Here is a 122836-nt window from a genome sequence, read left to right as displayed (position 1 = left end):
GATTTACAATATATCAAATTCATTGAGCTGCAATTAGTGTTGCTGAAAAAATATGACACATGCTGAAATGATCAACTAAATTTTTGTAGACTTACTCCTTCAAAACAGCTCCAATTCCTTTCACAACCCGAGGCACTTGATGTTAAAGAGAGGATTCTAATAGCAAACTTTTGCAGTGTTGGAACTTGTGTTCCATAATTTGCCCACCACTTAGCTGCACAAGAAAAATACTTAAGATTTATACAACAAGGCTGAGTAGCCAACTACCAAATTTGATGCAAATAACTTAAATACCTGGACTGAAATTATAATCCTTGCAGCCCAACTGAGCTACATTTTTACCAAAATGTCCAGCTTTATCTTTGAACTTGTGGAAGTCTTCATTGAGCACTTGATTTTGCTTGTCATAGTCACCATGGTAGAATGTTTCAACAGCAGCAAAAAACCCATCTATGACATCCTCATTGTGAAAGATAGAGGGCTTGCTGTAGCCATAATAAGGGTTTAAGCAATATGCAGCCATGTGAATAGGACAGTCCAACCGTTTCTTCATTTTTTCATCCATAATTTCTATTATACTCTTGTACAAACTAGTCGCAATCTTGTCCATATTTCCAACAGCTATTCTAATTTCTTCCTTAGCCTTAAGAATTTCACCATAAAGCCAAGGCATTGATGGTTTAGTATCTCCATCAACCATGCGAAGAACGTTAACTAACGGCTCAAATACTCTCAAGCAAAGAGAAACACCATTCCAAAAACTAGGCTTCACTAATGTGGCTGTAACTTATACACCTTTGGCACTTTTCTTCACATGGCTAATTTTCTCCCATTCCTCGCTTTGGGACATCATCCTTAGCTAATCTTTCTTCTCATACAAGCTTTGCAAAGTGAGAAAAGCGGAAGCAAATCTGGTCACACCGGGCTTAACAATGTCTCTTTTCTTTGTGAATTTCCTCATTAGAGATAATGTCTTGTGGTGGGCATAAATAAAGATGGTTAGACTTTTTGCTGAATCAAGTGTGTTCTTGAACTTTCTCATCTTCCCAATTCCTTCAAGCACTAGGTTTATAGTGTGGGTTGCACATGAAGTCCAAAATAGATTGGGTCTCTTGACATAAAGCATATCCTTTGCTGCCATATTGTTTGCAGCATTGTCCGTGACCACTTGCACAATGTGCTTCTTGCCATCCCCAAACTTCTCAATAAAGTTGTCCACGAAATCAAAAATGAATTCCCCTGTGTGTGACTCAGCTGAGACTTCCTTTGACTGAACAAAAGATGTTCCAATGCAACAATTAATACACAAGTTCATTATACTCCTCTTTTGATCAGTCCAAGCATTAGTCATAAGAGAGCACCCAATTCTTTTCCATTCTTCTGCTTGATCTTTAACTATCTTTTTTGTATCCTCTACTTCCTCATGTAGTAGCTTCTCCCGCAGCTCATGTTGATAAGGCTTCTTTGCACCTGGACCAAAGCGGCCAGCAGCTTCCAACACTTGATCAAACTCATCACAATTTTTTGTGTTGAAAGGTATCCTGAAATTAAAGTACAAGGGTATTTCTTTCACAATGCAGCAAACAAGATACTTAAATAGTTAAATATAACAACATCCAGCAAATATTTATCCATTTACCTTGCACATAAATCCACCTTGCAATATATCTCTTCAACTTGTGCAGCCTTTCTTTCATTATATGTTCTGAAATTTTTTGCTGGTGAAGGTTTCTTTGATTGGAACCCAAAGAACTAGAGTCAAGAGAGTTTGTGAATTTATCCATAGGACCCACTGCCCGTGGTTTGAGAGCTGCCAATATGAAGCGTCCCCCCATCAGGAAAGACTTAAAAGTGATGCTTTATCAGTCCCAGGAGGCTGATAACACTTTTATTACATCAGATGGTACATCACCGTACAACTCTGCGCGGTAATGGGCAATGAAGCGCCACTATCGCGAGGATTACCACTAAAACCCACACTACTACACTAGCTACGAAAAGAGGGTCATCAGAGTTGCGCCATGCGGAACTCCAGCGGTGGCCCTAACCACAGGCAAGACTGGGTACAGGACGAAACCCTACTCGACGTCTTCGGGGAGGTAGTCTGGATCTTCTGCTGTAAGAAGTAAGAATGGGGTGAGTACAAACGTACTCAGCAAGTCCAATCACACCCACGGTGGGGGTATATCAGAAATCAATGCACAGGACAGTCCAAGGATAAGGTTAGGGTTCATTTACGGAAAACTCAGTTACATGCAAAGGTTCATTTAAAACAATTTTTAAACAAGTTTTCAAGTATCAAGGAGCACATGGTGTTGATCCACACAAGTTTCCCGTTGCTCCCAGCTCTCCTGATGGCTATCAGACTAACTAGTGGGGTTAGGCTAAGCCGTTGCCCATACAACGGTCAAGTGGTTTGCACGACAGGAAGCTAGGTGAGATGACACATCAACTCGGTCCTTAGGGGTGATAAGATGGATATCTCCCTTCCTCGCTCTACCACATAAGTACGAGCACACCAACGGCAATTCACACAGAAATGCCATCCATCCCGTCTGACTCATCTTTCAAAACCACATTTTATCCCTTCCCACACACGCATTTTCCTTATAAAAACAGGTGGTCAAGGTATGGTTATCACGAACATGGGTGGCTATCTTACCGTGTTTTCAACAAGCAAAACCATGCAATTTATAAAACAGGCCACTGGGTTGTGTTTATAAAAACTAGGACAGAAACATGCATCAAAGGGCAGGATTGAACTTGCCATCATCAAGCCCTTGCGGGAGGTCTTGATCGAAGCACTGTCCCTCGGGTTCGGGGTCGCAGAACTGGTCCTCGTTCGCTTGATCACAGTCGGGACCTTCCTCGTTCACTCCGTGTCCTACGACGCAAACAAGCAAGCACACAATCAATCGAAAGAACTAAAAGCTTTTATCGTTGAGCTTGAATCGGAAATAATTTAGTTATGGAGATAGGGGTAATATTTTTGGGTGGTTTCTTAATGGCATGGTTAGAACTATACTAGAAAGGGCGTGGTAGAGTTTCGGGTCGATCGGAGATCATTTGGCACATAAAATGACGAGTTAAAGAGGGTTTCAGGGGTTAAACAGGGGTCCAGGGGCTTGTTCATAATTATCCGGAAGGAGTAAGGATCTATTTGCGAATCCTAGAAATACTCAGGGCACGCTAAAGGGTGTTGGTTATATTTAGGTTTATGTAATGGAGGGGTTCGGTTTGAAATGCTAGAAAGAGCAGGGTCTCTTTAGCAAAAAGGGGTAAATAGGGGAGGGGGGGTTCTTTTGGGGAAATACAGGGAAAAGGGGGGGCTTTGGGCAAAATGCCCCTTCTTCCTCCTCTCCCCACGAGAAACAGAGGAGGAGGAAGGGGGCTCCTGCGCCGGCCGTCCCCGGCGGCCCGGGGCTCGATGGTGGCCCGGGGGTGGGGGAAAAGGGAGGGGAGAGCGAGGGGAATCGGTTCCCGGCCTCACCTCGGGCCGGGTGGCGTGTGGAGGTGGGACGACGGGGCGGGCGGCGGCGGCCTCGGGAGCCCGGCGAGGGCGGCGTTAGGGCAATGGAGGCGGGGGGCTGGGCGTGCAGCGGCGGTTGTGGGGTGCCGAGGGTGCCCCTCGGCCCTATTTATGGGCGGCCGAGGCGGTGGGGCGGGGGGTTCGGCCGGCGGCTCCGCGGGCGGCCATTAATGGCGTTTGGCCGCTCGCGGCCGTCGCGATGTGGCGTGGTGGCGAGGGCGCCGGGCGTTGCACGTGGGGGAGGGCCGGGCATTGTGCGGCACAGGGGCAGGGGGAGCAGCAGCGCGCGCGGCGGGGCGCGGGCCAGGGCGGGGGCGCGAGCGGCGGCCGGCATGGCGCGCGTGCGCGTGCGTCGCGGCACGGCCGGGGCAGGGCTGGCACACGGCCAGGGCAGTGCTCGGGTGCGCGGCAAGGGGAAAGGAAAGAGAGGGAGAAGGGAGGAGAAGGGAGGAGGGAAAAGAAAAGGGGAGAAAGAAATGGAAAAAGAAAAAGGGAGAAAGAAATGGGAAAAGAAAAAGGGGGAGAAAAGGAGAAGGAGAAAGAAAAGGAAATGGAAAAAAATGACGCGTGCCGGCGGGATTCGCGGCGGTGACCGTGGCTGGTCGGCCACGCGCGCGCGACGCTCGCACGCTGCGCGAGGAGGACGAGGAGCGGGGCCGCGGCCGGATTCGGTGTCGGCTCGGGGGTTAGGGTTTCGACGAAAATGTTTTAGCGTGTGATTTTCTTAGCAAATTTTCGGGATGTCACACAATACCATCAAGGCCTGTGCCATCATCTGTGTCCATCTCATTCGCAACAGCATCTATGACCTCTTGTTTTTCTGATAGCCTAGCAATTTTAGCTTTCCTTGAGTCTCCAATAGCTTTCTTGCACTTCTCACTATCCTCCGGAGTTGCATTGGGGCATGACCGGACTTGGTCTTTTATGCCAGCAATATGTAGCTTGAGCCTATAAATCCCTGCCTTCACAACCATAGGACATAGCTTGCACTTTATCACATTCAAATCAGCTGGATTAACAAGGGTTCCATACTCCCACCCTATATCTTCGGAATTCCTTTTAACTGCTGGCTTGTCCACTGGTTTAGGGCTACGTGGATTCGAGGCAGCAGATGACATCCTGCAGGTTGCATGCAAGCAATAGGAGCAAGAACATCAAGACATGCTATGAGCTAGTATGCAATTATACAAATATAGGGTTCTTATTAGTTATTACAAATATAGGTCATAATCTGTATCATTTATTGTTAGGATTAATCTTGTATATATGTGTTGATTAACTCGCTGCGTGCCAAAGAAGAAACTGGAAACATGGTGAACATTTCAGATTTAATTGAAACATAACAATACTAAATTGAATTCATTCGGCCAGGGCGCACAAGGTGCCTGGTTGTTTATTCTCAGATATGCAGGACAACAGAAGCCAAAAATATTACGTTGCATTTGTGCCTGTCATGGCCAACTTGAGGAAACCCTATAAAATGGTAGATTCTCTTCAAGAAAAATAGCTAGATTCTGGGTGGAGACTGATTTTCAGATAACCTCCAGGCGGAGACTTGAGGAAACAGTGAAGGAGCAAGAAAAGGAGCATTACCTCGCAGCAGGAATGAGCTCCTGCCTCCTGGCGGTAGACAACTGGGCGGGCGAGCTCTCTGGACGCCGGAGGAGCACCCCTGGGCGCGCACACCTCCCTGCCTAGGGTCTTGCGGGAGAGCCCCTGCCTGAGGTCTGGGCGTGGGCAGTGTCAGACCCGGGGCCACCGGGCTGGGCACGTTACGAAGTTTAAGAGATTAAGCCCGTCTTGTCTCTTATTTGTTTTGTTTATCTCTTATTTATCCCGTTTAAATAGGAGATAGAGCTAACCAACACAGAGAGGATCTACTCGAGATCAGTTTGGGTGTGATCCCTCGGAGGGGGTTGGTTAGCATCTTTGTAACCCCGGCCTCTCGGATATATAAGGGAGGTCAGGGACCCCCCTCAAAACAGAAGATCATTAGGTCATTCTATACAGAAGGCAATACAAACCATACAGGACGTAGGGTGTTACGCTCCGTGCGGCCCGAACCTGTCTAAGTCTTGTGTTCCTTGCACCTTCGAGTTCCTGATCTCGGCGTCCCCTCACCCAAAACTTACCACCTTGGGTATACCCCGCGGTGGGCAGCCGGTTAAACACCGACAGCTGGCGCGCCAGGTAGGGGTGCACGTCGAAGATCCACCGGCGAGCTCGATGGCATCGTTCGGATTCATCAGATCAGTTCCCTCTCAGGGTACGACGTTCGTTTTTGGTTCATGGGTCTGCATCGCAGATGGTGCGGGCAGTTTCCGGCGATTCCTCGCCGACATGAAGCCAAAAACCTCCGCTGCGGATCTCCGCAGCGACCTTGACAAGTTCGTCGACGGGCTCGACAACTTGCCGCTCCACGCTTCCGCAGCACAGATCGAGTTGGAGTCCGATCTAGCTTCGACTTCTTCTGGTATTACGTCAACTCCCCCTGGTTTGGATTCGTTCCAATCTAGGGACCAGCACAACCGATATCAACTCGGTTTGTGCGATTTGGCCACTAACCTTCAGGAGGCCCACGACTCTGGGTCCCTCTCCATGTCTGAGAAGGACCTGGACTTGTTACTCCAGACCAGAAAGCTTGAGGCCACCGCGTGTCGGGGGGCTTCGGGTTGTTCCGGCACCGGTGATCTGGTGGTCACCCCCCTGCCGGAGGGGCACGTGGTGCACTGGAGGGGCACGACGCTCCCCAAACTACTCGAGGCAGAGGGCCGACTCGTGGCCCACCTCGAGCCCTTGCCTTTTCAAGAAGGCAGGCCGTTGGCCACCGAGGCTGGGGGGTCGACCGAACTAGTCGACGAAAGTTCTCATGAGCTTTCATCCCGCCAGGTGCTGATGGCCGAAGAAGGCGAGGACGATGGGGATTTTCCCATCGACAACTTTGAAGCGGTCTCCGAGGATGAGATCACAGCCAACGTCGGCGACGAAAACGACGCCGATCGTGAAGCGCGGAGGGCCAGAAACAGGGCCCGCACAATCCGGCGGAGGAGGGCCAACGAGCGTAGGAGATCTATGCATCGTGAGCTTGATCCTGAGTTCGCCGCCGTCAGCGAACGGGGGTTTCGAACTCCGGTGGCCAACATCGCCAGGGTTACGGCTATCCTCGAGCGCAGCCATGACCCGGAGGTACGTCAAGCACTCTTGTACGCGCAGAGAGCTTGGATCCAGTTGGATCAACACAACCCGGCGCTTACCATCAGGGAGGAGCGTGTGGGTGAAAGTCGAAGTCAGAACCACAGCCGAGCGGCTGACGGCTGTCCTCAACGTCAACCCAGCAACGACAACGCTTGTGGGAGCCAGACCCCTGGCGGGAGGCAGCAGCCACCGCAAGGGGGTCAGCCACGACAAGCCCATCATCGACTCCCTCCGGAGGATCTGCGCCAACACATCAATGAAGGCCGCGATGCACGCACCGTGATTTCTTCCAGGCGCAAGACCCGTGAAGAAGTTGAGAATGAAGGTACTGATTGTAGCGATCGATTTCCTGCTTTTTCCGCTCGTTTCAGCAGCTACAAGTACCCGGAGGGCTTCAAGCCGATTGGCATCACCAAGTACGACGGCAAGCAGGCTCCCCAGCAGTGGCTTCGTTGCTACTCCACAGCCATTGACGTCGCGGGGGGCTCAAATATCACCAAAGTCGTCTACTTCCCGATGGCTTTGGACCCTGCACCGCTCACTTGGCTGGAGAGCCTCGGCAGCAACACAATTGACTCCTGGGAACGGCTTAAGAAAGTCTTCATCGACAATTTCCAGGGAGCGATCGCTCGTGCAGGTACTCGACATGATCTTGCCCAGTGCAAGCAAGAACGTAACGAGCTCCTGCGATCCTACACGCGTCGCTTCTTCGACGTCCGCGCCACTATCGCGAACATCTCGGAAGAAGACATCATCGACTGTTTCTACAACGGCATCACCGACCCCAGCATCTACAGGGATTTCGGGCGGAACAGGCCAAAGACTGTTGCGGGCCTTCGTGACATGATGCACGATTGGTCCGAACAAGAGGAGAAGATGCGGGAGCGGTTCCCGCGGCGTCAAGATAATAATTTGCGGCGCTCAAACGACAACTGCAACGACACAAGCCAGCGGGACTTTTCGGGTTCACTCCGAAAACGAAAGCCAGATAATGTTATCGCGGCTATCGATCGTCCCTCACGGGGCAAGAAGTCGACGACACAGGAGGAGTTCGAGAAGCTCCTGCAGAAGAAGTGCCCATGGCATCCGGGCGCTAGCCACGCCGCCATTGACTGCTACCACCTTCGGAGGACGTTCAGTAACACCGGTGGTGGGAAGAAGAATAAGAAGCCTGCCGACAAAGAACCCGAGGATGACGATCACGACGACCAGGGGCGTAATCCGAAGTTTCAGGATGCCTCGAAGGTCGTCAACGTTATCTTCGGCGGTGATGAGGATTTCGGTTCCAGGAGGGACCAGAAGCTGCTTCTTCGTGAGATCTTGTCCGTCGAGCCGGCGGTACCACGGCCGCTCCGTTGGTCGGAGATCCCCATCTCGTTCTCTCGCGACGATCAATGGACGAGCTTCTCGGAGCCCGGTAAGTTCCCATTGGTTCTGGATCCCGTGGTGGCGGAGGTCAAGCTCACCAAGGTCCTCATCGATGGCGGAAGCGGGCTCAATCTCATCTTCGTCAGTACTTTGAAGAAGATGGGCCTGGATTTCAAGGATATGCTGGTGCCCAGCAAGTCTCCCTTCTACGGGATCGTCCCAGGTAATGCGGCGCACCCGCTTGGCACGGTGGTTCTCCCAGTCACCTTTGGCACGCGGGAGAATTATCGTACCGAGTTTATCAAGTTTGAGGTGGCTACTTTTGATTCCTCTTACCATGCAATATTGGGTCGTCCGGCACTAGCTAAGTTCATGGCAGTGCCGCACTATGTTTATCTGCTTCTTAAGATGCCAGGGCTCGGTGGAGTGCGCACCCTCCGTGGCGACTTGAAGAAGTCATATGACTGCAACCAGGAGGCGATCCAATATGCTTCGACTACTCGTGTGCCAGATGCTTCGGGAGAAGTACTCGCGGCCGCGCAGCAGCTTTCCCAGTCTGGGCTGGAAATTCCCTCCAAGAAGGCCAGCAAGTCGAGCATCCAGTCGACTGATGGCGTGGCCCTCAAGTCGATCCAGCTCCAGGAGGGAGATCCGTCTAAGACCGCCGTCATTGGCGCAGGCTTAGGCGACAAATAGGAACTCGCGCTCGTCAGCTTTCTTCGGGCTAACCGAGACATATTCGCATGGAAACCTGCGGACATGCCAGGGGTGCCCAGGGAGTTGATCGAGCATGCTTTGAATGTAGACCCGAAGGCCACGCCCAAAAAGCAACGCCTCCGGAGGTTTGCCCACGACAAGCGTGAGGCCATCAAACGAGAGATCGCTAAACTTCTCGCGGCTGGATTCATCAAAGAAGTAATCCATCCAGAGTGGGTAGCGAATCCCGTTCTTGTAAAGAAAAAAAATAATGAATGGAGAATGTGTGTCGACTACACTGATCTCAACAAGCATTGCCCAAAAGATCATTTTGGGCTGCCGCGTATTGACCAAGTTGTCGACTCAACAGCCGGCTGCGTCCTTCTTTGTTTCCTTGATTGTTACTCAGGCTATCACCAGATCGCGCTTAAGGAGGAGGACCAAATCAAGACTGCCTTCATCACCCCGTACGGGACCTACGCTTACAAAACAATGTCCTTCGGGTTGAAGAATGCGGGAGCAACTTACCAACGCGCGATCCAGATGTGTTTCGCGGATCAGCTGCACCGGAACGTCGAGGCCTACGTGGACGACGTGGTCATCAAGACCAGGGAGTCCGATAACTTGATCACAGATCTGGAAGAAACTTTTAGCAGTCTACGCAGATATCGATGGAAACTCAATCCCACCAAATGCGTTTTTGGAGTACCATCAGGGAAACTGCTCGGGTTCATTGTCAGCAACTGGGGCATCGAAGCCAACCCTGTAAAGATCACAGCCATCACTGATATGGAGGCTCCGGCCACAGTCAAGGATGTGCAGAAGCTAACAGGTTGTATGGCGGCCTTGAACAGGTTCATCTCCCGACTCGGGGAGAGAGGACTACCTTTCTTCAAGCTCCTAAAACGCCAAGACAGATTCCAATGGACGGAGGAGGCCGAGCGGGCCCTACAAGACCTGAAAATTCATCTCCAGTCGCCTCCGATCCTCACCGCTCCGCTACCAGAAGAGGACCTACTACTCTACATTGCGGCAACAACCCATGTTGTCAGCAGCGCTATTGTAGTCGAGCGAGGCGAAGAAGGCCATGCGTTTGGAGTGCAGAGGCCCGTCTACTTCGTCAGCGAGGTCCTCTCCGAGTCAAAGGTACGGTACCCAGCAGTTCAAAAGCTCTTATATGCAATTTTAATCACATCAAGGAAGTTGCGCCATTACTTCGACGACTACAAGATCACTGTGGTTACGGATTTCCCGCTGGCGGATATTCTTCATAATCAAGATGCCACGGGACGCATATCTAAGTGGGCAGTGGAACTGGGGGCTCTGTCAATCGACTTCAAGCCACGCACTGCAATCAAGTCACAGGCTCTAGTCGACTTCATGGCTGAATGGAGGGAGAATCAAGTCCCAACCCCAGTGGACAAGCCAGAGCACTGGACCATGTACTTTGATGGATCCCTCAAGCTCGACGGCGGGGGTGCTGGTGTCTTGCTTATCTCCCCACGAGGTGAGCAGTTGAAATACGTCCTTCAGATCCTGTGGGCAGTATCCAACAATGAAGCCGAGTATGAAGCCTTGCTTCACGGGCTTCGTTTGGCGATATCACTAGGGATCAAGCGACTACTTGTACATGGCGACTCTCTTCTTGTCGTTCAGCAGGTCAATAAGGAATGGGATTGCAACAAGAAGACGATGGAGGCATACGTTCAGGAAGTGCGCAAGCTGGAAAGCAAGTTCTCCGGCTTGGAGGTCCACCATGTGCTACGAGAACACAACGTTGGTGCAGATATCCTGTCCAAACTGGGGTCAACACGCGCTCATGTCCCACCGGGAGTCTTCGTTCAGGAGCTCGCTCAGCCATCCACCAAGCCTTCTCCGCCGGTAACCATCGACTCGGGTCCCCAACGACCCGACCGAGAGGTTCTGATGCTGGGGGAGGATTGGCGAGCGGCCTTTATCGACTTCATTCAAGACCAACGGCTACCGGCGGGAATCGACGCCAAGAGCGCAGAAGTGGCACGCATCTCGCGAAGGAGCAAGGGCTTCGCCCTGGTCAAAGGCAAGCTCTACAGGCGTGGCGCTCGGTCAGGAGTTCTCATGAAGTGCGTCACGAAGGAGGACGGTCATGACATATTGCGGGAGATCCACGAAGGCGTCTGCGGCAACCATGCGGCATCAAGAACGCTGGTTGGGAAAGCGTACAGGGCTGGTTTCTGGTGGCCCACCGCAGTCACCGACGCGGAGGATCTCGTGCGCAGGTGCCAAAATTATCAATTCTTCGGCAAACAGACACATGTTCCGGCCCATAGCCTCATCACTATACCGCCATCTTGGCCGTTCGCTTGTTGGAGTCTCGACATGATTGGGCCCTTCACGACGGCGCCAGGCGGTTTTACCCATGTGTTGGTGGCTATCGACAAGTTCACGAAGTGGATCGAGTACAAGCCAATCGCCAAGCTCACGCCAGATCGGGTTGTTGATTTCATCTCAGATATCTTGTACCGTTTTGGTTTCCCCAACACCATCATCACGGACTTGGGGTCAAATTTCACGGCCAACCAGTTCTGGGAATTCTGCGAGAATGCCTGCATCGAAGTTAAATATGTCTCAGTTGCCCACCCGCGGGCCAACGGACAAGTCGAGCGGGCGAACGGCTTGATAATCGACGGCCTCAAGAAGCGGCTATATGACGAGAACAGCAAGAAGGGAGGAAAATGGGTACACGAGCTGCCGCATGTAGTCTGGGGGCTTCGGACTCAGCCGTCCAAAGCCACAGGCCAAACACCGTTCTTCCTCGTATATGGATCCGAAGCCATTTTACCAGCCGATATCATGTGGAAGTCCCCGAGGGTCGAAATGTACAATGAAGGCGAGGCGGACGAGGCGCGGCAGCTAGAGCTCGACTCTGTAGAGGAGGCTCGTTGCACCGCTCTTGTCCAGTCAGCCCGGTACCTACAGGGGATCCGCCGATACCATGATCGCAACATCAAGGAGCGGTCATTCAGTGTTGGCGACTTGGTCTTGCGTCGTATCCAGGATGAATCTGGCCTACACAAGCTCAACTCAAGGTGGGAGGGCCCGTTCGTCGTCAAGCAGGTCACACGGCCAGGGTCGTATCGACTACAGTGCCCCGAAGGCCAGGACATCCCAAATTCCTGGAACGTCCAACACCTGCGTAAGTTCTACCCGTAAGCAAATGCCCGGTGATATCCGAATTCCCCGGGGGCTTGAAGCTCTCCTTTCCTCGATTCATATTGGAGGCTTCGAGCCACAATATTCGGATTGAACACTCCTTCTCCGGCGACAACAGCCACGGCCACGGGCGAAACTCTCGTGTAAGCTGGCTACTCGTCGTGAATAAATTTATGACTACATTCACAACTTATCGACTTCATTTTTTGTCGAACCATCTGCTCCGGCTAAAACTCCTCGATATGTCGAGTTCCGCCACGACCTTAGGTGGTCGCACACGACTGAAGTCGCACCTTGTCCAACTCAGTTGATCCGCTCGACTGGCTAAAAAACAGCGCGTTGGAAAGGCTCGCATAAAGAGCCACCTCGACTACATCATGAGTGGCTGCACTCAGAACAGTCATGTTCTTGCCGAAAGAATGGCCAAAACGCGGCAACGACCGCACCTGCTCCTAACAAGCTCGATCCGTCCGCCCGGGTCTCACCCAGCTTACGGAGCACGCTCATAAGCACGAGCGTTTTCGACTACAATCAGAGTCACCGCACTCGAGCTAGTCCTGACTTTCCGCCCTACGCACGGCACCCCCGCGACGATGCTCGCGTTATTCCCTAACAAGTCTAGACCCGCTCGATCGAGTTGTGGCTACTCTGTTAGACGAATTCTAGCTGCCCTTCGGGTCGTTGCACCCAAGGACGCGTCTCTACTTGAGTCTCGTAAGCCTGGATCCCAATTCAGCTAAGACATGCAAACACGTAGAGATGTCAAGGGAAGCATTTACATAAGAGAATGATTAAGTGTCTCATACACCCTAATCCTGCAGTACATTGTGTACAATCTGTTCTGCTACAGGTTGGGCCTCTTGCAGGTACTCCTCGAACCGCTCGTCCGAGCAGTCCGCCGCCATCCCTTGCGCGAAGATGCTCAGCTGTGCGGTCGGCATGAAGGACTTGACGTACGCAAGGGCGTTGCTTACGCAAGCGACTGGTGCTTCAGATAAGAACTTGAGCATCTTTTTCGGGGCCTCACGGAGCCGTCCCAGCAGGGGCCGCGGGCCGGCCTCGCCTTCTTCGGGCGGGTCCACCATGTCCACCAGTTCCTGGGCGGCTCCCTGGAGGTCCTCCAGCTCCTTGCGCCGCTGCTCGTCCCTCTCGCCCAGCGCTTTGACTTGCTGAAGGCAGTCGACGAACTGCCGTTCAGTGTCGTCGATCACCTTCTGCAGCCTTTCGACTTCATCTGTACGACGATACAGCATATTCTTCACGTCAGTAAGCAGCTCCTCTTTGTGTTTTATTACTTTCCTAAGCTCTGTGGTGAAGATGTTTCAGCAAGCAAGTGAAATCACTAAGGAAAAGTACTCGAGGGAAGCGGGTGCCTACCTTGGTGCGCCTTCTTTTCCGCCTTGAGCTGCTCCTGGTACTCTGCTTGTTGCTCCTTGACCCGTTGTTGGAGCTCGGAGTTGGCCGCTTCAAGGTTCTTCAGGTCATTCTTGAGCAGCCAGGTCTCTCGAGTCCTCTCCTGCTTCAGCATGTCAAGCTCGCGCTGCAGATAGCAGTTCTTCGTCTTCTCCTCGGAGATGCGCTTGTGCAGGGCACCTAACTCCCGCGCATCGCTCACAACCGCGCGGAGTTTCTCCGACTTCTTCTGGGATTTAGTAATCACATGCTGCGCCAAAGGAGGAGAATGAGTACTAAACAACTCACCAATGCACACACCTGGAACTTTACGCGAGTACTACCATGGAGAAGTTGTATAACTCCTTGAAGGTGCTCTTGAAGGTCTCCAGATTCTCGGCCGTTAGCAGAAGATCATCCACCAGGTCGGTGGTGATGATGTTCTGGTACCCTGGCCCGGTCCTCAGCACCTCACGGGGACCCTCCGAGGGCCCGGCGGCATCCCCGGACGGCGGCGGCTGGACACCTGCAAGCATACGAAGTAGTCACCATATTGCCCTCGGACCCTGGCATCAAGCCGCGGGCGGGTAAGCGCGCACCTGTACCACTGGCAGGAGCGGCACCAGGGGCCACGACTTGTTCCCCGCCACTGGGCCCGGCTCCCTCTTGCCTGGACCCGGGAGGCGGCGAGTCGGGGAGCCCCACATCCGCTTCCGGGGCCACGACTTGTTCATCGCCACCGGGCCCGGCTCCTCCTTGTTGGGACTCGGGAGGCGGCAAGTCGGGGAGCCCCACATCCGCTTCAGGGGCCGCCTCTGCGAGTACAGGCCCCCCAGGCGCCGAGGGCCCGGGGGCTGCTGCAGCCGAGGCAAGCGCCGCAGCCCTGCCCGGTTCCAGCTGGAGTTGCACCGCACTTGCAGCCCTGGCGACATCGACAACATGGTTATTCACGCAGGCGCGGCCAAGCTTTCCAAGCGATCGAAGCAAAACTCACAGTGTCGACTTCTTCTTGGCAGCCTTCTTCACCCGCCAGGCCCGACGGGGGACGCCCGCCGCGGACGGAGGGGTCTGATCGGCCGATGGAGGGGTCCCCGCCACGGCGATGGTCACCGTCGTGGCGGCAGAAGGGCCCGCCCCCACCCCTTCGGGCTCCGTCCCGGGCGGCGGAGCAGGGAGGCTGCAAGGGGACGCTGTCAGTTCTCAGCACCATGGAAACTTTGGAATTAGCCAACACAGTAATTCCGTACCTGGAGGACTCGACTTCTTGAGCCTTGCGTTTGCGCACCTGGCGCTGGCCCTTCGGCACCGGTGGCAGAGCGTCGGTCAACTCCACGCTCTGATCGGAGGAGTTGTCCCCGTGCGGTTCCTCCACGGTCCCTTCACTCGCCTGCGAGCCCACGCACCCGGTGGACTCGCTGCTGCCTTGAACTGCAGCATGGCGAGCCGCCTTGGTGGCAACGGCGGCAACAGGGCGCGGGCCTCCCTCGGCTTCTTCCCCCGCTGGCGAGACCCCGCGTTCGGTGGCATCGTTGCGGCTCTGGATCGCAGCAAGGCGAGCTTTCTTGGCCGCCGTAACTGCAGAAGGAAGGAGGTGATACGCTCGGGGGAGGTCCGGCTGCGGCGGGTAGCTGCAGTACAGTTCCGAGTGTCCCTGCGGAAAGTCCCTCAGTTCAGTATCGGCGCAGTAGTCGATTTCTTCGGCAACAAGAAGTCGAGCACTTACCGGCGGGGGCGGATGTTGCGCGGAGTACAGGGTGGGCACGTACGGCACGGTGTTCACGTCCAGCAGCACCCGCTGAACCCGCTGGAGCGCGACTTCATCTGGCACCTCTTCTGTGCACATGCGAGAAGGGTCAGCAGGGCCGGTGTACTCGAAGCCCAGGCAACATCTCTGTTGGATGGGTTGGACGCGGCGCTTGTGAAAGGAGAACATGACGGAGGCGCCGGTCACCCCCTCCTTCCTCAGTGCGTCGATGGCCTCCAGCAGCTCCTTGACTTGGATCATTTCCATGCCGGAGGGTTCAAGGTTCCATTCCCCCCTCACCACGGGCGGTTTGCTCGACTTCGTCGGCAGGGGGGCGCATGGTTCACGATGTAGAACCAGAGGTTTTTCCATCCAGGAAGGTTGGAGGGGAATTTATATGCAAGGTATTTTTCGCCGGCCTGCTGTCGCAGTTGGATGCCGGCGCCCCCTACCACAGCGAGTTTTTTCGTGGTCGGTTGGGGTTTCAAACGGAAAAGGAAGCGGAATAGATCCCAGTGGGGCTCAATTCCGAGAAATGCTTCACAAAAGTGGATGAAAATGGAGATGTGGCAGATGGAATTCGGGTTGAGGTGATGGAGCTCAAGCCCGTAGTAGTAAAGAAGGCCGCGGAAGAAAGAACAAGTGGGGAGGGCCAATCCCCGTTCGGCAAAATGGTAGAATGTGACGATTTCGTCGACATTCTCCATGGGGAACGGTTCACGGAAAGAGGGGCGCCAGTTGACGAGATTTTTCTCTTGCAGCAACCCCTCGGAAACAAGTTTTTTCAGATTGTTGAGGGAGCACTTACTGTGTGTCCACTCCGCGGTTGTTGGTTCCGCATCCTTCTTCACTCCCTCGATCTCCGACTTCTTGGACGTCATCTCCGATGCGCCGGCCACGAGATGCTCGGGGCTGCGGGGAGAGGGGCGGGGAGGTCGGGGTGGGAGCTCTTCTTGGGGGAAGGCGGCGGCGCTTGGTTTGGGGAATTTGGTGATTCTCGATGGAATGCAGATTGAAAGCGTGGTTTTTCCCTCCAGTCATCGCGGGGTTAAATAACCAGCGGAGTGGGGGAAAATTACTGTTCTGAAGGTCAAGCGCCGTTTCATGGACTAATCCGAAGATGAGGGGTCATTTGGTGATTTGATTAGATTGCATATTTGATTAATCATTTTTTCAGGGCTAATAAGCCCGGAAAAAGGGGTTTTTCGAATCTTTGGTCTAGTTACATCATTTGTACCGTCCCTTCGTTTTCCTCATTAACGTGTCATTGTTTAGCCTGCATGCCACGATTTTTGGACCCTTATCTCCAAACTTTGTGGGATTTGGATTCAAGGCTCGGGGGCTGCGGGGTACGTGGCATCGACTACTTATTTTTCAAATTTCTTTGAAGGGTAAGGAAGACTACTGACAAGCGGGATCCCCAGCCTGATTCTCCGGATCAACCTAAGGCTCGGGGGCTACGCCATATCAGAAATAAAATTCGGGGCATGAGCACCTCATAGCTTCGATGCAGCCAAGCAAGTACTCGAAGAAGGACTTCAGGACGAATCGTCAGAAAGAAGTCGAAGACTGCTTCGAAAGTACTCAATAAGCCTGCAGTGCTCAGCTACGAAGAGCTCGGGGGCTTGTCAGACCCGAGGCCACCGGGCTGGGCACGTTACGAAGTTTAAGAGATTAAGCCCGTCTTGTCTCTTATTTGTTTTGTTTATCTCTTGTTTATCCCGTTTAAATAGGAGATAGAGCTAACCAACACAGAGAGGATCTACTCGAGATCAGTTTGGGTGTGATCCCTCGGAGGGGGTTGGTTAGCATCTTTGTAACCCCGGCCTCTCGGATATATAAGGGAGGTCAGGGACCCCCCTCAAAACAGAAGATCATTAGGTCATTCTATACAGAAGGCAATACAAACCATATAGGACGTAGGGTGTTACGCTCCGTGTGGCCCGAACCTGTCTAAGTCTTGTGTTCCTTGCACCTTCGAGTTCCTGATCTCGGCGTCCCCTCACCCAAAACTTACCACCTTGGGTATACCCCGCGGTGGGCAGCCGGTTAAACACCGACAGGCAGGGCGCCGGAGTAGACTGCCTGGGTGAGGGTAGGGCGCCGGCGGAGAGCTCCACGGTGAGGGCGACGGCAGGGCGCGGAGGAAAGCTTCTGGGCGGGCGCGCCTCCCTGGGCGGCGGCCCTGTGCTCCGGCGACTCCTCCCTGGGTGGCGGCGGGCACCAGGGAGGCTGGGAGATGGAGGCGGCCAGGCGGGGGTTGAGAAAAGTGGAGGCTGGAGAGCGCTCGTGGGCTCGTGGGCTCGTGGCGGGTTGGGAGTTGAAAATGGCCCAACTCCGAAACGGACAGAAAAACGGCCCAAACGGCGTTTAAAATCGCCCAGGCACCGTTCCGTTTCGGCCGTTTAAACATGCGCTGACCGTTTAAACCGGTCAACGTTTAATTTTTCTGCCTAGGGCCTAAACTAAACGTCAATGCCTCGTCTACCGTTTAGACCCGTCTAAACGGCCGTTTAATGCCGTTTAGGAAAATAAGGAAAAATCCATCACCATACCATGTGATATTTTATTGCGTGAAATATGGGAGTTCAGATTTAAAACATCATTCATTATTTTCTCTCACGCGTCACTTATATCTCGCCATGCAAACGGTTTGAGCTGGAATAACTATAACAGTTTGGATTTTGCTTCGGTCTTAATTTAGGATGGATGCTAATAAGCCGACACTGCAAGCGAATTGATTTGGTATAGGTTCCAGGCCTATAGCAGTTTGGTGCGGACTCGGTGTGGGATTGTAACTATTCAATTTCTAACGGGTAGCAACCATGCGTTGTATCGTGATTTTATCACAACGAGCCGCTTGCAGCGAGCAGCCAAGCCCATCCCGTCTAACTGCACATAAGACGAGAGAGAGACAACGATTATGATTCTTCATATGGCAAACCCTCGCCTTCGCCTGCTGCCACCGCAGTCGCTACCTCCGCCTTGCCACTGCTTCCCGGCCGTCAGCTCCACCTCCTGCTCGTCCCAGTATTACAAGAAGCGCCTACCACCACTGGTTGTCCTCGAGGAGCTCGCCGTCCGCGGCGGCGACGGCGGGACTGCATCTGGGCTCTCGCTTGTGGCCGCGCCGTCGCAACTCCTACCGCCAGCTCCGGCCCCGTCGAACCCCGCATCTGTGGACGCCGCGAGCACCTCCAGGCACCGGGCGAGCAGGGCCGCGGCAGGCCCGGCTACCTCGCCGCCCAGAAACACGGCGCACGACCGCAGCACCTGCGTGGCGCGCCCGTGGTCCATGGCCACCTCCTGGAAGAAGCAGTCCTCCGCGGCGCAGGCTACGCCGTAGGGTCCCCACCCTGCGCCCAGCTCCAGCTAGCCCGCCGCCGCCCACACCCCCGCGAGGCTCGTCGGGGACAGCGCCGCCGCGGCCTCCTCGGAAAAAACAGCAAGATGCGACCGCATGGACGAACACACTCATTCTACCTGGAATTAGTTATTCCATCAGGTACAGCCCAACACACTCATCCTAGATGAAAAGTTAATTATACTTTTTGTTCCTTGCATAGGTTACCGTAGTAGTAATAAGTCCCTGAAAAATATTTGTCAATGCATCAGGTACAAACATATTATTTGGAGGTCAAGATCCTAGTCAAGGTCCTGCACTCTCGTGAAGTTCTTGCCTTATGTAAGTTCTGGTTTAGTTTGTTTAGTTACATTAATGCAGAATATTAATTTGCTAGACAAAGGGGCAATGGTTTAGTTTGTTCAGTTATATATTAAGGTGCAATGGTTCTTACATCATGCTATAGCAAATCACATTGTACATCTGTTGTTTTAGAGTTGTGATGCATCAGTATTGAAACCTGTTGGGCATCACATGTTAAAACCTATTGAGCATCCTGTTTAAGCTATATACGTTGACTTTGTGTCTTGTTTTGATTTTTTTAAAAGTGTTATTTGACTGCAGGTGCCTTATCTCCAGCTCTGAGAAAGGATTGGACACTACATTGGTTAGATTGCAGACAAGGACTAGTTGATCTCAAGGACTGCAAGCTTCACACTCATTTTAGTGTTTCACTGTTTCTGCTACATATATAGCTTCAGCAAATCAGCTTTGTAGTATATTAATCTTCCTATTAGGATTTATGATTCGGTCTCTGTTTGTAACTGAATTTGTTGCAATATTTAGCATTTTATATTTTCTATGATGACAGTAAATAGCAGCCTGTCTGCTTATAGCAGCGTCTGTTGCGTGCAGTGGTTGTGATCCTGTGCTTGGAAACAACAGTTTGGGAAATGGATTTTTATTGGCTCTTGTAACCATAGTTTGGCTAATAGTTTATTACATTATGCGCTGAGAAATCTAGGCTGGGTTGGTACATGCCGGAGGAGGCTTGGAGTGGAGTGGATAATATTTATTTCTCTCCTGAGAATGGATTGGTGTGGATGCAGCTCGACGCTCACCCCACTTGCAGGGCGACTATATCACATTCTTTTTCTTTTTCTTTGAAAAAATCCATGTCACCTTCACGGTAGGAGAAAATGGAACGGCCATGTTACCTGTTACGCATGTCACGTTCATGTTGGGATGGGGTGTGGGGTTGGAAGAAACACTACGACCATGCATGGAAGTTAGATCCAGTAGAAAGATGTTCCTATATTTTTCCTATTTTTGGAATTTAATATATATAATAAATATTTAGTGGAGTCATAATTATTTCGAAGTACTGTAGTAAATTTCATAACTTACGAATTGGGATAATAAGTAAGTGCAGCCGGGCCGTGGGGTCGTCGACCAAGTAATGTACTCACGCTTATAAAAATTTTCAGATCGATTCATCGAGAAACGTAAAACGTGGTACGTTATCTAAAATACTATTAAAATAAAAATATACCCACATTTTCGATACAGGGAACGTGGTACCGTACCACGTTCCCGGTAAGACTCTGACGGTACTGGAACTGGAAGCCGGCCTACGACCATGCGCGGAGCTGAGGACGCGCGGGGACCTGGGAGCCTTGCCTCCGGCCGTATCATCCGGGTCGGCAACCGGGGGAGACAGACGAGGTTGCCAGGTTGGATTGGAAGCTCGCAGCGCAGCGAGAAAAGCAGAGCAGAGGCAGGGTGGCAGCCTGAGATGAGAGCATCCAAACTACAGAAAGCAGCAGAAAGCTTTGTCCGGCATGGATCGGTCTGTTCATTTTGCGCAAAACGATCAGGCTTGATGGCAAGTGAGAAGAAGAAACAGACTTGCATTGGCAACACGGAAAATTATTGTTTCAACAGATCGCATCTTTTACATACAGTTCTTTCCCCCCGAAATGTAACTCAAAAAATCCAAACCAGTTGAGCGCTCATGTCCATTCATCCTCAGTCGCATAATTCCATCATCGAACTCGATACTACTACAAGGGAACACCATTTTGCAACCAGCACAAGAGATTGAAGCAGAGCAGGGAGGGATCAGTTTGACAGTTTCAGAGCAGAACACAGCAGAGCAACTGAGCAAGCATGGGTTTTCCTTTGCCAGTTAGCCTGTCTTCCCTTCTCGCTCAGTCGCTCGTCTCAGCCTGCACTGCTCTTCTGCCTCTCTTTCATTCCTCTCTTTTCTTCAGCTGTTTCCAAATATATGTAACATACAATTCCAGTAAATTAAACATGCATCGAAAACTGGTTTGACCACAGATCCTGTTCACATGAGCTTGCATGCATCATAACACAGACAGGAATCACTCAAAATTCACGTTCAGAGACAAATGTTTCTGCTGCTTTCAGGCCTTCCTGTTTTCTTGGCAACTTCTACCAACAACAAAATCCACCCAAACGAAAGCAACCACCAAATCATGCCAAACCATCACAAAAAGTCTCTAGTCTACTGCCTCATGAAATGCTCCAGCGACACACTGCTCTAGTAACTTGATGTATCCTCGACCTGCAGGAACAAACCAAAATCATGGTGCCGGTGCGTAAGACAACCTACGATTGCTTCCATCCATGTCAACACATGATGCATTGTCCAGGGAAACACTATATATCTGGGCAATTGCCGTCAACAACTTATTAGCCTCACCTGACAAAAGGATAACCACTATTCCCGGCCCCTAACTTCGGGTGTTCACCAGATATGCGCTGACGCTGTTGCGTCCACGTCATGCGATCCACTGTCAGTATCCTCCTTAGCAAGACCTTCAAACACATAGTAATATCTTTCTTAGTTACAACTTAACACCATTCCATCTTTATTTTCAAAAAAAAAAGTCATGCTTTAATTTACAGACGCAATCTGACTTGAAGCATGTATTCAACAAAACAGACAGCAATCACTCATCATGCAGGACATATGAGTTTTATGCCATATTATTAAAAACAATTGTACATTGATGCTGCAGCTACAGACTGAAGACAATATCTTTGCTCATGACCAAACTGTACATATGGACTGAAAAGGCGATAATTTCCAACACATCGAAAAGAATATACAGGAAATCAGCTCGAAATATAATGAATGCTCAGTCAAAGGTATGCTTCAGAAAAAATCACTCAGCAGAGTCAGGCATATGAAATCATTTATATGATGCAATACATTGGAGTAACAAGAATTAGTAAGTGGGGAAGCATCTTAAATAGAGTAAGAGATTGTGAGCAGTAATTTACATGCCAGATTTCCCAAGAGCAGAACAGATATTGCCGCGTAATGAAGTGAAGCCAGCCAAAAGTATACCCAAAAATGTTCAATTGTCCACTTTATGCAAGAATTGTTTTGCAGTGCATTATATCCAACAACTAGCATGACTAATCAGATGGCATAATAATGTCGAGCAACTTTGTCCAACCTCAGTGAGCAGAAATCAAGTAAAGCAACAAGTGAAGTAGTGAAGATATAACGAACTTGTAAATAAATACGTTATTGTGTACTAATACCATTAGAAATTGGAACAGTATAAAAGCAGCTTAATAGTCACACTAGGTATCCAACCTACAAAATGTAGACGAAGAGGTGGTGGTCGAGGAAGAAGTAGACGACGGCGGAGTTGTCGGGGTGGATGAGCGCGAGGACGGGAATCTTGGTGGGGAGTCCGGCGGCCTTGTAGGTGGGGTGAGCCCAGATGTGGTGGAAGCTGGCTTGGTGCTCCAGCGCCCACTCGGTGGAGTCCGGGTCCGGCAGCGTACGTCCAGACGGTGACCTGGAGCGCGCCGGTGGGGTCCCGATTTCTGTACATGTCGACGAAGCACAGCTTGCCGTTGCTGACCCCGAGGGCGCGGTACCTGTCAAGCACGGCGGCAGCCTGGCCGTAGTTGAGCGGCTTGGCCGGCAGAGCCTGCCATGGAGCGAGAGGACGGCGTGGGAGGAGAAGGGTCGGGCGGGGAGCGGGTTGTTGGATTGATCTCCCAGAGACCCTCGGACCACAACGGGCCCGATGGGCCTCCTCTCACCCGCGCCCTGATCGGGGGCGCTCCAGCTCGTTCGTAGCTGGTGGGCCCCCGTCGCACTGCACTATAAAAGAAAGGTGGGGGCCAGCGGCACAGGGTACGAGGTTCACCGCCGCCACCACCCCACCGACAGTCTAAACCCTAGCCGATCTAGTGGAAGCGCAGCAGCAGCGGGAAGACCCACCTACGGCCGTCATCAACATCGCCGCCTCATCCCCGTTCCCTCGGTTGCGACCCAAAGCTCGACTACCCCTAGCATCACCGCCACCTGAGACGATGGCGAGCCCCTCTGCAGCCCTGCGATGCAGGGCCATGACGGTATAGATCCCGTGCCCCTTCTCTCTCTCTCTCGCACTCGACTTGTATTAGATCTACTCGACTTCTTCCGATCATTTTCACGCGGTGGTCGATCCACGATGCTAACAATGGTATCAGAGCCAGGTTGTTTTGCGCGCGGCCGCGAGCGCACGCGCGGGCGCGCAGGCAGGCCCTTAACGGGCTGTTTGCCGTGGGCTGCGGTGCGTGCGGGTCATTTTCCCCGCTGGGCCGCCGCGCACAAGAAAGGCCGGGCGGGCTGGATTAATAGTAGCACAGTGCATCGGTTTTCTTTTTTTTCAGAAGTCATTTTTCAATAGAATTTCAATGAATTTGGTGCATTTCAAATTCAAATTTGATTGAACTTTGATGCAGTGCTTCCAAAAGATAAAATTAGACGTAATTTTGATAGAATTTGATTTTTCCGCTGCAAAGATTCAATAGATTAATTTTCTAATAATTGCTTGTCTTGTCATTTAAATTTGAACCAACGAGAGAATTTAAAATTTCAAGATAAATAGATTATTTTGAATTGTAGTATTGTTATTTTCTGACCAACGTTGACAATGAAAATATTACAATTACTATGGTATTATTTTTTGATAGATATTTTTTCATGTATTAATTCTAATTATGCCCAACGGTGTATCATGGAACAAGAAAAGGACCTTGGAACAAGACAAAAGGCAGGGTGGTCACAGGACTAAATTATATTAGTATGTGCAACTACTGTGGCTCGGTTTCTCAATCATGGCTGTACAAAGTGTGTCCACACAAGAGCCAAAAGACCAGGCATTATTCAAACCAAAGCGTGTCTATGTGCTTGTGTACAAAAGGTTATTGCATGTTTTAAATTCTGACCAACGTTGTTTTAAAATATGCAACAATATATTCGAATTTATTTTAATATTTTCACCACTCATGAATTGTTTTCAGGAGGGTTATCAATGATGTTTTCCATCAATGATATTCATATCTTAAAGGGAGATAATTACCATGAATGGTACAGAAAACTAGATCTGTATTTCATTATGGGTGAACTGGATTGGGTCCTAGCTACACCGACTCCCACAGAGCCAGTGATTCCTATGAGGGAGGACACAGACAAAGATGCTTCTTGGAAGCAAACAGATCTTTCTTATAAGAAAGCAAAAACAGATTATGAGAGGCTTTATGTAAAATGGTTCCCTGCCAACAAGAAATGCTTGGCAGTGGTAAAGAACACTATTGAAGCTGCCATTATGGGCTCAATACCAGATTGTGCCACTGTCACAGAGTATCTTGAGAAATTAAAAAACCAGTATACTGGTTCTTCAAAGACTTATGCAACCCAGTTAATCAAACAACTGGTTTCAGAAAGATACAATGGAGGCGGCATCAGAGAGCATATTCATCGTATGGTCAACCAGAACAACAAGCTTAAATCATTGGACCTTACCTTCAAGGAGGATCACATTGTCCATTTGGTTTTTGCTTTGTTGCCTAAAGAGTTTGATACTTTTGTTGTCAACTATAACACCCAGCCACATACTTGGGATGTAGAAAAGACCATTGCGATGTGTGTTCAGGAGGAGGAAAGGATAAAGTCCACCACTGGCGGATCTTTAAACTATGTGAACAGAAAAAAGAATGCCAACTTCAAGGGCAATTTTTCTTCTTCCTCCTCTAAAGGAAAAGGCTCTCATCAGCTTCAACACAGACCTCAAGATGGACAAGTTCTAGTAGAGAAGGACCAGTGTCTCTACTGCAAAGAAAGGGGATATTACAAGAAAAATTATCATAGATACTTAAAGATGATCATGGAAAACAGAGATGAGAATATTATTTCGTTTGTAAAAGAATCCCTATATACAGAATATTCCAAAACCACTTGGTGGATTGATTCAGGAGCAACTATTCATGTTGCAAATTCATTGCAGGGATTCCGTTCGACGAGAACCACTCAAGGAAGCGAAAGGAAAATTAAAGTTGCCAACGGAGCCCAGGCCGATGTTGAAGCAGTGGGTGATGTTCACTTGGAACTCGATATTGGCTTTATCATAATTCTTAGAGATATTTTATATGTACCTTCTTTACAGAGGAACTTAATTAGTGTGTCGTGCCTGGACAAAGATGCTTATACCTGTCTTTCTGGAGATGGCAGGTGTTTAATAGAATGTAATGATAAAGTTATTTCTATTGCATTCAGAAGGAACGATCTTTATTTGATATCGTTGCATGAAAGTGTGAATTCCGTATGCGATAACAACGCGAATGTATTCTCGTCTACACTCGCGAATAGAAAACGGAAAAGAACTCATGATGCGTCATCGAAATTATGGCACTGTCGTTTAGTCCATATTTCGAGGGGGAGAATAGAAAGATTAGTTAAAAATAAGATTCTTCCTCCATTAGAGTTTTCTGATTTAGAACAATGCATTGAATGCATAAAAGGAAAATTCGTGAAGAAAATAAAGAAAAATGCCAAAAGGAGCACAGTTGTATTAGAGATAATTCACACAGACATCTGTGGTCCGTTCTATGTAAAGAGTGTGGATGGTTATGACTCGTTCATAATATTCACAGATGATTATTCCCGCTATGGATATATTTACCCGATTAAAGAAAGATCTGAAGCTTTGGATAAATTCAAAATATTCAAGGCTGAAGTAGAAAATCAATATGATTTAAATATTAAATTTGTAAGATCCGATCGTGGAAGGGAATACTACGGTCGACATACCCCATATGGCCAAGTTTCAGGACCTTTTGCAAAGTTCCTGATGGAGCAAGGCATAGTTGCCCAGTACTCAATGCCGAGCGAACCTCAGCAGAACGGAGTGGCTGAAACACGTAACCGTACCCTGATGGATATGGTGCGAAGCATGATCAGCTATTCTACATTGCTAGTGAGTTTATGGATGGAGGCTTTGAAAACCGCCATTCATATTCTCAACAGAGTTCCTAGTAAATCGGTATCAAAGACACCATATGAAATGTGGACAGGAAGAGTACTCTCATTGAATCACCTGCGGGTGCGGGGGAGTCCTGCTGAGGCAAAAGTATTTAACCTGACTATTGCGAAATTAGATCCTAAAATAGTATCTTGTTATTTCATTGGCTAACCAGAAAGGTCAAAGGGTTTTCGTTTCTACTGCCCAGACAGATCCACAAAATTTGTAGAAACGAGACACGCAATCTTCCTTGAAGATGAAATGATCCGAGGGAGCGGAACAATTAGGAAGATTGATCTTGAGGAGAAGCGGATATATACACCCAATCCCGTGATTCAGGAATCTTTCTTCTCGCTGCCCGCTGTAACTGCACCGCCAGTGCAAGTCACTGCGATGCCAACACCTGCAGTGGCTCCTCCTTTGGTAACAATGAATGAGGATGTGGAACCTATCCATCAGGCTTCTGAAGAACCAGTTACCATATAAGAAGGGGAGCAAGAGCAGCCCCAAATAGATGGGGCACGATAGGCTCAGGCCTATGGGAGACCTCAAAGGATAAGGAAGTCCGCTATTCCTGATGATTATGAAGTCTATAATAGCGAAGAAGTTCAAATGGAGGATGATCCCACCTCATTTGAAGAAGCTATGAGAAGTGAATACGCATCCAAATGGCTTGATGCCATGAAAGATGAAATCAAATCGATGAGTACCAATGAAGTTTGGGACTTAGAGGAAATTCCTAAAGGAGCCAAGACAGTAGGCTGCAAATGGGTCTACAAAACCAAATATGACTCCCAAGGGAATATAGATAAATTAAAGCATGACTCGTGGCAAAAGGATACACACAAAGAGAAGGGATTGATTACAATGAGACTTTTTCTCCAGTCTCATGTAAAGATTCCTTCAGAATTATAATGGCCCTTGTGGCTCATTATAATCTAGAATTACATCAGATGGATATGAAGACAGCATTCCTAAATGGGGATGTGGATGAAATCGTCTACGTGGCACAACCGAAAGGTTTTGTCATGGAAGGTAAAGAAAAGTTGGGATGCCATCTAAAGAAATCAATTTATGGGCTAAAGCAAGCTTCAAGATAGTGGTACTTGAAGTTTGATAAAACAATAAAAGAGTTCGGGTTCAAAAAAAATGTTGAGGACAATTGCGTTTACACAAAGTTCAAGAATGAGAAGTATATCTTTCTAATCCTGTATGTGGATGATATCCTACTGGCAAGTAGTGACGTCAGTCTGCTACTAGAAACGAAAGTTTGTTGTCCTCACATTTTGAGATGAAAGATCTTGGTGAAGCCAGATTTGTTTTAGGAATCAAAATTCATCGAGACAGAGTGAAAGGGGTATTAGGAATGTCTCAAAAGATATATATATAGAAAAGGTTCTAAAGAAATTCAATATGCATAAATGCAGTGCCTCACCTGCACCTATAGTTAAGGGCGACAGATATGGGGAATTTCAATATCCCAAGAATCAATATGAAGTTGATCAGATGAAGATGGTACTATATGCTTCAGCTGTGGGAAGCTTACAGTATGCACAAGTGTGCACACGCCCTGATATAGCTTATGTTACCAGGTTGCTTGGCAGATTCCAGAGTAATCCAGCACCAGAACATTGGAAGTTAGTAAAGAAAGTCCTGCGGTATTTGCAACAAACAAAAGGCCTCATATTGACATACAGAAAAACAGAATCCCTACGTATCATACTCAGACTCCGATTATGCAGGAGATGATAGAAAATCCACGTCTGAGTATGTGTTCATCTTCGTAGGGGGAGCAATATCATGGAAAAGTTGCAAACAAACTGTCACTACATCGTCCACAATGTATGCCAAGTTTGTTGCATGTTATGAGGCTACGGGGCAGGTGAACTGGCTTAAGAAGTTTATGCCCGGACTGAGAATGGTCGATGACATATCTAGACCACTAAAGTTGTACTGCGACAATGAGCCTGCAGTAATGTATGCACACAACAACAAGACAAGTGGTGCTGCCAAACACATTGATATAAAGTATTATGTTGTGAAAGACAAAGTCCGAGATCAGATTATAAGTCTTGAGTATATAAGCACAGTAAAGATGCTTGCGGATCCGTTAACGAAAGGCTTACCACCCAGCGTGTTCAAGAAACACGTAGCCGGCATGGGACTAAGGGATAGCCTGTGATTTTCGGACTACAAGGGTCCAAAAAGGTTAAAGAATCTGTTTCTAAATGGAAGCATATATTGTAGCTGCTAAATCTACCGGCAGTTGATCGTGATGATGAGGCATGCTCTATACACAAATCTATGACGAAACGAGTAAAAGTAAATGGAAAGGAAAAGAAAAGTACAGGGTGAGATCAAGGGGGAGACCGTTGGATTGATCTCCCAGAGACCCTCGGACCCTAACGGGCCCGATGGGCCTCCTCTCACCCGCGCCCTGATCGGGGGCGCTCCAGCTCGTTCGTAGCTGGTGGGCCCCCGTCGCACTGCGCTATAAAAGAAAGGTGGGGGCCAGCGGCACAGGGTACGAGGTTCACCGCCGCCGCCACCCCACTGACAGTCTAAACCCTAGCCGATCTAGTGGAAGCGCAGCAGCGGTGGGAAGATCCACCTACGGCCATCATCAACATCGCTGCCTCATCCCCGTTCCCTCGGTTGCGACCCGAAGCTCGACTACCCCTAGCATCACCGCCACCCGAGACGATGGCGGCCCCTCTGCAGCTCCTGCGATGCAGGGCCATGACGGTATAGATCCCGTGCCCCTTCTCTCTCTCTCGCACTCGACTTGTATTAGATCTACTCGACTTCTTCCGATCATTTTCACGTGGTAGTCGATCCACGATGCTAACACGGGTAGCTGATGGTCTTGTCGACCCACTCGCCGACGTCGGAGGAGAAGCAGAGGAGGGTGGCGTGATCGTCGCCGACGAAGGGCTGGAGCTCGGCGACCATGTAGCCGGCGAAGGCAGTGGGGGAGGCGATGATGCCGAGGTTGGCGGCGTTGATGATGAGTTGGGGCTCGGGGAGGGGGAGCGTGGAGGAGTCGGCGGCGGCATTGAGGACGAAGTATCCGGCTACTAACTGGCGCCAGCAGCAGGAGTGGTTTTTGGGGCGGTCAATGACGGTTGGGAGGCGTGGAGGAGGAGGTGGCCGTAGGGGTCGGCGGCGAGGATCTTGGGGGGGTGCTGGGGTTGGTGACCTCGTCCTCGTCCGGGAAGATGCGTTTGGGGATGGTGAGTTGGGAGACGGGAAGGGAAGAAGGGAAGCCTTCGGCCTTGCCTTCGTCTTGTCCTCATCCTCATCCACCCCTGCGTGACACGGTGGCGCAGGCAGGCAAGATGCCATTGCCAGCAGGCAGCAGCAGGAGGATGATGGCACCCGATTCAAATCACGCGATGCCTTGGGCCGTCACAGCCCAGACCAGGCATGTCGATCAGTTCATGTAGGCCCATTCTTACATTCTGCTCGAGCCCAAGACCTGGCTTTGTCTTGGGCCTGGCCCATTCACTATCTTGCACGAAAGGTTCTCCCTATCTTGATGGATGGGCCCAACGCAACAGTATTTTTTTTTTCTCTTGGAACGCCCCGCCCCCTTCTCTAGTCTAGGAAAAGAGAAATCGTTTTCCTTCGATTCGAGTACAAAAACCTGTTGATTGGTACGGCTGCCATGTCATGCAGAGACCCAGGGTCGGGTCGGGTCTGGTCTGGACTGGCTGTCAAACACAAGACAGACGGACGGACGGACGGTGGCGCTAAGCACACCACCACCATGTGTGTGTCTGTCTCCGAGCCGATCGATGCTCTCTTCTACTATGGTAGTAGTAGTTGTTGTGTTCAACGCCCAACCCAACCCACCGACACCACGCCCGCCGCCGCCGCTGCTGCGTCTTCAAACTTGCATGACTCCTGTGCAAGCCTCCAGCATCTCGGAAACTGTTTCCAGAACCACATATTGTACAGTGCAAAGATCCGCTCTTCTTCTTTCCTGCAGGCCACCGCATATTGTATCGTGCTCCAGGTACGGTGCAGCGGTTCATTTTTCTTTTCAGAATCAATCACCATTTCTTCCTCCCTTGGCTGTTCAACCGACCGACTCTGAAGAACAAACATAGCTTCAGACATCCGACATGTACAACCACCTTAGTTAGCACTATGGAGTTATGGTGCTGGGCCAGGCTGATTGACTAAGGGCGTGTTCGTTTCCTCCTATCTAAATTTTAGACCCATCACATCAAAGAGAATTTTGCTATTTAGAAGTACTAAATAAAATCTGTTTATAAAACTTTTTGCACAGCTAGATGCTAATTCGCGAGACAAATTTAATGAGCCTAATTAATCCATAATTTGCCACAGTGATGCTACAGTAATTGTTCGCTAATCATGGACTAATATACCTCATTAGATTCGTCTCGCGAATTAGCACTAGGGTTCTGCAATTAGTTTTGTAATTAGACTTTATTTAATACTTCTAAATGATAAGATTCTCTTTGATGTGACCCCTCTAAAATTTAGGTACCCGGAAACGAACACCCCCTAAGAGGATCGGAGAGACAGACAGCAAGCTAGCTACTAATATAATACAATTGCATACATTTGATTCCATGCTTGGCGATGCAAACATCCACCAACATTTGAATGCAACGACAAACGTACCCCACAGACACAGCAACCGGAGAAAACTCTTCTTTCAAATTTCAGCTGCCATGAGAGGGAACCTTGTTGCTACGTACATAGTACAGTAGGGAAGCTTAAGCAAGTCATGGAGGAGGCGCGCACACGCTAGCTACTCCCTTGGTCCGAGGCATCCTCGTAGTAGTACGGCGACAGCTTCCCGTCCTTGTCCACCCGCGGCCTACCCTCCCCGCGCACTTCCTGCAGCATCTTCACCACACTCCGCATCGCCGGCCGGTTGATAGGCAGCGAGCTCGCGCACTGCAGCCCGATGTTGAGCACCCTCACCATCTCCTCCTTGAAGCAGCTCATGTCCAGCCGGCTGTCCACGACGTGCTCCACCCCCTTCTGCTGCAGCGTGCTGCACACCCACTTCACCAGGTCCTTCTCCCCGAACTCGGGATCCACCGGCGGTTTCCCGGTCACAAGCTCTAGGAGGACCACGCCGAAGCTGTACGTGTCGCTCTTCTCGTTCACGCGCAGCGTGTACGCATACTCTGCAGACAGTGTTACCAAGCAATGATGAATCATTGTAAAGGAAATCAGCAGCAGCAGCAGCAATCATATATTCATATGTATGATATGATCCCAGACAGACAGACGGACGGACATACCAGGCGCAATGTAACCGCAGGAGCCGGCGATCACCGACATGGACTTGGCCTCCACCACCTTGGCCACCCCGAAATCGGCCACACGGGCGCTCAGCTCCGCATCCAGGAGGATGTTGTTGGACTTGACGTCCCTGTGGACGATGGCCGGGACGCAGTCATGGTGAAGGTAGGACAGCCCCTCGGCTGCATCCAGCGCGATCTTGTACCGCGTTCCCCAGTCCAGCAGCCCCGCCTTGCTGCTGTGCAGCACGTCCCCGAGGCTTCCGTTGGGCATGTACTCGTACACCAGCAGCTTGCACTCCTTGTGGGCGCAGCAGCACCAGAGCTTCACGATGTTCTTGTGCCGAATCTTGCCCAGCGTCCTCACCTCGGCTTCAAAGCTGTCGTCCGCAGCTGAGCCCTCGCCACCGCCATTCTTTACCGCCGCCGCGCTCCACAGCTTCTTCACGGCGACTACCTCGCCGTTGCTGAGCACCGCCTTGTACACCTTTCCGGATGCCCCGCTGCCGATGACATTGTCCTCGTCAAGGCATTCCAGGATCTCATACTCGCTGAATGACAGCTTGTGGAAGGATGTCAATGTCCATTTCGAGCGGTCGGCTCTCAGTTTGGACCTGCTGAAGGTCCGGTACCGCCGGTAGAACCACGCGACTCCGGCGACCAGAATGGCAGCCGCAAATAGGAAGATGGAGCGCATCATCCAGGCGAAGCCAGAGTGGAAGTTCTTCCTTGATTGGGAATCGCCGCCACACAAACCGGCAATTTCCCCACACAGCGCAGGGTTGCCCAGGAAGCTGCCGCGGTACGCCTCCGTGGCATACTGCGGCGGCAGCGGGCCGTGGAGCTGGTTGTTGGACACATTGAATTGGTTGAGCTTCAGGTTCTCCAACTGCACCGGGACCTCGCCGCTGAGCTCGTTGCTGGAGAGGTCGAGGTAGTTGAGCACGGGCAGGTCACCGAGCTCCGGCGGTATGGAGCCAGTGAAGCCGTTGTCCGCGAGGTTGAGCTCACTGAGCTTCTTCCATGACTCGATGCCCCGAAGCAGCTGGCCGGAGAGCGAGTTGTTGCGGAGCACGAGACGGCCGAGCTCCGCCAGGCCGCCGAGAGAGGACGGGAGCGGGCCAGACAGCATGTTGCCGCCGGCCGAGAGCTCGTAGAGCTTGGAGACGGATCCAATTTCCGACGGGATGGCCCCGGTTAGGCGGTTGTTGGACAGCACGAGCTTGGACAGGTTGGCCGCGCCGGCGATGGCCGGGGAGATCTGGCCGGTGAGGTGGTTGTCGTTGAGCTCGAGAAGCGACATGTGCGGGAGGCCCCAGACCGCGTCGGGCACGTCACCGGCGAGCCTGTTGTTGGAGAGGCGCACCCGGCGCAGCCTCCGGCAGCGGCCGAGCGCGTCGGGGATGCGGCCGGACAGCCTGTTGTCGAGCATGAGCAGCTCCTCCAGCTCGCCGCGGTCACATATCCCCGGCGGGATCTCGCCTGAGATGGCGTTGTCGGAGATGTCGAGGCAGACGAGCGGCGTGTTCCTGCCGAGGTCGGCGGGCAGCGTGCCGTTGAGGCTGTTGGCGAAGAGGCGCAGCTCGAGGAGCGACGGCGCCTTGGCGACGGACTCCGGCACGGGCCCCGTGAGCGCGTTGGCGTAGAGGTGCAGGGTCTCGAGCCTGGGCGCGTGGAAGAGGTCCTCCGGGATGGCGCCGTCGAGGCGGTTCATGGCGAAGTCGATGCCCCTGAGGTCCTGGAGTTTGCCGAAGCCCGTGGGGATGGGTCCGGTGAGGGAGTTGTTGTAGAGCTCGATCTGAACGGCGCTGGTGAGGCCTGTAATCTCCGGCGGTATGGGGCCGGTGAGCGCGTTGGTGGACAGGTCGAGGTCGGTGAGGTTGGTGAGGCGGCCGAGTGAGGGCGGGATGGTTCCGACGAGGTTGCAGCCGGCGAGCCAGAGCACCCGCAGCGCGGAGAGGTCACCGAGCTGGGGTGGCACGGGGCCCGGCGCGAAGGGATTGTAGGAGAGGTTGAGCTCCCGGAGCGTTGCGACGCGGCCTAGGAACGGCGGGACCTTGCCGCCGAGCAGGTTGTAGACGAGGGAGAGCGACTGGAGCTTGGTGAAGCGCGCGAAGGGTTCCGGGATGGGGCCGGAGAAGTTGTTGCTCTGGAGGTTGAGGTAGAGGAGGTCCGGGAGGTCGGCGAGGGCGTCGGGGAGCGGGCCGACGAGCGCGTTCACGGAGAGGTCGAGGCGCTGGAGGGCCTTGCAGCGGGCGACGTCGAGGTCGGGTCCGATGTAGTTGTCGGAGAGGTCGATGGAGCGCAGGCCCGGGATGCGGCAGAGCGCGGCGGGGAAGGATCCGGCGAGGTTGAGGCTGGGGAGGGAGACGGCGGTGACGGCGCCGTCGTGGTCGTGGCAGGCGACGCCGGTCCAGTTGCAGGGCGTGTCGTCGCGCGGGTTCCAGTCGGCGAGCGCGGGCGCGGGGACGGTGAGCGCGCGCTTGGCGTCGAGCAGGTGGAGGCCGTCCTGGTTCAAGGCCTGCAGCAGGGCGGCACCATTGGCGAGGAGGAGGAGGAGGAGGAGGAGGAGGAAGGAGGCGGCCATGGTGGTTGAGTTAATTTTGGTTGTGAGCAGAGAAGTCTGGTGGGGAGGGAGGAGGCGTCGGCATCAGCGGCACGGCAGAGGGTGGAGAGAATTTCTCCGGCCTCTTCTCTGCTCTGCTGTGGTTATGGTGGTGGGGAGGAGGTGACGGAGATGGCCCAGATGGGGGAGTGAGCGAGCGAGTGATGAGTGAATGAGGAAGGAAGCAACTGGGCGGGCCTGCAAGTGGTGGCCGGCTGCTAGGCTGGTGGTGGGGATGGATGGAGACTGCCGTGCCGGTGCCGAGGACTCGTAGACGACTAGTCCTGCTGCTGATGCTGCTGCTGCTATGCTAGGGTGCCGTACCGTAATAAATAAAATACTCCAAAGTAGTACTACAGTAGTAAATAAATAAAATACTCGTATTGCAGTAGTAGGAATAGTAATATAAAATGGTAAAATACAGTATGTGTCTGCCTGCCTGTGTCTTTCGTTTTTGGCTTCATTCAAATTCAATTTCTTTTAAGAAAATTCGTCCATTCATGCAATGCTACGGTGGGGGAAGTGGGTCCCATGGGTCAAACCGCTGCTGTGCTCTGTTCAACGCTTTGGCTTCCTGTCGTCGACTGCCCGACTGTCGGTGTGTGTTTCTGTCACGCCGCAATGCAATCTTCAGACAGAATAGGTATATATGATATGAGAGCAGAATGGAATGGAGAAAAAGGAAGGGAATGAGTCTCCAACAATTAATCGATCTTGTTCTGTCTCCGTTTCTATCTATATATGATATGATAACCTGGCCTGGCCTGGCTTGGCTTGGTTACCAAACAGTATTACTAATAGGAGATACAGTTATATTGTCTGGGTAACAAATTGTAGGAGTAGATGCAGTTAGTATCACCAAGTACATTATGAGATACAAACAATAGGAGATGCAGTTACTTTCCACGATTTCAGTTTTTACAAAGCATAGATGAAAGAGTCATTGGTCAAAGAAATAGAATACACTAGGTACAACAAACAAAATAAAGGACTTTCTTCATCAGCCATAGCAGCACTGCAGCAGCAAGCTTTGCCTAATCTCATAATCTTGCATTCGGTAGTCAATTCCCAACCATTCATCTATTTTCAGGTGTCTGCCAACGGGATAGGAACATAAATGATCTTAATCAAAGATTTTCAATACAAAAATATACAAGATGAAAATATGTGCCAAGCAACTTTTAGGAATTATTCTGAGATGGGATGTAAATATCCTTTGTACGGAACAGAACTTTCTTTTGCTAATTCTGAAAGAACAAACATACTCAGTGCTTAGTTACTGATATTAGAGCTGAAAGAATTTTGTGTTCATATTGCTCTCTTAAATTTGAAAAGTTATTTCTTTCACAAGATTGCTAATATACATCCCACCTACTATACGCATGATTTGACTATGTAGAATGAGTTGCTGTGTGCGTGTCTGAAGGTAGGCGACGCCCTCACCTAGCTACTAGAAGCTTCCATCTTCTCTTTTTGGCGCCATCAGGATCTAACTATAGATGCGTGCTTGCTTAGTACTGAGAATATCTGTGAGTGGAAATAAAAAAAACAAGTCAAAATTATTTGTTAAAAGTGTAGTCTGAATCTGAAACTCTGAATTTTCAGTGCAACACAGGTTTTCATTAGTAGCACAATGATTCTAATCCTAGAAAGTTATGTAAGTGATTGAGTGTAGACTTATCTCAGAATGCTACTAAACTATGATACATGCATTAAAATTCTCCATGACTAAGAGGTCAAAAATAATAGAACTGATGAAATTTGTTTTGATCCTTTCTGTAATTTGCAGGTTGCGAAGGTTCCTCGGTAGATTATTGGAAGTTGTTATGGGGGAGTAGCTAGAGATGACCTTAATTCGCTGCGGTGATTGTTTGGGTTGGTCCCTGGATGGTTTTCCTTTTCTATTAGTTGTTGTCCTTGCTAGTCCGGCTGGCATTTGTTCTTTCCTCTCTTTTTTTTGCATACAGCTCTTTTACTTATTATTATAATATTGTTAATTGTCCAAGTTTGGTGCTACCACCAGTGAAGTGGTGGGTGTGCGTGTGATTATGTATAAATTGCTGCTGCCATTGCACACGAGTGACTCAGTTCAGCTAATGTTTGATTAATTGAATTAGTTGGCTATGTGATTTGTGATATGGATGATTAACTTGGCACTTCAGAAATTAATGAGCAATATTACCATTTTGATTGATGTTATATGCATTTATATCTATTGTTTGTACATTCATCTCTGTTGTTACGCTCACAAGCACCAAATGTTCTAGTATATATAGTAGATCCGTGGCGTGGCGTGGCGGCGTGCGTGGTGCTTTGCTTTCAAGCAGGTTGGGCCACTGCACGCCTTCGATATGTATATGTATCCATCCGAGCCCTTATATAGTTGGTTCGGTTTGAAGAGATCGAGTTAGTTAAAAGGGATTATATTGGATCCTTCCGATCTCCTTCAATCCCCCGGCCCGGCCGGCTCTAAGGTTTCAATATAATCTTTTTAAGAGCAGATTAATCAGTCAATCGAACAAGTCGTGATGATGATGATAATGATACACACTAGATTAAAACTAATCAGCAGGCAGCACGAGGCAGTGCTCGATTTACTAATTGAAAGGAAACATTGGGCTTATCTGGAGGAAAATTAAAGCAAGGAATATAATAGTGGCCGGTAAGCTCAACTGATGTGTTATTGTGAGCAGACCCAATCGATCGGGGAGTATGTAGCTAGTAGAACGTTGAATGGAATGTTCAGACTGCATTGCATTGTGAATTAAAGAAGGACGCTACACTGTCAGAGAACGGAAATTTCGTGAGAGCCGGAAGCCCTCATGAAAATGGCCAGAACCGACGTGAAAATAGATAATCTGTGACGACCAAAGTATTTTTTTTTCTTTTTGAACGGAATAGTCGTATATAGCACAAATGGCAAATAAATAAAGCGGCATCTCTCCGATGCTAACAGGGTGGGTAGGTGGTAGGAAGCATATGCTTTCTTTTCTTTCTGGCTACTCCGATCCGATGCCGGCGGTCGCCCTGTCCTGCTTCTTCAACAGAGTCTCCAACAGTTTGCCCTGCTGCCCATCTCGATCAGGATGAGCCACCATAGTCATCTTTATTCCGATCATTTTCTTCAATAGATGAACCAAGCATATACTTTAATTAATGCAATTTGTATGAATTTCCACTGCCTTATTAATCCATCAGTTTCTATATATATATATACTTACTTATGTTGCCAGCACCGGATCCATCAGTTTGTGATGATTGAGACAATCAGCTAGCCCCACAGCATGCGGGGGCCAGGCACGCCAGCTGATGATCAATTATTACCAAGCAGCAAAGAAACGGATCTCCCTTTGTACTTTCATGTAGCATGCAAGTCTTTCTTCACAACAATAATAAAGTTTAATTACATCTTATCTGTGCTTTTGCACAAAAATATTTAACTATAAAGCTAGCATGCAATTGTTACTACTATAGCTAGCCTTTTTCTTTTCTCACTGATGAGAAAGCACGCTAACTATATTTAAGCACGCATCCACATTCGAATTAATGATTGGCTGTAGGTGGAACATACATACATACTAGCTACTGTAATTCTCTAGCTAGCTAGCTAGGATGCATGGGAATCATACATCTATCTCTAATGAATCTGTTTGCCAGGGTTGACTGGTCAGCTCCAAATTCGGATGGTTAATGATCTGGAATACTATTAAAAACTACATCCCTAATTTATGGTAAATACAGAAACTGCTAGTAGTATTTTATGTTGGAATTGGCCTAATAATAGCGCTAGTATTCCAGATCATTAACCATCCGAATCTGCAGCTGGCCAGGGTTAAAACCTACATCCCCCAATTTATGGTTTCTTCAACAAAACAAAATAAATTGCTATCCAATCATATCTCTTCCCTCTTTTTTCTTCTCCCTATTCCCTTTTGTTTTGTCTTGGTTTTCGCGTAGACATGATTTTTGCATATTCTCCCTTCTCTCCTTATTAACTCTATGGTCACCTTAGCTTTTTGCTTATATAGCAACATATTTAGTGCTATGAAAACCAGCTGAGTAGGAGGGTTGGAACTATCCTTAGAACTGTTGTTTTCTTCATTGAGAGATTGAGAGGAGGACCAATTTGGATTGAGTAGTAAAAGTCATTAACAGCTAGCTGAGAGTGCAACTATGAATGAATTATATTATATCTGAGAATAAAATAGCTAAGCTGAGAATCTCTATATATGAATCTTGTACCAAAAGATGGCCAACGAGCGTGCGGGCCATCCCCAGCCGTCGGATCAGCCGGGTGGACGGTCCATACCGTGCAAGTTCCAGCCATTTTGCAAAAAAGTTCTCGACCGGCCTCATCTCTCAGGTAATTTTGTGAAAAAGTACACAACTTTTCTCCAAATCAACCCACAGTCTAACCTTTCCGGTTCAGAAAAAATTGCAAAGAAAACCTTAAGTTTCCATAAAATCAACCCGCCGTCCTGATCCTCTCTCAGATTTTTTTTAGAAAAACTCTCGGATTTTATTTAAATCAAACCACAACCCGTTCCATCCGTTACTTCTACACGAGCAACATTATACGTACAATTTGAACATCAAAACTTGTTGAATCAAAAGTTGTTCAACATGGAATTTTATAAAAAATTCAAAAACTGCAACTTCATTATAGAGCAAATTTTAAAATTCAAAATGTTCTCGCAATTCATTTGGACAAATGCTCTCTTCTATTTACTGAAAATCAACCCGCAGTCCCCGGTATTATTCTTGAAAAAACAACCTCCATACCTTACACAACTAACCCGCCACAACCTGAGACCCTATTCTTGTAACGAAAAAACATATGAACCCAACAGGAATACATAATTTCTAAAACTGACACTAGCACTGCAACACAAGATCCTATTTTGCTAAAAATATAATATCGTACCACCATTTCTCTATGGCTTCTCTTGGTACCTCCACACACAAGTACGCGTCGTTTTTTTAATATAACCCCTACTTCCTTAAAGAAAATACCGTCACATCTATTAATTGCCAAATTTCATGATTCGAAGTCGAATTCTCCACATTTCGAAGCTACATTAAGCTACCGGCTAATTATGCTCCGCCCTCCCTAATAAATGCTTTACCCCTTCTTTCACCATAATAAATACAGCAAAAATATATCATAGTTCCACTTTATTACCCAAAATAATACATTACTTAAATAATTGCCTCACCATAGTAGGGTGCCCAAAATATATACCAAATGTAGCAGCGGGCCGCAAACCATGACACCTATACAAAAGATAGTGAAGCGACGCATTTATCTTAACTAAATTGCTTCAAAGATATAATACTACGACGCGAAATACTGGCATGGCACGGAAAAGCCGCCCGACATACTAATTGTGCAGGAGGGAATGGCAAAGGATTGTGACCAAGCTTGGGCTTGGGCCGCCCTACTAGCTTTAGCCTGCTACTGTTGGTGGTGTGGTGGTGGCGGCCTGGCTTGCTTGATGGAGCGGAGCGGCGGAGCACTTTGCCCAATGGTATGTAGGCCTGTCTGTCCATCAAGGAAGCCACCTATGGACTGGGAACTAGCTATAGTGGGCCCGTTCGCTTCAACATTCAGTTCTCACCATATTTCGATGGGTGCACATGAGCTACAGATGGAACCAATGTTCCGGTGCCAGTTTCTCAGCATTGCACATGATGATCTTATGGATTAAGATCTTTCAGAAAAGAAGGTGATTTTTAACTGCCATATTCGTTTGTTGCCACTGTTCGCGGTTGGATTGCAGTCAGGCTTTATGATTCGTAATCTGTCTCAACATTTCTAAGTGCTACTAATCCAATTGTTGCTGTCACCAGCTGCATCGAACGTTCTCGGTAACAAATCCCAAGAAAGAATTAATCTTTTACGAGGATGCATGTGAATATATCATTTTTAAAGACACATCTTCGCTCCTCCTAGCTAAGCTGAAGCTGAAGCTGAGTTCGGCTGGTGTAAAGAAAAATATCCCGCGTGGCCTCTCTCCCGTCTTGAGAGCTGTTGGGTGTGGGTGCTGTGGACGTCGCCTCCCCTCGCCGCCCCGCCGTTGGTTGCTCTATCCAGAATCCATCCGCCCCGCGCGCGTCTCCGCCACCCAAACCCCTCCCCTCCCCTCTTCTTATCCTCCAAATCCCAGAGCCCGCCCGCCTCCCCACACTCAGCTTCCCTCCCAGGTAAGCAAAGCAAAGCCAAGCCTCCGATCCCCCAGCAATAATGTCGGCGCTCGGCGCGCTCTCCGGCGGCGCCGCCGGTGTCGCCGGCCTCCTCAGCCTCCGCCGCCGCGCCGCGCCACCACCCTCTGGGCTCGCATCCTCGCCGCACCTCCCGCCTCTCAAGCGCACCGTCGTGCCCGATGCCGGCCAGCTCGTCTGGGGCCGCCAGCTCCGCCCGGCGCTCCTCCCCGCCGCCCTCCTCCCGGCGCAGCCCGCCAGGAGGCACACCCTGCGCCCGCCCGCCGCAGCCGCCGAGTCAGTATCCACGCTCCCATTACTTTACTCCTAGAACCTTCTATCTATATGATAAGATAATTATCCTCTATTTGTTTATTACTCCACTTGCTCGCTCCTGGAAAGAGAGCATCCATTTGCGTCAGCTGCGCGATTTCGCTTTCTGTTTTCGATTCTCCTGCACCGAGAATCAGCAACTGCACATTTGAATTCAAAGGACGCCGCTGGTCCCACCGATCACTCATCACTGCGACTGCGAGAGGGTTTAGTACCTGCACTTCATTCGTCTCATGATTGCCTTCCTCATTTGCTTGCGACAGGGAGGCCAAGCCCGCGGGTTTCTTCGACAAGTACCCTGCCCTGGTCACCGGCTTCTTCTTCTTCATGTGGTACGTTTCACATGCTCGCGTGGCGTCTGCATTGCATTGCGTGTTTTCAGACCTCAGCTACTTCATCACTACTCGCGCAACTTCTTCTGCAGGTACTTCCTCAACGTCATATTCAACATCCTCAACAAGAAGATCTACAACTACTTCCCCTACCCATAGTAAGTCAACTACGCTTTCCCTCGACTCAGTCTTACTTACAGCTGATTATGACTCGAACCTGTACTGCTTCTTGCAGCTTCGTGTCGCTGATCCATCTAGTAGTGGGTGTCGTGTACTGCCTCATCAGCTGGTCTGTCGGTCTCCCCAAGCGTGCGGTAATTTCTGCAGACAACCTAACCCACCATATTTTTTTTCACTTTTAGGGACTACTACTAGTACTTACTGCAATATATATAGTTTGTTCTCTTTTGTGGAAATCAACGATGAATCCAACACGAAATCATCTTGTTTTGTAGCCTATCAATTCCACGCTCCTGAAGCTGCTCTTTCCAGTGGCGCTGTGCCATGCTCTTGGTCATGTCACTAGCAACGTCTCCTTCGCTGCTGTTGCAGTCTCATTTGCCCACACTATTAAAGGTGCTTCTTTTCCTCCCATTCATATTTCATTGTGGATTCTTCTTGCCCCTTTCCTTCTCTATATACTCGTTCTTATGTTTCGTAATCGCAATACAGCTCTGGAGCCCTTCTTCAACGCAGCGGCTACTCAGTTTGTCCTTGGACAGCAGGTTCCCTTGTCGCTGTGGTTGTCCCTTGCCCCTGTTGTCATTGGTAATTCTCAATTCAGTCCTCTGATACTATATGCTAGTTAAGTTGTTAATCACAGTATCTATGGCAAGGTAAAATGCAAGATGGCATAATAACGATACCTTGATGTCATGATGCATTATTCTTTCCCCCATTTTCTTTTTTGTTTCCTCCAACTGCAATTCAACTTTTAGTTTCCTATGTGTTTCAACACTTGGCTACAATTTAATTAGACATGTCTTTCTTGTTCAACCTTTCTAACCACATGAAGATCACCAGGTGTTTCGATGGCATCCCTCACTGAGCTCTCATTCAACTGGACTGGCTTCATCAATGCCATGATATCTAACATCTCATTCACTTACAGGAGTATTTATTCCAAGAAAGCTATGGTTTGTGCTTCTTTTGTTTTAATCTCTTAGCTTGCTATGATTTGCTTTATTTTGCACTTTTGTCTTAACTATTGTACTAATCGTTTTTGTCGTTGCAGACCGACATGGATAGCACCAACGTGTATGCTTACATCTCAATAATTTCTCTCATTGTTTGCATTCCACCTGCACTGATTGTAAGTGTGAACATTCCCTCAAAGTAGTAAAAGAGATTCATTTATTAGACTTAATGGTGTTGCTCATATATTTCCATAATTGTTCAGTTTGAAGGGCCAAAACTGATGCAGCACGGATTTAGCGACGCTATTGCAAAAGTAGGTCTGCAAAAGTTTGTTACTGACCTTTTCTTGGTTGGACTGTTCTACCATCTGTACAACCAGGTAACCAGTTCCTCCATATCATGCAAATCATAGAAGCACTTTTTATGTGAATGATCTTTAATTAGTTTTTGAGCTGGCTCATCATAGAAAGTCATAATGTTACGGTAGAACGATGCTGTACAATTATTTTCTTTCCTGGGCGATACTATCAGCACTTACTGATCTACCATTACTTGATTATGATGTTGCCAAATAGACATACAATTTTATGATGAGCTGTCTTTCATACGTTATAACATAAGTAATCTGATCATGGGTTCATGGCATGACAGCTTGCTACAAATACTTTGGAGCGAGTGGCTCCTCTGACACACGCTGTTGGCAATGTGTTGAAACGTGTGTTTGTCATTGGTTTTTCAATCATTGTTTTTGGTAAGTGCACAGTTCTTTGCCATGAAATGAACAGTGCATATATGTTTTTCCTGCTACCCCGTTATGTATAACGTGCTTAGGCCTATCTAACACTTGTTAAACGCTACACTGAGCAGGCAACAGAATTACGACACAAACTGGAATTGGCACTACCATTGCCATAGCTGGTGTGGCCATGTACTCTTACATCAAGGCTAAGATTGAAGAGGAGAAAAGGGTAAGTTTTTATGGCAGTTATCACTAAACCTGAATATCAGTGGAAACATGTGCCCACACCATTGCTAACTCGTGGTGTCATCTTTCTGTTTTCTTAAATCCAGAAAAAGAGCGCATGATGAGGTGACTACTGTGAATATGTGTCGGGTGGCTGAGTTGTACTTCCTGAGACAACATCGTCGACAATCATGACTTCCTTCTCTGCCTTGTTTTGTTTTCACCTTGAGTCATTTGGTCAATTGTTTGTTCCCAACCTGGTGTTGAACAGCAGCAGCACATTGCAGATGGCAAGTATATTGCTCTTCTTACCATCAGAACAGATAATCGTTGCGTGAGCATGAATGTGTAGAAAATGAACGCTCATACTTGAAAGTCTTTTTGTTTTGTATGTGGTAACTGTGTAAATTCTGTTTGTGCTGTTTGTGGAACTATCAGGGATGCAGATTTGGGTTCTTGAATAAGATTGGTCCCAGTTAGACCATGGGTTTCGCACTTGTCAAACGCAGACCCCGCATTCCTTCGTTCAGCTGCTTAGAGCAACTTCATCAGATCCTCTAAACAGCCCTTTATTTTAAGTTTAGATGGCTAAACAAAAAAGCAGACTATCTAAACAGCCGTTTATCTTAGTTTAGAGGGCTAAAAAAGATACACTCCAGCAGACCTTCCATTAATTCCCTCCTCCACCCTCCGTTCCTAGAGAGGTCTTTAGGAAGCCCTCTATTATAAGTTACAATTAAGGGCTATTATAAATTACAATTGAGAGCTATTACCGTTGCTGGAGTTGAAGCAAATTTGGAAGCCCTAAAAAATTTTAACATTTGAAGGATCTGAAGCCCTAAAAAATTTTAACATTTGAAGGATCTGATTTAGGTGCTATTGCTGGAGTTGCTCTTATACATCAACTAATGTATATCATGCCTCCAATGCAAATCTACCCATGATTTGGTCATCAACAAGAACCTAAAATAGTCCCACGAGTAGTTTTCCCAACAAAAGCAAGGAGCAGTGCAAAATCTGCATGTTACTCTCTTCGGCACTCAAATGCTCATTCATTCAATAATTCAAACAACTACCCATGGAAAATCTTCAATATTGGGATAAAAACCAACACATAGTGACCATCCCGTTACAGTTATGTTATAGAATGACTCTCCACTTCTTTTTTACTTGTATTCTGCTTCCACAGACTAATAGCAATCTAGCTAGCCAGTTACTGGCAATATTCACAATAACTCTCATCATAAAATGACATTTGAGCAGAGGCCTAAGAACCCAGTAGCCTCTTGATCCCGGTCTTTTGATCCGAAGTCAGCCTGGAAGGGAACTTGATGTTGAATTTAATCCGCAGATTTCCCTTCTTAGTGGGGTCCTTAGGTATCGGCATGCCCTCTCCAGGGATTACCTCTTCGTAGTTGGGATGAATTATTGAGTTAATGGGCAGTGACAGGCTCCGTCCATCAAGCGTAGTGACACGTGCAGTGTAGCCCGTCAGTGCTTCAACTAGAGATATTTTCTCGGTCATGACAAGATCATTCCCATCCCGAGTGAAAATGTCGTGGGGCTTCTCATCAATGATGAAAACAATATCAGCAGGTTTCATATTTGGAGCTTCATTTCCCTTCTCAGGAAATGTTATCTTTGTTCCCTTCTTCCAACCAGGCTTTACATCTATTGTCAGAATTTCCTCCACATGTGAGATTCTCCTGTTTACATTGACAATAGTAAGATTAGATAAAATCAAGTCAATAATGGCATTTTTATCTTCAACTAAAGCGAATTAATGATGCGTAAACGATGTTTATCAATTGCAGATTTGTTCTGGGAAAATAGACAATAGACCATGCAAAGCATAAGTAGGGAAGGCTGTGTGTTTTATTTTTAACGGAAGGCTGTGTGCTTCGTTTTTAACAACTACTAGCAGTAGAATCTTCTACTCAGGATACTTTTACCGGCAATGATCAGATTAGGAGGCATTGAGAAGGGAACGTGAAAAGTAAGGTATAACAAAACATAAAGATGGAATGGCAATTCATTTAGTAAAATGTCAGCAATGCTAGGAAGAGTACAGGATAGGTCGATGGTGGCAATCCATTTTAGTATAACAACACGTGCAGTGCAATATGATTGCTTTCACAGTTTAGCAATTAACTATCGCAGAAACAGAAAAACTACATTCCTTGCCTATCACTATAACTAAATGAGCAGCAGTCATTTTGTACCACACAAGGCCATTATGGAAAGTTGTACTCGAATCTCCAGAAGGAGCCCTCGATTTGTCTCTGCTGGCATTATTTACAAGTTATGGAAATGTTTATTTTATCTTATCCATTGCCACTTGCATGTTATATAGGGTCGAGTTTGTTAGTATATCAACTAAATCCAGAGAAAATAATGAAGCATAGTCAGCTCAATTCACACACCCTGAGGATTGATCGAGAGAGTAAGTGATATACTGAGTAATCAGTTATGCTTGGCAAGGAAATATGATGATTGATACGAAGGAAGGGTTATATTTTAGTCTTCATCATAAACGATGGATGTTGTAGCAGTGCTGCAACACCTTAGTTCTACTTCCCTCCAGTTCAAAACATATGACACTTATGACAAAGACAAGGTGTAGCAGCCTAGCAGGCGACACTTTGACGAGCAATTTGTATGAAAATGTGACATTTCAAATAAAGATGATTAAATGTTAAGTTTCATGACGAATCTAGTAGCATCTATCGAAGCTAGCATGTTAACGACACTGCTGCAGCGGCGTTTGGGCATATTGCATAAACAGGTGAAATCTAGTCCACTATGATAGAATTCCTTAAAAGGAGCTTACACAATAAAGATAGCCTGATTCTTATTGGTGAAGTGTGTAGTTCATAAACTTTTAAATAATGGATGAAGCTTACCCATAGGCATCCATAGTCTCTCTTGAGATTTTCATCTTTTTTGTCACACCCTTATACAGATCTGCGAGACTGACTGGAAGCCGATTCTCAATGGGAGCTGCCTTGTGCACAGGCTGCTGCATACTGGTGGAACCCTCACCGCCAAAGCGTGAAGGAAAGAATTCATTGCCAAACATAGACCTCTGGAATCCTGGTTCCCCTCTCATGCCGCCCATGCCAGAGAACCCAAAGAACTCTTTAAATATATCATCTGCGCTCCTCGGATTAAAATGGAAAGAGGTGGGATGAGCCCCGCCAGGGAAAAATGGAGATGCTCCAGGACCTCCTGCTCCTGGGGGTGGCTGCCCCTTGAGCCCTTCTTCCCCTAGCTGATCATAGATTGTGCGCTTCTGGGGATCGCTAAGTACCTGAGAGGTGGTGACACATAGCATTGTTCAATAGATGCAAGAACTGGATGCGGGGGAAAAAAATGTAGTGTTTTCCAATTGTACCACCAGAAAATGCAAAGCACAGAGTGGAGTGTATAATTAGATTGAGGATAATCAAAGCCTCAAATTGATGATAAGGTAAAATATGGATCAGGGAAAGTCCCTTTAGAACATGCATGCATCAATTGTTCTTACTTCCTAGCTGATATTGTTTTCCCATCAGCAATTTATTTAGACCATCAAATAATGCTACTGTAAACAGGAAGGGTGGAAGTGGAACCCCCCCCCCCCCCAGGGCATTGTGAATTGGTGATGCAGGCTCTTTTATATTCCTGATGATAGGTAAAAGTTTAAACTTCCGCCAGATTATATAGCACTGAGGACAAGGGGGCTGACCTTAAGATGGACCAAATAAACAGATATGGTAGCACGCACAAATGCATAAGGACGAACGACAAGGCGAAATTTTTGCAGTATCGGTGGTAAGGGCTGAAAAGGCACAATTGCCGGGCGATAAATACATAAATATACTAGTAGTTGACAAGGATTTTGTTGGTCAGCATAAATCATCACAGGGACAACGGATCGGAACACCATAGACGGGACGGCGAATCAAACAGTAATATTTATTGGAAAGAGAAGGAGAGATATGGGCGGGCGGGCGGGCAGGCAACCTCGTATGCCTCAGAGATCTGCTTGAACTTTGCCTCCGCCTCCTTCTTGTTGGTGGAGTTCTTATCGGGGTGCCATCGCATGGCGAGCTTCCGGTACGCCTTCTTGAGGTCGTCGTCGCCGGCGCCGCGGTCGACGCCGAGGACCTTGTAGTAGTCGACGCCCATCTCCCTGGGCGGCGGGGGCGGGGGCGGCGGCGCCTCCCTGCGTCGGCGGGCGGCGCGCGCGGACGAGGAGGAGTCGGAGGCCCTACGCTTGGCTGGGCCGGCCTCTCGAATCTTGACCGGCCTTTGGCGCGCCGCCCCACCCAGTGACGCTGGCTTGCGACGGTGGGAGACGGAGACGGAGAGGAGAGGAAGGCGGTGGCTGGCGCCTGGCGCCTGGCGAGGAGGAGGAGAATATGGCGTGGGGAGTGGAAGCTTCCAGAAGCAAGCCAAGCACTTGGATTGGATTCCGACGACGTGCTCCGGGCAGGGCGGGCTGGGAAAAGGGCCCACTTAAACAATATAGGGCCTCTTCCTAAAAAAGAAAATATCGGGCCTGGCCCATGCCGATCGTGCATCTGTTTTCCTTGCTGCTGGGTAATTTTCCTGTCTGCAGATTAATATGTGAACATACATATTGATCCTACCATAATTAGCATATCTAGCCAATGCCTGATTGCCCGTGCTTTTCGTTCATCAATTTTAGAGTGCTATTCCTTCAGCTGCAATAATATAAAATCTATATCATAATTCTACAATAGGTTTCTACTTGCCGGTGTTTCAGTCATGTTTCCAAAGTCAAATAGAATCCAGATTCTACAGCCTAAACAAATACTCCCCTGAAGGGCCCCCTCTTGTGCTGCCAAATAAACCTTGCCATCAAAAAGCTCATAATACCAACTCTCTTGCCACTGAACTGCAGGAAGATAAGAAGAGTCATTTTCTTTTTCTGTTCTAACAAACCCTAGTTTAGTCTGTATATATATCCTGATGCAATTGAGGAGAGTAGCATACTAATGCGGCAAGGAACTCATGACTGATTGGTGAAAGCTGGGTAACAATATAAGATGGGGTTAATGATGGGGCAAATTATTAGTCTAATTAGCAGAGATGAAGTGAGAAAGGAATACCTATAAGTTGCACCAAGCAAGCTCAGTAACGTTGCTATGGGTGATAAAAAAAAAAAGATGCAATTCACTATCTGAAAAAACGAGGTCATCTCAAAATAAAGTAAAAAAACACTTGTCAAGTACCAAAGCAACAATATCATTCGGTCATTCTGCAGAACTAACAACGTGTAACAAAAGAAGTCTAGAATAGAAGATATGAAAAGAGCCTTTATGAAGTACAAAACAACGTTGGAAAATGTTATAGCTGGCTCAATGGCCGCAATGGAGAGACATTAGCGTAGAAATAAAAAACTCAAAATATTCAGATTTTTCGCTTCATAATTTGTAAATTTGATATGTTTCATCAATTACAAATAAGAAAGCTATTCTGTTTCTTGTATGTTTCCTCAAATCTCCCCCTCTTGGAGCCAAGTTCTTTCTTCTTCTTTCCAAAATCCTTCACAAAGAAAGCGCAGGCTGTGAACTAAATACAAGGCCATATTGCAGCTCAAACAGTCAAAGGCTTACCTCAGTCTTTGCAAATTCATACAAATATATGGCAAATGCCTTTTCAGGTTCCAAGGCCATATTGCAAGGCTCATTGACCTTGAGGGAGACATAAATAGATCAGATTATATTATATTAGCAGGGTATAGTAAAAGTATCCAAAGCTAACTGAATGCAAATGTAAAAAAATTAATCAGGATTGTGTAAAAAGCCCAACTATTCAAAGAAAATATATTGTAGGATCCATAATCGAACGAACCTACAGTCTAATGCACAACATGAAGCACCAACTATTTTTTGCACCATAAAGTGAACAATGATGAAGGACTGAAGTAAAATGTATTTCTACCTAATTCGCTGGCCTTTCTTAATATCATCCTCCAGATATGCTTTCTGAAATCATGTAAGAAGAATAGGATTCCCTACACTTCAACAAAATCAATCGTGCTCTGAAATACAATACAGTGATATCCAGTTCCAACATAGAGAAACTGCGGTATAAAAACAAGCATTCCTTGAAACCCTTTAGGTTGGTCTCTTCCTTCGAATAATTAGTCCCTTCAAGGCCTATTTTGTATATGGATTCACAAACTAAAATCAGAAGAAAAAAATAAAATTATACGAAATTAATTATGATCAGAACAAATAATTGTATGAGAGATTCTAAGTTTCATATGAATGTTGCTAAGAGACTATTCCTACACCATTTGAGAATAAGGTTAATTTTCAAGCAAAAACAGTTTAGACAGGTAATGTTTGGTGAGAATAAGTTGGGCGCATGCATTGGCGAAATACCCAAATTGTCAGCTTGTCTCGAGACACTAAAATTGTCACCTGAAAGCTTTCTCAACTGGGTAAAGGTTTACTGATCAAATTGATCATTGAAACTATCAGATCTCAATAATGTATTACAAAATGAGCTAGCAAGTGACAAACCTCTAAAACAGTATTAGACCTGGTCCTCTGGTTTATATCCATCAAGTTCATGCTGCCATCAGCTTTCAATATATGAGAATATAAGGAGTCCGAACTCCTTGTAGTGCAATACTCAACGCCTCATATTATATTGTAACAACCTGAGAACTGAATATTTAGTCAACTCATAAAGAAAAGGAAGAAAAAGATTTGGCATAGCACTGAATTAATAAAAAAATTATAACAGCTGTTCCTGTAGGCAGCATTCAGCTAGATACATGTTCCTGTACCAGAAAAGATTGGTAATCTTAACAGCTTCCTTATCAGAAATATTTTCTCTGAGAGACTTGGTATAATTAGTTGCATATGTAAATACATGTTGTGATAAAAGAAATGTTGTGCTAAAAAAGCAGATGCAAGTAACGTGCTCAGCTGTAATGCTGTTCTAGAATGAAGACTGCTGACAGAAAATTGTATAATCAATGTAACCCACATACATGAGCTAGGAAAGTAGTATGACTATTGATAAAGCTATATGAGCAAACTAAATCGCGAAAAGATAGACAAGCATAGGCTGGAGGCAACACGTTGGTCACCATGCCCTACAATTGCCTAATCTTGACTGGTTCATAGATTCTTTTACAATTCAGTCATATTTCAGCTGGCTTATGATTAGTTTTAAAGTTGAAGATAATGGGCAAATATTTAAATTCAGGAGCAGCTGAACATTCTCACGGAACCAGACTTGAGGCCAAACAAAATGCAATTTAGGCATACTACTACTCATGAAATCAGCTATCACTTTAGTTTTCTTAGCAGAAGACATGCATGGCTTAAAAGATCACAGTCTAACAGGGGAGTAAAGTGCGTAGCACTGAATTAGTAAAAGACTACAGCTGCTGTTCTGAAAGCATCGTTCTGACAGAAACATGTTCCTGTATCAGAAAAATTTGGTACAGCATTCTTATCAGAAAGGTTTGGTGTAGTTGTTTATGTGCTAAAAAACAGATGCCGATAACAGCTCAGCTATAAGCTGCATTATACAGAAATTTGTAAAATCAATGTAACCGGCATATAATAAATGCATTATCAATTTGAAGTAAATTGGAAATTATTTGCGTTCAGGAGCAGCTGAACATTCAGATAGAGCCAGCCAGCCAGGAGGCCAAACAAAGTTGAGATGAACCTCTCCAACAAAATAGAAGTGATGTAGCAGACTGCATCTTGCATATAGATAATGAGCAGATGCACATCCCACCTGACGAAAAGACTCGCACTAAATTTACTCGGACTGAAATTAGATGGAGATATTGCAGTTAACTCCGAACGCTCCTCCCGAAATCTAGAACCTCCTGCACGCACACAAAAATACACTGAACATGCTTTTTTGGATCAGGTTGATTCCAATGTGGATGCAGGAAGGGAAAGACAAAAGAGGAGGTGGTGATATCTCGACCTCAAACTTGACAGTGGGAGTTTGGTGGCGGCGCGGCTCGCCAACGCAGCTTCCACTTCCTTCGCGTGGGCAGGGCTGCCGCCTCCTTCGCGAGGGGAGGGGGCCACATCCATGATTTACTCGGTACAGGGCAGAAGAAATTGAGCCAGTAATAACAGCAGGGGTACCTTGGGCGGAGCGGCGGCGGTGGGAGATGGCGCGGCGGTGGGGGCGCATGGAACAGCGTAAGGGCGGCGCGGCAGGAAGGCGGCGGCTCGACGAAGCCGGGGACGATGGCTGCGACGTGAATGCGACGGCGGCGGCTCGACAGAGGTGACGGAGTCGGAGAAGGTGCGTCGGGGACGGCTGGATGGAGGGCTCGGAGCTTCTGGCGGCGGAGCAGCTCCGACGATCCGCCAAACGGCCGATTCGGGCCGGAGGACGGAAGAAATCGCCCGCCGTCGACGGAGATGGACATGCCGACATCGCGTTGGGGCTGGAATCTTCTGGGGGAGGAGGGCGTCGGGGCGGTCGTATTGGTTCCGCGTGGCTGCGGCGGCGTGGAGGAGCGCAGGAACGCGATCGCGGCACGCGGCCGACGGACACTTGATCGGATCGGCCGGCGGACGCTCCATGGGATCGTTGCGGGCGGCGCTGCTCGCCATCGTCGTCACAGGAGAAGCGCCTCCTCGCGCGGGCGGACGGGGAACCCTTGCGGCGGCAGACAGGGGCACCTCGCGGCCGCGGGATGGAGGGACGGCGGGCAAGTCTCTTTATCTGCGGGTTATTTCAGGCTGGTAGCTCAGGAACCCGATGGTAGCTCAAGTGCAAGCTAGAAATATGTAATTAGTAAGAGTAGGATAAGATTATAGCTGCTGCTAGGGAGAAAACAGCAGGAAACAAGAACCACGCAACACAAGAGGAAGAAGACAAGTGATTACTGTGCCTTGCTGCTGCATCCATCTTGCCGTACAGTAGTGTAGTAGGCTACATTATCATTGTAAGCCAAAAAAGCACGTACGCACGCCGGCCGGCCTCTTACGGCTGTGTTTGCTTAGCTTCCGGCTGATTTTGAAGGCTGATCTGAACATTATGGATTTTACAATAGCTATAGACTACTAGGGAGGAGAGAAGCCAATCAGTTGCAACAACAATGCAAGCTAAGAGAGACCGGGCCGGAGGAGACACCACAGGACATGGACATGGACATGGACAGTCGCCCCCGGCCTCTATCTCCAGCTGATATGATATGCGGGGGAGTATGAGAAGCTGCCGGATAGCACGCAGGCGGATACGGAGGAGTTGGGTGGCGGTAGCGGGGAGCGAGCCGCAGATGGGCCTTCTGCCATGCATGCTCGTTGTTACATACTCAAGCACAGGCAGCTCTCTTGTCGCCCTGCAGCAGTACTAACACTGTCGCCCCCGCCCTACTTAACTGCATGTGTATGTGTATGTGTATGTGTATGTGCATGTGTATGTGTGTGCGGCTGTGATAGAGGTGCTCGATCGCTTCTCACGTTGGAGCATTAATGCTTATGTGTAGCCAGCATCTAGTCTAAGTCACACTAGTTAGATTGCGATCATATTACCATTTCTCCTGCGTGCAGCCCGTGGACCAAGGTCCACTCTTCCTGTAACTTGCGCTCGGTCTTGTATCAAGTTGTTTTCTATACAGGAAGTCGAAGAAGTAGTTGAGACGGTCGTCTGCGTGGAAAACCACTCGGAGGAGCTGCAACTGAGTTGTTTTTATGCAGGAAGTCGAAGAAGTAGTCGAAACGGTCAAGAAGGCGGCTGGCACTCAGGCGACCACGGGGTCGGCTGCAAGCCTGCTCCCCTACCTGCGACGGCAGCTGCAACGACGACCTGCATCGAGGAGCCTCGGGCTCAAGTCTACCTTGGCACGGGTCGGTACGACGAGTTGAAGGAAGGGTGGTTCCTAGACACAGAGGCCACCAACCACATGGCGAGGCGAAGCGACGTCTTCTCCCACCTCGATCGGGCCGTGCGCGGCTCGATCAAGTTCGGGTCGGTGTGGCCACCCAGAGCTGTGGCACCGTCATCTTCTCTAGGAGGAACGGGGAACACAAGGCCCTGGATGGGGTCTACTACATCCTGAAGTTGCGCAACTCCATCATCTCAGTCGGGCAACTCGACGAGATCGGATCCAAAATTCACATCGAGGATGGTGTCTTGCGGATCCGTGATCGTGAGAGCCGTATGCTGGCAAGGGTTCCCTGCAGCGGGAACTGGCTGTATGTGCTGCAGCTGGAGGTCGCGAGGCCGGTCTGCCTCACCGCACGTCGTGGCGATGATGCCTAGCGGTGGCATGATTGGTTTGGGCACGTCAACTTCGACGCTTTGCAGTAGATGGGGCAGAAGAGCATGGTGCACAGGCTGCTGCAACGGGCTCACGTAGAGCAGCTGTGCGACTTCTGCATCACCACCAAGCACTGGCGCCTTCTTCCCCAAGCAGGCCAAGTACAGGACGGACAAGCCGCTCGAGCTCCTACACGGCGACTTGTGTGGCCCCATCACGCCAGCGACTCCAGGAGGTCAGCGCTGCATTCTGCTGCTAGTAGATGACGCCACAAGGTACATGTGGGCGGCTTTCCTCGCAGAGAAGAGCAACGCGCCAGAGTCCATCAAGAAGATCTAGGTGGCTGCGGAGAATAAGTGTGGGAGGAAGCTGAGGGTGTTCCGCACTGACAACGGCGGCGAGTTTATGTCGGTGTCCTTCGCCGAGTACTTTGCTGACCAAGGTGTGGAGCGGCACCACTCTGCACCCCACACGCCCTAGCAGAATGGCGTGATGGAGCGGCGCAACCAGATGGTGGTGGCTATGGCGCGTGCCCTGCTAAAGCAGAGGGGCATGCCGGCCATCTACTGGGCGGAGGTGGTGAGCACAGCGATGTTCCTCCTCAACCGCTCGCCCACTCGGGCCCTCTCCTACAAGACGCCATATGAGGCATGGCATGGAAGCAAGCCGGCGGTCTAGTTCCTGCGCACCTTTGGGTGCCTGGCATACGTGAAGGAACTCGGGCACCATGGTAAGCTTGAAGATCAGTCGACTTCAGGCGTCTTCATCGGCTACGAGGAAGGAGTCAAGGCCTACCGGGTGCTGGACCCAGTGACACAGCATGTGCGCACAATGCATGATATTGTGTTTGATGAAGATCGCAGCTGGAGCTGGTTGCAGGAGGAAGATGGCAACACCGGGTGCAACTCCAACTTTATCGTCGAGTATCTGGTGGAAGCTGCGGAGGAGTTTGCGCCAAGTTTGGGGGGAGATCCGATCCCCTCGAGTACTTCTCCGACCCCCACGACCCCTCCTGGTATGTCTTTGAGTATTTTGAGCTCTATTTTGAGTACTTTTGGGGGTGAGGCGACCCCACGACTGCTTCCCCGACTCCCTCTACTCCGGCTGGTGCAACTCCGGGTACTTTGGAAGGTGTTTCGAGTACTTTTGGTGCAACTCCGAGTACTTTGGAGGGCATTTCGAGTACTTTTGGTGCGACTCCGAGTACTTTGGAGGGCGCTTCGAGTACTTTTGAGGCTGCTCCGAGTGCTGATTCGCCTCCAAGCGCTGCTCCAAGTTCTTCCCCAACCTACGACAGCGATGACTCACGTCTCGACAATGACCACGATGATGCTCCATTGCGCTATCGCCCAATGGAAGATTTTCTCAGTGAGCCGTACCCAGGCCTTGAGCAAGTAGAGTTCAAGGAGGCGGAGTTGATGCTCACCAGCATGGGGGAGCCATGCTCCTTTGCTGAGGCGGAGCAGGAGGAAGCTTGGCGGGCGGCAATGCGCGATGAAATCAACTCGGTTGAGCGCAACAAGACTTAGGAGCTGGTCAATCTCCCAGCTGGGCACCAAGCCATTGGGCCGAAGTGGGTGTTCAAGCTGAAGCGCGACGAGGCGGGTGAGGTGATCAAGCATAAGACGCTACTGGTGGCGTGCGGCTTTGTTCAGCAGGCCGGCATCGATTTTGATGAGGTCTATGCGCCTGTGGCTCGAGTCGGTGCGAGTGCTTCTAGCCCTTGCAGCTCACGAGGGCTGGACTGTCCACCACATGGACATCAAGTCGGTCTTCCTGAATGGAGATCTAAAGGAGGAGGTCTACGTCAAGCGGCCCTCGGGTTCGTTGTCCCAAGGGAGGAAGGAAAGGTGCTGCGGTTGCGTAAGGTCCTCTATGGCTTACGGTAGGCGCCGCGGGCCTGGAACGCGAAGCTTGACTCGACGCTCAAAGCACTCGACTTCAAGAAGAATGCGCACGAGCACGCCATCTACAAGCGGCGTGGTGGCAAGCACGAGGAGCTACTGCTGGTTGGTGTCTACGCCGACGATCTGGTGATCACCGGGTTATCTAAGTAGGCCATCGACAAGTTCAAGAAGGAGATGATGGGCCAATTTTAGATGAGTGATCTCGGGTTTCTCTCCTTCTACCTTGACATTAAGGTGCATCAGGAGGGTGGGCACATCACTGTGAGCCAAGCACAGTACGCCGCCCAAGTCGTGAAGATTGGCGGGATGGAGGGGTGCCACCCTACCCATACGCCTATGGAGGAAAGGATGCGTCTGAGCCGTGACAGCACCGCTCTAGAAGTTGAATCCACCGAGTACCTGCGACTAGTTGGAAGTCTCCAGTATCTCCTCCACACGTGACGAGATCTAGCCTTTGCAGTTGGGTTTGTGAGTCGGTTCATGTAGAGGCCGACTGAAGAGCACATGAAGGCAGTGAAGCGCATCCTCCGCTACGTCAACAGCACGCTGACTACGGTCTGCGCTACGAGAAGTTGGCTGGCTATAGCGACAGCGATCACGCCAGCGACATCGACAACCGCAAGAGCACCAGCAGCAACCTCTTCTACCTTGGGAAGTACCCGGTGAGTTGACAATCGCTCAAGCAACGTGTGGTGGCTCTATCATCACGTGAAGCAGAGTACGTTGCAGCTACCGCGGCAGCAACTCAAGCGGTTTGGCTTGCGAGACTACTCGGTGAGCTCACGGGGAAGAAGACTGAATGCGTGGAGCTCATGATGGACAGCAAGTCGGCACTGGTGCTGAGCAAGAATCCCGGCTTCCATGAGCGAAGCAAGCATATTGAGTTGAGGTACCACTTCATTCGAGACTGCATTGAGAAGGGATTCATCGATGCCGACTACATCAACAGTAAGGATCAGCTCGCTGACATTCTGACGAAGGCACTCGGACGAGTGAAGTTTCAGGAGCTGTGATCCAGGATCGAGATGATCCAAGTTCCCTCGAGCAAGGCACACAAGACTTAGGGGGAGAATTGTTGGGGCATTAACCTTTGTGTATAGGCAGCATCTAGGCTAAGTCACACTAGTTGTAGATTGCGGCGGCCACATTACCATTTCTGCCTGCGCGCAGCCCGTGGACCAAGGTCTACTCTCCTTGTAACTTGCACCCTGTCTTGTGCCCGGCGCTACTTTATTGTACCATGTCCCCTTAAGATATCTATTTAAATCAAAACTCTCAGCAGCAACAGGCATCCAGTTGGAGCTCTAGTGCAAACAAACTCAAAAGTGTGTGTTCATCTCCTCCCAGCTCAGGCAAACTACTCGGCTGTGCCCGAGATACCACTCGGTGGGAGACGGATTTCCAACATCTCGTGCACGTACACACGCATCATATCATGGATAAGCAATGCAATGCATGGGCCCAGCTGTACGTGCCTCTGACTAGGTGCTGCTGCCCTATCACCACGTGCTATGTTTCTTTGGTTTCGGTTTTAGATTAGAAAATGGTATTCATATGAGATTATTGATATTCTAATAAGCAATCGAGAGTGTTACAATGATGTTTCCTCCGATCACATGCATATATAAGGACTTCAATACAGGCGCGGCTACAATATGATACTAGGACAATCAGTGTCTCACTCCTTCAATTCATTTTATTTTATAGTGTGTAGTTTAACTATGCTAAATAAATCGATTTTTGACCATACCAGCAAGTGTTTTTGAAAATGAACTATGCAGGATATATATATACACACACTATGGAAGTGTAGCGCTATATATATTTGGACTAGATCAAGTTATGATATTATTAGGTACGGTTACTTTTTAGAGACAAGTGAAGATGCATGGTATGATGGTCAGCTACAGGAATTTCACATTTCCAAACTAAATACTTTATTATTCATGTGCAATTATTTGTATATTGCATAATAAATAATAATCGAAAAGGACACAATTTGCTTGGGCAAGTTGCTGGTACATATGGTCAAATTTTGCCGGGCGGCAGGCACTGAGATACGGTAGAGAGAGAGAAACGCCGCTAGCCGCTAACAAGCAGCAGCGTCTGCCAGTCGGTGGCCGGTACGGTGTACAATAATGTATGCACGGAGAGAGAGAGAGAGAGAGAGAGAGAGAGAGAGAGAGAGAGAGAGAGAGAGAGAGTTATTTGTGGTGGACATGCGTCCTCCTGTCCTGGCCCTAATACTCCAAAATCACCACCAAACTAGTCTTGTAGCCAGTCCATTGCTCGTTCTCATCCCTTCCCTTGTTGCTCTTTCCCCTCTCTTCTTCCAGCTGCTAGCTGCCTGCTCTCTCTATCCATTAGCCAGCAGAGATCTCATCAGCTTGCTTGGCACTTGTGATCGGTCCTCTTCTTTCTCTTGATTATGTTCTTGCCAGCGATTACTACCATCTTTATATATACAGCTAGCTGATTGATTGTTGGATAGATCTGTACTCGCTCGCTCGCTCGCTCGCTCGCTGGAGGCCGGGCCTCTAAATTAAAGCAGCTGTTATTACTAGCTAGCTAGATCGACTAGCTAGCTATCTATCTATCTAGGCAGCAGCTGCCTGCAGCAGGTGGATCATCTATATATCGATGCTTGAGGTGTCGAGCCTGCGGAGCCCTAGCAAGGCGGATCATCATCAGCGCGGGTTCGTCGGCGACCATGTCGTGTTCCCGACGTCCGGCGGCGACTGCGACGACTTCATGGTCGACGAGAACCTGCTGGACTACATCGACTTCAGCTGCTGCGACGTGCCCTTCTTCGACGCCGACGGGGACATCCTCCCCGACCTCGAGGTGGACCCGACGGAGGAGCTCCTCGCCGAGTTCTCCTCCCCGGAGACGAGCCCGACGGCGGCAGACGGCTGTCGCGCGGAGGCCAAGCCGCCGGACGACCTGATGAAGCAAGGACGACAAGCAGAAGAAGCAGTACTACTGAAGACGACGACGACGACAGTAGAAGAAGAGAAGAAATTATTAGCAGACGAGAACAAGCGGGTGTTGTTGGAGAAAGACGAGAAATTAGCCGCATCAGGTGTGACGACGACGATGAGGAAGAACGTGGTGGGTGCTGAGGGCTCGAGCGCGGTGGCGACGGAGGAGGATTCTGCCGGCGCCGGGTCGGATACCAAGTCGTCGGCGTCGGCGGGGGGCCACGGCAAGAAGAAGGCGGCGGCGGACAAGAACTCTTCCAACGGCAAGCGGAAGGTGAAGGTACTAATAACTAATAATAATGATTAGATGATTAGCTAGCACACGCACCTTGCCCTAGCTATAGATGCATGTTTGCAGCAGATGGCCATATAGTATGTATATACACCACTGCTATATCAAGCTGCATGCTCTTGCAATTAATATAATATACAGAAGAAGAACAAGATTAAATCTTGACATGAGGCGCGGATATATAATATTGGCCGCCGGTCATTCAGATCTGACGCATGCAGTGCACAAGCACAGCACAAGCAAAAGTCGTGAGCGCTAGCTGCTGCTCTGCTACAGACATGACATGCGGATCGGAGCTCGCTGCTGCTGAGCTAGCCAGCAGCTACAATCCGGCCATCTACTATCTCCGGTCCATTGAAGCTGAAGCCTAGCTCGATCGATGTGGCTGCAAGTAAGTCCGTGCGGCCTGCTGCAGACTACTCGCAGAGGCAAGCGTCAACGAGCAGCCATGCATCGGCTCGATGGCTCGGCCTCATCTAGCTGCTGCTCTTCTTGCATTGTTTGTTGCATGTATGTAGTAGGCATGGACACCCAATGCAAGTGTCAAGTGTTGCGAGTTCGGGGCTCGCATGCAACAATGAATAGGGCCGTGGAATCCCCGTGTAGATCGAGGCCGGCCGGCGATCCCTTTTCCGGCTGGTCGGACGGGTAGATCTAATCTTTTTTAGCAGCAGCAGGGATCTATCGGATCGCCGCCGCAGAGGGGTGTGTGTGTATGTGTGTGTGGTGTCACGGGATCTCCCACGCAATGCAAGCCAACCATTGCTAGCTAGCTGCAGCTGCCTCCTGGTTGCATATGCAGCATGTACCAGCCAACAAACAGTAGCTGCTGCTGCCGTGCCTTTCATTCGCCCTTTTCCCCAGCACACATAGGTCGTACAGTCCATCTTGTCTTGGCTACCATATGCAGTAATATAAGGATACATACAATCTATATATACCACTTTATTATTTACATAACAGATAGATGCTCATCGTCAACGACGATTGCTTGCCTTCTTCTGTTTTACGTGCGTTGAATACGCTAATGTGTAGGATCTACGTGATGGAGACGTGGTCGGAGAGCTAGTCCAAACCTTATATGCTTTAAAAATATGTATAGCTAGATTATTTTACCCTTTCCTTTTCTTCCCTTTTAATTATGTACAAGCTAGTACAATGCATGTGTGGTTAGTTTCATCAGAAAAAAACAATTGAAGATATGCATCTTAGTGTTTTAGTTTCTTATAATAATTAACTGCATGCGTGATGATGATTTGTGCTAATAAAATACAATACAATGTTATTATATATGTTGTTACAGGTGGACTGGACGCCGGAGTTGCACCGGCGGTTCGTGCAGGCGGTGGAGCAGCTTGGCATCGACAAGGCCGTGCCGTCCCGGATCCTGGAGATCATGGGGATCGAGTGCCTCACACGACACAACATTGCCAGCCACCTCCAGGTACGTACTGCGTGATGACGTACACCCCGGCCCCTCTCGATCAAAAAAAAAAAGAGCAAGGATGCACACGTACTCCTCAGCTTCAATTCTCAGGGGAGCTGATACTTGTGTCTTACGCGTGTAATTAGCACAAATAATATGCTGGGGCATACAGTGTCCATATATGCCAGTGATAGTAGTACCCGTGCAGCAGTACATTGCTGCACATACCCATCATGTGAAACTTCTGGTTTGTTTGTTCTTTTGTAAAAAAACTTCTTGTTATTGAGGCCGGCCAGACTACATACTATAGATCATGTGAGTCGTCCATCTTTTACCAGGCCAGGCTCTGGCTATCTGCCAAAGCTAGGGATCGAGGCAGTACCTGCATGCATTGGCTGGTAAAAGTGAAAGAAAGCACGTACATGTATTTGACTTGAAACACGGTGGACTGGCACTGGCACTGGCAGGAAGGCATGCATTATTTTCAGCAGCAGCAAGCAGTATGTACTCAAAGCAAAGCATGGCATGGTCACTGCTAGCTGCAGTCAGCATTGCAAATGATAGATTGCAGGCTGCATGTGAATTACTATTGTGGATTGGACTAGCTGCTGCATCTCTATGATATATACATTATTCCTTTGCTCAAAGCGTGCAAGGAGGAGACGCCAACAATGCAAGCCGATCGAGAGCTAGCTAGCGGTACCTACAGTACAGGCGCTACCAGCTCCGACCCCTGGAGCCAGCATGCATGCTGTGCCTGTCCTGTCCCTCAGCTCAGCTCAAGCCCGGCCCGGCAGGGTCCCCCCTATCTCCCACCGCATGCCCTAGCTCGGTCACCTCCCCGATTAGATAGACAGATAGATAGACCATCGGGCACCAAATAAACTTTTGTTATACTTAGTTTAACATGCTGTTAAGCGATCGATCGAGCTGATGGATCAGTAATTATATATATAATTTGCAGAAGTACCGGTCGCACAGGAAGCACCTGATGGCGCGGGAGGCGGAGGCCGCGACCTGGGCGCAGAAGCGCCACCACATGTACGCGCCAGCTCCGGCGAGGAAGCTGGACGCAGCGGCGGCAGGAGGCCCGTGGGTGGTGCCGACCATCGGGTTCCCGCCGCCCTCGATGGCGCAGCCGCCTCCGCCCTTCTGCCGGCCGCTGCACGTGTGGGGCCACCCGCCCACCGCCGGCGTTGAGGCAGCGGCCGCGCCTCCGACGATGCTGCCCGTGTGGCCGCGGCACCTTGCGCCGCCCCGGCCGTGGGCGCCGGTGGACCCGGCGTGCTGGCACCAGCATCAGTACAATGTGCGTGCGTGCATGCTCTCTCTCTCTCTCTCTGCGTCCCCTGCCTTGCTTGCCGATCGAGTAGCATGCCTGCATGTGACTCGCTCGCTCGCTTTTCTTTTTACGAAGCAGGAGTAGTATATATTTGGCAGCTTCCGTTGCATTGTACAGTAAGCAGTAACTGGTTGATGATGATTTACATACCGTTGTGCTCCTGCTTGCCGGATCGATCGATCCATCTGCAGGCGGCCAGGAAGTGGGCCCCACGTCACGCAGCAGCAGCGGTGACGACGCCTGCCATGGTGCAGCAGCTGCCGAGGTTCCCGGTGCCGCACCCGGCCACCATGTACAGACCCACCTGCATGGTCCCTCCGCCGCCGCCGCCGACGACGAGCACCAAGCTCGCCGACTTGCAGCTTCAGCTCGACGCGCACCCGGTATGTATGTATGTATGTATGTATGTATGTATGTATGTACATGTGCTGCATTTGTGCACTATTATTTCTCTCATCTATAAGCAAATTAATAACGTATGTACGGTGGTGCAGTCGAAGGAGAGCATCGACGCAGCCATTGGAGATGTTTTAGTGAAGCCATGGCTGCCGCTGCCGCTGGGGCTGAAGCCGCCCTCCATGGACAGCGTCATGTCGGAGCTGCACAAGCAAGGCATACCAAAGGTCCCACCATCCAGCGGCTGATCGATCGGACCCATCTCATGCAACTAAGAGCTTATTAAGAGTATGTAGCTAGCTAGGCAGAACCAAGGTTTCTTGCGTTGCGTGTGTTGTGTGCGTAATAAATAATAATGCAGGGTGTGCAAGTACAAGAGACGGGACCCAATGCAACTTACTACGCAGATGTGCGCATGTACGTACACGGATCATTTGATGATGTGAATAACCGTACCGTCGGAATGGATTGTGCTCATGACATGGAATAATGCATGCTTGGACAGACAATTAGATGATGACTTAACATGCGTGCCGCCACGACTTTCAGACCAGCTCCATGCCTCCATCTGTTTCAGCCAGCCATCAGGCGTCACCATCATCCTTGTTGTACCAGTACATTCTTCAAATAGACAGCCTCCCATGCACCATACCAACCCTGCAAGTCGATCGCGAATTCCTTATAAAACTGCTCGCTCCGTAGAAATTAAGGTTTTGGAATTCCAAAACAATGTGCCTACGCCATATACGTGAACAACAATGCAAAACTTCAGCTAGCGGTCCCAACTCTCAACGCGGATGCATTCTCAACGTACACCACAGCAGCAATCTCCACGATTATAACTAGACGTTTGGAGGCCCTGCAAACCCTACGCCTACTCGACTTCTTTGATGATCCTTCGCTTCCGGAAGGGCTGCACGGGCATGCTCCCTGGAGCGCTGTGCTTTCGCCTCCTCTCCTCTTTCCGGTTCTCGGCTTCAATCATCGTACGCCGCAGGTTGGCTGCCTTGTAGATTGGCTTCGGTAGGTGTCTATGCCTGCAATAACAAGTCAATGATGCAACTTTTCAGCAAACTCAAATGGTAACACACACAAGACTCTGCTCATCAACTACACTACTTGCTCAAAATTAAACAGAAAATTGTATATGTTCCATCAAGTGCGATTCCCACATGCACGCCAAAAAGAAGGAAGTAGTAGCTTACCGCACAATCCGCTTCACTTCTGGGAGGTGCTTATACCGCTCCTTCACAGCATCCAGGTATTCTTGCTTTTTGCGCTCCCGTGGAAGAAGCTGCAAAAGACAAGACATTTGTTCACGATCACATACAAGACTCGTCAGGCGAAACATTAATAAACTCTCCCTTAGAGACCCTGCGCAGCTGATGGTCTTTTTTGCCCATAAACTAACAAAGAAACCATATAGCATCAATGGTAACTAGTGCAAACATATATAGGTATCCATAACCCAATAACAGAAACAAGAGGCCAGATGCCTCGTGAACTTGCCAAAACAAAAAAAGGCTACCAGCTGAAATCAGCAAGGCCCCTGAACAACAGCAGGCAACAAACATGCCCAAACACAACACCAACTTGCAAGCAGCGAGTGCCATTAAAAAACTTACAACTCCAAGTTGTTCCGAAGCTTTGGATTTCCACAGCCGAAGATTTGTATCATCACTGCCAGAGACTAGATATGTCCCGTCGTAGGTGTACTTCACACAAAATACCCTTCAAAGTAGCAGGAGATATCTTTCAGAAAAAGATGCATAGAATGGAAATATAATGAACTCATTGGTAGTGAACTACTTTCTGAAATCTGAAACTATATAGAAAAACAAAATTCAGTTCAAGTATGCCCCCCATGCCCCATCTGGAAACCTATATCAACACACAAACATCCCAACCAATCCACTCAGATCATAGAGATTTCGAGGGCAATATGTAAAGAGGCGGTAATAGGTCTCAAAGAAAAGAAAAGGTAGAGGCTGCAAGTTAAGCATAAAGTACCAGTCCGAACTTTGGTCTAAAAATGAGGGCACCAACAGTAGCTAAAGAGGAAAAAACAGGGACTGCCAAAATAATGTAGTAATGAAGAACCTTTGCATCCTCTTGGTGTGGTAAATCTCTCTGCTATGATCACCAAGATAACTAAAAATCCTTACCTGCAAAAGCATTATATACATGCCACCGAATAGAAATCACAAATACATACTCAAGAGTGTGAACTCATTGTAAGATCTTTAGGAGTTAACATACTGTTCGATCATAGGAACCAGTAACAAATTCACGCCCAGTTGGTGAGTAGTCGATATCCATCCTGAAAATCCAAATTCATGTAAGATGACCCAGCAAAATAAAAGAAGAAACTAAAGATCCATGCTACCAACGTGACAAGTACAGATCAACTACATGAAATGATATCTTTTGTGCTTATGAGGAGCTAATGCAACGTCTGCATCTTTAAAAGGTTAATCAAGACATGAATGATCAATTGCAAGACAAAGTAGCAACCCCAGCACAGAATTGAGTGCAAAATCCAGTTTGCTTTTTTCTATGTACCATTCGATTTACTCCAATGTTCCTCAAATTGATAAGAGATACATGCCAACCAGCGCAATATTCATAGGTTCTTCTATCTTTCCACAATATTCATATGCTCTTCATATTGATAAGAGATATATGCTAGTCAGGATAGCAAATCTTCACAGCCACATCCACTTAAAAAATAGCACAGAAGATAATTTTGCAAAAAAAAATACACTTACACTGCTGAAACATGGCCTTTGTGAACAATTTTGGCTTCATCTAGCCTTCTAGCATCAAAGGAATAGCAGTTTGTGTCTTCATTTGCCTAGCAACAAAAAACTTGACGACTTCAGTACCCTAAATGCTGGAGTGCCAGACTTGGCAAATATTTTAGAGTATGCAACAGTTCAAACAAATTAAAAAATAAAATGTAAATCTTACAGCAGTGAAGTTCATGGGCTCCCTAGGGTTCCAGCATACTGAATTGCACCTTGTCTGCATAAGCAAAGCATACATAAGGTTGTACACAATTCAGTAGGTAGGAAAATAGAGGCTAGAAGAAATGTATATTTGTCAAGATTTGAAAAGTGAGATTCAACCAACCTTCATTATTAGCTTTCTAGCTGGAGATGACATGCGCAGGTCATAAAGTGTTAGACTCCGATCACTGGAAAAAATGATACAACAAGAGTTAGCGATCTCAAACACAGATCCCTAGTGTTCTCTTCATTAAGATGTTACATATGTCCTGATCTCCAGGACTATATTGACATCAAAATATTGTCAAGTGATTTATAGTGACCACAGCCAAGCCAACAATTTGCTCCTTGACAGCGAGGTAACTACCAGTGTGGAGACAGTTTGGAACTCATATAGTGAAACTACCCCAACCATAAATGGGCTATTGTGGAAACTACCAGTGTGAAGACAGTTTAGAACTCATATAGTGAAACTACCCCAACCATAAATGGGCTATTGTGGAAGGTCTTCCTCTTCCCAACAAGCAAAGATATCTAATCCTCTTGTTGATACCAGTACAGATTTGTGAGATGTGGTCATGTTAATCAGCGTGATTGACCTCAGAAATTAAGATTGATATGGAACTGAGATTTTATTTTCTCACAAGGTCCTCCACAAATTGACAACAAGAAATGGTATTAAGGTTACTGAGCACAAAAAGAAACAGCAAAATACACATTCAGTTCATTCAAGTTATTGCATGCTTCCGTGGGTTTCATAAAACCATAGCAAAACAATTTGAAACATATCAAAATTTGCAGATAGAGTAGCAAATTTACCTGGCCGATGTAATCAAAATATTACAGTCTCCAGGATCAAAGCGCACGGAAAGAACTGTATCTTTACCCCATTCAAAGCTATTTACTGGCTCCGACCTATGCAAATGAAATGAGCATTGTTGCTTGTAACACATTGAAACAAAGATGAAATTTCTAGAAATGAATCATTAAGATTATACCTGTTAGGATCCCATATATCAACTTGAGCACCAACAGTAGCAAAAAGATTACCGTCCCACTGGTGGTCAGCACCCCTAAAAGAATTGAGCACAAAGATTATTATTACAATTTTTGTAAAAATGAGAGGGTGCTAAGGTATGACAAAATATGATGCTCTTACCAGAATGCATGCTTCCAGGTGTAGACTGCTGATGGCTGCAAACCAAATTGGTGAATTGAACAAGTGAGAAACAGAATTAGAGTAAATAAAAAAAAACTGTCTATCAAGTGCATGCCTGGGAAGTATCTCCAGTATGGTCACTAGTGTCCACCATTTTAAGCATAGGAACTTTCCAGAGTCGAACACTGCAACCAAGGAGTGTAAGTGTATGGAAATAAAGCAGAAAGCAGAAATAATGAAGTTGCCACACTCTACTCCTGGAAACACTATAGTGATTAGTTTCTTAAAATTAATTTGGGTTTAGACAGCACATGCATAATCTGTAAACCAACATGCCATGGGCAGGCAGCCTAAGCTTCTTAGTACAAATGGTTCTTAGGCAAATATACAGAACTACTCGATACATAGGCTATCAGGTGACGCTCTAAACTACACCTTTAGCTTTATTATCCCAAACCCACCAACCATGCCTAGAGTAAGTTCTACTCAGCTGTATGCAAGTTCATAAGATGTGTTGCTGCTACCTGAACCCCATGGACACTAGAACACTTCTATCTAAGAGACATAGAAAGTGATATACACAGTTAACTTACGTGCAGTCCACGCCGCATGATACAAGAAGATCACCATCCGTAGATGTTGTTAGACCTCTTACGGCACCTTGGTGTCCAGGGAACTGGCAAACTGTCTTCCTGTTGTTGTTGTAAAAGTATTAAAAAATACTTTCATTTAAATCAAGGAACTAATTGACAAAACGGATATCAAATGTTAAACAAAAAAGGTAATCCTAAGAAAAGTAGATTACAGCAACAGTACCTCGCAGCAATGTCCCAAAGGCGAATATCTACCAAGAAAACAGAAAGATTAGATTTTACCATGTATTATTCAACCTTCAAGTTGATTGATAGATAAAGGTATAGCATGATTCTGATTTTTCATGTCAAGTATGCAAAATAATGAAGACAATGAACTATGTTCAACAATTAAGGAGTGGTTGAATAAAAAAGATCAGGTGGCAAAATTGCATACAATGGCTACAACAATCATGCAGCATTTGTTTTCAAATTGCATACAAACGCCAGTCAAAAGATAAAAGCTACTCGTGAAGTAGGTAACTACCTCCATCCATTGAACCAGAAAATATTGCTTTCAAATGATTGGGGTTCTTGGCCATGCATGATACCGCATCAATATGCCCATCCATAGCTCCAATAAATGGCTTAGCAAATATCTGCAGAACAAGGGCAGAAAATTTCTCACTTACAACAAAAAAGCAACAAAACAACACATGAATTCAAGGGAAGGAAAAAGAGACGTACCTTCTCTAACTTTGCAGCATTAAGTGCCCGAGTGTACTCAACGGCTTTCTCTTGACTACGAAGCCCTGGATCATAGTTGCGGAATACTTTCTGTTGAGAGCAGCAAGTGCAGTTGGGAACATCAGTGGTGGGTCAGTGGTGGAGGAAAGTAAAATTTCAACGCCTAAATGATTAACAAGCAATTGGGTTATTTTTGAAAGACTTCAAGTAGTGCTGGAAGAGGCATCCAATAAACTAAAAAGATTATTATTTCATAATTATGCACACCATCTTTTACATTTGATGGTGCATGATGAAGATTTCAAATTATATTGCACTTATCCTGAAACAGCAACTTGACACTTATCTAGTATCTATATCTATATCGCTGGAAAATTTCAAGTCTCTGCTACAGTTTGCTGTTATTCGCGAATGGAAGATGGCCACCTGTTTCCTCAAGAAACTTGGTGTGATTTGCAAGAGGGCAGCCTAATTGTCAAATTGGTTGAGAAACTAGGAGCATCTTATAGAGGGAACATAATTTTGACACAGAAGGGGATCGAACTGCTCCCTCAAAAACTTGCTGCCATTAATATTTTCACTAGACAGGACCAACAACGACCAAAAAAAAATGATGCCAGAGAAACGTTTCAACAGGAAGATTTCATTCATTCATAAAACCGAGCTGACTACGCCACTATCTCACAGGGTGGAAAGGTAAACGAACGAATTCTACGCTGCTACGAGTTTTGTTAGATAATAAAGCGACGGTGCGGTAGTATACTGAGTTGCCTACCTGCAGGTCCTGGCTGCGGTCGCGCGTGAACTCCTCGGTGGAGCGCGATATCACCTTCACCCTCATCGCGGATCAGCGGGGCAGGAGAGCACCTGGCGAGAAGAAGCGGGCGGGGAGCTAGGGTTTTGCGCCGCGCACTGCAAGCTTACCGTCCTCCAAACCCTCGTCCGCCGCCGCCGCCGCCGAGGGGAAAACACACCAACGGGAGAGAGAAGAACCAACGGCTCAAAGCCTCACAATAAATACAACATGGGCCGAGCCGAACCATCATTTACGGCGGGCCCAGTATCTTAAGCAAGCCCAGCATTTTCTGCAGGTAGGTATTGGACGGCCCAAGAACCCAGACTGCCACTGCCAATCCATCGCCCCGCCACCACGATGGCCGCCGCCGCCAGGTCGCTGCTCCGCTCGTCGGCCTCCCTTCTCCGCGCTGCCCCGGCGAGGTCCTCTGCCTCGTCGGCTGCGGCGCGTCCGCCTCTTCGGCGCGCGTTGGCTGCTCCTCCCCGCCTTCTCAGGTGCGGCCCCGCCCCCCGCTCTTCTCTGCCACTCTTAGCAAGCTAGATATATGGAACGGAGCTGTGGACGGTCGACTGGTGGTGATGGCATTGGCCTTCGAGCAGGTCGCCCGTCGAGTCGAGCTTCTGCGTGGAGTCGCTTCTGCCTCTGCACAGCGCCACCGCCGGTGCGAGGATGACGTCCATGCTCGCCATCCCTGGCCGAGGCCTCGGGTGGCTCACCCAGGGTAAAGACTGAAACAGCTACTCCAATCATCAAATGCACTTGGATTCAGAAACTACATACTACACTAGCATTTCGCCCAATCTAGCAATGTAATTACCTGACTGAAGTCGATTGTGCAAATGAGGACATTGCCTTGGTGTCCAAATGTTCGCATAACAATTTTGCTGGTTCCTTCAAAAATCTAAAGCCGTGTATTTAGCAGTTCGAAGCTTAGATCACGATGCTCAACCGTGTTTCCATCTTTTAGGTTGATGTGCGTTATCTCATGCTGGCATCATTCACCAGCCCGGTTCTAGTTTGTCTATTGAAAGAGACACATTTTCTATATTTCTTTTCATTTCTTGCGGTAGGGCTTGATGAAACTAGATGAAGAGCAACCGGGGAAAGGTGACCACTATAATGCCTCCACCGTTTGTTTAAATTAAATGCCGTTGAATGTTATGCAACAGACAACCTTTGATGACTACCTATTCTGCCTTGTGAGTTAAAGGTTGCTTTGCTTATGCATGAAACAGCTTATTTTTTGGTATAAACCATAGTTTGATTTCACCATTTCAAAGAACGCATCGGTGGACAATAGTTGTTGCTCCACAAAATGGTTTCATATATTGAACCAATTAGCCCTCAAGGCAGAAAGGATGGTGACAGTTTACAGTACCAGAGGATGTGTTATTATACAGTGTGTAACTCTTGCAGTCTGCTTTGAAGATGCGATTACATCATTTGTGAAGTTTGCTTTGGGACAAAATTAAACAAATTGGTTTGGAAATGCTACAAATTCACTGGGAAGATGAAGCAAAATTGATTGGAGAAATTATCATGTGCTAAAGCAGTCTTGAAGAAAATGCTTCAAGGGACATTTTTATAGTTTGTAGCAGTTAGCAGACACTTTCCCTTGATGTTAGAGGCCATTAATTGTTTTCTATAACTTAAAGAGTTATTACTCAAGAGTGTATTTAGCTTTGCATCATAGTACTGAATAAGACAAACCTTATGGGTCGCAGCCTTTCCTACCCGGGAAAACCGCATTAGACAAAGAACCTGGAAACATTTCGCGTGCTGTTATCAGTGATATAGAATTTGTTTTCCTGAATTTTTTTAAACAGTTTTGATGAATTGATATGGTTATTTGTGCAACAGCTGAAACCGATGGAGTATGATGCCAGCACTTTAGGAACCAGGAGATCAGTGGTGCTTGGAGTTCTTTTTGTGACCCTGCAGAATGAGTTGACAAAAAAAAGTACGCTTTACTTTACCTGTATGTGAACTGTGATGATGACTTAATAAAGAATTTTGTATGGTTCTCTGACTTTTTATGTTTTTCGTTGTGAAAAATTATTTGGCTTGGTTTGTTCAGCGTGATCTGGTGATTGAAATGCTTGCGAGTTATCATCATAGGGTGGTTTGGTTCCCCATTTGGAGTTATCTTGGAAACCAACTCAACTTGTGATTCTTTTTCCTTGTCGGACAACATAATCTTGGAAACCAACTCAATTTGAAGACTAGAGAGAGGTGCTTTGCTGTTTCATTGTGAAGTTGTCAAGTTGGGGACGAAATGCCGCTGCATTTCCTCATTCTGGTAGGCGGTGAGGAACTTCATGCAGATAGGTGGCTGGACTTTGAACATGGCGAGAAGCGAGGATGGCAGCGTCCAGAGCCCATCTCCACAGATCAAACCAGACGCCACCACGATGGAGAGCAGGTTTGCAGATTGCTTGTCTGCTCTCCTCCAGAAGATGAGTATGAGGCTCCCCAGGCACATGTCTATGGTGAAGGTTGGTCCAACAAAGAAGGGGATGGTCATGGCCATGATGTTTGGGATGTAGCCGTTGATCCTCCATTTGTTGGCCGCGGCGGCGGCTGCCAGGCCGTCGACGAGGAGCGCCATGCAGAAGCAAGGTATGCAGAGCATGACGGAGTGCTTGGGGAGTGAGCTGATCCCCTCGACGCTTATGTTGGCGATGCCGCGGTAGGCCATGGCCATGGGCGCCGGGTAGGGCGATCCCGGTGCTCCCAGGTTCTCCTTGCCGGCCATCTTCTGGAAGGCGAGGTAGAGGAGCGGGTTGATGATGCAGCCGAGCGCGGTCCCGATGACCTGGCTGGCGAACATGGACAGCGGCGAGGTGAGCGTCAGGTAGGCCGACTTGAAGTCGTGCATGAGCTCCGAGGAGTTGCCGATGATGACCACGACGAGGCCGCCGGCGAGGAGGCCGGCGATGGTGCCGCCCGACGCCTCGCCGACCCACGCCCCGAAGATGAAGATGGCGAGCTTGCCGTAGATGGTGCCGAGAGACCAGTCGGTGAGGCCGGACGCGTAGGAGCTGCAGAACGCCATGAGGGGCGACACGGCGTAGCACAGGGCGACGTGGTAGAACCTGACCTGCGGGAACATGCCGGGGAGGAAGACGCTGGCGATGGCTGCCAGGATGGCGTAGCCGGCGAGCGCGAAGCTGGTGGAGATCCGGTCGCTCAGGAAGTTGTGGATCCTGCGCCGCTCGTCGAAGCTCGCCGCGGGATCCTGCAGGTGGGAGTCGCCGCCGCCCTGGCTCCGGCCGTGGAAGCTGCGTGCTGTCCTGATGCTGACGGTGGTGAGCTGGAAGAGGCAGTCCCCAAGCACCAAGGAGACGCCCATGGGCACCTTGTAACCGTTGAGCCCTCTGAGGCTGGACGGCGCAGGGTCGGTGTACCATGTCCCCTGCTTGGCCTGCAGGATGGGCCAGAGGATCCCCGACGAGACGACGGCGCCGAAGAGCAGCGAGAAGTTGACGATGCAGGGGCAGATGATGCCGATGCCGACGAGGCTCGGCGAGAAGTCGAAGTAGAAGCGCTTCTTGTAGGCCTCGAGGCCGAATAGAGGGAAGGCTTGGAAGCCGCAGCCGTCGCCTCCCGTGTACAGCCACTGGAAGGCTGCCCAGCTGAAGCTGCCACCCAGAGACCTCAGCAGAGCAGCCACCTGCACTCTGCAGGCAGCTTCTTTCTTATTATGTATAGTTTTAGCAGCAAAGCAATCTGAACCTACAATTGGATTGGAAATCCAATCAAACAGTTTTAGCGGCATGTTTAGATATATAGCAAAATCTACGTACATGGCAAAACTAAAATGATACATAATTTGAAACGAAGGGAGTAGTAAGCAGTACGTTGCTGTTGCCGCCCCCTTTGGCGTGTGGAAGCTGTTGACAAGTCCGGCGATCGCTGAACCGGATGGGTACAGCAACTTGTAGTCCAGAATCATGACCTGCCATCAAACCAAATCAAATACTAATCAATTTGCAAGATTCATTCATTCTTTGATCAACTTGAAGAAACGAAAACGAAAATTAAAATCATAAACCTTGGTCAAGGGGAGCGTGATGAACAAGCTGCTGAAGCCGGTGAGGAAGCTGAAGGCGATGATCTTGCTCATAGGCAGCGTGCGCACGCTGTTGCCTGTGCCTGGCCCGCCGGCTGCTTTGGCCACCGTCTCCGACATGGCCGGCAGAAAGCTCATGAAGCCGCCGTAGAACGCTAGCGTGGAGCAGGCGATGACGCAGGTCTGGACCACGACGTTCTCCTGGCGGTTGAAGGCCGCGGTTGGCACGCCGCAGCGGCCCAGCAGCCGTGTCCAGGAGTTGAGGACGAAGAAGCTCACCATGCTCGCCGCCATGTTGAAGGACGGCACCAGGCCGATGGTCATCCCCATCCTCATGGCCATGAAGCTGAACATGGTGCCCAGGAACACGCTGGCCACCACCGACCGCACCGTCACCTGCCTCCACCACGGCGGAGGCACCACACCTGCGAAAAGTATCTCCACCGACGCGTTCTCATGCTCCTTGTCATTGGAAGGTTCGCCGGCGCCGGCGACGTCTGCTGCCATGTCCCCTCGCCGGAGATGCACGCGTCAGGTCAGGCCTCTGTTTCCGTAGCCTCACACCAACATAAGCATCGCCTTTTTTTAGCAAGTCTGGTTGGTAACTACATCGGAGGACTGGCAACCACAAGGTAGGCCTTCCTTTCTTGGCCAAACATTGCTACCAAACCACTTGGTAACAAAACAGACTTAAAAACTGTATACACCAGAGAAGAAAGAGAGATCAGTATGCAGCAGAGAAGAACCGGAGGAACAAGACAACGGGCCGCTGATCTTCAATCATCCGACGGACACAGTGCGCCACCTGATGATTAGCATCGCCCAAAAAAAAACTAGACGCCACTCATCTCCAGCGAGTGCAGCAACACAGGCAGTACCAAGATGAATGGAAAGACAATCTCGTAGATGCAAGGTCAACTCAGCTTACTCAATCCAAAGTTCTAACAGGTGCGATACAACCTTCACTTTAATTATCTACTACCACCGCAACAAATAAAACTCGCTTAGAGAGGCTTTATAATGTTCATTCATCGTACTTCCTTCTTATGGTGCGGAAAAGGGGCAGAAACGCTTGGCCAATTACTCAGCCACATTAACCAATTCATACTCTACTAGCGACAAGTTGTTGTCCTCCTTCACTGTGAAGCTGGCAGGTTCTGTGGCCTCAATCCGCCCCCATTTGTCAACTGCAAGCCTCATTGATCCTTTGAACATGTCAATTTTAGCATTGCGCAAGATCACTGTGGCATCGGGCTTCAGCAAATCAACTGCATAGAAGGCAAGTGAGTTCATCGTAAGCACAGGGCAAGTACATACATTGTCAAATCAATCATGAATCATAATGTTCCCATGACGCCATGCAATGCAACTGAAGAAAAAGACAAACAAGTCAAGAATAAATGTTATTTGGCACAGATACGGCATGAATATGGAAATAGAGGACCCAGGGATCAGTTGTAAATTAAAACGGTTATTACTGTGCTTTCATCTTTACTATTTTTGCAAACCTTGAAATCAAGCTGCCACTGGGTGGCTGTCTACCAGATAACAAACAGGCCAAGTGACATATGGCTCTTAAATTTTCTTAATTTGACATGCTTTGAGGCCCCTAAAAATCCAATTGGACAAGAAAGATACTACTCTCTCTTTTTTTGAGGGAAAGAAAGAAACTACTAATCAGCATTGTGAAAGACTGGATATGCTGATAGCAGCAACAAATACCAAATAAAAAAGAATAGCAATTTATATGGTGCCCCTCAACATAACATAGATGATGAGCTGTGATCAGAAATAATGGCATGCACATTGGGTGAAACATATTCAACAACAATAACAAAGATTTTTAGTCCCAAGAAGGGTGCAAAATAATTCACAAAGGAAAAAACAGCAAACATTAACTGCTAAAATATGCATTTTCATCCTTCCAGAATTAGGAGTAGTGTGCTGTTATTCAGAATGATACAGCACCTGAAACAATTAAAGTGCGCAAAAGGCCAAAAAAGAAAGATAGGGATAAAGTGTAACGGTGGATAGGCAGTTTTGACCTCTGATACAGCACACGGATGACTTATTGTACGCTACTGTTGTACATAAAAGAAGATCAACAATATCTCATCTGAACTAAGTAGCGCATAATTTTGGTACCAGCTATCCCATCCATCATTGGAACTGAAAAAATTAATTGATAAGATTAAGTTTTGTCGGCACCAATTCCCTATGTTTTGTCCTATAATCGGCAACCAGGAGTTGCCATGCACAAAATGGCAACCAGGTCCGGGTGTGGTATAAATAACACACACACACACACACACACACACACACACACACACACACACACACACACACATGAAGTAAAGAGATAAGGCCCGTCCGTCGTTTCATCTTCGGCATCCAAGTGAGTTGTTGGTGCAATCAATCAGATCGGGGCTCCCGAAATCTAGCTATCCCTCCACGCGCCTCGCCTTACAGCAGAAAATAAACAGTAGAGGCGCCAATCAAGTAAGTACCTTGGTCGTTGCGTGCTGTGAATACGATGGCGCCGGTCTCATCCCCGACGAGGCACTCGGCGATGCGTGGCGCGCGGGAGGATGCGGTGGCGGTGGCCCCTGGGCGCGCCGCGCGTCCCGGGACGGGGTTGGCGCTGACGACCTTGACGGTGAGGGTGTGGCCGTTGGTGCCCGGCCTGAGCTGGTCGACCTTGGTGAAGACGGGCTTGCGGAGCGCCGGCTTGTCGCCGCCCTGCGCCTGCGCCGCCGCGGTGGACATGGAGGCAGCTTGGATCGGGGTGCGGAAACCCTAGCTAGGGTCTGGGGGTGGGGTGCGTGCGGAGTGTTGTGACTGGACCGACCGACCGGGGGGGTGGAAGGTGGCTGGATGGGATGGAATGGAACAAGACGACCACTAGCCTGTGGACTTGGGCCGGGCCTGGGTTGCTCCAAGGCCGTGGCCCATTATTTATTTAATTTTTCGATAAAGGAAGGTTTTTTGTTAAACGAGGACACCCATTTCCATTACCAGAACGGAAATACCAGTAATGTGTACAGCAGCAGGCAACCCTAGAGAAGGGGGAGCACACGAAGTAAAAGCTTCCTTTCCAAGTGGAGAGTTTTTTCATTTTTTTTCCTCCAAGGGTGCCCAGTTTTTGATATGTAACCTATTAGGGTTGACAGGTACCCAAGGTATTTGAGTGGAAATGCGCCAGTTTGACAATTGAATAAGTCAGCATACATTAAGTGTTTATCATCATCACCATGTATCATGATAACTTCACTTTTACCAAAATTGATTTTTAATCCTGACATCAGCTCATAAAGATACAATAACAGTTTCATGTTTCTAGCCTTCTCAAAATCATCTTTAAGGCAAATGATGGTGTCATCTGCATACTGCAGAATGGCAACCCCTCCATTGATCAGATTATCTATCATAAAATTCCATTTAATTGTGCATGTCTGACTATTTTAGCCAGACAGTTAGCCACAAAGTTGAAAAGGACCGGTGATAAGGGATCACCTTGCCTCACCCCTTTGTGGCTCACAAAATATGGTCCCTCAACGTTATGCCACCCCCCCCCCCCCCCCCCGGCCCCAAGTCACCACATCACCACATCACATATCCATTTGCACCAGGTCTCACGGAACCCCCAAAACTTGAGACAGTCAAATAGGAAATTCCAGTTTATTTTGTCGTAGGCTTTCTCAAAGTCAAGTTTGAGGATTATGCTAACCTCCTTCTTTCTTTTGTTTCATGGAGGACCTCATGGAGAGCTAGGACAATATTCATGATGTTTCTGCCTTTTAAGAAGGCAAATTGGGTTTTAAGAATGAGTCTGTTAGCCAACTTCTCCAATCTCAGGGTCAGAGTTTTGATGATCCACTTATAAAGAAAGTTAAGGAGGCAAATAGGTCTAAACTGTTGTATTCTGGCCGCATCCTGCCCCTTTGGTAGCAGGGTAATCACACCATAGTTTAGCGTACAAACAGCAAGCTCCCCCTTATGAAACTCCCCAAACAATTCAACAATGTCATATTTAATGACATCCCAGCATGCTTGATAGAACCCAATAGGTATTGTGTCTGGACCAGGAGCTTTGTGTTTCTCCATCAAGAATAGAGCATGTTTAATCTCTTCCTCAAAAAATGGTTTGGTCAGGAGGGAATTCTCCTCCTCATTCACTTTTTCTTCAGCGTCCCAAAGAGCAGGATCCAGGGGGAAGATATTCCCTACTTCAGGATCAAAGAGAGATTTGTAGTATTCAGTTTGCATGAGAGATAAAGAAAACTTTATTTGTTTCAAGATTGCTAGTACAATTCTGATAGGTCCAGAGACCTGGGGTCCCCAGCAGACCCACTTTTCGCTGACCAGTCCAAGGCCGTGCTTGGACAAGCGCTCTTCCTCGTAGGCGGCAGCTCCATCCGAACGGCCCAGGCTCATTATCCCGACCGACAAGTCGGGGCAAGTCTGGCCCATGACCCCAACCGTGGGAACGATCGAGGGCCGGGTGCATACAAGACTCCGACCGAGGACTCCAACTGGGTTCCGTCTTGCACGTGCCCACCTCCTCGACTGGCAGACTGGTCGGGAGGCCAGGCCTGGCGTACCAGCAGGTCCTAGGAGTACGTGCGGAGGATAAGAAAGAGCATCGGGTCAACTTATGGTACATGGCCAACCACTCCCTCCACGAAGTCACGGTCCCCTCTGCTGTGGCAGTAGACCGCCACTATTCTACCTGCCCGTCCTCGTAAAGGGACGGGGAGTAATGTCATCATAATATGGCTGGCACGCCCTCGTCACAATGGAGTGACCGGGCGTGGCGCCAAGGACGGGTCGTGACAGCCGTACCTTACCTATTGATGTCTCCATGACCTCTGACCCGACGGAGCATGACGCGCAGGGATAAGACAATACCCTCACCCCACGATGCAGAATTTGGACGGTAGTCACTGGAAGACTCCATGGGCAGACCCGACCGACGAGTCTGACGACCCCGACCGGCGAGGTCAGGAGTTCTCTCTTTCTATCTGTCGGTGTTTTTACCGTCGGCCTACCTAGCGATACCCTAAGGTAGGTGATTATTTGGTGAGGTATCGCCGGATCTGGAACTTGAAGGTGAACGCAAGGACACAAGATATAAATTTAGATAGGTTCGGGCTGCTAGAGTAGCGTAATACCCTACGTCCTGTTTTGGGGAGCTGTATATTGCACCCTGCGCTTGGGCGTTGAGTTGCCTGTTGGCCGCTCTGTGGCAGAACCGCCTGAATTACACCGGCTCAAATACGCAAGTCCTCTCTCAAGGGCTCCAACATACTTCAAACAGTGTAACCCATTGGTCTGTCGGGTCTCCGCCCGATACAACCACGGTTCAACAGGATCGAGGCAGGTTTACCTCGCACGAAGGCGAGTATACAACCACAGTACAACTCATTACTTTTAATTTACAGAAAAGTAAACATTATTACAAGCCTTGTTCAACTGCAAATAAAATTTATACAAACGATGTTTAAATTGACAAGCTAGACGGCTTGTCCATGTTCACAGCGGAAGGAAAACAAACGTGCGACTACTCTCGCCGCAAAGGTGGACACCATGCTCGGCCCAAGGCCTGGTGTCACTCAGAAGGGTCACTGCCAGCCGGGGACGGATCCCATTCCACAGACCAGCCAAAAGGAACAGAAGTTGGCCATGCAGGGTTGTCCGTGGGGTTCTCGAAGGTTATACCTGCAAATGGTACTAGCAAGACTGAGTATTCTAATACTCAGCAAGGCTTACCCGGGGTTGGGTATACTTTAGCCCGTAACTAGACTAATGACAGTATTTCAAAGGCTCTAGGTTTATTTTCAGCTGAAAAGCAACAAAGAGTATGAACTACTTTCAAGTTTTAGCTTTCATATTCTAGTTGATTATCCATTCTAGATTAGCACCTACACTAAGCAAGCAAGGTAGAGATTATCATCCATCAAGATTATACCATCATTTGTTACACTTCTTACTCTATGTGGCAGAAGGAATAAGCAGTCTCAATTTCCGCGAGAGACGGACGATTCTGAATCGAATTTCAACCTTGCAAGGATAAACCTAACTCACACGCTTGGAACATCCAAAGTTTGTTCCGAAGCAACCGTTTTCCTTTCATTCCGACTCGTGGACAGGCCAACACAAGCGACTGCAGAACCGTACGCACACCAATTGTGCAGGACACACGTCTGTAGCGCGACTACAAAACCCGTATTCCTGTCTGCCTTGCAGAACGTGCTCCCACACGTCAGTGCGTGTGAATATAAAATAAAGATCGAGTGATGGGAGGTATGTCCACTTACCGGGCCGATTGGTTACTAGGCTTACCGCTTTACCATATTTCGTGGCATGTGGCTAGTACTGTTCAGACGCTTAGCCACCACTACCACACACATCGACCTTAACAACTTTTAACAAAACAGACAGGGTAAAACTTTAGGTCATGATACAGCACATGACCCTGTCCGTCATCCTTATAGTGATTGCAGGATAGTAAACATGCAATTCCTATATCGCGCGAGTGACAGGAAATCACTCAACTTTTACGGGCCCTATTTAGCAGAGCGTCTAATACGATAAGGACTCGGGTTCAATACATTGGTTCCTAAGATTTATGCATCTAGGGTTTCATTACAACTCTTAGACGTAATGCATAAGTATAGATAAATAGACATAGATTGCAGTGTAACTAAAGTAGTGGGATATGTCCGGGGCTTGCCTTCTTGAGTGGGGTTGGGGGCAGGAGTGTCAGAAACTTCCGAACCTTGGTTTGGGGCTTCAGTTAGTTCCTCGACGACTTGCGTTGGGTCTTCCGAAAACCCTTGGTCTTGTCCTAAGACCAACTCGTAATCTCCGTCATCGAGCGTCGTTGATTCTATATGAGATGCAATAATTTAAGTAATACGAGATTTGAATTTAGGACCTTATATTACAAAAGTTACAACTCAACTAAGTCAACATACAAGAGTTCATGAAATAAAAAGGGTTTAGGTTTGAATCACCATTTATAAAGGAGTCATGAAGATATAACTGAATCTATTGCAAACAGGAACTAGAACATTTGAATTTGAATTTGAATTCCAAATTTAAATTCAAAACTTTAAGTTTGAAGGATCATAAAGTTTTGGAAACTTAATTTTCACTAAATATTAACACATTAGAGTATGATAAAAAGATCTTGACTAATTAGGTTTATAGAACATGCTTAGCTAATATTTCAATTTGAATTGCCTAAATTTAAAAGGAGTTAAGTTATAAAACAAAGCTACGTTTGAAATTTTAACACAAGGTCACACATAGTTCATAGGATTTATATGCCAAAAATCATGAGAAGCAAGATTAAAATGTAAAAGTTATATACCAAACACCTTTTAACCTTAGATTTAAAATAGAGGTAAAAGTATTTTGTTTCAAACTAAACTTCATTAGCAAAAGTTGTAGGGTTTGAAATCTAGTTTCCAACAAAACTAATTTTGCTATTTTTGGATTTTTCTGTGGTTTTCTATGAATTTTGCAAGACAGTAATACACACACATGAAATAATAGATTCACTAGAGGGGGGGTCTGGGTTTTATGCGCTCGGGCCCCTGGAAAAAGTCTCCTTCTCACGGACACGTCCCTGCCCGGTCTTGACATTGCCAGGCCGCTCGGCCCCGGCGTGTTCTCGCCGGCGGCGAGGTCGCCAGCAGGGAGGGGCCGGTGGGGCAGGACCTACAAGGCCTAGGGGGTGTTGTGGAGGTGGAAACACACGACGGCTAGCAGGGGACCGGAGCTAGTGACAGGGAGGTACGGCGGCCGTAGCGGCGCGCCGCCGTTCCCGGCGAAGGGCCGGTGAACGTGGGGAACTAACGCGCGCACGAGCATCAGTGGGCAAGGGAGAAGCGATTTCCATACTTGGATTGGACGAAGAGGCGGCGGTGCGTGCTGTCGACGACGAGGCCGAGATCGGGCGGCGCCGATGAGGGGCGGCTCGGGGTGAGGCGATTCCGGCGAGGGGGATGGCCGGGGCTGGACCAGATCCAGTTGGGGAGCAAGGGGAGGAGGTGAGGAAGCTTAGGGCTCAAGGAATCAGGTCGGGATGGTGCGGCTGAGGAGGATTCCGGTGAGGAATCGGCGGCGGCGGTTCGCTGGTGTGAGGTGGAAGAAAGCGAAGGCAAAACAGCCGTGGAGACAGGGGCTTGATCCGATTTTGTAGCCGCGCTTAGTTGTAGGGAAGAAGGATAAGGGAGAGGGAGATCACACAGCCAGGCGCAGAATGGCGGGCGGCGCCGGCGTGCTTGTCAGAACGGCGTGGCGGCCGCTCGGGCTTCGGCCCGACGTGGAGGAGCAAGGGGCGGCCAGCGCGGGTACTGCGGGCGGTGGGAGGGAGGACGGATCGACGCGTGGAGCAAGCGGCAGAGGGGCGCAGAGCCGCAGGACGGCGCTCAGGGCCGGGCAAGGGCGGCGGCGTGCAGCAGAGGAGAAGCAGAGGAGGAAGAGAGGGAGGTAGACGAAGAGGACTGAAATGCAATTTCAGAGAAAAGCAGGGACTCCACTGTAAAGCATCTATAACTTTTAAATCAGTGCTCAAATGGAGATGTTCCCAAAAGCAAAAGTGTATGGTTTTTCGAGCTCTACAACTTTGCTTTAGGGTTCATCTGCAGAAGAGCAATATTTTTGAAGTTAAAACAAAACTTATCAAGGGTTTCAAACTTTATATAAATCCTATATAAAAACTACACTACAACTACATCCTAGTTGTAGTTTTGCATATATTTACGATGTAAACGTAAGTTTTCAACTTTTGCAAAATAACCCTCGTACTTTTGAAATCTACCCTCCATATACACCCCTTTTTTGCACAAAAGGACCTCCATTAAAATATAATTATATAAACAAACACCTTTTTCATGGCATTACAATTGTTAAACACACTTTTTTCTACACTTTGTACATAACAACACAACTCTAAGGTGTGACTATGCTAATTACACGAGTGTCACACGCTCTCTGTTGGTTCTCTGCCTATCTAGGTAACCCTGCGCTCCTTTATATATCCCAGGGGACGGGGTTCCTAGTACGATTACAAAGTAGGAGTCCTAGTAGGATTACAAGGTATGAGTTCTAATAGGATTACATTGAAATTCTAGTATGAATCAGACTTTTTTTTCCTCACGGTAGCTTCCTTGCGGTACCCAGGGGATCTATCCCTGACAAGCCCCCGAGCTCTTCATAGCCGAGCACTGCAGGCATTTCAAGTACGTCTGAAGTAGTCTTCGGCTTCTTCCGAAAACTCCGTCTTGAAGGTCTTCTTCGAGTACTTCCTTGGTTGCATCGAGGCTATGAGGTGCTCATGCCCCGAATAGCTTCAAGTCTTCTTTTGTATGGGGTGAGATGGAAAATCGCACTCCATATGGAGTAGCTCCCGAGCCTTAGGTTGAATCGAAGAATCAGGCTGAGCGTCACATTAGTCTTGAATCTTTCTTGCTTACTCTTCGAATATATTCGAAAAATAAATAGTCGATGACACGTATCCTGCAGCCCCTGAGTCTTGAATCCAAAACCCTTAGGTTTGAAAAAGGATCCAAGAATCGTGGCATTGGTGTTACTCTGAAATCCCGAGAAAAACTCTTCGTCTTCTGCAGAGTGAAATTGAGCCTCCCGCTGGTTTATTTAACCGCGCGGTGATTTAGGGTTTCTTCTACACTCTGTCTTCAAATGAGTCGTCTTCGAATAGTTTTGCGGCGTCCAGCCCTCCAGAGCACCTGTAAAGAAGACCCTCTTGGACAGGGAGGACCCTACGTGTAGGACACGAGGGACCATAGGCTCTCAAATCTCACAGCTTCCGCTTGAAAATTTGTAACTCCCAACTCTCACGAGCACCTAGGCTCAAACAATACATCCGACTGACCCCCGACTAGACGTAGAGCATGATCGCCTGAAGCAGTATAAACCTTGAGTCATTGCATGCTAGGTCACATCCGATTACAACGCGAGATACATACTTCAAGTAGGTTTAGCTGCCGGCAATTTCTGGAACCGTCAATTTTCTTCGTAGAAATGGATGGAACAGAGGTCTGTTTGCATTTAGTTTGCTGACTAATTGTTTGGCATTTAGTTTGCTGACTAATTATTTCCTACATATGTAACATGCATGGGTGGTGTTGTTTTAGCCTGAAATGAATCTATCTGCGCACAAATTGTGTGAGCTCAGGCTCAGTGAGAGCAATCTGCTGAATGTACATAGGTGTCGTCATCCATGTATCTGTAAATTATATATCACCCTGCGGCTAGAGGTGGTAAAGGATCTTAAAATTTAGCCTAAATAATCTAAGGCCGGATCCTCGGACTCTATGTCAGACCCGGGGCTACGGGGCTGTATATATAATGTAGTTTAAATAGGCTTAAGAGATAAAGCCCGTCTTATCTCTTATTTATATTGTTTTCTACTCGTTTGAGTAGGAGATAAAGCTAGTTGGTACAGAAGGAAACTACCCGTGTTATACCCGGGTACGATTCCTTGGCTAGTATTGGGCTATGATTATTATAACCCTGATCTCCCGGATATATAGGGGGGCAGGGACCCCCTCAAAAGAGATGATCAAGATCATTCTACATACAAGGGAATACAAACCACCACACAGGACGTAGGGTATTACGCACCTCGCGGCCCGAACCTGTCTAAGTTTTGTGTTCCTTGCACCTTCGAGTTCCTGATGTCGGCGTCTCCTCACCTAAACTTACCACCTTAGGCATATCCCTCGGTGGGCAGCCGGTAAAACACCGACACTCTAGTGTTATATAATTTTAAGCTAAAAGTATATAAGGACCAAGTTGAATTACGAAGAGACCATCAAAACCATGATGCGTTACCAACTCTACGTGCGGCAGAATCGCAGAGCCACGTAGCTAGTGTTATTCAGTATAATATAATTCATCCGACGATCATATACAGTGGATGGATTTATGGATCAGAGAGCTGGGCGATCTTTCATTATTATTATTATTATTATTATTATTATTATTATTATTATCACCACCACCACCACCACACCACGCAAGCAGCTAAGAACGACTCTCTGTTCAGTCGAGACGTACATTTGACGTACAGCATACAACGTAGAATGGCACACGTTCGATCACGAATATAGCTAGCTAGATACAAGCAAGTGCACGCAGCTCCGATCCGATACATGAAGCTTCCCATCCGTCCATCACCTGACCTCACCATGCATCAGCCAGGATGCAGCAGGCTTATTATTATTAATCATTTGCTTAGTTTGTAGGCTAGCTGCTTATTATTATTATTAATCAGTTGCTGTAGGGGACGGCGATCCTGTCCGGGCCGGACTTCATGTCCTCCCACAGCAGATCCGACAGCGCCAGCATCAGCTCACCAACCTGACCGTCTCCGATGGGTTTGCCGTCCCACTCCACGATGGGCAGCACCGGCAGCCCGCTTCCCACGAACGCCATCTCCACGCTGCGCTTCGCCTGCTCGGCCGTGATGTTCCTGGTGGTGACCGCCGTGAGCCGGCCGTCCTCCACCAGCTTGGGCGCGAGCGCCAGGAGGCGCTTGGCCGTGCACCCGCTGAGGATCCTGTCGAATTCCGGGAGCACGAGCTCGCGGTCCGGGGTGACGAAGGCCACGTTCACCATGGGCCCCTCGGCGACGTACCCCTGGTCGTCCACCCACACGGACGCGAAGGCGCCGCGGTCCTCGGCGTCCATGATGGACAGCACGTTGGGCAGGTAGTTGACGTTCTTGGTGGTGGCGAACAGAGGCGGCTTCATGGGCACGGACGTCGTCACGGCGCGCACGCCCTCGCGGCACTGCTCGTACTCCGCCGGGATCACCACCGCGTAGAACGCCGGCGACGGGCAGCCCTTGGGGGAGAGCAGAAAGTCCCCGGGCCCGGCGCTCAGCCAGTAGCGGATGGAGCCCTTGCGGCAGCCCGAGGCGGCGGTCATCTGGATCAGGATGCTCCGCAGCGTGCCGCGCGGGAAGGGCGTCCCGATCCGGGCCCGGGCGGCGGAGCGGAGGAAGCGGTCGAGGTGCGGGTCCAGCTCGTACAGGCACCCGTCCAGGAGCATGGCGGTGTCGAACACGCCGTGCCCGCGGTGGACCATGTGGTCGTCGATGGGGAGGAGCATCATGGCCGGGTCAAGGATGATGCCGCCCAGCACGCTCGAGTACATGGCCGCCGCCGGCGTCGAACTGGTGCTGCTGCTGCGGCATTTCTCCTGCAGCTTCTGCAGGACCTGCATGATGCATGGTAATTATTTGTTGGGATCGGCGTACAGTACAGACTTGCTTCTTCCAGATTACTAAAGCAGTGGGCGTCTAGTCATGCCGCAAATTAATTAAAGAGCGAGCGAGCTAGGGAGGAAGAAAGCAGCGGCCCTTCATCAATAATTGGGGCCTCGTCATCAGGCCGTCCAACAGCTAGCGGCTAGCAAATGTATATGCATGTCATAGAACTAGCTAGCTAGCTAGCTACCTACTTTGTCTGCTTGTCCATGAACGAAATTAAAGTATTGCTACGCTGCTAGTACTACTTGGTTGGAAGGAGAAGAAGAAGGATACATACATGCAGGCACAGTGCAAGCAAGCAAGCAAGAAGGTGGAAGAGATGGGTGACCGACCTCGGCGCCAGATTCGTAGACCGGGACCTCATCGTTATCGCCTGTTCGTTCATGTATTGTTTTGTTTTAGTTGTTTGTTTCAGAAAATAAAATCGATCAGCAGGAGGTTGATGGATAGGTAGGCTTAATTACCTTGGACGTAGGAACCCATGCGGACGGGGTGGATGGGCGGATCCTATCCTCCTACCTACTACCTCAGCTGATGATCGATCCCCTCCTGCTGCTCCTGCTCCTGCTCCAAGGCAGCAGATGGAGAGAACGAAGCTATGTATCTGATTCTATTATATAAGCGGCTCGCCCTTGGATACACATAACCATGCTAGCTAGTAGTACATCTCAATCAAAAAGGGAAGGGAGGAAAAAAGATGCAAGATGCATGCTGGGTGGATCCTGACGGGGCGCGGCCGCCCCCAAACGAAACGACAATGGAAGGTGACAAGGCAGCCGGCCCCAGCCAGCCGGCGTTCCATTCAATTCCACCGCCAGCCGGCCGGTGACAAGGGGTGAGGTGACCTCGGAGGGAGGAGAACATGAGATGAGCGTCGAGTTTTTTTAAAAAAAGCTAAAAAAAATTAAATTCGAAAAAGGGGTGTCCGTTTGGAAGAATTTGAAAAATGGGTGGCTCCCGCCCGATCAGCGGGCGGGAGGCCACATCCCGCCCATCCAACGGGCGGGGGGTCGAAAAAAGCAAACAGGCCCTCGGGGAGGGGCCTCTTCGCGAAAGAAAACTTAAACTTTTCTTATTCGCGAAGAGGCCCCTGACGCGGCATCCCGCCCTCCCAACGGGCGGGAGGTTCCCCCGAGGGGCACCCCGCCCTCCCAACGGGCGGGACGTGCCCCCCCCCCCCCCCACTATTTAAGCCCCCCACCCACCTCTAATTCTCATAATATTCAGCAAAAATCAACAAAAAATGAAAGGGAGGAGAGGAAGAGAGGAGAGGAGAGGAAGCGGCGAAGCCCTGTCGACACGTCGGTTTGGAGGTATATTCTCGTTATAGTCGTATAATTATCAATTATTTTTATGAATATTTGTTAGGGTAGTTATACATAGAATAGTTTTCAGTATTTTCAATAGCTTTTAGAAATATTTATTTTTTAAAATATTTGTTAGGGTAGTTCTATTTTAAATAGTTTTTAGTATTTTGAATAGTTTGTAGATATATTTCTTAGGGTAGTTATATTTTGAATAGTTTTTATAGTTTCAGTAGTTTTCAGATATATTTCTTAGGATAGTTATATTTTGAATAGTTTTCAGTATTTTCAATAGCTTTAGAAATATTTGTTAGGATAGTTATATTTTGAATAGTTTTTAGTAATTTTAATAGTTTTTATATACATTTCTTAGGGTAGTTGTGTTTTGAATAGTTTTTAGTATTTTTAATAGTTTTTAGGAATATTTCTTAGGGTAGTTATATTTTGAATAGTTTTTAGTATTTTCAATAGTTTTTAGAAATATTTGTTAGGGTAGTTATATTTTGAATAGTTTTTAGTAATTCAATAGTTTTTAGTAATTCAATAGTTTTTAGATATATTTGTTACGGTTGTTATATTTTGAATAGTTTTTTGTATTTTCAATAGTTTTTAGGAATATTTGTTAGGGTAGTTATATTTTGATTAGTTTTTAGTAATTCAATAGTTTTTAGTAATTCAATAGTTTTTAGAAATATTTGTTATGGTAGTTATATTTCGAATAGTTTTTAGTATTTTCAATTGTTTGTACGAATATGTGTTATGGTACTTATATTTTTTATGTAGATATGGCGGAGACACCGGAGCTCCTTGACGCGAATACCGACGAACGGTACAGATCGTACCTGGCAGCGGTGGAGGGGCAGGAGCTTCACGAGTTGCGCCCTCGTGTAGCAAAGGAGTTGTTGCACCTGGACGACCGGTGGCTTGACAGGTGATACTTTGTATTTTTTTACGGAACTAATGTATAGCTTGTACGACAATTGTAACAACAATGCAAAACATATAGGTTACGTGAGGCTGGTTTGCTGCCACTCGCACGTATGCTTCAGGCCGGCGACGGCCAAGACGGTGGCGCCAAGAAGCGGATGCAGCTGGACCGCTCTCTACTTGCGGCGTTGGCGGACAGGTGGCGTCCGGAGACACACGCGTTCCACTTGCCGTGCGGGGAGATGGCCCCCACGTTGCAGGACGTGTCGTACCTGCTCGGGCTTCCCATTGTGGGTGAAGCTGTTGGCCCGGTTGCCGTGCCACCTTTCTGGAGGGCAGAGCTTCAGGAGCGGTTTGCTCCAGCGAACCCACCACTTGTTGTGAACGTACCTGATTTGCCCAGCCCCGCCAAGAGTTGGGTAATACAATTTAGGGTACGTCCAATTATTTTTTAATTAATTTAATTGAATCATATGTGACTACCTCTAAGAGCTGAACAAATATATTTCAGGCTCAGGATCTGCACCCTCTGGCTGGGCCGTACGAGGTGTCGCGATGCCTGGAGGCATATCTGTTGTGGTTGTTCGGCTGGACTCTTTTCTGCAACTTTACCGGCAATTATGTGGACAAGGTGCTTGTCGGAGGAATTCTCCAGCCGGGTGGCGGAAAGCACCCGTCTAATCCTAGTTGAGGATGGGTTTGGAGGAGACTTAGGAGCGCTCGATCGGTGGACAGATGAACGCAGGAAGGACACGAAGATTTAGAGTGGTTCGGGCCGTCGAAGCGTAACACCCTACGTCCACTTGGGAGTTGTATTGGCTGCGTGAGCCTGAATGGAAAGCAACATAAGCTTGTGTGTCTGAGCCTTGGATGGCGGAACCTGCATCTAACGAGTGCACTCTCCCTTTTATAGTCCAAGGGGAGTGCTTACACTGAGCGGGACCCCGACAGATGGGCCCGGCCAACAGGAGCTGTTCTATGGGAGATGTGAAGATCTTCATCTCCAGCTCCTCTCCGTAGTCTTCTCGATCGAGAAGTTGATGTGCGTATCTTTAACCAGGATATGGCCGTGTACAACTTTGTCTTGTACAGTGTCCGGCGTCAGCGCTGCATAACAGTGAAGCCGTGCTGTCACTGTTAGGATGGGACCTCCCGTCAGGCGGTGAAGCAGCGCTGACCCGTTGCGCGTGCACTGTTACAGCGCACGCCTTGGCTTTGCCTATTACAGACTATCATCACGCGCGCAGCGCCGTGACGGGACTGTACACAGTCCACGCACTGTGTACGGTGATACGACGCGCCGCCTTCAGATCAGGCAGGCTTATCGTGGTGTTAGTCTACCTGCCCCGTGTGTCAGTGGCAGGCCGCTCTTTTTGACTTGGGCGCGCCCGGCCCAGCTACCGCATTGAATGCTGGTAGGTGGGTTGGAGACCCGCGAAGGGCTTTCAGCCGCAGGCACGTGGCAGGGCCAGCCCCGCTCCCTCTATAGGACGGCACATGGCGGCACCGGTCCCCTTCCCCGGGGGAAAGGGGGTCCGGGCCCTCCGAGACCGGTTGTAGCAGTCTGGCCCGTGATGGTCCGGCCATCACACGTAGCGGCCCCGGACCCCCTGGGGAGTCCGGGTCCGCGGGGGCAACCCGTGAGCCCTCCTGCCCTCCAGAGCGCGCAGAGGCCCCGGACCTCCTAGGGCTCCGGGAGGGTCCGGAGACCATGGTCCCAGCTGTCAGGCCCGGGTAATGTGCCTCGTCACCCAGAAGGCGAGGGGGAGATTATGGATTATGAGACGCCAAGGGCCTGGACACCCTAGCAGGAGTTACCCCTGTCTGTATGTACCGACAGTGCTCATGCAATACGCGCGCGCGATTGCAGATGCCGAGCCGGGCCAGGTACCTGGGTGGAGCTGGGGATCGGCAGTGCTTGCTGCAACGTACCGAGGCCTTTGCCACGCCTGTTTGAAGATGGAGAGGACCGTCGTCATCACAGCCTGCCCACTTCTGCTGCAGCTATGGTCGTACGAGCGATTCGTCATAGCACGCCCCTAATCAGCGAGGAGCCTTATCCGCCCGAGATGTATGGGATGTGGGATGAGGATAGCCCCACGATGGGTTCGCTTTGGACCGATCGACGGGTAAGCTCTTTAATTTACTGTTGTACATTTCTGTATATGTAAAGTACCGATGCAGTTTCGTAATTTTGCAGATGAGCTGGGCACATCGGCAGGTCCGAAAAGCATACCCGCAGTTCGTGTCCGAATTTGATCGGATGCGGCCACAGGATGTCATCTGGACCCCGTACACCGCTGCGGCTATCCAGACATGTGCGCCGCACGGGTTGTCTTCCCTCTGCACACGTGATGAGGAGTACTGGCTCACAAAGGCGAACCTAGTGTTCGATATTCTCGTTGAGCCGTACTGCGTCGAGCAAGTGATGAGGCAGTTTGGGCAACGACAGCACTTCCCTCTCCTACCTCGAGCGTTCCAGGCCGTGCCGCGCAACGTACACGAGTAAGTTTGTGACAACTCGTTTTGTATTAATTATGTAATTGTTATCATAAAGTAATGTTGTCTTTCAAATGTTTGCAACAGATATTCGCGCAGGGGATATCATGCCAACGAGGTCAACTGGGTCGTCAAGCTGCAAGAGTACGTAGAAGGGTGGCTTGACGCACGTGACGATGTGTGGGACGAGCCGCAGCCACACACGGAGGCGTCATACCGCGCATACCTCCGCTGGTACCTCCCTCGCACGCGTCCGTACATCACTCTTTCACGTATTGATGATGCGGAGCATCAGCACCAGCCGACCATCTCGGACACGTATCCCTCATACCGTGATCACGCGCAGCGTGGCGCGGTACGTCTTTCGCAACTTGACTTATTAAATCTTTTTTTACAAAAGATAGATAACAATATTACTCTACTTCCCATTACGTATGCAAATCGATCTGATCAACTTTGCGGAGGTCGAAGCTTCATCTCAGATCACGTTGCTTGAACGTGGAGTACGTGTGCCGGAGGCACAGTACAAAGACAGCTTGCGTTACGTGCACTTACGTGTCGCGGCAGAGACGACGTGGGGGCCTCCAGTTCATCTCATGCGTCCGCCCACGTGTACACAGCTGGCCCGTCGACCTCTGCAGCACCGCACGCAGCGTCCAGCGGTACTGCCGCTAGTTCAAGCTGTAAGTCCTTTATAATTGCTATTTCGATCACCTTTGATTTACACGACTAATTTCTTTTGTTTTTATAGTCATGCACTCGACGGCAATGGGACCTCCTCCTTCAAGAATGGAGCCTGAGATGTTTGGCGCCTATGCTCCAGGAATGTCTCTCCCGTCGGGTTCGATGCCAGCTGCACCAGCTGCACCATACTCTCAGGGCTATGCTCAGCATGCATGGTCGACGGGAGCTCCTGCATACGGTGGTCCATTCGGTGTGCCGGACTGGGACAACTGGGAGGGCGGCTCCGCCACTTGGTCGGAGTTGGTGGGCGGCGGCGCTGAGCCTGACATCATTGGTCCCTCCCAGACGTATGACGCTCCAGGTGCACAGTCCCAGGATGACCCTTTCACGCCTGCACCTCCTCCGCCTCGTCCTCACCGTGCTCCAGATGCATTTACGTACTCGGAGGACCACATACGCCGACGGGCTAGGACTATGGGGGGAGGACCAAGAGAGCGCGAGGTCCGGAACAGGCGGGGTAGATACTCCTCATTCGGTGGACTTTTTGTGACAGTTCAATTACTTGTAAGCTAGGCATAATTACATGTTTGTGTGTGTTTAAGTAAGTTTTTAAAAATTTAAATGCACATAAAAAGGGTATTTTTATAATTACAGAAGAACCTAGGGTTGTTTTTGCAAAATGTAATTGGATAGGAATTAACTTCAAAATAAGTGAAGGGTGGTTTCGCAAAAATGTTTTTCTTACTTTATCCCCTGTAAAATATATATTTATCCAAAAGTTTCATTTGGAATGTATGTGTTAAATTGTGTAAAAATTTGGGTAAAGTTGTGGAAATAAGGGTATTTATGTAATTTTATAAAAGTACAAGTCCTTTTATGCAAGTAGTTGAATTACAAAAGTAACTCTAAAAGTTACTCAGGGCTAAAGTGTAAAGGTGCAAGCCATCATGACATGTCTATCCAATCATTATGACGTGTCTATCCCGTCATCATGACGTGTCATAAATGCTTGCATTTAGGTCCTAAATGTTGTGCAATTACACTCTGTAGGATAAAGGTAATTCAAATCCAACTTTTGTTCAAAATTTAACGTGTAAAGATATAAGCTTTGAGTTTTTGAACTTGAGCCCTAAAGCAATGTTGTAGAGTTTGAAAAACTCTCCAACTTTCGTTTTGGGCATTTCTTCAGTAGGGTTTTAGATTAATGAGAAATTTGACTTTACAGAGAGGTCCCTGTATTTTCTAAATTTACGCACAAGTCCTTGGGAAATCCCTTTTGTCCTTCTCCTCTGTTTCTCTTCTCTCCGGCGCTTTCTTTTTCCCCCACCGGCGGTGGCTCTATCTGGGAGCTTCCCCCTGCCTCCCTCCCTCTGCTCGGCTTCAGGACCGGCGGCGCAAGCGGAAGAGGAGCGGCGCGGCTCGAGCGTGCGCAGGGCGGCTCGGCGCGGCTCCAGGCGGCGCAGGGCGCTGGCGCGGGCGCTGGAGCAGAGCGCAAGCGGCGCAGGCGCGTGAGCGCGAGCGGTGCAAGCGTGCATGCGGGGGGCGCGCGGCGCGGGCGACGCCGGGCTCGGGCAGAGACGAGCGGCTAGCGGCGGCATAGACGTGGGCGAGCTCGGGCGCGGCTGCCGGAGCTGGCACGCCGGGCCGAGGAGGTCGGAGCGCATGGAGGACAGGCGCAGCTGCAGGAGCTCGGACGCCGGCGCGAGGAGGTTGGACAGCGCGGAGGACGGGAGCGACCGCAGCACGTGACGCTGGCGGCGCTGGAGCGAGCGCGGGTCCGGCAACTGGAGGAGGAGGAGTAGGTGTGCAGGGCGACGGCGTGCAGGACGACGGTGTGCAGGGCGGTCACGCGCGGTGCGAGAGGAGCTGCAGTGCGGCGGCTGCGGGCGGATCCGCACGGGAGCAGTGGAGCCGCGCGTGGAGAACGTCGGAGGCCATCGAGGAGAAGGTAGCGGACGAGGTCAGGCGGCACTGCGAACTGTTCGTGGAGGACATGGAGGTGGCCTGATGCGAGCAGACCACGGCCCTCGCGAAGGCAGAGAGGGCGAGTATGGCGCGGCAAGCTCGAAAGGAGCAGCGGCAAGGCGGTCAGGGCAGAAGCAACATGGCGCGGATTCGACGCGCAGCGCAAGACCGGCGGTGGTGGTAGGCCGGTCCTGATGGCGTCACAGCAGGTGGAAGGGCGGCGGAGTTGCAGGACCCGGAGGTCCGGACGGATTTGGACTAGCGCGTCCGCGGGTGCGAGCGGGAGTGTTCTACCGGTGGTAGGCCGGTCCTGATGGCGTCACAGCAGGTGGAAGGGCGGCGGAGTTGCAGGACCCGGAGGTCCGGACGGATTTGGACTAGCGCGTCCGCGGGTGCGAGCGGGAGTGTTCTACCGGTGGCCGGCTCGGCTCGATTCCGCAGGCGAGTGCGCGTGCAAGGCAACAGGCCACGCGCGAGCAGGTTAAGGGCCAGTGGTGTGAGAGCAGAACGGGAACAGCGCGCAGGAGATGCGACCTGGCGCGGCGGTCCTGCAGGAGGCTACGAGGGTGTGCCGGCCTTATTTCAGTAGCACACGTGCGTGAGCAGAGGAAGCTCAGCCCGTGAGCAGGAGAACCCTGAGGTTCGCGAAGGAGTCGGCATAGCGAACCAATATGGCTCCATCGTCTCCTCCCATAAGTCCACGACGTCCAGCAGCTCCTATTCCTCGTCGATCGCCCAAGCAAAACCACAACACCTCAAGAAAGCTCGTGAAACCCCCATCGAGCCTCTTCGATCCCTGTATGCCGAAACATCGTCGCCGTGGCAAAGCCAACCGCTATCACCACGGGTCATCGCGGAGACTACCCCTCCGGCCATCCTCCACCCCCTACAACTTTTCCCCTGGCAAGCTTCTTCGTTACTCGCTGAACCTTTTCAGTCCCACCTCACCGTCCGTCCCACACCGGAACCTCATCACTGTCGAGCTCTTCTCACTGCCGATTCTGTTCACCGCGGGAATTCACTTTCCGCCCGTTCTCATCCACAACCAAGGCTACCCCAAGGTTTGCCCTGACCCACTGAATCTTCCTAGCACCGGCAACCCCTTTGCCGGAACATCGTCGTTATCTTCCTATTCTCTGTTTTCCCCGACCAGGGACTTAATTGCTTTGATTTAAAAAGTTCTAAGGTATCTCTGTAAAATTTCCAGAACCTTCTTTATTTTAAATCAGTGAACTTCTACATTCCATAGAATTTTGTAAGAAATTTATAAAAATACAAAATCAGTTTTGTTTGAATCCTTAGATCAAAATCTACAAGTTTTATGTTGTGATCTTGAGATGAAAGTCTTTGATTTGTGGTCTAGGTTAAATATTAGGAAATGAGTGCTTTATTTGTACCTTATGTTATATGCATGTGTTGTAGCTGAAAGGTAAATCATAGGATGTATGTCTCAAGTGGAGATGTATGATATGTAGTTAATCCTTTCACACGAGTGCTCATATCCCTGCCATCAAGACTTTGTCCTTGTTTTGTTTGCCGTTTCCTTAAGGTCCTTTTCGTATAAGGATTTTTGTTAGTTCGTGTGTATCTGCTGCTTAGCTAATACATCTCTGCAGCTATGCTTCAGCGTCGGCTATCAGCTCAGCCGCTAAGCATCCGTTTTCATTGAGTCTATGATGTTTCTGTGTAACAGCTGTCAGCCGATGCACTTCTTTTGATATGCTTCTACCATCGGTTGGTTAGCTGATGCGGTTGTTATCTTTCTAATATCAGCTACTGCCGATACAATTCTTTTGTTCTGTCCTACATCGACTGCACATAGTCGATGTATCAGAGATGCACACACGGTCTTAGGGTTCTTGCTATCGGCTGATCTAAGCTGATTCTAGTTGTTTTCCATATCGGTCAAATATGACCAATCAATCTTTAGTATCCATCCTTATCCACACACTTCTGTCAGCCGATTTATCGGCTGAGAAATCGGCTATATATCTATCGATCACATATCCTCAACCACACTCCAATCGGCTGCACATCTGTAGAACATATCCTCATCGGCACAAACCTATCAGCCACATCCTCTTTAGTCTAATTCTGCACTTGTGGTCTCATCAGCCTAGTGTGATATTAGTGTTCTGTTCCATCTAGTTCTTGTAACAGGTCTAACTTAGATAACCCCATCGGCTGTACGTCACTCAATTGTTGTGCTGACGTAATCAAGCCGATACAACCGCACCTAGTTACCTAGGATAACACTTAAGCACATCTCAATTAAGACACAACTGCTTTAGGAATCACCCCTCTGCTAAAGTAATCGATGCTTTCATCGATCAATTAGGAACCCGGTTGAAGCGCCCCGACCCAGAGGATCGGTGCTAATAATGTATTGATATACCAGAAAACAGTCTCTGGTACAATACATCACATAGGTGGAACCAAAGTCATACAAGCTTTATTTTTACACAGTTCATCACGAAGATTACAATCACTAGGAACACGATCACAATCATTATATCGGCACTAAGCTGATCTTCACACGTCATCGGCACTACCGCTAGACTATGGCTCCACGAACACAGACTTGGGTGCGGGCACGGACTACTCGACGTCTTCTGGCACGTAGTCAGGATCTTCTGGAAAACATATCAGCAACAGGGGTGAGTACAAAAGTACTCAGCAAGTCCCACCTCGCCCTACGGGAGGGGGTTAAAGCAGATAAGCAATGCAATGATCAAGTAGCTAAATAATGCAATGACAGATGCAACAAGAGGGTGACAATTAACAAGCATTCCGGGTTTATCTCATCAATGACCATCACATAACAGGGCTAGAATAGGCTGGATAGACACCTTGTTGTTATGTCCACACCGTAACCTGTCCTTACCGAGGACACGGCCATTCGAATGGATTTGTACACTCTGCAGAGGTAGCACGCTGTACCCACACGCACGATACTGCCCGAGGCAATATCGACATAGCCGACACCCAGCCATGGCATAACCTCGCCTAGCCGCCCACATACCCTCGGGTCCTGACCACTCTCGGTCTCCACCCATAAATACATCCACCTCGGACGACTACCAGGTTAGCCAGTGGGATTAGGCTAAGCCCGTCCCATTCCGGAACGCGTGGTCGCACTGAACATAGGTTAGGTGAGATGACAAAACAACTCGGCCCTTAGGTTTCACCAGGGCAGTGACCATTCCTAACATCACAACCCCGAGCCTGCCACCACGGCAGCGCTCGAACGTAAGTCTACCACCACGGTAGCGCTTACACATCCACTGTCCCACACTGCCCCGGTTGACATCTCATCTCTACCACCACGGTAGCGCTTACACATCCACTGTCCCACACTGCCCCGGTTGACATCTCATCTCATATCAGGTTCAACTCAACGTATCCAAGGTCAATAGGCAATCATCATGCAAGACATCATAACAACATGCAATCAAGGCAGTAACTAGGTTCAGCTCAATCACTCGGTAATTATCAGCAGCACATGCAATGACCTATACTAAGGCTGTAACGGGTAGTTCCTCACAATAGGTGCAATATGATCAAGCAGGGGTCGATGAGACTTGCCTTTGCTGGCGTAAGTGTCCTCTGCGTCGAACTCCGGGTCGTTCGGTTCCTCGGGTTCTCCTTCGCGTACGGGGTTCTGATTTTGATTCGTGATCACGCAAACAAACCACATACACATACAAGCAAACATCAGCACATCATACAAATATTGGTTTCCTTTGATAGGTTTTGATTTTATATGAATTTAGGAAGAAGAATCGGATCAATCGGAGCTAGGACGAATGAGATATGGTCTAAATAGTACAGTGGGTTTGGTAATTACGGGAATAAAGAGGAAATGTGTTAATATGGGTCTGCTTCACGTGAGTGGGCTTCTGTGGGCTTGGTCTCATTTTCTGGTTAGCCCTGCTATGAAGCACACAGGCTGATTTATTCAGTTGTGGAGGTTCCCATTACTCTTGGCCCATTACGTGAGGTCACTTGCCTCATCACGGACCAGGGAAAGGATAGACTGTTCTTTCTTCTTCTCTGTTACTGTCCGCCATTGGAGAGCTCGTGTGAGCTCTGGCCGGCGTAGGGGAAGGGGAAGGGGATGGCCAGGGAGCAGGGGAAACAGATACTTGGTTCACAGCTTGCTCATTTGAGGCGTCAGCTCGGGGAATGGCCATGGGGAACTGCTGCTGCGTCGGGGAGCTACGGCCATGGAGGCAGGAGCTCAACGTGGCCTCGGGAAGACGATGGGCAGTGATTCAACAGAGGGGATGGGTAGAGGAGGGGCTGCGGGTGCTCACCTTGCTCTCGGCTGGCTCGGAATCCCTCCCTGCTGCAGATCGACGGAGGGGACGAGTTGGGGATTGGGAAGAACGAAGAAGCTCAAGCTCGATTAATGGCAGCTGGTTGGGGAGATGGTGGTCGAATAGGGTAGGGGTGCTCGAGAGGCCACGGGCTCTTCTTAAATCGAGGGAGAAAGGCGGTGCTTCACAGGGAAAAATCTCGCCGGTAAACGAGGCTGCTGTGCGCGCGTGCTTGAACACAGTCTGAGTGTGGACTCGCTCGAAGCGGCGCTGCCTGACGGGTCGTATCGCGGCCGGCGGACGGAGCTCGGGATGGGTCCGACTGGTTCAGCGGTGATTGCAGTTGAGGCTTGGTCTCGGGGCGCCCGCGGCTATCGATTTTTTGCCAGTAAAAATCTTTACTGCGGCTGCTGTGCGCGCGAACGCACACACAGTGCGAGCGCGGACTCGCTCACCCACAATTCTAACTGAGCTGCTCAACGGGCCACGACATGGTTAGCAGGGCGGTAAGTCCCTACGGCGTGCAGAGATACTGGTGACCATTCACCGGAGTAAAGGTTGCGCACTGGTGATCGTTTACCGTAGTAAAGCCTGCGTACGGCTGCTTCCGGAGGCTTCGGCGCGTGCGTGACTTTGGTGAGGTGCGCGGCTGCCGAGGCTGTCGGTCTCGCCGTCGCGGCGTGCGTAAAAGCAGAGGAAGGACAGGCAAATTTGCCGGAATATCACGCAAAGCTAGCAAGCGTGTTGCGACACTTCGCAGGTTTCACGGTGGCTGGGATGAAGTATGTTGTACGGTGGGTTCGGAAGAATTCCGCGAGAAGGAATGGCAAGCTCTGGTGACACTTCTGTAGTGAGGAGGAAGAATAGGAAATTTATAGGGTTACGTTAGGAAGAAATTTTGTTAGATTCCCAATTTACTCCAAAGGGTATCGACACGGGTCGGTTGTGTGTCGACACGGAAGAGCATGACAGACATGTTATTTATTTATTTTTTTATTTTGGGGTGAGGACAGAGTGAGAGAAAATTTTAACTAACTCATATGATTCCTGTATTTGGAGTACTTTTATTTGATTAAATTGGTTATTTAATATTAAACAGCAGTTTAAGCAAGGACAAAAATCGGGATGTTACACCGGTGCACCTATCAATCGGTTACACAGGCCAAAGTACACAACCCTAGATCAGCAAGATAGCATAGTAAACACGCCTCTGTTAGGCACGACCAAAGCACATCAATCGGCTAAACCTGATGCATCCTCATCGGTTAAGGCCAAGACCAATACACCAACCAATTAGATAGACCAAAGACATGCTGATAATCCAATCGGCAAGATCCTTCCTTTTTCTGTACTTGAAGTACTGTACCTTCAACGTTCCTCTCCATATCAGCCGATTTGACCTCAGGTGAACCCAAATTGGCTAATCTTTTCTACTCATATACCGAGATCGCTCCTGCCAATTTCTCTTCCAAACAGAAATCAGCAGATTTCCTAAAACTGTGTAGATAGCTCACTCCTTTGCTAAGTCTATCAGCTGAACCCTGTTGTTTCCAATCGACTTTGTTGTAATGTTCAACAAATAGCCGATTTTAATTAGTCGTCCACTTAAAGCTCTGTCTAAGTTTAGTTCAGATCTTTTTAGGTTGTTATATGAGTAATATATTAAACGAGTGTTGGATTGCAACTTTATCGTGAATTAAGATAGTTTTATGTGCACACTTTGAATGTAATGTTGCATTGCATGTAGATACGACTACTTCCGCAAACGGTACCTACAAGATCTCCCAGGAGTCTGGGGAGGATATTTCTGAAGACCAAGGGAACGTCACCAAGGGATTATCTGAAGGCCCGAACCAAAGTTCGGAAGATCTTAACTTTACTGACTCCAGCCCCACCAATAAAGGCAAACCCCGGTGCATAACCCAGTATTTCCAATTGCTACATTATGCAATCTTATACTTATATATTCTATCTTGCATTAAGTCTAGGAATTGAAATGGAACCCTAGATGCATGAATTCTAGGAACCAATGTAATGTACTTGAGTCCTTATCGCATAGATGCTCTGCTAATAGGACCGGTAGAAGTCGGGTGATTTCCTGTCGCTCGCGAGATATAGGACTTAAGTGTTTATCATTCTGCAATTACTATAAGGATCATGGACGGGGTCATGTGCAGTAACATGATCTGGAAGTTTACCCCGTCTATGTTGATAAAAGTTGATAAGATCGCAGTGTGTGGTAGTGGTGGCTAAGCGTTTGAAAGTACTAGCCACATGCCGCGAAATATGGTAAGCGGTAAGCCTAGTACCTGAATGGCCCGGCAAATGGACATGTCTCCACCACTCGATCTTTATTTTATGTTCACATGCACCGACATGTGGGAGTACGTTCTGCAAGGCAGACAGGAATACGGGATCATATAGTCGCGCTACGGACGTATGTCCTGCATAATTGGTGTGCGTACGGTCCTGCAGTCGCTTGTGGTGGCCCTGATCCACAACCCGGAATATGAGGGAAATGGTTGCTTCGGAACGATCGTTGGATGTTCCAAGCGTGTGAGTTAGGTTTACCCTTGCAAGGTTGAATTCGATTCAGAATTGTCCGCTTCTCACGAAGATTGAGACTGCTTGATCCCTTTACCACATAGAGTAACAAGAGCAACTACATGGTTATCAAAGATGATGTTTGACCAAAAATTATACCATGCTTGCTTAGTATAGGTGCTAACCTAGAATGGAAAATTAACTAGAATATAAAAGCTAAAATTTAAAAATAGATCATACTCTTTGTTGCTTTTCAGCTGAAAATAAACCAGAGCCTTTACAATGCCTTCATGAATCTAGTTATGAGCTAAAATATACCCAATTCCGGGTAAGCCTTACTGAGTATTAGTATACTCAGTCTTGGTAGTATGTTTTTCAGGTAAAGTCTTGGAAGACCCTACTCTTCCCCTGTCTTGGCTCTGTGCTCTTCCAAATGGTTGGTTCGTAGAATGGGATCCGTTCCCGGCCAACACTGATGATACCGAGTAATGTCGTGCCCGGGCTTAGCATGACATCCATCTTGTCGACGTGTTGTAAATCATCGCGTATGTTTTCCGCTGCCAAAAACCATGACTTTAACAGTTTATAATAATTTTTCTGATTTGGAACTTCGTGCTGCTTTTGGAAACTCTTGTAATGTAATTCTCTGTGATGTAAAATATGATGGTGACTGTATCTCTGGACTCACCTTCGTGTGAGGTAACTTTATTTGATCCTGTATCGGTGGTTTATCGGGACGCTACCCGACAGGCCAAAGGGTTACACCGTTCGAAGCACATTGGAGTCCTTGAGAGAGGACTTGCGTACTTGAGCCGGTGTAATTCAGGTTGGTTCTGCCACAGCTTTCATATTTAAACTGTTTTTGTATGATACTATTTTCTTTTTAATTGGTTGATGTATCGTACTATCGTAATATTTGGATTCTACTTTGCAAAACGTTATCGTTTAACCATCTTCATATGAGTTTTACATACAGCAATCTTCTTCGTAAAATTGAATTAAAATTTTATATGTGTACACAAGAGTATGGCGAATAAATATTGTATTAGAAAAAAGTATAAATTTCAAATAGTTTGTAAATCATAAATTTCAACAAAAAATAACGAAAAAAATAAGCAGGGAACATCCCGCCCACTGGCCGGGCGGGATGCCTGCCTCAGGGACCTCTTCGCAGATAAGAAACTTTCTTATTCGCGAAGAGACCCTCGAGAGGGGCCTGGAAATATTTTTGGAACATCCCGCCCGATGGATGGGCGGGATGTCCCCGGCCCCACGCCTCCCGCCCGATCAACGGGCGGGAGGCACCCATTTTCCGAATTATTCCCAACTGGCACCCCTTTTTCGAATTTTAATTTTTTTAAACCTTTTTTTAAAAAAAATTCGATGAGCGTCAGGAATGTGGAGTGGGCCAGGCCGACGTCTCAGGAATCCCCTTTCGCTCCCTCATGGGCTTGGGCACCCAGGCCCAGCACCAGCTCATTCTCATCTCAATCCTCCAATCCCCCCCTCCGATTTGTCTGAGCGAGCGCCGCCGCCGCCGCCGCCGCCGCCGGTTTGCTCCCGCCATGGACCGCGACGGCCGCCCGGGATGGCTGCCGTCGCTGGGCTTCGCCTTCCTCAGCTTCAACTGCGGGATGGCCGTCTACCGCTCCTGGCCCGACACCTCATCCGTCGCCTTCGTCGCCGTCGCCTACGTCGCCCTCATCCTCCTCTTCCGATGCCTCCACCTGCTCGAGCGCGGCCGCCACCAGGGCCAAGGGATCAAGCTCGCCGTCTGGGGACTCTCCACGCTCCTCACGCTCATGTTCTCATCCAAGGTCGCCGCCATCATGCCGCCCTGGGCGCAGCTGCTCGTATGGGCCATGGGGATCCTCACCATCGCCGCCGGGTTCTACGCCTTCTTCCTCGTACGACCGGAGGCGCCCTGACCACCATCCATCACACTCACATGGTAATTAACCCACCTATTTATAGACCCTATATCCATTCCATGCCCTTGCATCTTCCCATCAATCCCATCCACTAGTATTCGTTTTTCTGCTACTCAGGCAAAACCTGACCAAAGACTAGAGTAGTTGTTCTTTGCTACAGTATCTCTATCTCTTTGGCTTGATTCACTCCACTAGATCTGCAAACAATCAGTATTGACCGGTCCAAAGAAAAAATGTATTACACTGTCTTACATGTTATTTTCTTTTTAACTACCGACACACTATCACTAGTTTAAGCACTGCTCTGAAAGCAAACAATAATTGCTTACCAAAATTTGGGATGCAAAGACTTGTTAGTTTTGTGCTCTTGTTTGCTATCTTTCGCGTCATTGGCTACACTAGATCTGCATACAACCAGTATTGACTGGTCCAAATAAAGAGTCAGTACATCTGTTCAGACTTCATAACGAAGACCGATTATTTGTATCTGCTTGCTTGACTTAGACCCAAGAGTTCACATCGGGCTCTTGTTTGATATCTCTTGGCATGATTCACTAGGCTACATCTGCTTACAACCAATATTGACTGGTCGCAACAATTATTAGGTTGGGAATTTTGGAATTGCTGGGTCCCAAAGTATTGAGAGATGGAACCCGTGTTAACATGCAAAACACTGTTGGTAGCTAGACCATCTGGTTCGAGGGACAAGATGGAACCTATGCTAACACGATGCAGTGTGTGATAAATAATGGGGGGGTGTGAAAATATTGAAAGCTGGACGATGTAAAGAAATAAAGGAGGTGGCTTCCCTGGGTTTTAGAAGATCTGTTTGGAAAGCACAATTTTTTCCCAGCAAAGTATGCTCAAGTATAAGCAACCCCCCATTGTCCCCAGTTTTTATGGTGATACATTATTTCTGTGTTGATGTTCTGGAGAGATCATCAGGACAGGTTGTTACCCTTTTCAGAACAAGGTTGACCATCTGTAGTGCACGAGTGATGAGAAATTTCAATGAGACGAACATGTAGTACCACCTGGGCATAGCTTTACTGCAAAGAATAGTGGGAAAATACCACAAAGCTAAGTATTAACTTAATGCATCGTTGCCCTGTTGCAGGATACTTTATGAGCGAGGTTGAGCTTCCGGTTAGGTTGCCTATGCCTTTGCAGCATCTGAGAAGGGAAGAGCCCTGAAAGATAGTAGGTTACATGAACGTACTGGCAGTATCTTTGAATAAATGGAACTCTGATGTTTGAGAACATTAGTTTGTTATATTGCCCCGGAAAGTTGTGATATGGAGGGGCTAGCTGTATTTGTGTGGAAAGGTTTGCCTCTTCTGTGGGTTCGATCTTATGTCAGCAGATCTAGCCGCTTAACCAAACCGGAGAGATGTGCATGCTTGTGTCTGCTTGAACCAAGTGCTACCTGTGTGTATGTACAATGTTTGCAACAGCCACCTCGCACCAAGCACAAGGCCACAACTGACAACTGAGGTTAGAGAGAGGACTTGATGTTGGGCATTGGACGATTGAGAGCTGCTGAATGCATGTAAAAAGGAAGGCACCTTAATTTATGAAAAATAGCTCCAAGTAAGTGTTACTTGAGTTATTTGTATTTGGATGATAGATGCATGTAAACAATTTGCCTTCTAGCTATACGTAGCTACTGTCGTGTGCTGCACAATGAACACCAAGTACTAGCTGCTGAGTATGTATCTTTCGGCATCTCGATCCGATATGATTCTGCATCGATCATAAGTTCCCTTGAGGTTTGCCTCGTCAGCATTTACATGCATGGGTGCTGCTAGTACTAGCTAGAATCCTGGTGATCGACTCCATGATGGGCGGCGCGGCACCTGAGTGACCTCATGAAGGCGGCGAAGCCTGAGAGCCTGCATGGTGCGCTTTGAAGGCGGCCTGCTTGCTTCAGCCCAGCCCAAACTAACATGGGCATGGGCTTGGGGTTAATCCTCCTCGTCATCATCGGTCTACCGCCGGCGACTGCGAGCGCCATTTCTTGGGGAGGGAGGGAGAAGCGGAGAGGGCAGCGGCGCCGGCGAGGAGAGGGGAGTGTTCGCGATGGGCCGGCGGATCCTGAACGACGCTCTGCGCACGATGGTCAACGCAGACCGGCGGGGGAACGCCACGGCACTCCTCCAGCCCATCTCCGGCGTCATGGTCTCCTTCCTCAACATCATGAAGCACCGAGGTATGTTGCCAAAGCAATGTAATCAAACCCCATCTCTAGGAGGACTGGACTGCATCTATCTATTGGGTGATTTGTGAGTACATGCGGGCCGATTCAAGTCTTTATACAACAACTAGTGTGTATGCTAGAGGGGTCGGGCTGACAAGGCAAAAGGGGAACCGACCGATCCCCTCATGCTGACATCGAAATTGGATTCTTCAGTACCATGTGCTTGTCATTGCCTCATTATACATACGTAGTTAAAATTCGGTTCCAAATCAATGTCCAATGTGTGGGTTGTGCAAATGGCATTAGGGGGGCTCGGATGTTAAAGTCTATTACTGTGATCTTCCGCCAAGTTCTCTTTGACTTTTGAACAAGTGTTTTTGCCTCCCCTCATCTGTTGAAACTTGAAAGAGCTGCTTAGAGCGGTGTAGTGTGGCATGTATCCCGCTTTTCTTTTACATCACTGTCTGTTTGAGCTAGTTATACTTTCAACCACTTACAGCTGCGGCCTAATGTTGAGTTTGAACTACAAGCACAGTTGAGCTTCTTATTTATGGACAATGGATAACAAAGCTCAGCTCAACACGAAGTGACATGGACGTTGCTTCTTTCCCCCATTTTCCGAAAGCTTATGCATGTAGTTTGCAAACAATTTTTCTGAGTTTTTAACTCTTTATAGGCATTCTTTTTGCCATACTGTTTGTTCTGAAAATTTGTGCTCATGGATTTTGTCAGGTTATATCAAAAACTTCGAGGTCGTTGATCCGCATAGAGTTGGGAAAATTAATGTGGAGCTTCACGGACGTATTAAAGACTGCAAAGCTCTTACTTACAGGCAAGACCTCAGAGCTAAGGAAATAGAACAATACAGGGTTCGGATGCTCCCAACACGGCAGGTATTTTATCTACTCATATCTCTGGAGATTTACATGTCTTGATAGTTCCTTTTTTTTGTATAGCTTCCTCCACTATAGTTTCAGTTTTAGACTTTCAGTTTTGACTTGGAAAAATCGGGCAAAAACATGTAATCTTATGATTACCATACCAGACAACTAAATGATATGGTTGCCTATTATGCGTGTTGTTTCTGATACTACATGCAATGTCGTACACCCGGTAGGTGGTTTGTATATAAACCTGTCATATCCCTTGGATGGTTGTATCCTCCCAGTTTAATTTCAGATCTAGAGCATACTCCATCCAGATTTTCCTCACCTGTACCCTTGCAATGTGCAATCCAGTAGGATAGGTGTTCTTGTAAACCTCCTTATCCCTTGGATGGTTGTGTCCTCTCACTTTAGATTCAAATCTAGAGCGTACATTCCACACTTCGTTTCCATGGTATCACTAACACATTTCCTGTTTATTTGGTCCGATTTGCTTTCAGTGGGGCTATGTTGTGATTACTACTCCTAATGGTGTTCTAGATCATGAGGAAGCAATCAGGCAGAATGTGGGTGGCCAGGTCCTTGGCTATTTCCATTGAGAAGGAGCACCGTTCTCTAGTCCTGAATGAGGCAAATGGGCTGTGCCCGTCTGGCATTGTTACTCTGTTGTTATGACCGAGCCCATTCTGTTTGGATTTAGTGAGCTGTTTTGCTCTTGTTTGCTACCAACAAGAAATGCAATAACATGTCAAAAGTACGGCTCACTACACCAGGAAATTGCCTATTGTTAAACAGAAACTGTAATTTTTTCTTGAAGAAAAGTCATATTGATGCGTGTGTTTGATGAACGATGAATGACAGATGTCGCAGAAAAACTGATGTTGCTGCTGTTCTATGGTAGCTGCCAATGTGCGCTGTATGTCTATCGGCTGGGATGTTTGTTTTTTTGTTTTTTTGGTCAGGATATGAACCTGGCCACTCACTGCTTGCTGCTGAGATTTTTGCTCCTGGTAGTGGTAGGAGGAAGAATATGCCGCGGTTGTGGCGCTACTTCCGTGGCACAAATATCTCCATGAATTTGTGGTGGCCAGGCAGGGCAGCGACATGGGATGTGTTAGAGAAAAAGAAGATTTCTCATGGGTGTCATGACATGATGGTCCGGGCTGAATGCTTCATTTCTAGTTACCTCCGTTTCATCAACGATAGTCTCTCATTTTTTATTTATTTTATTTATTTTTTTATCTAGAGTTGAGAAAGAGACAGGCGTTGCTGCTAGAAGAAACCAGCAGCGCCTATCGTTGCATCCGCTGGCCGCCTGGGAGGTGAAATAATGGGCTCTGGTTCACTGCCCACGCGGCCTTCTCCGTCGGCGTTCTCGCGGCCGTTGCCCATCCCCGGCCGCGCGCGCCCTACTCGCCTCCGCAGCCTCACCACAGGTGTGTTTCTATCCCTCCCTCCCTCACTCTGTTTCACTGCCGCCGTTCCAAACGCTCTTACCATAGAAATACTACTAACTGGATTCCACTACGATGAAACCGGAACATGTTCTACGTACACTGTTGCTAAAAAGCACACCCCACACACGAAATCTTCGTGCTTTGGGGAGCTGTGAGCTGCATTTCTTCAGAATCCTTTTGGGATTTTAAGCTTCAGTCCTACTGCACTCCTTTTTTTCCTGTAAACACTAATTCCTCTGACAATATGTTTAGCCAATACTTTCTAGTACTCCAAATCAGTGTTATAACTTCAACCTAATCGGAACAGATAACTTATGTTGGTGATGCTGACAGTTGATTCTCGTTCCTGCTGTTGTAGGCAAGCTCAGGGCCTTTTCCATCAAACCAAGTCATAGTGGTCTGAGCGAAGTATCTGTACAGAGCCTTCCTGATACTGAAGTTACCGGTGCTGCTTACAGCTTCACAGGAGCAACGACATCACTTACCAACAAGATTCTAACCTCGTCCAAGAAGATTACTCTTGTTAGACATGGCTTGAGCTCATGGAATGCAGAAAGCCGTGTTCAGGTTAGTGTTACCATTTTTCATCTCCATTTCTCTGACTTTTAGTTTACTCTGGAGATGGAAATTTCTGTTTTCCAACCATTTCACCAATTCATTCAGGGTACCTTTTTATTTATCTATTCTACTGACTAGAAAAAAAATTGTGCCTTTTGTGTCCGTTCACGAAATCATTGCTTTTGTCTAGGGAAGCTCAAATCTGTCGGTGTTAACAGAAACCGGTGCCAAGCAGGCAGAGAAATGCCGTGATGCTCTTGCGAACATGAAGTTTGACGTTTGCTTCTCTAGTCCGATCTCACGAGCAAAGGTTCCAATTCCAAGTCTAGTGTATGAATGTGATTCTGAACGATATGAAGAATACGATGCCTGTGTGTAACGAGTGATATTTCTCTGCAGTCAACTGCCGAAATTATTTGGCAAGGGAAGGAAGAACCCCTTGTTTTTCTCGATTCACTGAAGGAGGCACACCTCTTCTTTTTAGAGGGCATGACCAATGGTATGTATGAATAAACCTTCTACTAGCACATTATTATTCTTATTGTCCATTTCTGCAAATTGACCGTATGTATTACGACATACTTGGAGGCAGCGGATGCTAAGGAGCAATATCCAGAGTTGTACACCAAATGGAGGGAGGACCCTGCACACTTTCATGTTAATGGCATATACCCGATCAGGGAGTTGTGGGGAACAGCAAGACAAGCGTGGGAGCAGATCTTGCTCACTCCGGTATATCTCAACCTTTCCTTTCCTTTCCTAGTTGTTTTCTTCAGGGTACGGTGTGCTCTTGTTGCCTATTGAACTCAGGGTTTTCGCACAGGGTGAAAACTTGTTGGTGGTGACGCACAAATCTATTTTGCGTGCACTCATCTGCACAGCACTAGGTCTCCCTCCTGAGAGGCAAGCCTGACCTGACCTTTTCTTTCTTTGCCTTTTTAATTCGCAGTTGATCGAAAGCCGAGATTTGTACATCGCAATTATATTTGTCAACAATCTTTACTTGTGTTTTCCTTCCCTCAAATTAAATGGCTAGCAAACAATGCAGGTTCCGTGCCATTGATGTAAACAATGGTGGCATGTGTGTCTTCACGGTCAACAGACAAGGAGAAGCTATGCTTCAAGCCCTCAATATGACCGCACACATGTACAGTGATCACACCTATCAGTACTAGTTAGTTTAAATTTCCCCACTCTGCATTGTATTATATATTTCCTGCATACCCTGCATACTACGTACACTTCCATTAGACAAGTAGTCATTCTTGAAATGATTTTGGTAAACGTGATCGATCTTAGTGCTCATAATTAAGATGTGATTGTCCATGTGAATATAAACTGAATCGTGCTAAGTCATTCAACCTGCTTTGCGGAGCTGTGAATCGCCATCTACAATGTGCTTGCTCAAATACTCCCTGAACTGAACGAGGTATTTCTGCAATTCAGATGCTGTTGGCCTAACCAAGACTGGTAAGTGTTCAGTCCTCCGAAAGACTGACATGGCTTTGTTTGGGACTCGAGAATTCCGTAGAAATTTCACTGAAACGTTACAGAAGACATAACAATTCGTGCAAGACTAGTGGAATTTCAGGGAAGTGGCAGGTATCACCACTGATGATGTCTTATTTGTTATAGTTACTAGTCCAGAAGGAGACCGTGGTGCGTATGCCCCTTCCCATTGACTAACAACATTTTTTATCAGAAAACAACAATGCAGTTGTAGCCAGAATGAGATAAGGACATCTCATCTTGTTACCCTCCAATATGTAAATCAAGGGAAGCTTATTATTAGACATTGACCAACGGACCATATCAAATACAATCAAGTGATGAAGTTGCCTAGGCAAAGTGATGCACGCTGGGGAGTTTCAGATCGCGGATAGATGCAACAAAAACCAGCTGCCCATCGATCGATCTACTGGTAACAACATAAGGGCAGATCGCATGCAGATGGGCAGCCAGTTGCCGTCCATGGTGGTAGCTAGGGTGATGACAAAACTAACAGAGATCTCTTGTGATTTGAAATGAATAAATTTCATCATCTCCCGTGATTTCCAACTGAAAAGGATTCAAGAGTTGCAGGATCGGGGCGCACTAAACTAACCGAAGAGATCAGACGGGGATATATAACTAATGATTTTTGCTTGCTGGTGGTCAGTCGTCGTTTTCCTCTGCGAACTTGTTTGCTCGGCTCAGGCACAATGCAAGGAGCAGCCGCTGGCCAAGCGGGGCGACAGCGTCAGATCCCTGATGGTCCTCTCGCACCTGGCCCGCATTCTGGAGCCCATCGCGTCGGCCGTTCATGAGCAGCGTGGCCTTGAGGATGAGGCCGCTCCGCAGGACGAGGCGCTCCAGCACCGGGAGCTTCGCGATCACCTTGTCCAAAAAGTACTTGAGGTCACCTCCAGGCTCCTGAGCGACGGCAATCGTAAGCGATAGAAGATGATCTGATCGACGACGGAGGATAACGCATGCACGTACGTACGTACCTGGCGGCGAGCTAGACCAGGAAGTGGGGGTCGGCGGGGCCGCGGTAGGACTCGCACCGTCCGGCACTGCGGTCCACGGCGGCGCGCGCCATTGCCAGCCGTTCCTCCGGCATGCCGTATCTTGTTAGTTTTTGGTCCTCGTCGACCCGTCGATGTGCCGCCACAGCACGGGGAACATTCTTTTAATAAAATTGGTCAAATGTTTGAGTTCATATAAAGCTAAAAATGGCTAGGGGTGTTTGTATTCTTGCCCCTATTTTGAAGTGAAATTGTGATTTTGCCCTTTATCATTCACAAGTCAATATAATTTTACTTCTAGTCAACGGTCAAATAAAGGAAAATGCGCAAAATCCATGGGTAAAATTGTACGGACTTGTGAAAAGTAAATGACGAAATCACAAAGTTAACAAAAAAGATAGCAAAACAAACTTAAAGCGGAGGTAAGAACATCGAAAAAGAAAATCAAATAACTATTTTGTCCGAATAGAAAGATCACATTCTTTAATCTCTTGTAGAACCGGTCATATTTCTTCAATCTTCATGCGTATTGAGCGGTTAGTCCCCTCATAATACAAAATATGTTTTTTTAGTTCAACGCCTTCACTCCTACCATAGTGTTAGGGTACATATTTCGCGCTAGAAAAGTTAGTCGGAAGCAAGAAGGAACCCAAATTATAAGATCATGCGATTTCTTCGGCCAACAGAAACATAGAAAATTTGCATAAAACATATAATGCGTGGAGTTAGTGTGATGATATAGCAAACAGTACGTCGAGATTCAATAGAATGCGACCTTCTCATTAGCAAATGTCGAGACAATCAAGTAGACATCACAACAACAAAGTAGATTCTTGTGATGCTATCAGCAGGGGCGGGCCCAGAATTTTGAACACGGGTATTCAAAACTCAAAAGGGATAAAAGATTTTTTTTTTGACAACCTAAACCGTAAGTTTTGGCATCAAATAGTACAAATTGACTAATTGTATAATATATAGAAGTACTGCCAATATATCCAGGAAGTTTCATGAATCCGACATTTTTAGATCAATAAACGAGTAGAGAGGCATAACTAAATTTTAGAACGACAAGAAACTTAAAAACAAGGAAAAAGAGCAAATCTTAATCATTCCTTTGTTTTCTTTTCGTGAAGATGCCCCTGGCTACTGTCACTATAAAGCTAGAAAACAAAACAAAACCTTGCAACCAAGGTGGACCATAACCATTAAGAACTGAATAAGCTACAAATAAGAGGAGGAGAATGAGTACTGGACAATGCATACACAAACGAACAGGATTATTCCAATCAATGTCCTGGTGCGGCGGTGCCGCTGCCGCCCCCACCAAGGCGGCCGGCCCGGGGGCGCGATCACCGGGGTGGTTCTGCAGCTGCCGGCGGCAACCACGGGGAGGGCCGCGTTCCGGTGACTGCGGTCAAGGAACAGCGCCGCCAACCGCTCCTACCCCTTCTGTACCCCATCACACATGCCCTAGACCGTCCAGAACAGATCCACAGCCCTGGAAACCCTTTGCTCACCGTGACTCTGTTCTTTCTGTGCGCTGGCGGGCTGAAGGAAAAAGACGACGGAGAAAGGGATGCTGTGGCGAGGGATTTGGCTCAGGAACGGCTCAAATCGATTGGTGAGGTGGCGCTGAGACTACTGGGGCAGGGAATCGATGGGAGACCGCCCCTCGGAGACGAATTTGGCAGTAAAGCAAACTCGGCCGATGAGGAGCAGACTGGCGATAGGAGGAAGACGATGACCCTTCAGGCGGCATTTATTCTCATCTGCAGTGCCTGAGGGGCCTCCACCTCCTCCTTGCTCAATTTCTGCCGTCTCTCTCTCGAATCGACGCGTGGCTCACTTCAACTTTTACCGTCATTGATCAGCGGCGGCCATGTTGAGAGGATAAGCTCGAGGTGCTCTGTTTCTGTCTCTGAATTTTCTGAATGGCTTCGATTGCCCTCTAAACCAGCAAGTTTGAGCTCAGTTATCTCCAGAATTTACTATTGAACTTCGAAATATGACAAAAGCAACGTTGTAGCCCCGATATTTCTCTAAAACTTTCATTAAATGTACCTTCCTTGGTTTGTCCTCTAAACCATTCAAAAATGGCTCTGAATATTGCTGTTTGCATCAAGTTAAACTGAATATTCCTGAACCTGAACACTGCAGTGCATTTTTCTCCAAATTCTTTCACTGAACTTCAAAATCAGACACTCTTGCTGATTTGTCCTCTAACCTTTCTAAATTTTGCTCTGAACAGACAAAGTTCATGCTGTTTTTCTGAATATTCAGCTAAACCTTTCAGGCTACCTCCGTTTGAATTTAAATTTGAATACCTTCCAAAACCTTTTTATGGGAGAAAAAAATGATATATTCCAACCAGCTTTGAAATGGGGTACTCGTCATCCAAAGTTAATCCATACAAATATACTTTATTTGGTCCCAAAGTTAACCCCTTTCCACTGAAAATTTCAGACTTGGAATTATTTTAAGTGCTGAGCTGTTTTAGCATTTTCTTTAAACTTTGAGCCCTCCAAATAAGATTCTTAGTATCTCCAAACCATCCTAGGTTTGGTTCTATTGTTTAGTACATATCTTGTGCTGTACTTTCTGTAATTTCGGAGATAGGATAGACATTATACCTGTAAAATATATTTTCGTGAAGCATACCATTTTAACTTTTCCAAAATTATTATTGTCATCCATAGTATGCACCTGGTCAAAGCACCGAAAAGAAAGAAAGAAAGTGGTTGAGGACACGACACACTCGCACTGATCGAGCCCGAGAGGGACAACCACACGCGCACACACAAGACGGCTGCGGCTGCGGCTGCGGCTGCGGCTCCTCCAATGGCGGCGATCACCGCGCCGCCGCCCCCTCCTCCCGCCTCCACCTCCTGCCGCCTCCCCCGCCGCTGGTCTCTAACCCGCATCGCCGCCGCCTCCTCTTCCCCATCCTCCCGCTTCCGCCCCTCTTCCTTCCGCCGCCCATCCTCTTCCACCTCCCTCTTCGCGGCCGGCAGCAGCGGCGGCGGGGGCGAGATCCTCCACGTCTCGCCACCTTCTCCACCCGCCAATCCCCCCGGGGCGCCCGTCTACGTCACGCTCCCCGCCGACGCCGTCGGCCCGGGGGGGCGCGTGGCGCGCCGCCGCGCCATGGGGGCCTCGCTCGCCGCGCTGGCGGCCGCCGGGGTCGCCGGCATCGCCTTCGAGCTCTGGTGGGGCGTCGTCGAGCGCCAGGGTCCCGGGGAGTACGACTGGGCCGGCTACCTCGACCTCGCCGCCATGGCCCGCCGCCACGGCCTCCGCGTGCGCGCCATCCTCGCCTTCCACCAGTGCGGCGCTGGCCCGCACGACCCGCTCTGGTGCGTCTCCCTCCGCCCACTTCGCCCTCAGCTCCAAAAAGGCCCCTCCCTTTCCCTCTTCCCCTCTTCCTTTCGTTAGGTTTTAGTTGAACATTTCTGCTGCCAACTGTAAAATTCAAATCTGGATGGGGTTAGGTGATGCAGATTGAAGCTCACCGAACAATTGCAGTGAAAAACCTGCATTTCTACCCCACTTGGAATCATGTGAGCAGGGATGAATGTGAATTGGATATGCAAGTAATATTCTCTCAGGTAGAAACTCACGGAGGTGTGGCTTGTTAACAAGTTCTAAGCGATATGATGGGAGCATTGCAGTATTCTATTGCAAGTTATTCTTCATTTTGTATCCTCCATTGTGGCCTGTTTATACTGTTGGACAATGCTTGTAGCCTGAATTGAACACTTTTAGATAACAGTGTGTTGAATGGCTATGGAAACTGACATGATTCTAATAATATTTCTGTATTTCTCCTTCTCTACACATGACATGCAATTTTTTTTTGTTGCACTACAATGCACAAAAATTTTAGGGAAAAAAACTCACCCTCAGTCACTGATGCAGAATAACTAGTGCCGTTATGATTCATTGTTTTATTAAAATCATCCATGTTTAGTGATGACACTGTCACGCTAAGCATGAAGTGCAGCATGCTGATAGTTCTTTAATTGCATCTAGGGAAAAAAACATTCATACTAGACACATGCACACCCAACAAGGAAACCGCAATAATGGCCCAAGAAGGTACAAGCCAATATTTATTATTGTAGTCGCTACAGAAGAGGTTTTACCTAGGCTGGTTCTACGTTCTGAGAAGTGAGATACAAAATGAACATGCTCGCTATTAAGACCAAAGTAGAGGAATCTGGTAGAGACTAGAGATAGGAGAGGCTGGTATTGTTACATTTTTTCTGTTTAGGCTCAAGTCATTAGGGGCTACTGCAATATGATTGCATGGGAGCTAGTTATATGTGGTTGTAATAGCCTATGATGCTTTGGTTGTGGTTCTGTGATCATCTATGTGATATTGTCAAAAGGCCAAAATGAATTTTTTTGTGACTTACCTGAGCATATTAATCAATGGAATGCCCCAGAACATCATCTTTTGATATCGGATGTGCTAGTACCAACTCTTTCTCAGGATGTGCTAGTACCAATTCTTTTCCAAAAAATCATCCGCGTGGCAGCTACAATCAACTTCAAACATTTATTGTGATATAGCAAGTAATGAAGCCACATGGCATTATATTAACCATGTGTTAAATAAACACATTCTGGTTTTGCAACTCAGTAACTGCTTTCCTTTGTTGTTTTCCAAGTTGTGTTTTTTTTCAGCCACGCTGTTGTTCATGCTTTTTATTGCTGAGGTGCAAAGTTCGATTCACTGGGTGTTGCATTGGTGACACAAAAGTATATCTTCTTTGTTATTAATGGTTACAATTTCCTTCCTTTCCAGGATTCCTTTGCCACAGTGGGTGCTTGAGGAGATGGATAAGGTTCCAGACTTGTCATATACCAATAGATACCAGCAGAGAAACAAAGAATACATCTCATTGGGGTGTGATAGTCTTCCTGTTCTGAAAGGCAGATCACCTATGCAAGCTTACTCAGACTTCATGAGAAGCTTCCGCAATACTTTCGAAGATTACCTTGGCGCCATAGTGACAGTTTGTATTCTCCTTGGTATTTAAGCACACAAGATTTATCGTACACCACCGAAAGGATGTATCTGTCTTACAACTGCTGTCTTTCAGGAAGTTCAAGTTGGAATGGGCCCAGGAGGTGAGCTTAGGTATCCGTCATGCCCAACTGAGAAGCTAAGTCAGCCAGGCAGTTCATCCGAACTTGGGGAATTTCAGTGTTATGACAAGGTACATTGCGAAATAAGATTCTTACTCTAAAATCACTTCAAAATTGTGACTTCAACTAGTAATTAGTAAAGGCTAGCTCCCTATCATTTGAGCTCATACAAGTCTTCTCTACATAAGGAGATTGCATTTGAGCCATGCTATAACAAGGACAACTATGCATTTGCTGAAATGATTGAAAAAAGCACATATGTCAGAATCACGCATCTGACGCATATTTCCGTTACAAGATTGAATTATTGATATATGTGTTCTGTTGACAGTTTATGCAAGCATCATTGAGTGCTCATGCACAGATTCTTGGGATCCAAAAGTGGGGGAGTGGTGGTTCAATTGGCAGAGATGGCTCACAGCAGAATCTCGAAGAAAGTAGTTTTTTTCGCGCTGATGGAGGATATTGGGATACACCTTATGGTCGCTTTTTCCTTGAGTGGTATTCAGGAATGCTTGTCCTCCATGGAGAAAGGTTATGCATGATAGCTGATACTATCTTCTCCGGTACTGGCGTGACCATCTCAGGAAAGGTTGCTGGCATACATTGGCACTATTATACTTGTGCACACCCATCTGAACTGACAGCTGGCTACTATAATACCCTACTAAGAGATGGTTACCTTCCTATTGCTCAAATGTTTGCCAAGTACAAAGCTGCACTGTGTTGCGGTTGTTTTGACCTGAGGGACACAGAAAAAACAAATCCTGAGAGCAGTCCAGAAGGGACCCTTCGGCAGCTTGTAGGTGCTGCAAAAATGTGCAATCTTCCCCTTAATGGTGAAAATTCTGTGACAAGGCTGGATGATGCATCACTGAACCAAGTGATAAGAAGCTCACGGCTCTATTCAGGTCGGAGTTCAGGAACATCATTTTCCTTCAACTATGTTAGGATGAACAAAAGCTTATTTGAGTTCCACAATTGGAGTCGATTTACGAAGTTTGTTAGGCAGATGTCAGATGCCAGAACCTTTCTAGCAAGACTAGATGTCAGGAGAGGGCAGCAATACTTGTCTTCAATGTCAGTTGTTTGGGTAGTTAGTAGGGCATGTGCATATACATGAAAGTTTTCAAAAGCAATTGGAAATCATGTACATGTAATTTTCAAGCATAAATGATTTGACAACATGGAAGGAGAAGTTTCACTCGGTATATGGCTCATTTTTAGTTGCCAGAAGGGCAGGCATGGATATGCTACATTATTTTGATGCATAGGCCATTGGTCGACCAAACGGTTCACATCTTATATTTGTTTGTTGTAAACTGATTGTCCGTGTACCTGTTAACAATCTTGAATCTTGAAAAAGAAATGTCTCTGTTACTATAGCATGCTAAAAAAGGGCCCTGTAGCCGCCATATAAATTGTTGGAGCCTTTTTCCATTTCCTTTTTAAAATATGATTCCTTTTATACTATTCGTGTGGATGACGAACTTGTTTCCTATTCGTGTGGGTAATGCGATCATCATATGTAAGTAATCTTAGGGGAGGTGACGATTGAAACTTGTTTCCTATTCTTGTGAATGTTGTTGGTCCTGTGGACAAAAACTCGTCCTAAAGCTAGGGCCTTACAAATCCACAATAAATTTACAATTTGTTTTTTAATGGCAATTTCCATTTGAAGGGTAAAACTACAGGCAAAATTCAATATGCCCCTTTCTGTGTCATCACTCCAGTTCAAAATCGGCAAAGATCAACTCCATGAGCTAGGAAGAACTGACATGAATAAATGTAATTACATCATAGACTAGCTAACTACAAAAATAATCTACATCTCCAAATAATCTAACCTACGGAAGGATTTGCCACCTTGAACATAAGGGGGGTCTTATGGGAAAACACGGTGCTTCCCTTGACCTTATGAACAATTACAACAATTCTTGTTTATAAACTTAAACAATAGAATTTCCAGCTCTAAGTGCTTAATATGTACAGGGTTGGACTACAAGTGCGATCTGCAGAATTATATGTATTGTTGGAGGGGAAAAAAAACAATGGTACATTTACCGAACACAATGAAGCAGCTAATGCTACCTAGTGACAAAACTAGATTACAAACAGGTGAAACTGAACTCGTGGTACAAGAACTTTTTCGTACCCATTGAACAGAGCAGAAGGCATGAATATCAACCAGAGCTTCCACAAGAACTACCAAGGTGTGCTGTAATATCGCTGACCAACAGCCTGATGACATGGCTGCCCGAACTACGTGATATCTCCATGCACTCTTCCAAGTCTGCATTGCATGCCAGCTTCACCCACTCATGGTCATCGTCAAGATACTTGATATCAAACGTGCCCACATCCATTCTTAGCCTCTTTGCTACTTCATCTTTCAATACAGTTACACTGCCTGAGCATGGGAACCGGAATCGTACAATATCTTCCTTAAAACTTGCCTTTATTGTTACAGTCCCTGAATGCTTCATTGACACCAAATTACTGGGAGGGGCCAAAAAAGGTTGGTCGGCTGCTGGAGTGAAGAGATTCTTCAAATCTTTGGAGCTACCAGAATCCTCAATCAGCATCCTGGAAAGTGGTAACTGTGGTTCTTGAAAAGGCTCTTTGTGAAACTCTTCAGGATTAAGTTGAGGTTCTGCAAATGTTGAAGCAATTGGCTTGCAAACAAATGTCCTGTTCGCTGGACTTCCCTGGCATGACCCCTCTGAAGTACGTGAATTTATGCTGCCTTCTCCAGATGAACTTCTCGAGTGAGAAGCTTTGTCTGCTTCAAGCTGAGCATCGTTGTTATTGTCCATAAATCCTTGCTGGGCCATGAGTATACTAAAATGGCCATCATTTTCAACTGATTTTTGCAATGAAGAATCTCTGTCGCCATCAACAACAAGATTCAAAGGTTCTGCAACTTTACTTTGAGTTACTTTCTCTACATTGAGAGAATCCGATGAAGGGCCAACAGGAATAGGAAGAGGACCTGTGATAGATGTGAGATTAAATGCAGCATCTGAGCCTTGAACAGACTCGATTACCTGCTTTAATTTCGAGAAAGACCGATTGACCTTATTAATTTTTCGAGATGGCCAACGAGAAATCCCATGTTGCCGGCAGATGCGCTTCATGGTTGTAGGACAAACTGCCAGATACAAAAAAGGAAGTTAGCTTCCACAGTTTACACTGCATGAAAAAAAAATCAATGTTTTGCCATCTCTACTCCCTCTTCAGGTTCTAGAACAGAAACTGATGGAAAAGGAAGCTGAAAGCAAGGAGAGTTTATAATAGAAGTGCCCAAAACACACACAAAACAAAAAGGTGCTTCACTGCAAAACACACAACCATGCATAGGAAGGTCTAATACAGTACCACAGCAAGCAAATCTGATGCAGGGACACTGACAGAAATTACTTTGCTAGGTTGTTTCTGCTTACATGACATGACAACAAATTATGGAAGCCCCTCTATCCAAGCAATGTGCCAATGTGAACAGAAGATCCAGTTTGAGTCTCAAAGGAAATAAAGTTTAACCAAGTTATCATCATTCTCTCAACAAGTATTTTATGTTAATCCTATGTTGATAAGAAGATTTTCTATGCAATCACCAGTTCCCCATCAACCCTTCCTGCTCCAAAAATACAAACGCCTCCATGCAGATTCTATCAGCTATGATTATAGAGCTTAATAAAATATGTGACTTATCCAATCCAGCAATCTAACCATGGGCTTTCCCAACAAGCCAACACCATGAACTTAAAATCAAACTAAAATCCCCTAACTTGTCAACTCTAACTAATTCCCTTATTTGAGAAGAAAAGAAAATAATATGGCAGATGAATGCAACATAAAGGCCAAGAATAGCATGAACCAGACTATCATTTGAAAAATGACAAAACGGCAAATGAGCTGGGATACTAAAAGTTATCGTTAGTCCAGGAAGAATGGAACAGTAAAAAAGGAGTACGGTGAATTTGAACATCAGAGGCGTACCACCAAGGCTTTTGGCTGCGTTTTTCAAGCTTCCAGAAAAATATTGCTGAAGAACCTCTAAACTTATAGTTTTTTCAGCCTTCCCACGTCTTCTTTCAGGGGGTTTGCTGGTTTTGTGAAGCACCAAAGAATCAGAAGCACCGCTACCATTTGGTCTGCCAGCAGAAGTGCCATTGTCTTGAGAGCAGTCATCAGCCATCAAATGTCCCTCTGGCAAATTTGGAACTTTGTTGTCCCCATTATCAAACGTGTGGGCTCCTCCATCTTCGGGTGATTCATGAAGGGAACCATCAGAGTTATCAAATTGAGCATCTGTCTTGAATTCTTCATTCTCTATTTTTAGCACATTACTAAGCTGAAGTGAAACCCCACTCGAGTCTCTGTCACCAACTACCTTTAGGCTACGAAGACACTGCTTCATCAGAGTAAATATAGACTCCAACAAGGCATTTTGATCATCTTCATCGATACAATCAGGTGGCAGGAAGAACTCTAATATGTAGTCATCATGTCCAGTATAGGAACTTTGCAAGCATATTGCAAAGCAGCCAGCCAAACCAAACATACGAGCATAGTGTACAAGGGGATACTTTAACTTACAGAACTTCCTGATGTCTTTTGAAAAGCAAGGTTTGCGTGTGATAAATGCCTTTCCAGAAACCCCTTGCCCCCTCTGTAGGTGATGCTCTACACATGCATCTCTAAAACCCCACATATGAGCATCAATCACATGAAATGCCACATCACTAGTTGACATGCAGACCTCCCCCATGCAACTTCCATCAAAACTTAAGCAACTCTTCTTCAAACCACCACCATGTGCCAATACACTTCGATACTTGCAAGGAACCCAAGTTTGTGCTAAAGGAAGCTTGTGCTCTTCACATACCACAGTCAAGATCTCAAGTATTTCCACCAGAGCAGTCTGACGGCCTTCATTGCATATCTGAGTAAGGAAGGAGATGAAGGAAAACATAAACCACCACATAGTATGAACAGGAAAACATCTGTACATATTGTACTGATTGAAGGCTCACCTGGACATTTGGATGGTCCAAAATTTCCGTGCTTTTAAGATTTACTGCCTGCAACAGTGTCGCCAAAATGTAAGGGGATAATTCAGCAAAATCTATGCTACAGGTGGTCGTTATCGTTGATGTGTAAGGTTACTAACATCAATCTTGAAAAATTTTAGCTATCACATTAATGTGTATGTGATACTAAAATAACATATGGCAAGAAAAGAGAAAAAGACCAACCTCAAGTGCTTTGCAGACTTTATCGACCTCACAGGCATAGTTTATCTTCTTTGATGTCATTATCAGTTCAACAACAGCAATACATGACTGAGCAGAAGGATCGAAAACAGGCAGGGCAACTGTACCATGAACATTGTAACTGATCGCATGATTGAGCCGTGGATACTCAGTACTGCTGTAATACTGCACATTTGGTGTCCACTCAGGCACCTTTAGCTTGTAGACACGGCCAGGTAGCCCCAGCTCCCCAACATTTTCCCCATCTACTGAAAACATGTACATCATGGATACAGCCCTGTACTGGAGTAGCCCAATGCTCTGGTGGTCAAGCACAAATGGCTGTCCTGAAGTAGTAAGCACATAGCGGTCTCCATTTTTGACTGGGGCCCAGACTTGAACCAACAGATGTTGGTCTGTGGAGTCCTTGAAGTACCTGAGAGCTTGCGTAAGCCTCTCCTTGAACAAGCTAGAGTTGTCTGTGCCATCTTCATCCAGAGATAGGTGAAACTGCCATTTGTGATTGATTTGTTCAACCCTCTTACTTGTAGTGTCAGAATTCCCTGAACAAGAGAAGCAGAATTGTAAGAGGGGAAAGGCTAAGATCGGAGCCTATAATAAAGGGCGGCGTTGTAAACTAAATGAAGCAAAAGTTCTGCTTATGCTTGGCTGTTTAGTTCGGAACCTCCTAGCGCTCATCCTGAACAGTTAAATCTCTGTTTCTATATATAGATGGAGCAAGTTTTCTACAGACACGAGCTAGAAATGGCATGGTTGGTCTGGTCTATGGTTTCAACAAAGTAAGCAAAATAAATGCTTGAATACACGATGCAGATTCTAGAGCCTATGAAATGAAGATGTCACAGTTTACTCGGCACGTAACTAAAGTTGACCTCATTGTCGCAATTTAACTATCATATAATTAGACAAGCAAGGCATTATCCAACTGCTTCCACTTTGAATACAATCTAGCACACAGTCCATGGCGTCATAACCCACTGAAAAATCTAGTAAATACAGCACGAGGTAGCTTTAGAGACAGCACACAAGCACTAGGAGACAGAGCAAAGTAGTCCATGCATTATAGCGTAAAGTAGTAAATGACTCAGGCAACAATATGTAGCACAAGAAAGGAGGGTCTCTCTCTTCCTTTTGTGTATGCACAGTAAATATAATCAAGTACACCCCGCACCTCCTAGTGGAATCCAATTTGCCATCAACAAATCTTGGCAATGATTAGCGTTAAAAACGAAGCATGACCCCACCAGGTCGGAAAGAAAGGCATGTTTTTTTAGTCTTAGCTGCACTAAGTAAACAAATGCGCTCGTATCGTTGCAAACTAGGAGATGCAGCTAGCTTTGGGACATTTTATCCAAATTCCTGCAAACAGGAAGCGCAAAGATTCTGTTTGATCCAAAACTCACGAGGCAAATCCTATGAGGCCAGGCCAATAAGCATAGCAGAAATGAAGCAAGTCCGCTACCTAGAGTTTTCCGTAAGAATAAAAATACCAAAGTCAAACATAAAGCTGGGAACTTGATAAGGTTAGTAGCGTATTGGTGACAAGAACCAGAGCAAGATTCCAACTTTCCGCGAATCCACTAGGTGCAGGCCAAAGCAAAGCAAAGATGGTGGAGCGGAGCACAAAATCTGGCATGGGACGGACGGGGGAATCTCTGGGCTTCTTTTTTTCTTTTCTAACAATTTAGTTGTTGCGAAATACAGTAGTATGATTACGATACAGGAAGGAAGCTAGGAAACGATGTGCAATAGAAAGAAAGAAAGAAAGAAAGAAAGAAAGGCTCACCTGAGCGGGCCCTTTGGACCTCCTCGACGACGGCGGCGGCAACGGCGGCCTCGGGCGCTTGCGGGGCGTCTAGCGGGAGCAGGTGTCGGTCCTCGAAGAGCCAGAGCGGCGATGGCGGGGTGAGCCAGGAGGAGGAGTTGGCCGGCAGAGGAGGCAGCGGCGGGGAGGCGGAGACGGAGGAGAAGAGCAGGGACGTGGTGAGGGAGTCGAAGGGCCAGGCGTCGGCAGAGACGGCGCAGGCGTCCCCGGGACCGGAGGTGGGGGGGTCGAGGTCCATGGTGCAGGTCGCTGCTGCTGGTGGTGGCGCTAGCTACTACCGGAAGAAGGCGGCGAGCTGGGGCGGGCTAGCGGCGACGGCGACGGCGGAAGAGGAGGAGGAGGAGACGACGACGAGCCGGGAGTAGTGGAGGGAGGAGGCGGGGTGCCATGTGGGGGAGGGGGATCAAATGTGGCTGGGGGTGGAGGTGTGCTGCCGCGGGCCGGAGTGGTGGACCGGAATAAAAGAGAATTCTTTGGACAAGTGGGCAGGAAGGAGAGGGAAGAGCCAGCCAGATCTCACCATCTTGGCCTCTTCCCTGTCTTCCATATTTCATCAGAGAGAGACTGCTGCCTGTGGCATGTGTTCATGTGCGCGCGCGCCTCTATGTAGTATTGCTCGGGGGCTCCCGGCCGGAATCTACCTTGCCCTGATGCCCACTCCCCGGCTACTGTGATGTCAACGTTTAGACTCCCTGGTGTGGTTGGACACATAAGTATGCGTGGCATGGTAGCCATTTTTGTGCAAATTGGGCAATGCTTATGTTCTAGAGCAGGCATCTTCAGGAACCATAAAACGATTTTGTAGACTCTACGGCCACATTAAGACAAGCACTCGATAAGCATAGCTATAAAATCCATTTGAGATTCTTTGTACTCCAAGCGAGAATGTAAGAACAAAGACAAGATATTGATTCTTGTCATTTTATCAACACATATAGCAGATACCATCGGCGATAAGGTTAGTAGATACAAGTGGTTCGAGCATGGGCATAATATAAAAGTGCATGCATGATATGGTTACGGAGCTATCAGACTACGAGAGTTGCCTAAAGAGAAAGCTTGGTTCACCGCATCTGGACAAATAACCTAACGCCGCAGTTGGTTTGTCGCGTCTTGGTTATAGCTAGCAAACTAAACCAGCGACCATGCGTTGCCATACTTTTGTGTAGCTCCAATAACGGCCCACAATAAACGAGTAAAATAACGGGCCGGGCATGTCCTGGTGCACTCCAACACGGCCGTAGCAATGATCGGCGCACCCACCTGGGTCCCACCTCACCACAGCAGGGAGAGCGGTACGGGCCGCGCCACGTGTAGAGCAGCCGAGGGCCAGGCTCGCTGCTCGCTACGATGGATGGATGGATGGGAAGGCTGGCAGTTGTTATCTGGGTCGCCGTGGGCGCACCGCGTCCCGCTCCGGCCCCGGCAACCGCGCGGCCGCGTCGCAGCGGCAGCTAGCGACCTGCGGCCCCCTCCAATCCGGGACGGGCAGCTACCGCGCCCGCGCCGTAATATTTTATCGCCGACCTGCTTGCTGGTGGTGACGGCGACGGCTGTGTTGGACAGGGAACAGCAAGATTGAGCTCGTTGCTGATTGATTCGTGGACATGATCACCTGCCATGGATGGATCGGACCGGACACAGTCACACAGTGCCAGTGCGCATCGGCATCGCATCGCCCCACTGCCTGCCGCCCGGCGGCTGTCCCGGCCTGCATCTCGATCAGCCAGATTCCGATTCACTCAGATGGCAACGCCCTATCTATCATCCCTCCCTGTAGGATCGATAGGAATAGGGTTCAGCGAGCGAGCTGCAGGTAGCCTGGTTCCTTGCTTGCGTTACTTCCATCATCGTCATCAGCTTCAATTCCTTCGTCGCGAGCTGCATCCCTCCGTCTACTACACCAGTTCGATCATCGCTGTAGCTAGCTACCATTGCCTGCCTGCTTCGGATCTGACGAAGTAAGCTGTGAAGGCATGTCGGCGATCCATGCGTCGCGCATCTTCAGATAAACTAGTGCTTGTATTTGACGATCGAGGCGAACATAAACAAATGGCAGCAACTGTGTGATCATCATCTTCTTCTGTCTGTAAACAATTAAGAAGATGGATGGATGTACGGAACGTCTCTTTGGAGTATTCATCGGATACTTGCATTGGGAAGCGACGAATCCAACGCAAGGCAGTTAGTTCTAGGCAGGTAGGTATCTGCAGTAATTTTTTTTAATGGAGCAGGAGGGGCGCGCCCCTACTGCGATTTTATTAAAAAAGAAGAGGAAAAAGTTTATGTACAAAGAAGACAAAGAAAGGTAGCTAGCTAGGAAAGAAAAGGTTACAGAGATTGGAGACATGTTTCTAAAGCGAGAGCTAGGACTGGTTTGGCCCTGCGAGAGAGGAGAGACATCTCGTTAGCAAAGTTCCTCTTGCAATTCTCCACCAAGGGATCAATATTCTTAAAGATCCAGTCGTTTCTGGCCGTCCAAATGTTCCAGGACAGGAGGATGATGATCTCCATAAAAAAGGCACCTGTAGTTCTTTCTTGATCTGCCTGAAAATATTTAGCATAGGCTTTGTTGTGATCACTGCAGCTCCAATAGAAATCCAACAGGCTTTGGCAAAGTTGCAGCGTAGGAAGAGGTGTGTGACTCTCTAGTTTTTGTGGAGAATGCACATGTAGTTGTAGGTGTCTAACTCCATGTTTCTTCTGCTGAGGAGGCCACGTGTACTTATTCTACTCGGATCAGCAGCCCAAAGAAGAGTTTATGCTTCATTCGACACCTTGAACTCCAAATCCACTGGAAGATTGGGCATCTGCAGTAATTAATATGGCGTATCCTACGCCCGTACCGTACGTCGTCTCAGACTTGTGTATGCTTGCCTA

General features: G+C 48.1%; 14 protein-coding genes, 2 long non-coding RNA genes and 1 pseudogene across 25 annotated transcripts; 8 read left to right on the top strand and 9 right to left on the bottom strand.

Moving 5' to 3' along the window:
• The first annotated feature begins 18456 nt into the window (after positions 1-18456).
• LOC112895792 lies at positions 18457-19405 on the top strand. Its single transcript, XR_003229272.1, has 3 exons — positions 18457-18621; positions 18732-18801; positions 19084-19405. It is a non-coding gene; the product is annotated as an uncharacterized LOC112895792 (long non-coding RNA).
• A 1031-nt stretch (positions 19406-20436) lies between these two features.
• Positions 20437-29141, bottom strand: LOC112892899 (annotated as a pseudogene).
• A 1202-nt stretch (positions 29142-30343) lies between these two features.
• Positions 30344-33835, bottom strand: LOC112893856 (receptor-like protein kinase HSL1). Its single transcript, XM_025961373.1, has 2 exons — positions 31082-33835; positions 30344-30964 (listed from the first exon to the last, which is right to left on the bottom strand). The coding sequence occupies exons 1-2, from the start codon at positions 33666-33668 to the stop codon at positions 30576-30578; spliced, it is 2976 nt and encodes a 991-aa protein (XP_025817158.1). The 5' UTR covers positions 33669-33835; the 3' UTR covers positions 30344-30575.
• A 6025-nt stretch (positions 33836-39860) lies between these two features.
• Positions 39861-43068, top strand: LOC112892298 (triose phosphate/phosphate translocator, chloroplastic). Its single transcript, XM_025959460.1, has 12 exons — positions 39861-40184; positions 40484-40552; positions 40645-40710; positions 40788-40866; positions 41008-41128; positions 41225-41320; positions 41576-41688; positions 41787-41864; positions 41952-42068; positions 42341-42440; positions 42557-42657; positions 42761-43068. The coding sequence occupies exons 1-12, from the start codon at positions 39931-39933 to the stop codon at positions 42773-42775; spliced, it is 1209 nt and encodes a 402-aa protein (XP_025815245.1). The 5' UTR covers positions 39861-39930; the 3' UTR covers positions 42776-43068.
• A 609-nt stretch (positions 43069-43677) lies between these two features.
• LOC112892297 (dnaJ homolog subfamily B member 1-like) lies at positions 43678-47076 on the bottom strand. Its single transcript, XM_025959458.1, has 3 exons — positions 46659-47076; positions 45557-45963; positions 43678-44359 (listed from the first exon to the last, which is right to left on the bottom strand). The coding sequence occupies exons 1-3, from the start codon at positions 46821-46823 to the stop codon at positions 43921-43923; spliced, it is 1011 nt and encodes a 336-aa protein (XP_025815243.1). The 5' UTR covers positions 46824-47076; the 3' UTR covers positions 43678-43920.
• An 814-nt stretch (positions 47077-47890) lies between these two features.
• LOC112895616 lies at positions 47891-50880 on the bottom strand. Of its 4 annotated transcripts, none has more exons than XR_003229237.1 (6): positions 50628-50880; positions 50430-50523; positions 49193-49332; positions 48606-48847; positions 48278-48355; positions 47891-48206 (listed from the first exon to the last, which is right to left on the bottom strand). It is a non-coding gene; the product is annotated as an uncharacterized LOC112895616 (long non-coding RNA). The 4 variants fall into 4 exon arrangements; XR_003229236.1 differs by having other exon boundaries at positions 48606-48823; XR_003229235.1 differs by having other exon boundaries at positions 48606-49332.
• Positions 50881-57077: 6197 nt separating this feature from the next.
• Positions 57078-61757, top strand: LOC112895252 (probable transcription factor GLK2). Of its 4 annotated transcripts, none has more exons than XM_025963194.1 (5): positions 57078-58085; positions 59407-59547; positions 60494-60838; positions 61063-61258; positions 61366-61757. In XM_025963194.1, the coding sequence occupies exons 1-5, from the start codon at positions 57471-57473 to the stop codon at positions 61551-61553; spliced, it is 1485 nt and encodes a 494-aa protein (XP_025818979.1). In that variant the 5' UTR covers positions 57078-57470; the 3' UTR covers positions 61554-61757. The 4 variants fall into 4 exon arrangements, with proteins under 4 accessions (XP_025818979.1, XP_025818978.1, XP_025818981.1 ...); XM_025963193.1 differs by having other exon boundaries at positions 57081-58091; XM_025963196.1 differs by having other exon boundaries at positions 57082-58091; positions 61063-61262; positions 61366-61548.
• A 185-nt stretch (positions 61758-61942) lies between these two features.
• LOC112895253 (DDB1- and CUL4-associated factor 13) lies at positions 61943-68058 on the bottom strand. Its single transcript, XM_025963197.1, has 17 exons — positions 67529-68058; positions 66754-66843; positions 66554-66665; positions 66251-66278; positions 66028-66126; positions 65550-65619; positions 65435-65469; positions 65274-65348; positions 65095-65190; positions 64400-64463; positions 64238-64291; positions 64036-64121; positions 63527-63587; positions 63368-63432; positions 62893-62998; positions 62473-62561; positions 61943-62304 (listed from the first exon to the last, which is right to left on the bottom strand). The coding sequence occupies exons 1-17, from the start codon at positions 67592-67594 to the stop codon at positions 62142-62144; spliced, it is 1359 nt and encodes a 452-aa protein (XP_025818982.1). The 5' UTR covers positions 67595-68058; the 3' UTR covers positions 61943-62141.
• Positions 67889-69585, top strand: LOC112895255 (protein NUCLEAR FUSION DEFECTIVE 6, chloroplastic/mitochondrial-like). The gene is made up of 3 exons (XM_025963199.1): positions 67889-68043; positions 68149-68270; positions 69410-69585. The coding sequence occupies exons 1-3, from the start codon at positions 67907-67909 to the stop codon at positions 69427-69429; spliced, it is 279 nt and encodes a 92-aa protein (XP_025818984.1). The 5' UTR covers positions 67889-67906; the 3' UTR covers positions 69430-69585.
• A 162-nt stretch (positions 69586-69747) lies between these two features.
• LOC112895251 (probable metal-nicotianamine transporter YSL1) lies at positions 69748-72370 on the bottom strand. The gene is made up of 3 exons (XM_025963192.1): positions 71604-72370; positions 71410-71507; positions 69748-71229 (listed from the first exon to the last, which is right to left on the bottom strand). Exons 1-3 carry the CDS (start codon positions 72126-72128, stop codon positions 69795-69797), a joined length of 2058 nt encoding a protein of 685 aa, XP_025818977.1. The 5' UTR covers positions 72129-72370; the 3' UTR covers positions 69748-69794.
• A 154-nt stretch (positions 72371-72524) lies between these two features.
• LOC112895254 (uncharacterized protein At4g28440-like) lies at positions 72525-74485 on the bottom strand. Its single transcript, XM_025963198.1, has 2 exons — positions 74129-74485; positions 72525-72889 (listed from the first exon to the last, which is right to left on the bottom strand). Exons 1-2 carry the CDS (start codon positions 74385-74387, stop codon positions 72702-72704), a joined length of 447 nt encoding a protein of 148 aa, XP_025818983.1. The 5' UTR covers positions 74388-74485; the 3' UTR covers positions 72525-72701.
• Positions 74486-82674: 8189 nt separating this feature from the next.
• LOC112893696 (D-amino-acid transaminase, chloroplastic-like) lies at positions 82675-84562 on the bottom strand. Of its 2 annotated transcripts, none has more exons than XM_025961157.1 (3): positions 84393-84562; positions 84261-84301; positions 82675-83876 (listed from the first exon to the last, which is right to left on the bottom strand). In XM_025961157.1, the coding sequence occupies exons 1-3, from the start codon at positions 84409-84411 to the stop codon at positions 82926-82928; spliced, it is 1011 nt and encodes a 336-aa protein (XP_025816942.1). In that variant the 5' UTR covers positions 84412-84562; the 3' UTR covers positions 82675-82925. The 2 variants fall into 2 exon arrangements, with proteins under 2 accessions (XP_025816942.1, XP_025816941.1); XM_025961156.1 differs by having other exon boundaries at positions 84206-84301; positions 84393-84553.
• A 15096-nt stretch (positions 84563-99658) lies between these two features.
• Positions 99659-101757, top strand: LOC112892083. Its single transcript, XM_025959158.1, has 2 exons — positions 99659-100121; positions 101219-101757. Exon 1 carries the CDS (start codon positions 99736-99738, stop codon positions 100096-100098), a length of 363 nt encoding a protein of 120 aa, XP_025814943.1. The 5' UTR covers positions 99659-99735; the 3' UTR covers positions 100099-100121; positions 101219-101757.
• Positions 101758-101998: 241 nt separating this feature from the next.
• LOC112892084 (40S ribosomal protein S15a-5-like) lies at positions 101999-104070 on the top strand. Its single transcript, XM_025959159.1, has 3 exons — positions 101999-102310; positions 103031-103191; positions 103683-104070. The coding sequence occupies exons 1-3, from the start codon at positions 102181-102183 to the stop codon at positions 103779-103781; spliced, it is 390 nt and encodes a 129-aa protein (XP_025814944.1). The 5' UTR covers positions 101999-102180; the 3' UTR covers positions 103782-104070.
• Positions 104071-104457: 387 nt separating this feature from the next.
• On the top strand, positions 104458-106606 carry LOC112892082 (probable 2-carboxy-D-arabinitol-1-phosphatase). Of its 2 annotated transcripts, none has more exons than XR_003228661.1 (7): positions 104458-104618; positions 104998-105206; positions 105388-105507; positions 105597-105696; positions 105790-105929; positions 106008-106100; positions 106246-106606. XR_003228661.1 is itself a non-coding variant. In XM_025959157.1 (7 exons), exons 1-7 carry the CDS (start codon positions 104513-104515, stop codon positions 106370-106372), a joined length of 882 nt encoding a protein of 293 aa, XP_025814942.1. In that variant the 5' UTR covers positions 104458-104512; the 3' UTR covers positions 106373-106606. The 2 variants fall into 2 exon arrangements, 1 of the variants encoding a protein (XP_025814942.1); XM_025959157.1 differs by having other exon boundaries at positions 106021-106100.
• A 3852-nt stretch (positions 106607-110458) lies between these two features.
• LOC112892081 (beta-amylase 3, chloroplastic-like) lies at positions 110459-114243 on the top strand. The gene is made up of 4 exons (XM_025959156.1): positions 110459-111057; positions 112512-112722; positions 112810-112926; positions 113187-114243. The coding sequence occupies exons 1-4, from the start codon at positions 110543-110545 to the stop codon at positions 113976-113978; spliced, it is 1635 nt and encodes a 544-aa protein (XP_025814941.1). The 5' UTR covers positions 110459-110542; the 3' UTR covers positions 113979-114243.
• A 495-nt stretch (positions 114244-114738) lies between these two features.
• Positions 114739-120521, bottom strand: LOC112892080 (protein NLP3). 2 transcript variants are annotated; one of them, XM_025959155.1, is made up of 6 exons: positions 119918-120521; positions 118114-118673; positions 117892-117939; positions 116855-117800; positions 115933-116006; positions 115614-115847 (listed from the first exon to the last, which is right to left on the bottom strand). In XM_025959155.1, exons 1-6 carry the CDS (start codon positions 120192-120194, stop codon positions 115800-115802), a joined length of 1953 nt encoding a protein of 650 aa, XP_025814940.1. In that variant the 5' UTR covers positions 120195-120521; the 3' UTR covers positions 115614-115799. The 2 variants fall into 2 exon arrangements, with proteins under 2 accessions (XP_025814939.1, XP_025814940.1); XM_025959154.1 differs by having other exon boundaries at positions 114739-116006; positions 119918-120516.
• Positions 120522-122836: the final 2315 nt, after the last annotated feature.

Source organism: Panicum hallii, chromosome 5, assembly GCF_002211085.1.
Source record: "Panicum hallii strain FIL2 chromosome 5, PHallii_v3.1, whole genome shotgun sequence".
Taxonomy (NCBI): domain Eukaryota; kingdom Viridiplantae; phylum Streptophyta; class Magnoliopsida; order Poales; family Poaceae; genus Panicum; species Panicum hallii.
The sequence above is the reverse complement of the archived record's forward strand: the minus strand, read 5'-3'. Positions and strand labels throughout refer to the sequence as shown.

Excerpts from the sequence above, each read along its gene's own strand:
- LOC112892298 (XM_025959460.1), top strand. The coding sequence starts at position 39,931 with ATGTCGGCGCTCGGCGCGCTCTCCGGCGGCGCCGCCGGTGTCGCCGGC. Across the intron at positions 40,711-40,787 it reads AACTACTTCCCCTACCCATA|CTTCGTGTCGCTGATCCATC; the intron begins GTAAGTCAACTA and ends TGCTTCTTGCAG. Across the intron at positions 41,865-41,951 it reads GCATTCCACCTGCACTGATT|TTTGAAGGGCCAAAACTGAT; the intron begins GTAAGTGTGAAC and ends ATAATTGTTCAG.
- LOC112892297 (XM_025959458.1), bottom strand. The coding sequence starts at position 46,823 with ATGGGCGTCGACTACTACAAGGTCCTCGGCGTCGACCGCGGCGCCGGC. Across the intron at positions 45,964-46,658 it reads AGATCTCTGAGGCATACGAG|GTACTTAGCGATCCCCAGAA; the intron begins GTTGCCTGCCCG and ends ACCACCTCTCAG. Across the intron at positions 44,360-45,556 it reads GAGACTATGGATGCCTATGG|GAGAATCTCACATGTGGAGG; the intron begins GTAAGCTTCATC and ends CAATGTAAACAG.
- LOC112892083 (XM_025959158.1), top strand. The coding sequence starts at position 99,736 with ATGGACCGCGACGGCCGCCCGGGATGGCTGCCGTCGCTGGGCTTCGCC.
- LOC112893696 (XM_025961156.1), bottom strand. The coding sequence starts at position 84,292 with ATGAGGTCCCGGTCTACGAATCTGGCGCCGAGGTCGGTCACCCATCTC. Across the intron at positions 83,877-84,205 it reads TGCTTGCACTGTGCCTGCAT|GTCCTGCAGAAGCTGCAGGA; the intron begins GTATGTATCCTT and ends TGCATCATGCAG.
- LOC112895252 (XM_025963193.1), top strand. The coding sequence starts at position 57,471 with ATGCTTGAGGTGTCGAGCCTGCGGAGCCCTAGCAAGGCGGATCATCAT. Across the intron at positions 58,092-59,406 it reads ACGGCAAGCGGAAGGTGAAG|GTGGACTGGACGCCGGAGTT; the intron begins GTACTAATAACT and ends ATGTTGTTACAG. Across the intron at positions 59,548-60,493 it reads ACATTGCCAGCCACCTCCAG|AAGTACCGGTCGCACAGGAA; the intron begins GTACGTACTGCG and ends TATAATTTGCAG.
- LOC112895254 (XM_025963198.1), bottom strand. The coding sequence starts at position 74,387 with ATGTCCACCGCGGCGGCGCAGGCGCAGGGCGGCGACAAGCCGGCGCTC. Across the intron at positions 72,890-74,128 it reads CACAGCACGCAACGACCAAG|TTGATTTGCTGAAGCCCGAT; the intron begins GTACTTACTTGA and ends CCTTCTATGCAG.
- LOC112892082 (XM_025959157.1), top strand. The coding sequence starts at position 104,513 with ATGGGCTCTGGTTCACTGCCCACGCGGCCTTCTCCGTCGGCGTTCTCG. Across the intron at positions 104,619-104,997 it reads CCTCCGCAGCCTCACCACAG|GCAAGCTCAGGGCCTTTTCC; the intron begins GTGTGTTTCTAT and ends CTGCTGTTGTAG. Across the intron at positions 105,207-105,387 it reads ATGCAGAAAGCCGTGTTCAG|GGAAGCTCAAATCTGTCGGT; the intron begins GTTAGTGTTACC and ends GCTTTTGTCTAG.
- LOC112892081 (XM_025959156.1), top strand. The coding sequence starts at position 110,543 with ATGGCGGCGATCACCGCGCCGCCGCCCCCTCCTCCCGCCTCCACCTCC. Across the intron at positions 111,058-112,511 it reads GGCCCGCACGACCCGCTCTG|GATTCCTTTGCCACAGTGGG; the intron begins GTGCGTCTCCCT and ends CTTCCTTTCCAG. Across the intron at positions 112,723-112,809 it reads ACCTTGGCGCCATAGTGACA|GAAGTTCAAGTTGGAATGGG; the intron begins GTTTGTATTCTC and ends GCTGTCTTTCAG.
- LOC112895251 (XM_025963192.1), bottom strand. The coding sequence starts at position 72,128 with ATGGCAGCAGACGTCGCCGGCGCCGGCGAACCTTCCAATGACAAGGAG. Across the intron at positions 71,508-71,603 it reads TCACGCTCCCCTTGACCAAG|GTCATGATTCTGGACTACAA; the intron begins GTTTATGATTTT and ends GTTTGATGGCAG. Across the intron at positions 71,230-71,409 it reads AAGGGGGCGGCAACAGCAAC|AGTGCAGGTGGCTGCTCTGC; the intron begins GTACTGCTTACT and ends AGCTGCCTGCAG.
- LOC112893856 (XM_025961373.1), bottom strand. The coding sequence starts at position 33,668 with ATGGCCGCCTCCTTCCTCCTCCTCCTCCTCCTCCTCCTCCTCGCCAAT. Across the intron at positions 30,965-31,081 it reads CTGCGGTTACATTGCGCCTG|AGTATGCGTACACGCTGCGC; the intron begins GTATGTCCGTCC and ends CACTGTCTGCAG.
- LOC112895253 (XM_025963197.1), bottom strand. The coding sequence starts at position 67,594 with ATGAGGGTGAAGGTGATATCGCGCTCCACCGAGGAGTTCACGCGCGAC. Across the intron at positions 62,999-63,367 it reads CACACCAAGAGGATGCAAAG|GGTATTTTGTGTGAAGTACA; the intron begins GTTCTTCATTAC and ends GCTACTTTGAAG. Across the intron at positions 62,562-62,892 it reads CTTCGGAACAACTTGGAGTT|CTTCTTCCACGGGAGCGCAA; the intron begins GTAAGTTTTTTA and ends TGTCTTTTGCAG.
- LOC112892080 (XM_025959154.1), bottom strand. The coding sequence starts at position 120,194 with ATGGACCTCGACCCCCCCACCTCCGGTCCCGGGGACGCCTGCGCCGTC. Across the intron at positions 118,674-119,917 it reads GGTCCAAAGGGCCCGCTCAG|GGAATTCTGACACTACAAGT; the intron begins GTGAGCCTTTCT and ends TCTCTTGTTCAG. Across the intron at positions 117,801-117,891 it reads TGGACCATCCAAATGTCCAG|ATATGCAATGAAGGCCGTCA; the intron begins GTGAGCCTTCAA and ends TTCCTTACTCAG.
- LOC112895255 (XM_025963199.1), top strand. The coding sequence starts at position 67,907 with ATGGCCGCCGCCGCCAGGTCGCTGCTCCGCTCGTCGGCCTCCCTTCTC. Across the intron at positions 68,044-68,148 it reads GCTCCTCCCCGCCTTCTCAG|GTCGCCCGTCGAGTCGAGCT; the intron begins GTGCGGCCCCGC and ends GCCTTCGAGCAG. Across the intron at positions 68,271-69,409 it reads CCTCGGGTGGCTCACCCAGG|CTGAAACCGATGGAGTATGA; the intron begins GTAAAGACTGAA and ends TTTGTGCAACAG.
- LOC112892084 (XM_025959159.1), top strand. The coding sequence starts at position 102,181 with ATGGGCCGGCGGATCCTGAACGACGCTCTGCGCACGATGGTCAACGCA. Across the intron at positions 102,311-103,030 it reads CAACATCATGAAGCACCGAG|GTTATATCAAAAACTTCGAG; the intron begins GTATGTTGCCAA and ends GGATTTTGTCAG. Across the intron at positions 103,192-103,682 it reads GGATGCTCCCAACACGGCAG|TGGGGCTATGTTGTGATTAC; the intron begins GTATTTTATCTA and ends ATTTGCTTTCAG.